The sequence below is a fragment of the Stylophora pistillata genome, chromosome 1, assembly GCF_964205215.1.
Source record: "Stylophora pistillata chromosome 1, jaStyPist1.2, whole genome shotgun sequence".
NCBI classification, from domain to species: domain Eukaryota; kingdom Metazoa; phylum Cnidaria; class Anthozoa; order Scleractinia; family Pocilloporidae; genus Stylophora; species Stylophora pistillata.
This window is the reverse complement of record NC_142519.1, coordinates 7530446-7662500: the sequence shown is the minus strand read 5'-3', so window position 1 is coordinate 7662500 and position 132055 is coordinate 7530446. Positions and strand designations below refer to the sequence as shown.

The window sequence follows — 132055 nt, the reverse complement described above, 5'->3', positions numbered from 1 at the left end:
AAGTAAATGGGTATCTTCCAAATGATGTACCCCAAATTCTTTATGACGATGCTAGTGATCCAAGGAGCAGCATTTACTCTGAAGTCCACGAGGAAGGTGACATCGTTCCTGCTATTGTTAGGAGGCAGATAATTGACCTTTTCTGCATACACAACAGGTGTCAGGAAGAGCTTGAACTATTGAAAGAGGAAATGAATCGCCTTGTCTCTTTTTTCCCAAACGAAATCAGGCTTCTGGAGGAATCAGTGGGAGCGCTTCTGGTATTTGACCATACAGATGAGCAATAAAGCATCTTACTAAAAACTAGTGACGTTATTAACAACTCCAGTGTTAATACAATGTCCTAACGTGTTAGCATTAAACTGATGTAGAACTGCCTTAGAGTTGATTTTACTGTTGCCTGAATTCTAAGCATTTTGCCAAACAAATATTGAATTTTTTTTAAATTAGGGGGGAAGGGGATTTTCAAACCCATCCCTCAGGATTGTAATGCCTTTAATGTTACCCTTTATTTTAGCAATGGTCTATAATAGTTACAAGGGATGTAAATAATTTGTTCTTAGTGTTTGAACTAGCCCCTGAACTAGCCCCTGTCATTCGAAACATCTATAACCAGTCTCTTAAGGAGGGATACATCCCATCACTTCTAAAATCTTCCATCGTCACCCCAATCCCAAAGGTAAACCCACCAAGAGAAATAAAGAGCGATCTCCGCCCGATATTGCTCACGCATACTCTGGCAAAAGTCATGGAGGGATTCACATGCAATAAACTACTGCCACAGTTACATGAAAAAATCGACCCGCGACAGTTTGCGCGTAGAGACCACTCGACAACAGATGCTCTTCTATTCATGTTACAAGCCATTTACGAGGCAGTAGATTGTACTGATCTAGGAGCTCGGGTCTTCTTCGCTGACTTCTCGAAAGGCTTTGATCTAATTGACCACAACATCTTAATGACTGAGTTGCGAAAACTATAGGTTGATCCAGCGCTCATCAGTTGGATCGCGGCGTTCCTAACCGACAGACAGCAAGCTGTAAGAATAGGTACAACACTATCAGATTGGAAATTCCTGAAGGGAGATGTGCCGCAGGGAACTACATTAGGAGTAATACTTTTCACAATAATGACAAACAATCTTTTAGTTGATTGGCACCTGAGAGTCAAGTTTGTGGATGACACGTCTGCCATAGAAATACTAACCAGGAACTCTATCAGTCTGCTCAATACGATCGTTTCTAACATTCACGAACTCTCCATGGACCATAACATGAGACTTAACCCTACTAAATGTAAAGAGATGTTAATTAACTTTATGTCGTATCCTAATTTTACTCTCAGACCATTAGTTATTGGTAATAACACTATAGAACGCGTATCGACTTACAAGATTCTAGGAGTATTCATCGATAGCGACCTTAGGTGGAATAGTCATGTTAACTACATATATAAAAAAGCTTGCAAGAACCTCTACTCTCTACGTATTCTACGTCGAGCCGGCGTTGACCAAGGTAGCATGTTAAAGGTCTATACAAGCGCTGTTAGATCTGTTATAGAGTACGCCGTACCAGTATGGCAATCCATTCCAGGTTATCTGTCTGACAAAATTGAATCTATACAGAAAAGGGCGCTTAAAGGCCCATTTCCATCCGAGATCCTTTGAAGTCGTTTGTTTTTGTTTTGGAATCGCGCTATTGTTAAATGGCGAACTCTGATAGTCATTCACAAACACTATTAAAAAGAAAAAAAAAGATTTGGTGAAGAACACAGTAAACAAATTTGCAGCTAAATATTTGAGACTGAGAAATCATAAATCGAGTCTGTGTATAAAACTTGTACAAAGCTTGCTTGATGTTGAAGGAAATTGTTCGGCTTCAACACTAAATAGAATATAAAAAAAAAATAACCAATATTGGCCAAAACTGATTTACTTTACGCATTTCAATTATAGAATAATCACTTCTCCAAATGAGATCGCTTACATACATATCTCAGGATCTCAAGTAAAAATCAGTCAAATAATTATTCTCACCTCGAAAAAATCTCCCCGGAGTCTCTAGTTCCATCGTAGGAACAATGCAATAAAATTTCTGCAAAAGCAGTGTCTGTAATGTTACCGAAACCCGTGGTTGTTTTCCTTGCCCTCCATAAATCATACACAGACTCTCGAAGTCGAATAACCTTTGCCGAGCCGGGCAGACTCTGCCTTCCTCTAGACCGCCTCTTCGGTGGCATCAACTTTTCAAATGACGTTTTTCACCGTCATACATGTAAGAATTAAACACTATTTACCGATATGGATACTACGATAGTTTGTTGTTCGCACATGATTCAAGATGGAACTTTGAAAGCCCTAATAAGTAAGATGGAAGAAGATATCAAAGCGATTCCGCAACTACGAGGAAAATAGCATATTTTTCATATATGAAAAATTATCCGGGCGCGCAAGGCATCTCGGTTGGAAATGGGCCTTTAAGATAATTTTCCCATGTGCCGATAGTTACTCAAAAGCCCTCGAGTTAGCACGGGTGGAGACCCTTGCGTATAGAAGAGGTAAGATATGTAAAGAGTATAGGTGCAAAATGAAGGACTTAAACCACCCTCTACATCCTCCTCTACCAACACGCTTAGACGATACCTGTCCCTATAACCTCAGGCACAAATCAGACCAGTTGTATCTTTACAGAAACGTTACTACCTGTAGAACGAAGTGCACCGAAGACTTTTTTAACTTTTAAGTATTTTTAACAAATGTGATGTATGTTCCGTGTGGTGTTTATAACTTGTACTTAATTTATACAGAAATGTACATAGTCGTTCCTATTAAGTTTTCATTGTATCATAACTCGTTTATTCAGTAAGTTACTGCAAGAGAGTTTAATAAACTATTATTATTATGCAGTATACACGTTTGGATGCTAGTGAGCTAAGCAAGATAGGGCGAAAATTCGTAACCTATCTGCATGACAGGACTGTTAACTATAATAATATCTAATACTACTTAAATATTAATGATCAATATAAAACGATAAAAGTGTCAATTGGCCCAATACTAAGATTTTTTTTTTTTTTTTTTTTTTTAATGTTCATGATTTACTGTTCGGTTCTTAAAATATCCTTAACTTAAAATGTCCATAAAATCCTATGCATAAACACCAAATCATAATGTCATTAAAATTCTTACGCTGTAACCAGTTTAAATGTTCTTGCAATGTTCAGAGTGCTACTTAATACAGCTTTCTGCATTCTCAGCAATATTTCTTTGTATCTTGTACCAAAGAAGCCCTTCATTTTAGTTTCCATGGCTGTAGACCATCCTCCAAGTACATCTATAATGACGTTTACTTGTGAGATCTTGTATCCTGGGTGTTGTTTTGTCAGCTCAAGTCTTATTATTATTATTATTATTATTATTATTATTATTATTATTGAAAACATTATCAGGGTTCTCAACTGACTTGAAATACTCTGAACAGAACATGTTGTAGGAGTGTGGGCCACGTGAACCCGTTGGGATCTTAATTGGCTTTGGAGCTGATTCTACTCCAGAACTTATCTTTTCCTTTTGTCTAGCATTTCCAATCCATTTCTATATAAATATATCAAATTAAAATAAAGTATTTCAAAATGCCCTAAGCTACAATAGCAACCTTTCCTTTTTTGCTCTATTTTCCTTGCTGGCCCTATAGAGGCCCTGAGCCAGATAAATTCCTAGCTAGATAGATAGATAGATAGATAGATAGATAGATAGATAGCTTTATTAGGAAGTAAAATCATTGCAGCCCCCGGGCCGGCTGAAATACGACTTACTTTACAATGCGAATAAATTATCTGTTACTCTAAGATAACTACAATTCACTTTACAAAAAACCTTTAAAAAAATTTTTTTTCACTGTTTTTTTCTGTCGATTTCTTTCTTTCTCACTTTCAAGGAAACGCCGGTGATTCTTTTGATCACAATAACAAGGCTCGATTTTTAACAAGGGACAAAGACGAGCACGAGGACCAGTGCGCTAAGAAATTCGGAGCTTGGTGGTATCCCATAGTTCACTGCGGTAATTCCAACCTTAACGGCGATTTCCAACTTAAGGATGGTTTAAGATGGTCACAGTGGAGTCACCATACGCCTGAAATGGAATATTCAGTCACCAAAGCTGACATGAAGATCAAGCCGGATTGTACAGAATAATTTTTTTTGTTGAAGGTGTCATGTGTATTTAAATATGTCCGTAAATAAAATTTGACAATTAAAGTTATCTGCAATATGCAAGCTCTTTTGAAGAGTATAGTTTATTAATTGGGTTAGTATATACTAAAACAGTGGATACCATTGAGAACGCACTCTCATAGGCTATTGAAACTCTGAATAGGTGGTTTGCACGTTACGTCATTCCCGCCATGTTGGTGGACGTAAATAATAGATATCTCGTTAGCTTCTTTTGTTCGTCCACCAGTATTTGTTCCTTTTGCCATTGTTACCTGTGTCTCTAGAGACCGGTTGCAAACCACCTAGTAGTAATAGTAGAATCTTTATTTATACGCGATAAGAATGAAAGCTAAAAAGCTTGTGGAGTCGTGTACTTAACAAAATAGTAGCTAGCCAACTTATGATTAAGTTACATTTCAAACTTAATAAGAAACTATAATACAATAAAACATTCAATTTCCTCTCAACTTCAAAATATTTGTAATCAGTTAATCTATTTCTGGCCGTCGAACCTGATAAACTAGTAAAAGTAAAGCTTGTGAAGTGATTGTTTCGCCTGAGTAGCCTCCTGAGATTCTTAAGGGCGAAACTACCTACATTTTTGACATGATGGTTAACATAGTTCCATAGCACCGAGCCTCTGTGTGCTAAAGAGTCCTTTAACAATCTAGTGTTCAATGTAAGTGTGATTACTGCTTCTTGGTCTCTTAGTGAATAGCTACATTCCCGCCTTATTAATATGCTATTAATTAGAGACTGAGGCAGTGAGACTTTACTTGCTCTATAAAAAAGGTTAACTATTTGAGATTTGTATTCTAAATTGATCGTATCCCATCCTGAAACGTCGAGAGCTACATTAGATTCCGTATCTTTGGATAAGTTGTAGACAAAGATACGGAATCTATATCTCAAAGTTTGGATAAGTTGTAGACAACTTATCTCAAAGTTTGGATAAGTTGTAGACAACTTATCTCAAAGTTTGGATAAGTTGTAGACAACTTATCTCAAAGTTTGGATAAGTTGTAGTCAAAGATACGGAATCTGTATCTCAGTTTTGCTATTCATCTCTGATAAACTCGCCCGGGCTTTGAGGCTCAATAAATATCCACCTCTGCCACCGAGACTGAGGTGAATAGCTGTAAAGTAGGAAAATATTTGGACCAACGGACGCAGCAAGAACCGTGGGTAATGACCGTCCGTGATGACCGTGATGACCGTAAATCCGAAGACAAGAGAGAATTGAATATTCTGCAAGTGAAAATACTAATCTGCAGGTTGATAAACATTGATGGACGCAAAATGAGTGGTCACTTCTACTTTCTTTCTCTCACTGTAAGTTAGGAATAAACAGATGTTAAATCAGTGCCTTTGAGATAGTGTTGTTACTTATCTTCAATTACCCTTTATAATTACCATAGTAGATCAGGATGGTACTTCAAGTGTCTAAGAAAAACCCTTCAGAATTAATAATTAAGGTATTTTTTATTCCATTTTTTACACCTGTTTTCCTGATGTTGTTATATGGAGGCGTCAGTGGCGTTTAATAACAAAAAAATTCGTGCGTCCTGTCTCTTACAACATCCGCGTGGTTGACCTCACACAACGCCTTCTGAACGCCCATACGTTTCTTATCTTGAGTTCCCAATAAGGTCAAAACTAACCAAAACTAACCGAAAAGTAACTAACTCTAAAATTCTGTCATTTGTTCCCTACCATTATTGTCGTCTTTTCAAAAGGAAACCAAATAAATATTAATTTTTATTCGATATTCCAGTCGTAAGGACGGTGCCTGGTGATAGGGATATATTTTTCCCGGTCATTGATTGTGCATAATTAATTAGGACCGAGTGGAATCCAATTGAATCTGTGATCATACAAATGATTAATTTAAAAAAAATCGGACGACAACGAAGTGGAAGTCCGATTGTCAATCGCGAGTGTGGTTACAGACCGAAATGGACGACTCGAAGTTCTGTTACCAATTAATCATAATCATTACTATTTCCCAGAAAACCAACTGATGACGTTAAATTTTTGAAAAAAGGTGAGGACAATAAAATTTCCCCATCAGTCCCATTTGAATTTGCTTTGATATAAAAGAACTTAAAAGTACATTTCAAAATATTTCAACTAACTAGGAAATAAGATCCTCATCAAAGATGGTCTCAATGGGGTAGCAACCTTTTTTAAGATTAACAGTAAAAATTTTGGCCAATGTATGGCTAACAGCTAAGACGCAATCTCTCTGAAAGAGCTCCTGTGAATTTTGGTTAAAAAAATAGATTTGTTTCACACTTTGCCCATGAATCTGTCTGAGTGTAAACTGGAGTAATCGGAACCACCTGTTTTTTTCGAAATATTGCAAAACACTTTCTTTCGAGCCAAAATCCCTTCAGTCGCTCAAAGGCCCATTTGTAACAGCGCCGATCGTCAAAAATCGCACAAGTTCTTCTTTTGCAACAGTTTTTTTTCATACCGTAAGTTATTTTTTCATTTTGACACCTACCTTACCATTCGCGGCATTACCGTAAATATGAAACTTTCAATTCTAATCTCGGCTCAAAAGTCCACCTTCTTCCTCGCGAAATTTTTACACAGACTAACTAATTAAATGAGTTAGATGACTATGGATATGTAGAAATTTGTTGTAATTTCGGCAAACTTCTAGCATAGCCGGTAGACCTATCTCATTGCTGAAAATGATGTGTAGCAAATGAATACAGGGAGTCCGCTGGAAAACTAAAGATTTTTTAATGTAAATAGAAAGGTCATCTCTTTATTGCTTTTTACTTATTCAGTTCATTGAAGAAGACGTGAAAATGAAATTTCAAACGGAGGGTTGTGTCAAAGGCAGAGACAATGGAAATTGAAAATTACTTTACGATCAAAGGTGAGGGAACTAGAAAGCCTCACGAGTAAGCTAAGGCCTCTTAAAGACAGACCACCATTACATATAGTTGAATGTGATCGCCTTGGGGTATATCGTATTGACCCTAATACATAGGATAATACATACGTAGGTTAATACATAGGTTAATTGACCACTCCTCATAGGGGTTTTTCAGGGCCAACACCCACCCATCCCACCCTAGGGGAGGACAGCCACCACACAGTAGTCTCGTGCAGGGGAATTTAACGTCTCCTATCTCCAACCCTGCAGGTGACGGGGGCCTACGGTTTATTCGTCCTTATCCGAGAAGACTAGAATATCTGTCCATTTCTTGTTATAGAAAGGTAGCAAATTCTCCTCGGTTATTTTAAGACCATGAGTATTGGTCCGGCCTGGGCTCGAACCCTCGACCTCCCGCACAACACAATCCGGCGCACTAACCAATTGAACTGTATTCTGCGGTGTCAATGCTGTTTACAATTGTGACCCTCAGGCATGGGAAATCGTGCATTACAGTGAAAGCACGGGCTCGATAAAATGGCACGTTAAACAACGTAACGGGCACTGAGCTTCAGAGCAGCGCGCCAAATGGCATGACTAATTAAATTCTTTATTTCTCTACTTGGCACGATAAAAACAAAGGCGCGTCTCATGCCACGTTTTTCGAGTGAAATGGCGCACAGTTTAAGTGAGCACAGAGGCACGCCAGCGATTGAAATAGTACACAGTTTAAGCGAGCAACATAACGCTGAACTGTTTCAAAGAGCACACTCACTGTGTGCGCATATATATGAAACATTTTGCTAAAATATTGTCGCCATGTTGATACACGTTTATATGGACGAGGACGAAAAAAAATTAAAATTGACAATCGAAAATCAAACTCAGTTACAAGTCAGCGCAGTCTTGCATATCATCTCAAGAAGAATAGGCGTTTAACTTCGAATACGTTGTTCTCTTCATTCACATTTTCATCGCTGCAGAAGTCAAGAGGCCATCATCTTCTTCATCATCCTACGCCAAGCCCAGATTTAAAAGTCTCTTTAGCCGATTCCAAATATTGTCCTTTGAAGATAATGTCAAGATATTCCCGACTTTGAAAGTCCTCGTTTATGGTTAAATATAGATAGAACCTTTAGAGCCCTGTTGGTCATGACATTGACTTTATTATGGAGAGCGCCGATATTTTTCTAGAGAGCGTGGCGTTACGTAGTTACTAAAAATAGAGTGAAGAAGTTTCTAGAACGCTGAGTCATGCTGACTAAGCGAGAACTTTTAATAGACCTTTCTAGAACTGTTAGTCAGCGTATTTTAGTTATCACGTAATAGAGTGTAATGTTACTAAAAATAGCAGTAATACACATCTCTAGAACATTCTAGAACTTTTGTGAAAGGTATATAAAGAGTCGCGATCAGTGAAAAGTTAGGCATTTTTAGTGAGTTAGAGTTCCTGTTGTGAAGAGCCCAGAAGAGCGAGAGCCGGATAGAGTTGTTGGAATTATTTACTGGAATTGTAAGTCGTGTGGAAGGCTACATTTGAGAAAGTATTGTGGATGTCGACAAGTTTTAAGAGTTTTTCAAGAGAACTGTGAGTTGTGCGGTAGTACACTGAGATTGAAGTTGTGATATTTATAGAGGGCTCTAAGTTACAATGATAGTTATTCTATTGGTATGAATATCGCTCCGCAGCTAAGTGGAGAGGATATTTATTGTACTAGTTCTTGATATTGCTCCGTAGTTATTACGCAGTCAATAAAGTAGTTGAGATAGTACGAGTGTATCTTTCTGGCGGTTTGGAAAATACCGTAACAACTCCTTCACATAATGACCAGAATCAAGCGAGGTGTAAAATTGATGGCAGATTATTTCGTAAAAGCTCAGTGAGAGCCAAATTAATGTGCCATACTTTAATAACTTATAGCTTAGCATGAAAGGTTAACAAGTATTTGATTCAAACTTGAATTATCATGAGCATAAAATGTTCGGCCAGCTCTAAATTCTAAATATTCAAGTCCTACGGACACGTTTTTAATCGAACTACCAACACAGCTTATTCTCCTATTTTAGAGTGAAACAGGGTGAACTCGCAAAAATGACTGGTGGTGAACTGGCAATGGGGCGAATTCACTTATTACCCCGTGAAGCACCCCGCTTCTCAGTACCAATCGTGTGATCATTGCGGAAGACGAGTTTTTCCACCCACGCACGAGCACATATGATCATGGCGTGTGTAGCCCTTGTGCGCTGTGGCAATAGCAGGCACCGCATCCTTAATCAAGAGAATATTATGTTACTCAATAAAACAAAATAATTTGGATATATCAACAAAGTTGAAATAGTAAATTTATCATCCACGGGTTTATATCGAATTAATTTGATGGCCTGCTCCCAGTTGGCTTGTTAGCTCAATTTTCACTATTGCTCAAATAGTGCTTTACTGCGAAGGATCGTTCTCATATACATTTCAACTTGGTTGATATATCCAAATTATTTCGTTACTCCCACCGACGCAGCCCCAAACAGTTTCTTTCGAAACTATCAGCCTTTATTCAATAAAACAAAGACAAAACCATTCGATAAACGGCCTGATTTCTTGGAATTCAAAGACTATCAAGGCAGAAATCAAATCCCGTACGAAACCCTATTCTCAAAAACCATTAAACGTAATTATAACCATACCTTACCCAATGTATAAAAGGTAATCTATAATGGTAAATGTAGTTGAGTAAAATTTTGAAATCACGTGCATGATTTCACACTAAGAGTGCGCAACACAAAGTTAAATTACCGCATTTTGAAACCGCTAAATTTAATCGCTCAAATACAGGATTTTTTCAATAAATAGTATCATATTTATTCAGTACTGAGCTGGTTTTTAAAAAGTAGTAGCCTGCGAGCAAACACTTATTATTAGTGCTACCATCGACATGACCGTTTCTACTCCCGCGAGAGGAATTGTGGACTTAAGCAACATGAGCCCGCGATAGGGCTGTAAGGAATCTAGCAAAGAGGGCCTGCGAGGAGGGCCTGTTATTGCTTTTCGATTTGAGTCCATAAAAAGGTATCGGTATGTTGGCGACTTGATCGTTACTCGTTCAAGGTCACAAGCTCATACCTAAATTGAGATTAGTGCTTGCACATAATTATTTTGAAGCAAAACCATTAGTGTTGTCTCTGTTATCGTTGTTCTTATTATATTTGTTTGTGAACACTTCAGTTTAGGTCAAAGACAATAATAAGTAGTTCTACTGTTCCTTTGACCTACAGCTAATATGAAGGGTAAAGAAGTGATCTCTGTCCACTGAGGAAGCGATCATACCCGTCTACCCTTACTGCATGTCGCCGGAGAACTTTGTAGTGAAGGGAAACCACAGGTGATTTTGCGTTAGTATGTTAATGACTTGTCAAACAAATGTCGATGCTTTATGAAGGTACTAAAATATGTAGACTATTACCGAAAGGCATACTGTATTTCGTGTGGATGATATTTATACATTGGATATATTTTCTCTTCTTTTTTTTTTCATTATTTGTAGAGCACGGGGCTCGTAACGCGAGCAACGCCGAAAGAAATAACCGTGGTAATTAGGGAAATGTTCACAGGTGGACGGACGGACTACATTGTGGGCACCAAAATAAAACAAGACTGAAATTGTAAACTGGTACTTTTATACGTCCGATCTTCATAGAGATTAACATTTTAGAGGTCAATTGAAATGCAAATGATCCAAAGAACACTTCAGTCCCCGAAAATTACTTTACGATCTCGATATGCAGACGGCCTGGTAAGATTACAAAAACCTTGAGTTCACTGCACATGGATTCCCAAAGTGATGCGACTTACGGCTTAAAAATGTAAGTAGGTCTTTCGCTTTTAGCTGACAGTAGATTTACCCCACCGTTAAATAGAGCCTTTCAGTCTTTTGTCGAAAAATTTTCCTTGCCTTTTTCGTTTCTTGTTTTTTAACGATAGTTTCCGGGTTGCTAACGATTTTTTAGTAAATTTGAATATTGACTTTGCAATTCGATCCGCAAGCGTTTTTGCCACGTGCAAAAATTATGTATTTCTTTGTATTCTTTTAATTTCAATTTTGTATTCTAACAAACCTGCTTCGATACACATCGTTCAATTCAGTCATATATATTTTTTCTGATGAAATTAATTATTTACTTTTCCCTAGTGAAAAAAAAGCGATCCCCCGCTTTGCTAAACCCACATAAATACAAAATTTTGCAGAATTATCAGTTCTTGATGAAACTTTAAAGTTGTTCCTTTTAAGTTTGCCGTAAAACTGACAAATCAAACAGGAAAGGGGTACGTTTTACTTCCTTGAATCGAGGGTTCTTTCTTTCAAGCATGAATTTCTTGCCTGCTCAACCTTAGGAGCAGCTGGCGTTCTTTAGTCAGTTTCAATTTTGGCCCCGACATGTTCCACTTCCTTTCTTCTGATCAATAGTCCTTTTCACAGTTGTGGGCTTGGTGGCCAAGCCTTTAAACAGGAGTGAGGCTTAGGGTGACCTTGTTATGATAGAGATGTTGCTGCTTTTCAAATACAAATTACTCATGCTAACTAGATACAGGTCTCTATCACAACAGGGTCACCCTTAGCCTCACTCCTGTTTAAAGGCTTGGCCACCAAGCCCATAACTGTAAAAAGGACTATTTTGAGGTTCTCGCCCCTCTTTTTTTTTAACTAAGCTGGTGTTTTTTCCTTTCGATAATCTTTCTTTTCAATTGAAAGTTGGATTAAGAGTTGCCTTAAACTTTCTTTAGATTCCATCAACACTTTGTCGATGACAGCGATTATCCAAAGTCCTAACCAATTAACTAAACCCTTGGAAAAAAAAGAAACATTTGAAATCAATCAGTCTGTTTATTTGGACAAGATGAGTTTTAAGTTCAAATCAGAGTATCATTATCATCATCATCACAACGGTAAGGATGACTAAAAGAGTTTGGTTAAATCTATGAAGAAGATGAACTCATATACATCGTAGCATTGTAAATCCTTTAAAGACTTCTGCTAACTATAGCGGATGAACTTACCTTCTTGTTTTCCTCTATATTTAACCTATGAAGAGGCAAAGATAAAAGAAAATTCGCTTTAGATTAAAGAGCGGTGGGAAAAACTGACTTACCAGGCTACGTAAAACTCGCCTTTCAAAACTGCTAAATTCAAGTTTTGGATGTTTTATGAAAATGTGCAAAACTTCGGTCATTTCTTTTCATTTTAGTGATGAAAAATTGTATTCATTTCTTATGTTTGCATTCCTGATTAAAAACAAAACAGTTAGGTATCTTAGAAGAAAAGGGTTTATTTCTTACAATAGTTGCAGTAAAGGGGAACGTGAAAGGCGTGGGCTGTTTTCATTCCTTCCTTTAGGCCTTCCGCAGGACGTTTCTGAGAAAAAGATCCTTGAACTCCTAAGTTAGAAGCTATTTGAAATTTAAAACTTGAGCTCGCCTTACGAAACTAGGTGCTTAACTATGAACTAAAAAATGTTCTTCCATAATCGGAGTGTATAAATTCAGTTGGCTGCAACAGTTCTGACATCATAACTCAGCAGGCTCACTTTTTATAGAAGTTAAAGTTTAAGGGGAATTCAACATTCGCACAATGTCTCGTATTCTCCCTTGTTCTCTCCGAATCTTTTTGGTCATCGCGTGTGTATCCAGGAGTCAGACTTTGGCTCGTCCCGTCCCATCGTTTAATTCTTAGTGCCAGGTTATTCCTTTTCCATGCTCAGAATTTCTTTTTTTCTTCGAACTCCAATAACTGAAGGTTAATGGGTACGGAGTAAATTTTCGTCTTGTAATCAGCTGACTAGATTTTTGTGCAACCATAGTAATAAGGATTTTATTGAGTATGAACTTCGCTTGTCTTTTTTTGTTGTTGCTGTTGTTTTTTTTTTTTTCCTTCTTTTGTATTTCGTCTTCTGTTAACTATTGTCATCATTATTTTTCGAATTATTGCGTTTTTGTTTCTTTAAGTCTTACTTCTGGTCTTTTCTCACACTTGACTTTGACTTGGTCTTTGTTTTGCTTTTTTTCTTTTAACTTATCACATACTTCTTCTATTCAACAGCTAATTGTGCTGAGTTGTACAAGGCTGGCAATACATTCAGCGGTGTCTATTCGATTGATCCTGATGGTTTAGGTGCCTTTGATGTGTACTGTAATCAGAGCACAGCTGGAGGAGGATGGACGGTAATCCAGAGGAGACTGGACGGCTCTGTTGATTCTAATCGTAGCTGGTGCGACTACAAGCATGGCTTTGGTAACATGACTGGTGAGTATTGGTTGGGAGTGGACAAGATAAACCACCTCACTTGGAGAACAAAGAACAAAGTCCGAGTAGATCTGGAAATTGGATTCAAGCAGAAAGTTCATCATCCCTACGCTGAGTACGACTTGTTCGTAGTTGACTCGGAATTGAAAAGTTACTCCTTGACTATTGGAGAAATGTCAACAGGCAAGTTATATGTTGCGTCATAATCCCTATGATTAATATAAATGAAGTAACGAACCAATTCATCGGCTTGATGTTTTACATCGAAAGTTACCCTTACAAAAGTTTTATCCGTTGTGCAAACGCCATAAAAGTAAGGCAATATTTTAAGTATATTTGTTAGGGCATAATTATTATGATTTATGGAATCAATGTCTATAGCAACAAATTAACGAATTAGATAGACTTCTAGGGGGGGGGGGGGGAGATCAATTGGTTGCAAGCGATGTGACAGTCGAATTGATGATTTAGATGAAGCTGATGCGATGTAGTTAAGTTCTATTTAGTAGAAGCAGGCACTAGATAAGGTACATTTGTGAGCCAAAGCTTTAACTGCTCATACGTAGCGGACTGGAAAGTAAAGCCTTTAATCAATGCGCAATTCGCAACCTGCCTTTAGATGAACAACCAATATCTTGATTGGATGTCCACTTACCAGAGGTCTTCCTTAAGCGCTTCTATGCCTTATTAAGAATTTTTTTTTTATGGAAAAGGCGCCATTAAATTATTATTATCATATTATCATGAAACAATTACCTTGATCATATTAGTTTTTCTTTCTCTCTCTCAAAAGGAGATACCAAAAACTCTTTTGATAGCAATCGTCACGCTGAATGTTCAACAATAGATAAAGACGACACAAATTGTACTAAAACATTTTGAGCTTGGTGGTTTCCTGAAAATTCAAGTACCTGTGGTAACTCAAACCTCAACGGTAATTACCACGATGACCAAATGAATGGTATAAGATGGGATAGATGGGGTGAAGTCCCTAAAGCATCCATCCCTAAAACTGTCCAGGAAAATGATTGATTTAAAATGAATGGGATCGTATTGAAAAGTTTACAATAAAATATACTTGCAATGTACTAGTTGATTCTTGTGTAACTCGTTGGGTGCGCGAAGATTGTCGAATAAAAGTGTGCAATGTATGAAAGTTTTGAAAAGGAAATTCTCCTTCGATATAACTTGGTAGTTCGTTCCACTTACAGGGTTTACAAACGCAATATCCTATAAAGCTCAAGATAGAAAAATAAAATTAAAGAAAATAAACACATATGGAATGCAGGGACAGGCGGTAGATAGTGGAGCTGTTACTCACACAAACAAACATGTTTTCCTCGCACCAGAGTGACACGATATATATGTTAGTCAATTTCAAGAGGTCAGTGAAATAGTCTAGTCATCCCATTTTTGCATCGATTAACTGGGTGAGGACTAACCTGCATAATAGAGAAGCAGCTTACATCTAACAACGCTATGCTTTGCAAAAAAGCAGAATCACGGAACTTGCGCGGGACCAAAACTTCGTATTAACCGAGCGCAAGGGCCGCACTGGGGATTATTGGCCCAAGGTGGAGGCAGTACTGACCAAGCGCAGCGAGTTCCCTTCAGGAACAACCGACGAAAGCATATGGCAGTTAAAACTCTCATCAGTTAAAGGCCCATTTCCATCCGAGGTGCCTTGCGCGCCCGAATCATTTTTCATATATGAAAAATACGTTATTTCCTCGTAGTTGCGGAATCGCATTGATATCTTCTTCCATCTTACTGATTAGGGCTTTCAAAGTTCCATCTTGAATCATGTGCGAACAACAAACTATCGTAGTATCCATATTAGTAAATAGTTTTTAATTCTTACATGTATGATGGTGAAAAACGTCATTTGAAAAGTTGATGCCACCGAAGAAGCAGTCTAGAGGAAGGCCGAGTCTGCCCGGCTCGGCAAAGGTTATTCGACTTCGAGAGTCTGTGTATGATTTATGGAGGGCAAGGAAAACAACCATGGGTTTCGGTAACACTATTGACAGTGCTTTTGCAGAAATTTTATTGCATTGTTCCTACGATGGAACTAGAGACTTCGGGGAGATTTTTTTTTGAGGTGAGAATAATTACTTGACTGATTTTTATTTGAGATCCTGAGATATGTATGTAAGCGACCTCATTTGTAGAAGTGATTATTCTATAATTGAAATGCGTAAAGTAAATCATGTTTGGCCAATATTGGTTATTTGTTTATATTTTATTTAGTGTTGAAGCCGAACAATTTCCTTCAACATCAAGTAAGCTTTGTACAAGTTTTATACAGACTCGATTTATGATTTTTCGGTCTGAAATATTTAGCTGCAAATTTGTTTACTGTGTTCTTCACCAAATCTTTGTTTTTCTTTTTAATAGTGTTTGCGAATGACTATCAGAGATCGCCATTTAACAATAGCGCGATTCCAAAACAAAAACAAACGACTGCAAAGGATCTCTAATGAAAGTGGGCCTTTAAGTGTAATTAAACATTTTATTAACTTTAAAAGGATTTTCAAATCATAAAAAAAGAAAACAAGATCGAGTTTCTTTAGCTAACAAACATAGCAACATCTTTTAATATAAATCTGTCAGAGCAAGTTTCCCAGGCATTGAAACATATACTAAAATAGTTTTCAGCAAAGAGTTTTTTATCCAGTTTGACCTTTCATAAGTTTCCCTTATGCGCAAAGTCAGAACATTTGGATCTCGATTCATTTTTGGGGAAATCAGTTAGTATTCTATATGCACCTTTGTTTCACGTAACAAGACGAACAAGAACTCTCCTAACTAATATGGTTCGTACATTCTACAAAACCAAATATTCTACGATTATACGATTGTGTGTAAGATTCTACTGACTCTAAGTGTTGTCGCCTGATGATTTTAACAACTGTTATAGTATAGCAAGCTGAATGCGACAAGTTAAAGTTAGTTTCAGTTAGAAGGACACATTTTCCAACGTTGTGAACTAAAATAGTGCTCGAGCTCTGAACACACTCTCAAGCACTCTTTGGCTCTACTTCACTTCAAATCTGCCACTGATTTCATCTTCTGTCATGTTAATATATGTCCTCTGAAATTGATGGATCAAAGAGAAGAAGAAGAAATGTCAACTTAGATGTGCATAAGGAAAAAATATACGATAATGGTAATGACAGCAGATATTAAAGACCTAAGTAACAAGGCAGCTGAAGAAGACGAGAAGGTATCAAAAATCATGAGGGTCAGCTAACTAAGCAGGAAGTGAAACACCATTTGAACCATAATAATCTCACCAACATTTTATTTCGGTCCACCTTCTATCGTCTGGGTTTTTTAATAGAAAAGTATTACCTCTTCATTTCTTCTTGCGCGACGATACGAAAATTTCATAGTGCATCCGCACATGAATGTGATTAAGGTACCACCAAACACACTAAGCACGATAATCTGGAGGACTGAATGTTGTCGTTCCTTTCTTGGCGAGACTGTAGTTGGATACGCTTGTTGAAATAAAAAGAACCATTAAAAACAGTAAGATTAGACAACCGCATGGCCCTGTCGAATGCATCACTTTTTTAGTGGAGCTGGTCGTTTTATCTTGTTTCGCGAGAAACTACAACCTGATCATCTCTTTGTAAAACATGAGAGCATATTTGATTGCAACCTTCATTTACTGGTTTAGTTGGCAAGAATGGGGAATTTCTTCAAATTATTATCGTGTAAGTTTTTATCCTGAGTTCTGCTACATGATTGCCCATCGAGGAAATGAATATCAAGTTACAACATAACATCAATGTGCAACCTCACCTAAATGTTTAATGAACAGGAAAGCAGATTTGGACGTTATTTCCCCAGCGCTGCTCTTCGCAACACAAATATATTTGCCTTTATCTTCTTCCTTCACTTCTTTTATTGACAGCTGGCTCTGCTGGACGCCTTCGCCATCTAGTGGAATGCGAATTACTTTTACTCTTGGGTTTGAGTTAACAGCGTGCGAATTATTGTTCTTGACCCATGTGATGGTTTGCTCGAGAAGACCAGCGGCAGAACAGTTAAAGGTTACATTGAAACCGACAAAAGCAGTTTGGTTCACTGGATCTTCAACAATCCTCGCCTTGTCATCTGAAAGCGAAAGTGAGCAAAATCTAATATTGTGGACGAGGAAAAAAGGATGCGAAAGAAGTACATGAAAGGAACGAAAATGCGAAGAGATGGTGAGTATTGATAAGATAATACTTTCCATGATTCGAGGAATTTTGAGAATTCGCACAAGTAAGCTATTCTAAAACACTTTCTACAATTGCTTTTTGAAAGCATTCTTTCACTCGCTTTAACGAAGGGATGACGCTCGAAATGTCAGATTTTTAACTCTTTACGGTAAATTACAATTACAATGATAATAAAGTATTATCATTGGTGGTCACTTGTGATATGAATCGCGACGTTTCGACTGCATACTGCTAGCCTTCAGCAGGCGAGAAGGTCGACTGGCTTCGAGTCTTCTTGTAAAGCAGGATGCTCCGCTGTAATCGGTCAGTACTCCACAGAATCAAAGAGGCTTCTAAAAACATCAACGGGGACAATGCAATAAAAATTCTCGAAGCGTGGATGCCCACAATCAAGAAACATAACAACAGGAGAGCCGTACGACAGAGAACTGCCGAGAGAACAACTCAATAACATCGAGGATCAAAACGCGTCAATCACATCTACGGAATACCAACCAATCACAGCTGAGCATCCTGCATTATAAGAAGACCCGAATCCAGTTGACCTTATCACCGGATGAAGACTAGCAGTATGCATGTCGAAACGTCGCGACTCACATTACAAGTGACCACATCGTGAGATGAATGATAATACTTTATTATTATAGCATTCTTTCAACTAGTTCAACTTCATCGCCTTGCCATAAGAAATAGTCGTTCCATAATAAAACTTCATGTCTAGAGAAGAAGAAATATATAGCAGATGTCTCACCTAAACCTTTTGTGGACAAGAATGCCGGGTTTGATGCCTTTTCTCCTTCACTGTTATTTGCTAAGCAGTGATATTTTCCATTATCTTCCCTCTTTAGATCCTCTATAATCAGCTGGCTATGAATTTGCACGTTGTCAAGGAAAGTTTGACTGACATTAATCCGTGGGTTGGAACGAACAGCAAGTGAGTTATCGTTCTTTATCCATTTGAGAGATGGCATGGGATGACCTTTGGCAGTGCAGTTAAAGGTTATGTTGAAACCGGCATCAACAGTTTGGTTCTTAGGATCCTCGACAATCTGTGGTGCAAGGAAAGCTGACACCGGCAATATCAGATAATAGTGAATGTTTTTTTGGAAGAAATAAGGCAAAATTTTAAAACCCATCAGACAATTTTGAAAAAGAAGGAAACAAATAAATAGGGAAGGTAGGCAAGTAAGGTAAACACATCTTGAATAGTAAGCCCCACGTTTTTGCCATGTCCAATACATTTTGCTCATGCCTCTATAATCTTTCTATCTATGTTACCTCTACACTAGAAATTGCATACTTTTACTGTTTTCCATGTACATTTTATAAATATTAACCAACAAAGAGCATGTTGACTCCTCCTGGATGGCAGCTGGACCATCAAAGGTAAATATCAATACGCAACAATTTTCAAGCGCAGTTTAGTGCGAAAACCACTCGTTGCCACGTTCTCCACTTAGGTATTACATTCAGGAAGAAATACCATTAAAAAGCTCAATTAGATGGCGTGAGGAGGGGGGGGGGGGGCAATGAACTGAAAACGTCTGATAGGATGGTAGAAATCACCGAGGAAACTGCTGTTAACCTTTTACTGTTATAAATTACTGTTATAAATACGATCTGCAAATCTTTCCTCAATGTGAAGATTGAATCAGAGTACAAATAGATGAGGCCTTTACGACAGGCAGTGAGATAACCCACAGGTTTTGTGCGGATTTAACTATTCATTTTTACTCTTCAGGCCTAATTCTATTTCGAAACTAGTATTTCTTTCTCCTCTCGTTATCACCGACTGGCCAAACTTTTCTTGTGGCCAGGTATTATGATGAACTACCAGAGCTTCATGCTGGCACTGTGTATGCTAGTTTACTTTGCAATTCGCGAGTGTGTGCTCACCGAAAATAGCAACTTTCCTTGCCAAGAACTTGCTTCTCGAAGATATTACTTTAGATGTGTTACATACCTTGCAGTTTTATTTCGACAGTACTTTGCCTACAATATCCGACATAATCATTCTCCGCCTCACAAGTGTAGTTGCCGAACTGTTCCAAAGTCAGCCTCTGCAGCATTAATCTGCAGCTTAGTTTTAGCACTCTTGGTGTGCCCTGCAGGCATCTGGCTCCAACTGGTTTACCCTGAGGATCATACCACTGAATATACTTGGTCCATCTCCTGGGAAATGGTTGATCGCCATTCCTTGGCCACGCTATGCAAGTCAAGCTAATAGCTGCACCTATTGTTAAAGTGCGGTTTGGCGGACTTGTGGAGATATCTATTTCAGGTATCACTGGACGGAAAAGATAAAAAAAATTAACTGCGTTGTCCTCGAAGTAACTTAAAACAGTTATGACGATGATTCAATCGGTAACTTCATAACAGATACTTGATTCATGGGGTAAGGATGTAACTATAAATTTGCAAAAAAAAATAAATAAAAGATACAGTTGCTACTAACCTGTCTTACTATTACATCCCTTGCTCATTTTCGCGGATGAAAGGTCGCTTGGAGCACTGGTAACAAGTAATAGCATGATAAAGTTGCTAATGTCACGACAAAGCCAATGTGTGCTACACATTCTTGTCGTTGGATGTACTTTGAGTTCCTCACCAAAAAGGTACCTAAATGTAAAATCTTTTATGTAAAAAGGGTCGAATAAGAATGATGTGAAGGGAAAGATAAGATGAGATGAGGCTGGAATTGATGGCAATCTAAGATACTAAGCCTATTAAGGTATAGACGTTTGAAATAATTCTACGAATTTTTGACTCATTTTGACGCATTTTCTGACTCACAGAGCAACAAAGGGAATTTCTGCAATTTCTGAAAAGTAAAATATCTTTAATGTTACCTCGATGGTGTTAGTTTTCCTATGTCTGCCGTGGCATAAGTCAAAGTGTCTTTTTGAAACAAAAGTGGGGCAGAAATGTCTTGTTTTGAAATAAAATGGGCTCACCTTATTGCCTTGTTGTTTTCTCTGTTGATTCCGAGCGTCTCAGGCCATTTTGAAGCGTTTTCGGCGAGTTAGCGCTATGTTGGTGTTCAACTGCTAAAAGAAAGACAAGGCCGGAAACCTATTTTAGAAGCGTCCGTCGCCCGAAGCGAATAATTCCGCCAAAAAATTACCACCATTCTCGATTCCTCCAGAAAATCAAAGCAGAGATGTTGCAGTTCCATTTTCCATTCACTCGATTCACAATTCCTCCCACAGATCTTTCACTAGCGATACTTTTATCTCCAGGCCCCGGTTGTTCAAAGCATGGATAACTTCTTATCCGCTGGATAAATCGCTATCCAGTGGATAAATTTTATCCATGGCGTCATATTATGGCGCGTTTATACTGTCAAAATTCAACATGTCAAATCGAGAATCAACATTCCAAAATGAGCTCCATAGCGCCAAATCAATCAACAAACCTTTTCTAAATCGAGTGCCATCTTCTCGTAGCGGACGGGTTAATTTGATCAGATACTTTTTAAATTGATTAGGTACCTTTCAAATCGATCAGTTCCCTTCTATATCGAACAAATTAAATCGTTTACATTAACTCAAATCGATCAGTTCTCTTCTAAATCGTTTATATTAAATCAAATCGATCATTATACCCAAGATGCTTTGCTGGTATACTATATCCGCTGACAGAACACAGCCGCAGGCTCTTCCGTTTCCTCGTGGAGCCCGTCGAAAGATGACAGAGGTAAGTGTAATTATACTTTAATATATGTCCCTGGAATATGATTTATTCATGAAAGTAACGCATGGTTCTTTAGACTTTGTACTCAGTAATATCTCCAACCCATCGAATTTTCCCAAACTCAGATAAAACGGACACCAGATACATTCGCAAATCACTCATGAACTTCTCGTGTACTCCTTTAGCACAGTCATATTAAATCAGGCTGACAAACCCTAGCCTCTAAAAACACTCCAAGGGAAAGAAAAAAATAGTTTTAGATAGGAAAGGGAAGGGTTAATGGTTTTTATTTGGAGCAGGGGAGGAAAATACCTTCCATATGGGAGGGATTTGTCCAATTCAAAACTGTGGTCTTATTAGTGATGGAGGTGGTAAACAGGTCCCAAATTTAACATTAATAGCTGATGTAGCTCTTATTTAAACAAGAAACAAAAGTATAAGTGCCTGTATTCTTATGAATCAGTTTACTACCTGTACCCATCCTCCCACACCCCTCCCCCCAGGCTAACCCCTGGCATTTGTATTTTACCTTTTGAATAATTTAGAAAATTCTCTCAGGGGATACATAAGCCATCCAAATGCCCTGAGGTGGGATTGTTGTTTACATGATAGTTCATAGGTGGAATTGACAAGTGCAATATCATAAAATTAAAATAAAGAGAGAAAAGATCACCTGTTCTTGGTGTTTTACCCTGGATTTCTTTCGCATCACATAGAAAATGGGTGATGAAGAAACCAAAAACTTGCTTAAGTCATGTGCTGAAAATCTACTTAATGCTGTCAGCCAAATTGAAAATCGGCCACAAGTTTCCGAACCTACAGCACCTGTACTTCCAGTAGTTGAAGAACAAAGAAGACTTTTTGGTTACAGACCACCCAAAAACAGCCGTGCGAGTAGCAGCACCAGCTTTAGGAATGGAAAACAGCCTGCACCTAAGCATCGTGTAGTGGCAACATCGACAGGGGATCGCGTAAGCATACCTGTTCGGAATACATGGACTAGAACATTTATTTGTCTTGAAAAAAGAAATGCAACCACTGCCCCTTCAACTTTTGAGAAGGTATCGATGGCTATGGCTGGGCTTGAAGAGAAAAGCATATGCTTTTCCAAAGGAGGTAACAGCCAGCATGTGCACGGGAAAATTTTAGAGGCTTTTCCAATTCTGGAGACTGCAGGAGGGTACGAAATTCTGAGAACAGGTGAAAGGGGAAATCGTCAGCTTATGGTGTTATCCATACCACCTGGTCGTTATACTGTAACGTACCTCAAAGCAACCATTGGCTCTGCTAAGGGATATATACGGCCCCTTCAGAAGGACCTAGTGTTTACACCAGCACCAGAGCAGGAGCAAATGCAGGTGGGTGTGTTTCTTTCTCGTGCCAAATCATGCAATGATAATTTTAATTATACCATTATTCTCTTTCACTTATATAAGTAACTGTTTGTAGTTTTGAATAAACTTTCGTAATTAAGCACCCTGGGTCCCACAAAGTATTCCAGGGTGCTTAATTACGAAAGTTTATTCAAAACTACAAACAGTTACTTATATAAGTGAAAGAGAATAATGGTATAATTAAAATGACTGAGGGGATAAATAAATGTAATAACCCAATGAACGAATGAACAAATGATGGAATTAACAGCACCAAAATGATGCCCATTAGTGATCTTTTCTGTTTCAGGTACAGTAGGTCAATAAATGATACCATCGTGTTTCATTATTTGATGTCCAAAAATTTCAAAAATAATTTCTTAAGCCTTTTTTTACAGATTTCCACCAGCCCAAAAGTGTCATGTGTAAACTGCAAATCCCAAGTGCCAATGGATTTGTTGCGAAAACATGAGGAGGCATGCCCTGGAGGAAACATTGGAGCTACTATCATCTCCAGGTAATTAAGTTTCAAGGACCTAATTATCCTCTCCTCAAGGTTTCTATGAGGTCTGTTATTAATGAATATCTAATGATGCATTGAAGCACCCACCTCATTTAAATGCATAGTGTAGTAATGTATCTGGCTTGACTAGAAAGTGATATCATGACATATTCAACTTTGCAGTATGGCAGGACTCATTTTAACCACAAACCATTCTAAACACAATAGACTGTGTTCTTGTTATAATTATCACTGTGAACCTAGTATGTGACCCCATATATCCTCTTTGGGTTAACATCCAACTAGTATATAGAAGTTTATCATTGCTTTCAACTCCCACTTGGACTCTGAGAAAAAAACCCTTCTATCTTATAACTGAATAATACATCTGCCTAAAATGTTACACTATACACTTCCCCTCTTTGGCTTACTTTGGCCAAATGTTGGTGGTTATATGTATCACTGGCATTTCATAAGCTAACACCATTATAGTCTAATCATCATTTATTCTTAAATAGACCCCATCTTTATCACTTTCGGGCAAATAATTTTCATACTTAGGTCACAAAAACTTTTGTAATCCTAAACAAAAGCGTTGATTTTGGCAAAAAAATGGATATTGTCTCAACCTCCCCCTCACCATCCCCAATACAAGGTCAACTTTTTATTCATGCAACAATTCCTAAATATTCCAACATTGATTTTGGGCTAAGAGGGTTTGGAGAATTGAATATTCGACATGACTTACAAATCAAAAAATTTGTAGCTGATGCCAAGGATTTTTTTATTTTTCATTTCAAAATTCCCGAAAGACGATTCCATTATAGTTCTTGTGGTTTTGTGTTATTTTTAGTTTCAAATTTTTAAACCAGTTTGATTTCAATTTTTCATTGTCTCTAACTCCTTATCATGGTGTGAAACAAGCAGGATCGCTCCACACGCCCTCCTTCCTTGAGTCACTTTAAATTTTATTCAAACTGCCGTTTCTGACGCCGTCTGATAACCGCTTCATGTGTGGAACTCAAGCAATTGTCAACTTACAGTTTCTATTTTGAATTCATATTCCTAATTAAAAAGGAAAATTTAAACCACAACATAGTCATTGCAGTAGTGAAAATGTGATGCCATCCACTGGCACATCCCCAGTAGCCCATTACCATCATAGGAAGTGCTTCCCATACCTCAAAGAACTCCCCCTCCATTAAAATATCCTTCCTTGCCAATGCTAGCATGCAGTGTGAAGCTGATCAAAGTGTTTTGATTTTTGGCAGTGGTGATGATAGCGAGGAGTCCTCAGCAATTTCCTCAACACTGGGTGGGGGTAACTTTTGGGGTGTTAAAAAGGAGATTTCATGTGCTGCACTCCGAAGTAAGGATGGCTCCTCACAGGGTGTGCTCAATAATTGTAGCTTGTTGTATTTTACATAACCTTGCTATAAGTTTAAGGGAGCCAGATCCAGAGGACTGTGAAATGGATGATGAAGGGTGTGCTCCTGACCTTCACAGTCAGTATCATGGCCGTGAAACTGGTAATGCTGTCAGGGAGCACATTGCTAACACTTTTTTTTAAGTTCTACACAGGGGGCTCAAGCTCAAACATATATTTCATTGCAAAAATGTTGATATGTACTGTAAATGGTATGGTCCATCAACAATGAGACCCAATGGCTTTATGGGAAATATTTGCATGGTTACAAGATTAATGCATTATTTATTTCATTGTTCATGGAAATCTTTGATGACCACAATATGTTCCTTTCAGGAAAGTGTGGATGGCTGCTGTATACCATGTACAACTAATTGTGGTTATTGTTTTCATGTGTAACAATAAAGCCTTGGGTGTCATTGTTCTCTGCTTACGCTTCTTAGAAGTCAGTGTTTTTGGAATCAATTGTATACTCTTGTGAGAAATAGTTAAACTCTCATTACTCTTTTTATGATAGTCCAATGTGTATCTTTTGCAAAGTCTCTAATTTCATGATCAGCAACACCTTCTGGTCATTCTTGCTGGCGGCGTTCAAAGATAAATGTTTTTCATGGATTGGACATTCCTTTAAAATGGAAAGGCATGCTTTAAACATTTTTCCTTATCTACCCCCATGTTCCAAGAGATGTTGGAGGAAAAGGAAATATTAATATTTTTTCTTATTCAACGGTTTTCATAGTTTGTTTTCCTTTTTCCTGGAAAAAGTCTTAACCAGTGAAGAATTTATGTTTTGACGATCTTTATGTTCAACATTGGGATAAAGTGAAGTTTGGCTTTCTTCTAGAAACACCTAATACAGTCTGTACATTCTACTTTCAAATTAGATCATTCACCTTTTTTATGCTCATCACACCCAGTTCTGGCTTAAATGTTTGCATGAAAATTTGTATTGTGATCTCTGATTATCTATTTCTCACAAGTTCCTTAATTAAAACTTAGCAAAATTCTTGAATGTGATTGTTTATCATGAGTCTTGTATGACCACTTATAGTGCAGTGTATGCATCATGGTTGTTATAGGACAGTTTAAGGGACACTTAACATGTCATGCCTGTGTAAATGGGCAAATTGCATTAAGGGCATTTACTGCTGTTGGGCCTTTCGCCAAGTGTACTGTTGTTTTTATAATGAAAACATACAACCAATGTCCAGTTTCTTTCTCAAATTTTGTCATAGTTTTGATTAATTGGTAACAGGACTTTGTGTCGATATCCAATTCAGTCTGTAATCAAACTCATGATTTAAAAATGGGACTCGACTGCATTGGACTCTCTTGGTCATATTACCACTTCTAATTGTCGTCATTTTGATCTTGTAAATGGCATCTTAAGGTAATAAAAGGTCAATCGTCCAGCTTAAACTGAATGGAATCATGTTACCATATTAAGAACAAGTCTTTTTAGCGAATAGATAGGGGCTTCTCTACTTTTTCAACATTACTTTGACAAAATGAATAAGCCCACAAATTTTTATTTGCAAGCAGCCTTTTATTGTCTTTTATTCATTGCCTCTTTATTCACTCTGTAATTTATTGAATTTAAAGTGAGGAAGTGATTTTCAAGTCATTGGTTGGTTTCAACTGCAATTCTCAATATATTAATGAAGATTTTGTTATTTGTATGACTACAGAAAAAGTGCAATGGAAAATTAAAATTGCTGCTTCAAGCATTGTTTAATCACATGAAATGATCAATGAACTTTGAACTTCATAGTGTAAATTAATTGTATAAATATTTCTTAAAATGCCCTCTGTTTTCTAAATTAAATGATGGGTCTGTAAAATTAAATTTTCTTTTGATATGAAAAAATATAAATTGTGGTTAAATCCAAGGAATGCTCAAAATTGCTTCGGTGTAACTAATTCTTGAAAAGATATATTTACATGTAATTAATAAACTCCATTGAATAATTAGTTTTACATTATAGAGATGTAAATATTAGTTACATGATGCATTTGTCTTTGCTTTATATCTGCACTTTCTATTTTACCAATAAACACATGCATGTACAGTTAGTTTATTTTTTTTGGTTTTAAATTGGTAGAACTGTTTTTTTTTTCCTTCATTTCCCTTCATTTGAGAGCATTATAACAGGAAACAAATTCAAACTCATTTGAGAATTGAAAATTGAGAAGAAAAAAATTTGAATCACAAAATTATGGGCCAATTAATTTGAAGTATTGGATTCCACCCTACCACCCCTTCCCCCAGGCTGGGCAACCATGGGCATTCAACCATCATCTGTGCCTGGCTGGGGTTGGTAATTTGAACTAGAATTGTTAAGTTTTTTTCAGTGAAATACAAGTGATATATCTTTAACTAAAGCGGAGATTATGGCAAAAAAAAAATTCACTTCTGTAACCGAAAATGGCTCAAGAAGAAATGGTATAGGTCTAGATTTAAAAAATTTGGTCGAGGTGCACAAAGTCATGTTGGCTGATTTTGGCTTTTACAAACGGTTGGGGAATTTGAACAAATTTTTTTGCCCAAGGAGGGGGAGGGAGGAGGGGCTGGGGCAGAATTTGAACAAACCAATCTCAAATTTTTAAAGGGAGGGATTTTGAAACTTCCAACAGATTGATGCATTGGTACTAAAAGGAAACCAAATTAAAACCATTGTGATTAAAGCCTGTGTACATTTCTGGGGAAATGGTTTATCAGTGGATTGAAAATATAGGGAGCTGACAGTAACAATCCATAAATAACCAGTTACATGAGTCACAATCAAAGCCATTTCAGTTCGATTGTATAAAGATTGATTCATAAATTATTTTCGGACCTACTTCGAGACTCAAGCTCTAGAATCCTTAACATTATTTCTTTTTTCTTTAGTTTTAGATTTTCAATTTCTAGGTCAAGTTTTACATTTTCCTTTTTAAGGACTTCAAGGTGCATTTCATTGATGTCATCAATGGTGACCTTTTTTCTTGAGTGTGGCTTGGCAAGTATTGCTGGCTCCTCCAATGGTACTGATGGAACTGTATCAGAATTCATACTGGGGCAATCTAGCTGTGACAGTTCACTGGGGTCTGCGGATTCACAGGTGTCTGGAAGTACGCAGTGTGAAGCAACAGGGTGAAGTTCACTTTCTATTCCAAGAACCCCTGTATCCACTGTTCATAAGTCTGAAACTTGTGCTGTGTAGAATTTGTACAAAATGTATTAAACCTTTGATTCCTATATGGTGTAAGTTCTGACCATAAATTGGTACGCATTCCTTGAAAATTACTCTAGAAAATTTGAGTTAACACTCCTATTAATTAAACAATATATTTATTATAATAAAAGGAATTAATTTCAATGACAACAATTATCAGCTGTCAAGAACCTTTAAAAAGGAGAATTTCAGACAAGTAAGTCATCTCTAAATACATTGCGGACTGCCAAGGAAACCGTTCTGAAAAAAAAAACGCTCTGTAATATCGATGATTAAGGTAGCGTTTGTTCACTTCACAATCAAAATGGAAAAAAAAATTACGAAAAATGGGTCCGAATGTGTGAAACGTTTAAGTCTAGAAGTACTTTTCGGCCACGATACAAGAGCAGCTTAGCTTTTCTCGATCGATTCAATTCAACAAGGGTCCGCTGAATTTTAGAAACGTAGACGAATTACAGGGATTGTGAACTTTCCAAAAGAAGAAAAATCACCTGCTACCCTGCGTCATGTTTAAACAAAGAACGGCAGAAACAATCAGCACACTGTGGTGAGTATCATCGTAAGTCAACAAACTTGTAAACATTAGTGGCTTACCTGAGTCGATACCGCCCAAAATGCCGCTGAAAGACGAATCCGTTTCGAAGAGCTCGATAATTTTGGCTGTGGTAGCCTTTGGAGAAGCCGGTTTCTTTCCACCCCCGGTCTTCTTTACTGCCGTGGTACATTTGTTGTGCTCTCTTTTTGCTCCACTCACCATTCCTCTCCACTTTTCTTTTACCTCCACAACAGTTCTTTTGGAAACTCCAAGGGCATTGACTTTCTCGGTTATTTCCTCCCATATTCGCGTTTTGTTTTTATTACAAAGTGTCGAGGAAAATTTACTTTTGATAATGTTTATATTTTCTTCCGCCTCTTCCAAAATAACTGCGCATTCGGCGGGTGTAAAATTGGGTTTTCTAGCGCGCTTTGCCGGAGAAGGAGCAACATTTTCTGCCATGTTGTCTCGCCACTAGCACGCGCGAGCGAACAGATCACGCAACGCCTGGGCTGTAACCATAGCAACTGCTTGGATACCGAATTATCCATCGGATAGTTATACGTCTCGCTATCCGTGCTTTCTGCAACAACTTTTTATCCGCCGGATAACTATCCAGTGGATATCCTTTTTATCCACCGGGTAAGCTTATCCGGTGGATAAATTTATCCATCCTTTGAACAACCGGGGCCAGATCGATAGGCTTTCCAATTTCGAATTTGGCTGCTTGAAACGATCGCTGCCCGTTCGCCGATCGCACAGTATGTTGGGTAACAAAAATAAGCCCGGCGAGGGTAGCCAGCGGCCTGCAGTCCAAAAACAAACCCGTTAGCTCCCCTGGTCCCCTCGAGAGGTTTTCTCAAGACCGCATTGTTTTGATCGACCAACCAACATCGAATGCAAATGTGTTTACTAACTTAAATTTTACTTTGCTTTGATGACATTGCTGTTTTGATCGTTGCTTTGATCTCGAATACAGACTCGTGAATACAGGATGGATCGTCATTGTTGATCTCATCCTCGAATTCGAATTCGCCGAAGTCATTATTTTTTTTGTTCCTGTTCTTTTTATCGCTGGCATGGAAGGCATGGTAAGCTTTTAAAAATATAACTAACGAGGAAGACTAAGGGGACCAGGGGAGCTAACGGGTTTGTTTTTGGACTGCAGGCCGCTGGCTACCCTCGCCGGGCTATTTTTGTTACCCAACATACTGTGCGATCGGCGAACGGGCAGCGATCGTTTCAAGCAGCCAAATTCGAAATTGGAAAGCCTATCGATCTGGAGATAAAAGTATCGCTAGTGAAAGATCTGTGGGAGGAATTGTGAATCGAGTGAATGGAAAATGGAACTGCAACATCTCTGCTTTGATTTTCTGGAGGAATCGAGACTGGTGGAAATTTTTTGGCGGAATTATTCGCTTCGGGCGACGGACGCTTCTAAAATAGGTTTCCGGCCTTGTCTTTCTTTTAGCAGTTGAACACCAACATAGCGCTAACTCGCCGAAAACGCTTCAAAATGGCCTGAGACGCTCGGAATCAACAAAGAAAACAACAAGGCAATAAGGTGAGCCCATTTTATTTCAAAACAAGACATTTTTTTCTCTCTTTTAAGGCGAACCGATAACATCCCATACAGACATCCCATACATAACCGATAACATCCCATACAAAGATTAGTTTACCGAGATGATAAAGCTGACATTGATGGTCTAAGAAAAACATTCTCTCACATTTTATGGGATTCCTACATATCCTGTGAGGATATTGACTCAGGTACGGCGAATTTCCAAGATCTTGTTCTCGCGGCAGTCAATCAACATGTACCAAAGATGAAGCTTAGACGCAAGCCAAGACCTCCATGGATAGATAAAGAGGTCTTAAAGTTAGTGAGGAAAAAGAAAGTCTTGTGGAAGCGTTTAAGGGCCAATGCTTCTCTTGAGGTGACAACAAAGTTTAAACTTCTTAGGAAACAGACCAAACGTCTTATCTCCTTTAAGTATTTCCAGTACTTAAAGTCTCTATCGGATAAGCTGAAGACTAATCCAAGAAAGTTTTGGTCTTTTCATTCTCTTAAGTCCAAGAGCAAGAGACTGCCAGAAGTAATAACTTACTCTGGCAAAGCCAGGTCTGCAAAAGATCCTGTGGAAAAAGCTTCCCTGTTCAATGAATTCTTCAGCTCCGTTTTCTCTACAAAAACATCAAACTCTGGCAGCTCTCATGTTGATGTGATTAATCCTAACTTATTGATGGATGTATTCACTTCGTACAGTGAAGTTAAGAATATCCTCTGCAACTTGGACATTAATAAAGCAACTGGAGTAGACGGCATTCCTGCGAGGATATTGAGGGAATGTGCAGAGGAGCTATCTTACCCATTGGTTCTACTGTTTAACTTGTCGTTCAGGTGTGGGAGAGTTCCTTCTTCATGGAAAAGAGCTAATGTCACTCCTGTGTTTAAATCAGATGCTAAAGATGTGGTAGAGAATTATCGATCTATATCCCTGTTATCGATTCCAAGTAAATGCCAAGAGAAGATTGTATATAATGCCATATATTCTCATGTGGCCCCTTACCTGACTGATTGGCAACATGGTTTCATAAGGGGTCGCTCGTGTGCTACCCAGTTGGTATTAACACACCATCAGTGGACAAAGGCCTTGGATGATGGACTACAGGTGGATGTCGTGTTCTTAGATTTTTCTAAGGCATTTGACAGAGTATCACATGATATACTTCTTCTGAAGTTGTGTAATTTCGGCATCTCTGGTAGCCTACTAAGATGGTGCGAGGATTACTTGACCCACAGAGAGCAAAGGGTTGTTATTGAAGGACAGAGTTCTACCTAATCTGTTATCCCATCTGGTGTACCACAGGGCTCCCTACTAGGGCCATTATTTTTTGTAATTTTCATTAGTGATTTGCCGGATGTGGTTATGCCTGGAAACACAATCGCACTGTACGCAGATGATTGTAAAACATCAAGACTGATAAACTGTACATCAGACCAACATGATTTTCAATCTGACCTGAATAATCTACACATCTGGAGTCAGCGAAATCTAATGGATTTTAATGTAAAGAAATGCAAATTGATGCGTATCACGAAAAAAAGTATGCCTTTTCGCTCTGACCTTAAGCTGAATGAGAGCTCTCTGGAAGAAACATCTGAATTCTGTGATCTCGGATTAGTTACTAGTAACAAGTTGTCCTGGAATGCTCATGTTGATAAGATATCAAGCAAGGCTAACAAGATTCTTGGCCTTATTAAAAGGACATGCAAGGGTCTGAAAGATGTTAACATGTTAAGAAGGTTGTACTGTGCTTTGGTAAGGTCCCAATTGGAATACTGTACTATTGTCTGGTCACCCTTCACGGCTAGAAACATTAATAAATTGGAAAGGATTCAGCGAAGAGCCACCAAGTTTATTCTAAAAACTGATGATGATTACAACACTCGTAAAGAAAAACTGAACCTGTTATCTCTAGAGGATAGACGCTTCTTTTTTGACGTACTATTTTTTTATAGAGTTCTTAATGGGTATATTAATATAGATATATCCTCTTATATCCAATTTTATTCACATTCGGAAAGATACTCGTTGAGGGGTAAGGACGATCTTAAATTAAAAAAGAACTACGCGAGGACTGATACTTTTAGGTTTTGCTATTTTAATAGGATTGTCCACATGTGGAATGGGCTGCCACTATCGGTCCGTCAGGCTCCAAGTGTTTCTTGTTTTAAAAGGGGTGTAAGGGATTATTTGACTGCAAGATTTGATTGATTTTAGTTTGGATTTGTTTTTTTGTTAAAGGTGGTCTGCCGTGCATGGGGATTTATCTCTTTTGCGGACCATCCTTATGGCACCTTTCTTTTTACTCTTTTGTATTATTATCTATTAATGTAAGTAAGTAAGTAAGTAAGTAAGTTATATGTGTCATTAAATTGTAATAAATAACAAAAAAAAAATAAAAAAAACCTTTATAAATATAAAACGTTACGCATCACGGTAAGAGTCACGTCCGCTTTTCTAGTAGTGAGCTTGGGCTGCCTGTGATTCAACAAGTCATTATGATCTACCCTCACCTGATAAAACTGAAAGTATGCTTTTCAGTACGAGGTGCTGAGGACATAATATATCGTATGGATTGGTTATCAATAACAATGTTTCACCCTTGTCTTTCAAATTTCGGACAAAAGTCAGTATCACATACAAGGGACGCGTAACATAGTAAGAATCTATTTAAAAGTGCGAGACAGAATCATCAATAGATGGATAAAAGTAAGCGATATGGGTCAGATATTAACCTTTACCCTCTTTTACCCTCTGGGTTGGATTAAACTCGTTGATTGAAGAATAATCCTGACCAATATTTGTTAACGAGGCAGCGCAAATTGGCAAATAGGGAAAAACAATTAACTTAATGACAGCATATTGTTCAATAAGACGTGCTTATGGCGCGCCTTTCCAGTCAATATTCAAACAACCTTAATATACAATACATCCATTACATTTCTTTGTCATATTTTTAATTTCCTTTCAATATATATTTTTTTTGCTTCTTTATTTTCCATTTTCCTTCTATATACTTGAAAATCTCTTCGTATTAATTCACATATACGTGTTTAGCTCATCTATTTTCTATTTTTTCTCTTCATTTTATATGCGTTCTATATTTTTTATATTTATTCCATATGTTTTTTTTCGTTCCGAGTGGGATTTTTTATTTTCTTTCTAATTAGTATGCAAACGTCATCACATGACCGCTAGCACTATGTTTTTTCCATTCCGCCATTTTGGCTTTCGGCTACATGGAGGAAGAGCTATCGACTGCTTGTCGTGCGGCCGCGGATGCTTTAGAGATTTTAAGTAATTTGAGACCTGGTTTTACGAGAAATGTAATACCTCGGATGAATTCAACGGCAGTCTCTGTGAGTCAGCCGAACAACGGAGATCGTAAGGTAAACAACGAGGAACTTCAGTCGAACGAACGTGCTATTCAGTCCTCGACGTCGCCAGACTCTAACAGTTCTATCCAAGCTCGGCTTGCTACTCTCTTTCCGACAATTGGTTCGAACCGAGCTAGTGGGAAAAGCACTAGTAGAAGGCCAGCAAGGTCAAAGCAGACCATTAAGGCGACCAAAGGCCGCCCATCCAAGACACTTGTTTACAAGGATCTAGTCCTTATTCCCAGTCCCAAGATCAACAAAGTACCTACACACACAACCCGACTTCAGTTAGAAGAGAGAGAACTTGTCTGCCACGAGTTTCCCTTTGACAAGAGCTGGGACGCACATTCCCTCAAAGCTGCTATATTGAATCGATTTCCAAAGCTTTTGCTATTTGAGTATGTCAAGGTGGGTAACTTTTTGTAGTGGTATAAGTAAGCTTAAGCATTGTTCTACGTTTAATGCATTAATGATAATATCATTGCTGTTCCGTTTATACATTTGGTGTGGCTGCACTATTTTTAAATACGCATCTATACTATTTTGCCAAAATTTTAACCACATAAGAGGATACCTGCAGTGACGCGAGTAATGGACTTCGAATTTTTTGCAGAATTTGTTGGGTTATTTTGGACTTGCTCTGGTACTGCCCCGCTCCCACTCCTTACTTGTGACATAAGCTTAACTACTCTTTCATTGAATTTGCCCTTGACTTTTGCAAGAAGCGTGCAAGTAATGTGTGTTTTTCTTAACCTAGCCATGCTATGGAAAGCTAATAACACCTAAGCTGGCTGAAGGCATAACTCTGGATGCAGAAAGAGTGACCAGGATGGCTGGTCAAGGAGCTGTTTATGTTAGATCACTGGTCCCTTTGGAATCTGAAGACGAGGGTGAAACCGAAGAGGAGCTAGAGAATTCAGTATTAGATGACAGTCCAAGGTGAATTTTTTCTTCTGAATTTTTGCATTGAACAAAATAAAAGCTGTATAGATTTCTTCTAGCTTTTTTGCCTCACTGCAAAGGTAGCTTCCCAATGCAGACGGATAACCTTATATATGATAGACTGGGTTCCCAGCTCATACTAGTGGGCATGAAAATGGCTTTTGTTCGAAATATTATCCAGTTTGTATAGGTAATCACATGATTTCAAGTGCAATTTGGAATAAATACACACAAGTAAATTTTTTCAAAGAGTAACAAAATTGCATGAGCCCATAGGGTGAGTGCAATTTGTGGTCTTTGAAAAAATTTGCAAGTGCCTAATTATTCCAAATTGCACGAGAAAATCATGTGATTATCTAGTAATAATATACATGAAAAAATACGAGCTAGTTTCTCATAACTACGAAGAAGAGAAGCACGCGCAACACGTGCAAAAATAATTTATTCAAACCTTGCAAGTGACATTGACCTTGACATTGACCAGTCATTCTGAACAATCAGAATGTCTGGTTTGTTTCTTTCTTTGCACTGAATTAACCCTCTTCTGCACTGAATTAACTCTCTTCTGCACTGAATTAACTGAAAACTGCATTCATCTTAACCAATCAGAAATGAGAAATGTTTTCATGTATATCATTAGTCTCCAAATAGATTTTTGTATTTTTTTTATTTTAATGTTTGTTTATTTATTTGTTGGCTCAGATCTTTATTCAATCGTTTAGCAGGACAGGACATGAATTGATGTGGTATTTTGCAACTCCATGTGATTTTGGATATTTGTACAAAGATGAACCCTTCATAGTCTGTCACATCATCGCCACTTAGTTCACTTTGTTTTTTATGGTTTGTGACAAGTTATTATTTCCTTTTAGTGTTAGTGGACCACAAAGAAGCTCTGTGTTGCTTTCATTTGGGGAAAGTGATGGGAGGCCAGATGCAGCTGTGGTGCCCCACCCCTGCCAGGATGTTGCACAACCTTATTGTGTACCATTTCCAACTGAAGCAGAAACATCACATCAAAATACAGAGTTAAATGATATAGAGACAGCCAGCGACTCTGATATTGTTTATGTATCTGAACATGCACCTGTGTCTGTATCAGTACCTGTATCTCAGCTGCCACCAAAACGTATCATCCAAGTGCACAGGCTAAATATTAAGAAGGATTTGATTGACTTATTCCGAGATCCATTAATTATGAGTCAGGACATAGAGATAATTGTTATTGATGCTAGGGGAGTTGAAGAAGTGGGCAGAGGTGTTGGGTTGCTTAGAGATGTTTTCTCTCTTTTTTGGAAAGAAACATACGATTCCCTTTTTGTTGGAGAAAATGAGCGCGTACCATTTGTAAGACATGACTATCAAAGGGATGAATGGGTTGCTGTTGGCAGAATTTTGGTGAAAGGATATTTAACCTGTCAATACCTACCAGTCCTTCTGTCTCAAACGTTCCTTGCTTGTCTCTTTTGGGGGGAATCTGCAGTAACTAGTGTTATGCTGACTCAATCCTTTAGAAATTACATTTCAGTAGATGAAAAATGTTTGATTGACAAGTGCCTCGCTGGTGACATGAAGTGGGATGATGAAGATGAAATGTCCCAGCTTTTAGAAGTTTTTAGTAACTATGACTGTCGAATTATGGTAAATTCCGAGAATGTTAGTCAAGTTATTGAAGAAATAGCCCATAAGGAGCTGCTGCAGAAGCCACAGTATATTACAGACTGCTGGAAGGATATAGTTTCTACACTTCTTCCTAGTTTTCCTGATTTTGCAGCAATTTCCAAAAGGTATGAATTGTTAATACCATCCACAAGCAAAATCCTTAGTTGCCTAGAGGCAAACCCTGAGAGTGATGGGGAAAGGGATAGCCTTAAGTTTCTCAAACGGTATATTAAGGGCCTTGACACGCCTCAGAAATTATCAAAGTTTGTAAGGTTCATCAGTGGGTCTGAGTTAATGCTTTTTGATACAATCCAAGTAAATTTTACCAACTTATCTGGTTTGGGTCGCCGATCAATTGCCCACACTTGTAATACTGTATTGGAGCTATCCTCGACTTATCAGTCATTTCCTGAACTTAGAGAGGAGTTCAGTGCAATACTTGCATCAGATTATTGGGAAATGGATATTGTGTAATATGCCTTGTGACTTAAAGAAGACCATTGTGATGGTAAATGCAAGCTGATTTTAAATAGACTGATAATATCATTTTTGTAGTGAAATTGTGTTTTCTGCCTTGGATAGGTATTTACGTTTTTAAAACATTTAACAACTGTGCACAAATTATTTTCTGGTAAATCATACTGGGAAATCATTAGCTAATGGCTGATTTTAGTATCAAGCTTGCTATCTGTTCAAGTTGACATTTTCAAGTGAGCGCAGCTGTTTAGAACTATTTTGTTGAGATTCTTATGTATTTTTTTCCTTACTGTTGTAAAGGTTAAGTTGCATTAATTTTGTTGTACTATTCTGATCGATACAATTTAAAGGCAAATAATAAACTTTACACTGTTTGCGTTTTCAATCTGTCACAGTGGTACCTGTTTGATAGATGTTAATTGATCTTAATTCTAGGCCCTATTTTCACTCTCTAACGACGGATTTTAGGTTAGTTGAATGCTGGGAACACCTGTTTTAAAGATTGTTACCACTAAAACGGCCTTATCTCAGCAAAGTTTCTTATATGTTGAACTGATTCCTAAGGATGTCCATGCATCTCAAATATTGAGTTCTACCATGTTCACCATCGTCATTCAAAGGGTGACAGGAGACTTCCAAGATATGCAGTTGTTGTGGTGTCAGCCGAACATCAACAGCTGGTATTGAGACCTGGTAATCGTCGTCGTCTAACGGGATAGGTCCATCTGGATCAAACCCATACAATGGAATTTCATTTGGATGTAGAATACTCTCAACTCCAGAGTATCCAGAGTACATGTTTTCCAAAATCCCAGAGGCAAAAATTTGTAGGGGAGATAATTGATGTTCACTAGAGATAGGGTGATTGTTCCATTGACTAATGAAGTGTTGCAATGCCCTATTTATCCTTGGTATGTAGACAAAGTGCAATGAAAATAAATGTACTTCATTTAACGGGTCAAGAAGACCCATGTCTTCCATTCCACTAAAGATATTGGCAAAGTGACAAAGGACACCAGTGTAAACATCCTTGTGAGCGCGCTCAACACGGCAGTTGTGGACAGAGCTTCCCGTTATGATACTTCCTCTGTTTAGTCCTCTATTTTCCAACATGTACTTTGCCACTCCAACATTTTCCAGTCCATGATCGCTTCTTACTCTTGAAGGTAAGCCAAACTCTTGTACTCCCTTGATGAAGAGCTCCAACACTGTATCTGCTCGGTTGTTATCAGTTAGGGTGGCATATACAATAACCCTTGAATACCCATCAACACAGCAGTGCACAACAAACCTGTACCTGGTGAGCTTGTGGTTTCCGTCTATGTGCCACAAAGCGTTTGGCGTTGGTACAGAGTACTTCCGACGGTAAACTGGAGTACTCCAGCGAAGTGCTGTCCCAAGCGGGTCTTGTCTACGAAGACAGTAACGAACCCTCCATCGCTGGATTCGAAATCCCCTGGCTCGGAGAGCTCCAAGCAATCTTCGTTGTCCAATGTTTGGAGTAATGCTTCTAATTTCTTTGACAGCGTCTTCAAGCTGAGAATCTGAAAAGAAGTTCTAGTTAACGTTTAATTACAAAGTTTGAAGTATCGTACATCATTGTGCGAGATGGGACTTAGGGGAACCTAAAATATTTTGACCAAGGGTATGGCTTCTAAGATTTATTTTATCCGAGATTATATCATCTTTATCCAAACACATTGATAATAAGCTTAAACCAAATAAGCTACTAGCATAGATAACCTCAGTCTGTAAATTACTGCGTACCTGACAGTGCAGTCCAGTTTCCGCTGTCATCATCCAAATTTAATTCCCGTCTTCTTCGACGTAAAGTACTCTCACTGATACCTAACAAACTAGCGATTTTTACCCAGGAGAAATGCAGTTCACGTAAGAATTCGATCTGTTCTCTTTCGATGACGATTACTGGTCTTCCTGCACTTATTTGTTTAGTGGTAGGACAAGCGAATGAATTTGATATCTTTGCTTCAACGGAATTTCTTTCCTCGTACTTTGTCATTGCACGAAAAACAAAGCGTACTTTTGTCAAAACAGCTTCCATTATTGTCTTGAAATCTTGAAGGACAGAGTCCTCACTTTGCCATACACTATGCAACAGCAACTGTAAAGTTAAAATTGCATCTTCCAGACGCACGTTAGCTTGTTCAAAGTAATCAACGGAGACATCTTGTGTGTTCAAATTCTTAATGCCAATCAACAGGGTACGAAGAGACTCTACGAAGTTGTAAAGGCCTCTCTCGTTGCCATCTCTTAAAGTTTCATCCGCCATTTTGCTTTTGAAATTACCGGAAAAGTGCTAGCGGTCATGTGATGACGTTTGCATACTAATTAGAAAGAAAATAAAAAATCCCACTCGGAACGAAAAAAAACATATGGAATAAATATAAAAAATATAGAACGCATATAAAATGAAGAGAAAAATAGAAAATAGATGAGCTAAACACGTATATGTGAATTGATGCGAAGAGATTTTCAAGTATATAGAAGGAAAATGGAAAATAAAGAAGCGAAATAAAAAATATACAGAAAGGAAATAAAAAATATGACAAAGAAATGTAATGGATGTATTGTATACTAAGGTTGTTTGAATATTGACTGGAAAGGCGCGCCATACGTGCTGGCAGTTCAAACGTCGGATCTCACATGTGCCAAACTTAACTCCTAATTTAGTCGACTGAAATAGTTAAATACGGCATTTGATTTAAACGTCGAACTTAACTCTGTTCGCTGTCAACATTCCCAGGCGCACTACTTATTTGCTAGAGGAAGATGTTTATTGAGCGTTTTCTTAATTGCTTTACTGATGCTTTTGTTTTGCTGTTTCTTTTTGCTTTATTCACGTTCCATCATTTCAGTGAAACACCATCCACAATATGCCACAGATTTTCCTACTTTCCACCCAGGAGTGCCCTCTTCGTTTTCAATAACCGAACATCTCATACAAAAGTAATTACAGCACGTCAAACAACTGTATTTTGTCTTTGCAAAGCAACAACTACAAATTCCTTCGTCTTCCACCATTTTTTTGTGCTGTTTTGGCTTTTTGGCGCATGGCATTCACAGAATTCCTGGCGAGTTGTGGGCGATAAAGGAATCATGATAATTTCCTATTAGATTCATGCATTAAGTTAGGCACCTGTGAGATGCGAAGTTTGAATCAAAAGTCGCACCTAAGTCGAACCTTCGATTGTTTTAGTCGCAGATACGGCAAAAGTAGCACTTAATTTAAAACAGTCGAATTTTATTGACTCAAATGCCGCACTTCACACGCATTTAACTCTCGCATAAAGTTCGGCATGTGTGAAATTCGACGTTTGACCCGGGCCTAAAATTCCGGCGATAAAATTCTATCTCTTGCAAATTACGATGATCAGAATCATTACCAACAGATCGATAGATTTCTAGCAATGATTGATGTGGGCTAGAAACAAATCTTCAACCTCGTTGTCCTCCGAGAGGGACTAAACTCGTTTCCGAAGAAACAATTCAATAACATTTGTTTTAAGAGACAGTGCAAAGTGGCAACGAGAAGAACAACTCAACGAGTGTCAACAAATTCTTATTTTGAGACGTGTTATTTTAGAACTTCTTATAGGGAAGAATGTGGGATCGATATTTAACGAACGTGACTTTTATTGTAAAGTCGACTAGACTGGCTTTTTAATCGCAAGGTAAAAAATGCTCTAAAATTAATCTAATTACAAATGTATACAACTTCAAGTACCTGAACACATTTTTGGGTGACGTTTAAAGCTTTTTTTTTTTTTTTTTTTTCGTAAAAGCGCTGTAATTGAAATATGTTATGGAATGAAAGGCTTGCAATTAGCCGTGTTACAGTACCGATCATTGATAGACGCGTTTGTTTATCTTAAACAAAGCTGAGGTAAAAAAAAAAAAAAAAAACTTCCTTCGACTATGTCACGTCTAGCGGCTATAGGTATTTTTTTCCACTAAGGTCTTCACCGTTTACCCAGAGAACTCTCTGCTATGTCATAACTCACCAATTAGTCTGGCGATGAATTGCTCAATCTTTTGGATTGGATCCTCTCTTACTTTTATCCTTCAGGAGTGCCGGTTTTTCCACTCTACTCGACTTACAATCATAGTTCATGCATATAGGTAATGTATTAACAGTTAAACCGCACGCATAGATAGGAGCGATAGAAATAAGTACTTGAAAGGAAATAAATTCTCTCTGCCGTTTGACCATCTCTGGCTAAATTAAAAATTTGTTCTTCGATGAGGTCATCGAAGAACAAATGGATACATGCAACAACATAAACCCATATAAACTAATACCTGGGAATTAGATTTGAATCCTCGACATGAAACAAGAATAACGGGGAAGGGGCCTTAAATCACCATGAACGAGGTAATGAAAGTGAAATGAAATGAAAAATGAGATAGTGGTTTTATAACACAGCTTGTGGATCATTGGGGAAACCTGTGAAATAAGTCTAAGAAACTTACCCCGTGGATGAGTCACTCGCTGATCATGGAAGGTCGAGTAGGCTCTTTTAAGAGTGACAACGCGACTAAAAAATGACTGACATCTGTCATGCAATCAAATTTTCTTTATTTGTTAGGGTCAGCTGATAACCAATGAAAAATCAAAGTGCTCTGTGAGCAAACTCGTAAATTGACAGATGACTTAGATTGTTTTTTTGGATTATGTTTAACGTTATCAGCATGGTTGGGAATTTTGTGGTTGATTATCATATTTAGACTACGAGCAGTAGTTTAGCTTTCGTTGTAACTCTGTTGGCTGAAGATATATGATAAATTGTTTCTCTAGTCATTAAAGACCCATTTCCATCCGAAATCCTTTGCAGTCGTTTGTTTTTGTTTTGGAATCGTGCTATTGCTAAATGGCGAACCGTGGTAGTCATTCACAAACACTATTAAAAACAAAAACAAAGATTTGGTGAAGAACACAGTAAACAAATTTGCAGCTAAATATTTGAGACTGAAAAATCATAAATCGTTTCCGTGTATAAAACTTGTACAAAGCTTACCTGATGTTGAAGGCAATTGTTCGACTTCAACACTAAATAAAATATAAACAAATAACCAATAATGGCCAAAACGGATTTACTTTACGCATTTCAATTACACAATAATGACTTGTACAAATGATATCCTTTATATACATATCTCAGGATCTCAAGTAAAAAATCAGTCAAATAATTATCTCACCTCTCAAAAATCTCCCCGGAGTCTCAAGTTCCATCGTAGGAACAATGCAATAACATTTCTGCAAAAGCACTGTCTGTAGTGTTACCGAAACCCAAGGCTGTTTTCCTTGCCCTCCATAAATCATACACAGACTCTCGAAGTCGAATAACCTTTGCCGAGCCGGGCAGACTCGGCCTTCCTCTAGACCGCTTCTTCGGCAGCATGAACTTTTCAAATGACGTTTTTCACCGTCATACATGTAAGAATTAAAAACTTTTTACTGATATGGATACTACGATAGTTTGTTGTTCGCTCATGATTCAAGATAGAACTTTGAAAGCCCTAATTAGTAAGAGGGAAGAAGGAACTTTTCTGATTTAATAGAGGAAATGCATAGTATTCTCACATGTTGGCCATGTTTTCTAAATATTTGCTACAAAATAGGTTTAAATGTTCTTAAAGTATTAAGATTGAAGTATCGTTCGCTTTGTCAACATTAACTCTGTTAGGCATGAGATATTGCAATATGCCGAAGTTAAATGTAAAGCATTAAAAGATATAGATTTGTAATAGTTTAAAGATAGTGTTTCAGAGGAAAACTATATTCCATTCTAATGACGAACACAAGTTGAAAAAAAAAAAAAAAAAAAAAGACAAACTCCGTAATTTATTCCTTGTTGTCGACGCTAGCAAACATATGATTTATCCGGGTCTAAAGTTTATGAGTGGGAGGCTTAAAAACAAATGGCAATGTCGAACCGACATATAATGTAATGGAATTTTATGGCTTATTAGAACATAGCTAGCAGAGTCGCGCAATCAAATTCATTATACGAAGCGTGCTCAAAATCACGATAGTGCACGCTGATAGCGTCAGCAAATCCGACTTCACCAGAATTTTTTTTTTTTTTTTCGCGCGAGCGGCCATTGTTAGCGCGGGGAAAAATAATACATTTTGCGATAATAATGGATACAAACAGAAACTCGGCCTACTAGACCGAAAACGAAGACAATGTTTCGACCCTTTCCCTTAGGCTAGAGTTCTTAAATGAGGCAAAAAAAGAGAAAAACAAAGGAAAAGGAGACTCGGCATCAGCGCCGTCATGATTCGCTTCAACTGATATTGTTGTCCGGCTATGTTCTAAAACAATTGGTTCATGCTTTAGCTGTGCACTATCGAGTTATGGAGCACGTGGGAAGTTTGGAGAGCACTCAAGAAGCTAAAGTTGCCCTCGGCTATTGCCTCGGGCAACTGTTACGCTTCTTTCGTGCTCTCCAAACTTCCCGCGTGCTCCATAACTCGATAGTGCACGCTAAAGCATGAACCAGTTGTTAATTATAGTTGAGGCTTTCTCAGTGTTTCTCTCTCAGAATAAATTTACTGTGTTTGATCGTCACATCGTGATGTCCATTCCTTAAACTATTTTCCTTAAATAAATCTCGTTGTTAAATTTTAAGATGAGGTTTTCGAACTCTTTAGATATGTATCTATATCCGATTGTCTCTTTTAATCCTCACGCGAGTGATAAGATTGAAGAACCCTCTGAGCCGCATGACAAGGTTTTACCTCGAAATTTCTGTCTTTGAACAACATCAGAGCTTGATTCCCCAAAAATAACTCCTGTCGGTCAACGCCGACTTTGATATGGCTTCTACTAAGGCCTTTCTTTAAACTTTTACTAAAGTGTTAGAGTGGGTGTGGGTAAGGTTTAGTAACAACCATCCCCCCTACCTAACTGTAAAAGTTATTGGTGCCAAAAGCCCATGGAAAATTATCCAATTTGGTTGAAATTACATTATCTCGTATTACCTGTGTTAAGAAGACTCGCGTGTGCGCGTTATAGGATTACGTAGGTTGAAATAACGTAAGCAAATAACGCGGACCTTTTTATTTTTGGCGTGCATGTTTCTTGGAGAGGAGTTGAAAATTTTTTGAGTTTATCGAGTGGAAATTTGTTTGGTGGTCGTTGTTGTTTACCGTGAGTTCACTGTTTACCGTGCTGGATTAAACGTGTTTGTTTTATTTCCGTTTCGCTTTTGAACAACTTGGTTGGTTTTCCATAGTGATATTAAGAACGATTAATTTATTCTGAGGAACCTGGACGAGCGCCCAAATGATTATTGATGGTTAGGAGCTTAAGTCACAAAAGCGTTAGAGTCAAGGCGAGGTCACTCTCCCATGTTCACAATAGAGTACCAGTTTGCGAGACGGTCATTTGGTCTTGAGAAATGCTTTGACCGTCCTCTACATAGAAACTTCCTGTGGCTATTTTAGGGTTTATGAGGTTCGATTTCGGTGTGCACCCCATGTTGCCTTGTGTAAGCTAATGACGCGACGTAAAGTTTTATGTAAGTTGTTATTGCAGTAAATGGTTTGAACCCGGGGGTAACATGTGAAGGTGTAGTCTGATCGTCCGGGCGAGTGTAGTCCTGAGAAGGACTGTTGTCGGTGGCAGTGACTGACGTTTCGACAACCTGTGCGGAAGTCATCATCAGAGTCAAGTGAATGATTGTTGTCAGTAGTTCTACTGACAACAATCATTCACTTTTTACTGACAACAATCATTCACTTGACTCTGATGATGACTTCCGCACAGGTTGTCGAAACGTCAGTCACTGCCTCCGACAACAGTCCTTCTCAGGACTACACTCACCCGGACGATCAGACTACACCTTCATAAGTTGTTATTAGTATCATCATATTCCTGATAAAGAAAGCAGCATTACGAACACCAGTATTCTTAATTTGTTTGTTTGTTTGTTTTAATTTTAAGTAAATAGCAATTTTGAAATGTGTTCAGGTTAATTTAGTTCAAGCCAAAATCATCTAGCCTCTTTCTGATTTCGACTCTCTTGTCTAGCTGTCAGATTCTTAAAATCAAATATAGTTTTATAAAGGAGCTGTGTTGTGAATTTTGTTCTGGATGGTTTATGTTAATCGGATTATTTTGAAGTCCTTCTGCGAGTCATGTGATTCAAGAGCCTACAAGGCCGCACTCAGAGCCTTTGTTTCTGGTGGTTATTTGAAGTAAAGACTACCAAAGTTGTTTCCTGCATCTATTTCAAACATCACGTTCAGTTACGTATACCATATTTTCTCAGTTTCATCTTCATCTTCATTTAATTCATTATTACATATTATGGAAATATTTGATGTTCACGAAATCCCAAGGAGGCTTTCTCACGAGTCTCAGGATGTCAACAAGAAATGATACGACCACAAATATGAAATGTCAACCACTTTCTTCAATCCAAATCTTAAGACCATCTCTACAAATGCAAGGAAAAATGACGATAAAAACTAATGATGATTTTTTTTCCTCGGGAAATGCCAAAAATTCTGTTGGTCATAATCGCGCAAGGCTCATTGTTCAAACGAGATAAGGAGGACCTCAACGCAGTTTTTATTTCTGGCAAGATTTTCACTCTTTTTGTTCTCTTCCGAGAATAAATCTCCTGCATCATTGTATGGCAGTCCATTTTATCGTTCATATAATTATTTTCTATTTTCCCTTCCTCTTTCCGCCCCAAAGTCATTTTTTCTAAAGAATCTCATTACCCTTTGCTAGGCTGTAAATATAAATAAACAATTATTTCATGGCTAAACGGCAGAATGGTTTTGAATCTGCTCTCGAAAACGCTCTCATCAATGGTTGGACTGATAATCTAGATGAAATCTAAATGAAAGAAAGCTTGTTGTTGTTGTTGTTGTTTTTTTTTTTATTATTATCCTCATACCATATTAGATTAATCTTGAGCCAAAGCAGTAAGAAGTGAGCTGTGCTAAGTCGATGAGTTGGTTTTATTAATGGAGTTCAGAGTGAAAATTTGCCATTCTGAAGAGATTCTAAAGGTGACCTTTCAAGGGTTATAATTTGTTTTTCATTGGTGGAGTGGATCTCCCCTCTATAGGAAAGAAAGATTTCAGTCTAGATATCTTTTATGGGCGCCAATTTACATCATCAACTCATTAGACATTGATCAATAACACTCAAAAACCTTGTTTCCATAAAATGTAAATGATTTCACTTCATCCAAGTGGCTAAACGTAAACAAGAAGAAGTTGAAATTTGCCAAATTTTAGTTTTTGCCGTCTATTCGTCATTTAATCACACTAAACTACTGAAAAAAAAAAATTATATCATTATATTATGGCCAACCTTGACCAATCAATACCCAAGGAAGGCAACAGGCATCGAGAATATTAGATCTGGACAGGAAACCAGTAGCTATATTTTGACATCATTTCCAAATTCCAAATGCAATTTATCGCACTCAGAAAGTAGCACTCAAAATTATATGAGGTAATTTCTTTTCAGGATCGATTTCGGTGAAGAATTAATCGTAGAATAATAGAAGAGTTCATCATAGAATAATAATAGAGATTGATTTGTGTCTACTTCTGACCTCGACCCCCTTTTTCCTCCATGCAGCGTGAAAATCGTCGTCTGAAGAACCAAACCAATTATATATCTCTATCCTTGGGTTTCACCCACGTGACCAATACCTTAGCAACGGTTACTATCCGCCATCTTGGTGTCCCTCGAGCGTAAACAAACCGTATCTAACGAAGCGTTCATGTGAGAAAGAAGGGATGGTTTTATGCATTATTGTTGGCTGTTCGAGCAAAAGTGGAAGGCATAAAGACTAAGGATTTTTTCGTATAATAATTTAATAATTTTATTATTTCTATAGCGCAAAATTCATTATATATATGATCTAATGCGCTATACCTAAGATCATCACAAATCAAGGGGAAGAACAGGAGGAACTAGAAGTTGTTGTATTGTTCGAAGCTTGCGGCTGTTGTAGATCCTCGATTTTTTGGTCGAGCTTTTCTTTGAGCTTCTTAGCCGATGAGAAATCGATGTCTTTAGCCCTCGCATACGGCACTTCATTGACCTATGTCGGCAAAATCCATGAGCATTTTACCTGAGTGCAAGTAAGCTTGGGGTGTCACGAAAACTCACACCCCGAAAACTCAGACTCCTCGAAAATTCAAGAGATAAACTCGACTCATGATCACTCCTGGTAATCCCTCGTGTATTTTGACCTTTTGGGTCTTCATCCAACTGAAGCAGCAAAAGCAAGGCCGCAAGTTGCACGTTTCGCAAAATCGTCCGATGGTTGAGTATTAAAACATTTTAGAGTGACACAAGACTTCATTTAGCTTAGATTTCCTCCATTTTTCTCGTTAATTTTGAACTTTTCATTCACAGTTAACGGGATCAAATGCGCTTACTCCAACACCAAAGTATTAAAATGTGGCGTGATTTTGACGAGCCGAAAGGGACGTTTGTTTACCTTTTTGTACTTCGTCGCACAGATCCTTGTTGTCGCTCTGTTAAAATTCTTAAATATTTCACGATAATAATGGATACAAACAGAGACTCGGCCTACCAGTCCCAAAACGAAGACAATTTTGCGACCCTTGGGCAAGAGTTCTTAAATGAGGCAGAAAGAGAAAAACAACGCGAAAGAAGACTCGGCATCAGCGCCGTGACGATTCGCCTCACTGAAGAATCACTCTTGATATTGTTGTTCGTCTTTCGCGTCGGATTTGTTGCATTATTCCACCGGTTATATTATAAAAAAATTGGTTCATGCTTTATGCTATGCACTATCGAATTATGGAGCACTTCGGAAGCTTGGAGAACACTTCGCGGGACCTGAGTTTTCGGTGTCTGAGTTTTCGTGACATCCAGCGACCTTGCCATGAATTCTAGTAGTTGCCTCTAACATAAATAAAACACTCGCGATATGTGAGCATGACTCAGCCAGTCCAGCTTTGCATCCCAAGCAATGGGCTGACAAAATAGTCCCATCGTTTTCGGAAATGACCCAAATGTTCACTAAAGGATCATTCATATGCTGTCAATGCCAAACTCGTGCTCTCACGGCATACTTGCCGGCGATTACTTTGCCTACAACTGAGGTTACAAATCCCGACACCATTTGATTAAACGCCTCTAGACTCTTGAACGCCTTGAACTGCTTCTTGGTGTAGAAGCTGGTCTCAAGAACGAGGTAACTCAGCAAGTCCGACACTTCCACAGGAGGCAAGCATTTTGGACTGAACTTCTCGGCTGGTATGCTTGCAGGGTCAACCCCAATGACCGAGATCTTTTGCAAACATCTTTCCTTCTAACTCTCCAAGCTTTCGGCATACTCAGAGAGCACTGGGATACCTTAAGATGAATGCCAGATACTTTTATCGCTTTTTTCTTCCTGGATATTCATGTAGTTGGCGAAATAATACGGCGATAAGAGAGAGGGCTTCACTATAGAAATCGACTAATTATTCATATATTTGACACCCGAGGGACACCAACATGGCGGACACTAACTTCAGCAAAGCTTGTGACGTCACCTGAAACCCAACCATAAAGCCAATCCAAACAATCACATGTAAAACCACCATCAGTGCGACTTGCGGCCTAGATCTTTCATAGCTAGCCATAGTAGCTTACAGTAATAGGATCGCGGGACTTGACTGGCCAAGTGTGGCGTCGTTGTTTTCGCGAGGCCGGGATTGAAGTATTACTGGTAGACAAACAGCGAATTGTCGGCACATTCATAAATACCAACATTTATAGAGTACTTACGTGATTCGTGCTTTCGCTTCGGATAAGAAGAAAAAGACCTTATTCCCTTTTCGGTTTCCTCCATTGTTTTGAACGCTTCCACCTCAACTGAGTTCAAACATGGGCGCGCGTTCTTTTTAACGACTTCCTGACAGCTGGAATTGTAAGTGACAGCGCGTCAGTCAAAAAATCTCAAAGGGAAACCACCAGGCGCAACCTCATGACCGGAAATTAGGTCATAGCCAGGAAAAAAAATAGAATTTATTGACTGTTGACAGATTTTCAGATCTGATGTTTCGTACAAGGGTTTACAACAAAATGATCCATTGTGAGACTTTTGTACAAGCTCATTTTAGCTCATTCTCATAGCTCTCAACCAAATCTGGGGCTCGCAATTTAAGAGTCCGAACGTCTCGCGCTCGCACTCAAAACACTTTGAAGTCTCGGTCTCGCATTCTAAAAAGTAAAACTGTCTCGGGCTCGCAACGAAAAACGCTAGTCTCGCCATCTCGCAAAGTCTCGCATTTACCATTTGCCACCCCTATTGCTCTGTCCCCGTTGATGTCGTTAGGATTAAGTCTTATGTGAATAGCCTCTTTGATTCTGCGGAATACCATAGTTAGTAGAGGGAGCAAAGGCAAATATTATTGTGTTACAAAGAGCAGCGCTGGGTAAATAGCTTCAAAATCTGCTTTCTTGTTCATTAAACATCTAGGTGAGGTTGCATAGTGATACTATGTTGTAACTTGGCATTCATTTTCCTGGAGGGGAAGTTATGTAGCAGAACTGAGTATTTAACAATTATTCCACTCGCGCTTGTTGGATATGAGATGATAGATAGCCAACGAGGAACGTAGCGTCGGGTTGGCTATAATCATCTCATATCCAACAAGCGCGAGTGGAATAACTGTTTTATTAAAAAAAAAGAAAAGAACGCTCCCTAGATATTGGACAAGTCTTCTCGACTTTATTTTGTAAGAAGAAACCGCATTTTACAATGTACAGATATTAGATTATGGTATATTGGCTCATATACCATAATGGCTAAGCCAATAAATAGTCTTGAATTCATGTGCGGATGCACTATGGCATTTTTTATCGACGTGGAAGAAGAAATGAAGAGGTAATACTTTCAGGACATGAAATACAAAAACCGAGACGATAGACGGCAGACGGCAGATAGCAGACGATAGACGATAAACGATAAACGGTACACGGTAGACGTTACGCGGTAGACGATGGATTTTATGACAAAAATTGTTCACGAAATTTAAAATGGTCACGCATGTACGCAGCCGCGTGGATATCTACGGTGGCCCATAGGGGACATGACACATTTTTTTATATCGCACGATAAATGATAGATTGTCGCGCGATAAATGGAAATTATCGCGCTATAAATGGAAATTATCGCGCGATAAATGGAAATTATCGCCCGATAAATGAAAAATTATCGCGCGATAAATGAAGATTATCGCGCGATAAATGGACATTATCGCGCGATAAATGGAAACTATCGCGCGATAAATGGAAACTATCGCGCGATAAATGGCAATTATCGCGCGATAAATGGCAATTATCGCGCGATAAATGGAAATTATCGCGCGATAATTTTCATTAGTATCACGCGATAATATTTATTATTATCGCGCGATAATATTTATTATCGCGCGATAATTTATCATTTATCACGTGATAAATGGAAACTTGTCAGGTCACGTAATCGGCTTTCATGCATGTTGTTTCCGTGGACGACAATGACTGCCACAGTTGAGGAGCTATGTTTTGAGGTCAATAGTTCGTTTTATTCATGTAAAAAGATCATTTAGCAGTACGTGGCAATACTACGACACATAGCTCTTTGAATCAGTATAGCAAACCTTGATTTTGCAAAATCCGAGCCCGTGGAAATTTTGTATTATTTATTTATATTTTGTGATAACTTTTTGATGATTGCATGACTTACACTGTCACGGTTGTGTTACCCTAAAACCTTGAAATAAACTTTCATCAGTTTTCTCATCTTTCAGTCTATACTATATGCCCTCTAAATTTCATTGCCATTGCTCAAATATCCTATCAAATATTAAATCAATCAATTCTCTGCATTCCTCCAAACAAAAAACACATTATGATCGTGACTGTACGCCAGCAGGATCCAATTCTTTAATTATGACTCGTACCGTCTCCTTCTGGACAACAAGACTGTAGTCAATTCTTAATCGCTGGTACATTTGGCGATAACCAATACTGTTCCTGCATGGACAAATGCAACGGATTACCGGACAGAAGTTGACCTAGATGACACTGATGTGATTGATGGTGAATGCTGCGACTGAACAAGCCCCACAAATTGTTTGGAGGAATGTAGAGAACTGATTGATATAATTATGTAAGAGCAACAGTTGCAAGTGCCTTCAACTGCTCTAGAAGCCCGTAACCTTTTCGTGGATCTCGTTTATCTCATCGACAACAGTTGGTTCAGTTCTTGTATGATGTTTTTTTGAAGGGGAATGAATTACACCCGAAAAGCTAGCCTCATGTGTCCCTAATACCACCCTCTCTTTGTGTGCGAGGCCTTTCTGGCAAAAGAGGACCGACAGTTCTGGTGACATATGTGTCAAAGTTACTGTGTTTACATTTCTGTGCGAAATAGAGGATACTTTAAAAGCCTATGAGCATTGTGTAACTACTCGTGTGCACGAAGTAATTTGACCTTATTCGGCCCGAGCTTTTTTTTAATATTTTCAGACCGCGGAGTAAAGCGAATTCCGCCCCTTTCACCTCCGTAACTTCCAGAATATTTGAGCAATGACAATGAAATTTAGAGGGCATATAGTATAGACTGGAAGATGAGCAAACTGATGAAAGTTTATTTCAAGGTTTTAGTGTAACAACCGTGACTGTGTAAGTCATGCAATTATCAAAAAGTCATCACAAAATATAAATAAATAATAAAAAATTTCCACGCGCTCGGACTTCGCAAAATCAAGGTTTACTATACTGATTCAAAGAGCTATGTGTCGTAGTATTGCAACGTACTGCTAAATGATCTTTTTACATGAATAAAACGAACTATCGACCTCAAAACACAGCTCCTCAACTGTGGCAGTCATTGTCGTCCACGGAAACAACATGCATGACAGCCGATTACGTGACCTGACAAGTTTCCATTTATCACGTGATAAATGATAAATTATCGCGCGATAATAAATATTATCGCGCGATAATGATAAATATTATCGCGCGATAATAATAAATATTATCGTGCGATAATGAAATTATCGCGCGATAATAATAAAAATTATCGCGCGATAATTTTTCATTTATCGCGCGATAATTTCCATTTATCGCGCGATAATCTATCATTTATCGCGCGATAAAAAAAATGTGTCATGTCCCCTATGGGCCACCGTAGATATCACATAAATATTACTCTCTTAGAAGCTTTAAATGTCGTCTAATAATGCTCGGAAGAAATTTACATTTAAGCATCTCGATTAGGAGTGTTTGTTGATATGTTTACATTTATTCATTCTATCAGTTTTTTTTTTGTTTTTTTTTTTTGTTCTATCAGATAACAATTTCCAAATCATTTAAATCAGTAATTTGAAGCATTCGTCCCGGGAGTGGAATAACAGAAGGGTTTGTCCCCCTTCAGATTTGAAACTCTACCTAGTTGACATGTCGCTGTTCGAAGCTCTGCAATTTCGCTGTGTTAAGATTGAATAAGTTAAATGAATAAGTAGGTCCAAGAAATAAAGAATACCGCAATGCATTTGCAGGTATACACTGATGAGATACTGTTTACAAGAAATAAGGCGAGTGCAATTGAATTTAGGCAATTCCTTAGCTCTTTCTTCCATTCTTTCCAGGTTTTATCTGTTAAACAGTAAAATAATCAGACTCGAAAAGGTTATAAAATTATATCTCTGAGTGTTGAGAAAAGGGACTTTCAATGAGTTGAGAAGAGTCATGTGAGGTTAACCTTGCGGCGACAAAAATTGAAACACTCTCATTGTTCGAATGACGAAGCAAATTACATTTACATCAAAATTGCTTTCGAAAGGAAGATGAAACAAAATATAAGTAGTACTGAAATAAAATATTGATGAGATTATTTTGGTTCAAACGGTGTTCACTTCTTGCTTGGTTAGCTGTCCCTCATTTTTTGACACCTTCTTACCTTCTTCTGTCGCCTTGTTACTTAGATCTTTAATATCTGCTGTCATTACCATTATCGTATATTGTGTTCATCTAACCTGACATTTCTTCTTCTCTTTGATTCATCAATTTCAGAGGACATTTATCAACATCACAGACGATGAAATGAGTGGCAGATTTGAAGTGAGCGGGTAGAGCCAAAGAGTACTTGAGAATGTGTTCAGAGCTCAGGTAATCATTTAGTTCACAACATAGCAAAATTCGTTCTAGTATCTGAAACTAACTTCAATGTGTTGCATTCAGCTTGCTACACTATAATAGTTCTTAAAATTATCAAGCGACAGCACTTAGGGTCAGTAGAATCTTACACACAGTCGTATAATGATATAATATTTCGTTTTGTGGAATGTACGAGCCATATTATCAAGGAGAGTTCTTCGTTTTGTTATGTGATTCAAAGGTGCATATAGAATACTGATTTCCCAAACCTTCTGATTCTGCGTATAAGGAAACTTATGACAGTTCAATCTAGACAAAAAACCCTTAGCTGTTTTACAGACTCAAAAGTTTTGTCGCTTTCCTTAAAATCTAAATATATGCCTCAATGCCTGTAAAATTTGCTCTGATGGGTGTTGCTATGCTTGTTAGCTAAAGAAACTCGGTCAAGTTTTCCTTTTTTTATGATTTGTAAATCCTTTTAAGTTAATAAAATTTTCAACTCAACTTAACTGATGAAAGTTTTAACTGCCATACGATTTCGGTTGTTGTTTTTGTACGGAACTCGCTGCGCTTGGTCAGTCAGTACTGCTTCGACCTCAAGTCAATAATCCCCATTATTACACGACTCAGGCAGTCAGAGGGCCAATAACTAAATCAAAATACTCTATTGCCGGTCAATATTCTCTCAGTATTGGACGGGGCACTGTCCCGAATGGTCTCTAATGATACTGCACTTGTGTCCCTTTGAACTCAGTCGTATAATAAATCTCTTATTAACCAAGCTTGCTCGGGACCGTACTGGAAGAATATCGGCCCTCGGTCTTTTTTGTACGGACCTCGTTGCGCTCGGTCCGTACTGTCAAGACCTCGGGCCGATATTATCCCAGTACGCTCCTCGCGCTTGGTTAATAAGATATATGTACGGCCCTCATGACTAACCGATCGTGTTACTCTGGTGCGAGGAAAACATTTTTGGCGGGTTTTTGCGAGTAACAGCTCCACTATCTACCGCATGTCCCTGCATAAATGTTTATTTTCTTTAACTTTGTATTTATTTCATGAGCTTTATTGCTATTGCTTTGTAAACCCCGTCAATGGCACGAACTACTAGTTTCTATTGAAGGAAAATTTCTTCTTCAAAACTTTTATACATTGCCACTTTTATTCGACAACCTTCCCACACTCAACTAGTTACACAAGAATCAACAAGTACACTGCAAATTTATTTTGTTGTAGACTTTTCAACACGATCCCATACATTTTACATCAATCATTTTCCGGGACATTCCGGCTTGATCTTCATTTCAGCTTTGGTGGTGAGTATATTAGGTTCGTTAGCCCATAGATCCCATCTTATACCATTCTCTTGGTGATAATTACCGTTGAGGTTTGAGTTACCACAGAGAGTTGAATTTTTAGGATACCACCAAGCACCAAATCTATTAGTGCATTTTGTGTCGCCTTTATCTATGGTTGAAAATTCAGCGTGGCGATTGGTATCTAAAGAATTTTTGGCATCTCCTTTTGAGAAAAAGAAAGAAAAATATATGATTAAGGTAATTTTTTATGATAATATGATAATGGTAATTCATATAGCGCTTTTCCTATAGGAAAAAAAATTCTTAACACGGCACACCAGCGCTTCAGGAAGACCTCTGATCAAGGGACATCCAATCAATGTATTGGTTGTCCATTTAAAGACAACTGTGGTGCTGCGTCGGCGGGGATAACAAGGTAATTTCAGAACGAAGGGCTGACGCTCGAAATGTCAGCTTTTTAACTCGTTACGGTGCCAATTTACAATTCAACTTAGTTGATATAACCAAATCATCTAGAGGCAAGTTGCGAATTGCGCATCGATTAAGGGCTTTACTTTCCAATATACTACGTATGAGCAATTAAAGCTTTGGATCACAAAACTGCCTTATTCTAGTGCCTGCTTCTGTTGAATAGAACTTACCAACACCTTATCGACTTCACCTAAATCATCAATTTGACTGTCACATCGCTTACAACCAATTGATCTTTCCCCGCCTAAAAGTTTATCTGAATCGTCGATTTGATGCTTTAGACATTAATCCATAAATCGTAATAATCATGTCTTACCAAATTAACTGAAAATATTGCCTTACTTTTACGGCGTTTGCACAACGGATAAAAATTCGGTAAGGGTAACTTTCGATGTAAAACATCTAGCCGATGAATCGATTTGTCATTTCAATTTATGTTAATCATAATAATTATGACGTAACATATAACTAACCTGACATTTCTCCGATAGTCAAGGAATAATTTTTCAATTCCGATTCAACTACGAACAAGTCGTACTCAGCGTAGGGATGATGAACTTCCTGCTTGACTCTAAATTCCAGATCTACTCGGAGCTTGTTCTTTGTTCGCCAAGTGAGGCGATTTATCTTGTCCAGTCCCAACCAATATTCACCACTCACGTTGCCGAAGCCATGCTTGTAGTCGCACCAGCTACGATTAAAATCAACAGAGCCGTCCAGTCTCCTCTGGATCACCGTCCATCCTCCTCCAGTAGTGCTCTGATTACAGTACACATCAAAGTCACCTAAACCATCAGGATCAATCGTATAGACACCGCTGGAGGTTTTGCCAGCCTTGTACAGCTCAGCACAATTAGCTGTTGAAAGAAAAAGATGTGATTGGTTAAAAAAAAAAAAAGAAATCGACTTAGTCAAAGGCAAGTATGAGTAGAACGAAGACCAGATCTAAATTTTTACAAACAAAGTACATTTCACGTTCGTACTGGCAAAAGAGAAATATAACTTTTATACAAGGAAAAAGAAATAGCAACGTATTTACCTGCAAACGATCTGATTGGGCCGCCCAAGGTTTGACTCCTAGTAACCAACACCACCAGCAGAAAAACCCTGAGAGAGCTCGGTATTACACTGGGCATTGTTCGAGTGTTGAAACTACCTTAAATTGAACTTCTGAAAGTAGTGAGAAAGTTATGATGGAAGAACTGCTGCAGCCAACTGAATTTATACTCCCCGATGTTAACCATTTCTAAGGAAGAGAATATTTATCTGTCAGTGCTAAGCAGCTATTTTCGTATTACGTCCTGGACAATTTTATTCAAATAATCAGAACTTCAAGTATCTCTTTCTATTGCCATGCGGAAGGTTAGTGCACGTGGAAGGGAAGAAAAACATCCCACGCCTTAAATTTCCTTTTTCACAGAGAAAAAAGGAAGACTTCCAGCGTTCGTTACGGTTGGTTATTTTCAACTTTAAGAAAATATGAACACGAATTTTTTATGCTTCTTGTTACTGAACAAATTTTATGAACACAAAAATTTGATGTTTCTTGTTACTGAACAAACTTTATGAACACAAAAATGTGATGCTTCATTACTTTTTAACAATTGTTTAGTTTCATATAATCTTTAGAGGCACCGCATGGAAAATGCGACCAACTCTATTTTTCCTTTTATTTTATTAAAAAAATTTCCCTGGACCAAGGCAAAAAAAAAGAAAAAAAAAAAAAGTTCTGTTAAGTTTTGGCGTGAACGCATGATGATATGAGAAGTTCTCAGTGTAAGGCTACCGGAATCTTACATGAAATTATCTTGTGTTAGTCAGCGGACGACTTATGGCGCTTTCCCACATAACTTCCACAGTGTACCCTTAGTGAAGTTCAATTAAAAAATGCAAGCTGTTTTCAAAATAGGGAGGTGTGAACTTCCAACTCAGAAAAAATCAACATGCGATTCAAGAAAGGAAAACACGTCAGGGCCCGAATTGAGGATGAGTCAAGAACACCAGCTGTTTCCGAGCCTGAACCTGAGTCGGAAGCCGACAATTTCAAAGTTGACGGAAGCAAGCAAAATGTCCGTGGATGTGAAATAGATGAGGATGTTGGTCCACGTATTTAATTTGTCGTAATCACTGAGATCCTGCCGGAGAATCGATATTTTCGTTTATGATAATGAGCAGGATTAGCCAGACTTCAAAAGGGAGGATCGTGATGTTTTCCTCATTTGCCTTAATGTGCGGGGCCCGAATTCGAATGACATATTTAGTATTCGTTGACGAACCTTTAAATACATCTGAGTTTTTTGGAAAGGAGAAAAACAAACGCAATGCTTAATAACTATTTTTTGATGCTGTGTTTTCGGAAAAAAAAAAATTAAAGAAAGCTAAAGATCATTTCCACAAAGAAGGAAAGGAAAGACGCGAATCAAATTTAGAAGTCACAAGAAAAATTGTCGAATTTTTTTTGTGGCTCAACTCTAACACGGTTGTCGATCGAAATCCGAAGTTAATATGTAAATTTTTTTCTGGGTAACCCAAAGTTTGCCAGCTGCTCCAAACTATCGGTGAAAAAGCGAGGAAAAAATAACGAAAGGATAATTCGATACTAAGGTTTCATTCAAAGAAGGGCTAAATCTTCTGTTTCGAAGCGAATTCAAATATTTTCCAACTTTTGGCAATCCAAAAATTTGTAAAAAAATTTCACACTTTCTAAATTTTGACAGCGGTCGCATTAAACTAAAATCCTTAGTCCAAAACTTCACTGATTGATTAGTATGTCAATCACAAACCATTCTCACTCTAAAAAGTAATAAAATAACTATTGCGCAAGTTGCTACGGAGAAACGGATCCTTGTTTTCCAGCTGATCTTTCGCGCTTTAGTTGACGCTTGCGCTGCTTGTCCTGGCTACAATACTTGCAACGGAAGGGGAATTTCTCGTAGAAGCCATACGTTCTCTAAGTTGCTGCCAGTATAGGCGGACCCTGGAAGAGTCACAGAGACCGACTCTCGAATTATTTTCCCTCAAAAGAAAAATGGGTGAGATGGATGACGAGTGGACTAAAATTTTATTCCCAACGAAATGACATATCTTGCATATTATGACAGCAAAATGGTCGATAAACAATGTCAATCGGAAAAAGGAAGATAGTTCCGAAATAAAACGTAGAGAGGAAACTTTTAATATATAACGATAAAACGCATGGGCGTTGTTAACGTGTGAAGTGAGCTTAACTTCGCGGATGTCGCATGAAACAGGACGAGCGAGTTTTTTTAAGCGGTTATACACTACACACTACATTACTGACGCCCCTCACTTTGGAAACGAAAGGAAAACAGGTGCAAAAGGTGGGAGTCGAGGATTTCCTCCGTTAACATGACATTCAGAATGTTTTATTCTTTGACACAAAATATATTATTACACAATAAGTGATAAATGAATATCTATTCCTTTCTGGACTAATATTTGAAGAAGCGAAAATTAAAGGTAACTTCTCAATTTATTTGGATCTCCGTCTACATTGAAGTAAAATAATAATAATAATAATAATAATAATAATAATAATAATAATAATAATAAGAAGGTCTTATTTACTATCATGCCGACTTTTGAGCCTTTATATTGATGAAGAGAATTATTCATTTTGGCATTCCCGTCGGAGAAAAGAGTATGCTTTGTTATCCAGCTATTTGTAGGCTAATCATAATTTTCAACGGCTTTTATGATACAATGCACAGGAACATTGGTTAAAATTTATCAAATAATTAACAGTTAATTACTAGAAACTGCTGAAAATTAGGAGGGGGTATTTGACTTTAATTTTAATCTTCTCCAACTTGCTTCAGTGACATCTTCCACAGTTTTCACAATTTGTGAAACTTGTCCTGCCGATATTTTTAAAAGTTAGTTTCTTCGCTTTTTGAATTTTTTTTCTACCTCCAACCAATTGGTCTAGTGGATTCCATTAAGGGGCAACAGGAAGGAGACAAATATGCTCCACCAAATCTTTCAAGGATCAGTAGACCTCAGAGATTATAAATATTTGATTGATCTAGCTCATTACGTTTTTACAATGGCCGGGAATGTTTCTGGGAATAGCTGCGTACGACCTTATTCTGTAGCACTTTGCAATTGCAGGTAATACAACGAATGCAAATATGGCGTCCAATTTGAATTGCCATTGTTCTGGACTGACTAGCCTCGTCTTCACGTGAAAATACAAAAGGATTATTACATGTGTGAGAGGCCAGTCAGTCCAGAACAATGGCAACTCAAATTGGACGCCATATTTGCATTCGGTGTATTCATAAGAGAATTGGAGGGGTTAAAAGTTTTTTTATGTCATCTAATCTAACCGAATCCTATTAGATGACGCCATGAGAAAACAGGAAGAATGGAAAAAGTGCGTGGGAATTTAATACCTTGTGTCGATTTCACCCATTCTTTACTTTTGTTAAGAAGTATTCCAACTGTTCTAGATGTCAGCAAACAAATATCTCATTAAAATATTTTCATTCCAGCAGAAGAAAAGAGTAAAAAAACATATTTTAACCAGGCAAAAATTAATATTTATAAAACGCGGAGACCAAGGGGGAATTTTTTTATTTGTTTGTAAGCTTTACTTTACCAAGTGTTTCAATCTCATTGTTTCCTATAGTCCCCATAGCAAAGTCGAAGTACGATAAATCTGACATCAGAAGAAAGTTCGTATGCTTTTTGTTTTTTTCTTTGTTTGTTTGTTCTGTTTTTTTTGTTTTTTGTTTTTTTGTTTTTTTTTTTCTCCGAGACTTGACACGTTAGTCTTTGAAAACGTTTTCTGGTTCAGCGTTTCATTTCTCGTGCTAGTGAAGGAATTCCGATCATAATGTAAAAAGGTCTTCCAGGAGAAACAAGCAATGGTTGTTAATGTTCATGGTACATGGACACCGCGGAAATACGTTTTTTAAGGCACGATACAGTATTTTATTGGTCAGCGGACACCTCGACGAAACCATAAAATGCCGTTAACTTTTACAATGTTTTCGCCGTGAGTCAAATCGACAGCGTAAAAAGGCAAAACTTAGAAAGAATACTGTAAACTTAGCTTTGAATCTCCGTTCACCTTTTGGATAGTTCTCAAGTTCAATTATATAATTTGCCAAAGCCGAACTGAAGTTGCACACGATATGAAATTGTTGTTTTTCGCTGGCGGCTCCGTGGCACGTAAGTTTTGTTTATAGAAGAGCGTAAGCACTAAGGCTAAAAAAGAGACGGTTTTTGAATGGCTGAAGCGGTGATCCGAGGACGCTGCACCATCAGGTTTATAAAGCAGTGGCTTGAACCGTATAAATCGGTAAGTCAACGGCATTCCGGTCAGATTCGCCGAGAAGACAAAACATGCCCGTGTTGCACGGACACCCTATCCCCACTCGTTATTGTACGTATCATACTAGGCCAAAAACCTATGACTGTAACATGTTTAGGACTGAAGCCCCCCAAAATACAAAAATTGGCTCAACCAGAGGAAGAATAAACCGAGGTATGTTTGAGTACAAAATTTCCATTGTAATGGTAGTAAATTAAGTTTTCACTTTCCTCCTTAGTTTGTAATTTTTTTTTTTCTAAGCTGTAATTTTTTTTCTGAGCAATAATTTTACTTTCCCAACAAGTATTTTTTCTCCATCACAATTATGAACAATTTGTAGTATGTCTTTTTTTATGCTGCTCTTCCCTCACTAATCATTTTGTTTTATTTATTTTTGCTTTTTCTATTCTTTCTTTACTAACTTACTGCCATCTGCAACATAAAATGTAGTAAGCTAATAGAATACTTCTGGTTTATATAGCTCCCTGATTCACAAAGTAACATTACCATCTTGGTACTACTAGAAAACAAATTTAAAAAAAATGTTTAAAAAACAAAAGTACTGTAAGGTAAAATAATTATAATAATATAATTTAATCAATTTATGTGAATAAAGCACTGTATTGTCTTTTCTCTTATTGCAACAGCCTTGAATGAATCAACTACCTTCTAAACTTGATTTCTTATATTCAGAAGCTGCCTGAATTATAAACAAAGAACTTATGTTGGGTGTTTATGGAGGTGGAAAGAACATAAAGATTATGATGATTAATCTTCCAAATTAGAAATGTCAGAGGGAAATTATCAGAAGTATTCCTGAAGTCAAAGTTGTTTATTAAAAATGTTCAGGAGAAAATTGATTAGATTAAGCCAGCTGTCAATTCCCAGTTAACACTAAGTCATGAGGAGTAACCAAAAGCTTGTAATTAGCCTGTGTACTGCTGTGCCCATCCAGTCAAATAAACATCAGGGATGGGATATTCCCAAACGTAAACAAGCACCATACAAATGTCCTTTTCCCAACTTATTACTGGGGAGGGGAGCACTGGTATGACTACACTAGTTTTAGTCAATAAGAAATTCTTACTAATTTCAGCAATATACATATATTTTGCCACCTTGAAAGAAAATGCCTACAAGTCAAATGGGAATGTTTCATAATAATGTTCTGTAGGGATATGATGTAATATTACTGATGGGGATCATAATTATCCTTACAGCGGCAGCGCATGTGATGTGTATGTAAAGCAAAGCTAAGCTAATCTTAAAAAAATGAATGGAAGAAGAGTGGTTGATTGTTTGCATAACTTTAATGCAATGCACATGCAAGATAGTGGAATATACTTCAGGTAAACATACATGTGCCTGTAAAAGTTTCAAATGACTGAGTTATAAAAATATAACAATAATAATAATAAAGTGGGTTTCATTGAAAATGCTTTCGTGTAAACAATTAGAGCTGTTTGGGAAATTGAAGTAGCTTTTGTTGCAACAGAATAACGCTTGTTTAGTGATGTTTACAAAGGAAGTGGAAATCGAAGAAATTGTGAATTGTTTGCTGCGCAAAGGCTCGACAAAGATTATTATATAAGCGATTGATTGAGGGCGCGGAGAATATGCAATATTTGAGACCGTCCAACATGATCGGTTCATTTATAATTTATCTTGAATTAAGCCTTTATTGATAGCAGTTGATAGTAGATCTCTATTACACGTCTTTAGTACGTTTGGTTGTGCCTGTTCACGAGATAACTTGATGATAAAACTGCAAGTATATGAAATGAACAAATGTTTTCATATTTTGATTACGGACACCCGTTCTTAAAGGCACAGAAAATCAGAAGGGTGGAATGGCGAAAAAATCAGTCTATAAAGGTAAAATTCTCATCAGAGCGAATAATTACCAAAATGAGAAGGCACCGCACGTCGGCGGTGAGTGTATGAATATTTTCAAAACACAATAATTATCTGTATCGCTTCATACTAATAACACTTAAAAATCCAACCAGTCTTCAGACTCGCTGGTAAAGTATCTTATAGAACTAATCTCCTGCTTTGTCTGGATAACTATCGCTGTTATTGGCATTGCTTTCCGGTGAAAGGTAATTTGAAGTTTCTTATTCCTTTTTGCTAGTAAGTTATCTGTTTTAACCTTGAATTTTGCTTCGCTTTATTCTTTTTAAATTTCCTCATGTTACTTCGCTACAGGCCACGACAGTGAGCTGTTAAAGGCGGCTGAGTTGCAGGAACGAACGCAGACGAACATAAGTAAACTACATAAACAGGGACGACATTTCTCCTTCTTAAAAGAGCTAAAGCCCAAACTCACCAGCAGCCTCTGTGAAGATTCAGAACAATGGCAAAGTAGTTATTTCTGGTGGCAATGGACAGCCATTCACTACTGAAGTCAACTAACTAAGATAAGTCAATCATTGGTTTCTAAGCCTAACTCCAACATCTTTTAAATTTTGCTGAAGTAAGTTAATTCTAGGAAATGTTTGCTCGCTAAGTTTCGTAATTTACGTTACTCATACAACTGGACAGAACGAGTGTAAATGTTCCCTTTCAAGTTAGAATTTGCACTCGATTCTCGGGTTGATACACACGCATGCGATAAACACCAAACCAATATAGGATCTTTTCTTTCTTTATTCCTTTCCTATTCTTTGAGGCGTTCTTATATCGATTCTTATGTATATATTTCGCTCCGACGAAGGGCTAACGCTCGAAACGTCAGCTTTTGTAATCATTACGGTGGCCAATTTATCATTTGAACTTTGTTGATATATCCAAATTATTTCGTTACTCCCGCCGACGCAGCCCCAAACAGTTTCTTTCGAAACTAGCAGCCTTTGTTCTTATATCGAAGCGGTTAACTGAAATCGCTACGTGAAAAAATGACCTCTTCACGGTTAATATCGATTTGGGCAACGAGCAAGTGGCAGTTAAAAGAACCAAGAATAGTAAAAAACCAGCGATAGGTTTTGCTTTGAATCACAACTACGAGTTAAAATAATCACAAATTAAATTCTTGCTTACCAACGCTCGCGGGTCTTGACTACTTTATCGAGGATTACGGTCTAACTTGTCTTCTAGCTTAGAAACGATCTTGATTACATGGGGTCTTATCCTGAACTGAAACGCTGACTAATTTTATTTTTAATTTAAAGGAACTAATCACGGAGACGTTAATCAAACCCTAAAATATTTCGCAGCTACTTTCGGAAGTTGTAACATTTAGCAGTCTAGACCTCCTGGCTTTTATATAGCCATGTTCACGGTTACAGTCTTATTTGACACTTACTTTCGCACTTACTTTTACATGGGGTTAAACTGTTAGCCGTAAAACGGCAAAAAGATTTAATTGTTAAGCATAAAAACTCATAAATTTAACCTTTGCATTGGTCTTAGAATAGTTAGCCTTCATTTTGAAAGCGTCAAAATCTTAGAATGTTTCGTGTCTTGTGTCGTGGCCAATGCGTAAAAAAAAAAAAAAGAAAGAAATTCCTCTTTATCAACTCAACAGCTGCCTGATCTGGAATATATTACGCTTGTTCCTAGCTCTAATTTGTTTAAGAACAATTGGGGACTTTGTCCCAGGCTCGTGACAAGACGAAAGACATCTTCCTCCATTTCTTTGATTTAGGGAACTCAAAATCTACCATCTTTCCTATTCTAGTAATTTTATTGTTTTCATCCCACGGTTTTATTCGTGACTGTCAGGAATTACTAAAGAAAAATATTGAAAATCAACAAAAACAGTATCCCTACCACTTTTAAAGCTATTTTATGGAACAGGCACACAGAGTAAGTTTAAAAGTAAGTTATTTTTTCTCTTGCACATTTTTTTTGCAATTGAAAGTAAAAATAAGCTCCCCTCTCGAGCTTATCTACGCTAAGTATGCACGGGGGACAAGAATATCACGTGCCAACTGAGCCTCAGAAACATTTCGAGTAAGTCAATCTGGTTTTTTAGCCTATTATAATATTTCACATGGTTCCTGGTATCGCAAAATTTTTAAAGCATTGAAAGGAGCTAGAGGTAGTTTTGGAGAAGATTTGTCTCACAATATTTGTGTCACATGACACTCTAGAGTAATAATAGTAATTGGAGCGGTCTTGTGTTATAATCTGCTAGGAAAGCGCAAAGCAGCCAAATTTGCCTTTAACTTGTAGCACTCCAAAACCTTACATTGTTTGTTTTTGTTTGTTTTGTCTTTTTTGTTTGTTTTGTTTGTTTTTTTGGTTTTTTTTTTGTAGGGCCGCAGAGACAGGGAAGAAATCCGTCCCTAAATATTGTGTTACAAACATGAGTTGTTAATTTTTTTCGCAATAAAATTATCCTAATTGTTCTTTTATGGTCCTCATTTGTTTTGTTTTGGTTTTCGAAATAAAATCATAAAGACGGTTAACTTTACTTAACAAGAGTGAAGTTGGCCACGGGCTTTTATCATGATTGATGGCTTATAAAAAAGCCGTTGTATAACACAGCTTTCTGCTCACTGCAAATTCCGGCGAAATAACTCTTCGCGAACTTTACTTGAACTCTTTCCACTTGACGGGAAGCCGTTTTGTGGCTGTGCTCGTCAAGGAAGGCAGGCGACTTTCGAAGAAACAGCTTCTGGCGGACAGGAGCGTCGACCTGACAGACACCCCCTGTTATAGTCAGACCCTTTTTTTCAAAGAAGAACCAAGGCCTCCTGCTATCAGCTCGTCTCCACTAGCGAGGTATAGACTCCCCCGGAGATCTGACAGCAACTCAGGAAAGATCGCTCGCAGTACATCGAGCCGCACGGTGACAGTTTCATTGGAAGCCGGGGACAGTTTTAAACCCTTCTTGAATAGTAAAGACAATCTCTCTCTCTCTCTACATTCATCGACAGGGCTGTTCACTAAGGTGGTGATGACAGATCTTCCGGCAAGTGTTCCGCTGGTTCCCACGTATTTTCACAAGGGGGGTAATTCTGCCAGTAGATGAAGTATTCTGTTTTTCTTCCTTTAACTCATTTTGCAACAATTCGCTGTACTTCGTAAACCCCCATTGCAGTTGGCTTTACCTCCGGACGGTATTTTGAATTACAGGCGCGATCGCAAATATTATTCAGCAACGTTCTGTAAAAGCCTGGCTGATGTCTCGCGTGCTTCAACATGTTAATTCGAAGGAATCAATTATCAACGGTCCTTTTCATATGTTTTGATTTATCAAAACGGATCCAAATGTGAATAATTATCTAATTGTTCCCTCAGGCGCGAAGCTGTTTTAGGTGGTCGCTAATTTGTTTGTTTTTCTCTTGATGTTTTTGTAGCCCTTAATTCTTCTTTTCTTTTCGGAACAAGAAAGACTTATTAAGCAATAGAGTGTATCTGTCGAGAAACTATCAGACCGATAGTTCCGAGACAGAAACACTCTATTGTCTTTATTGTTCACCGCTACATTTTCTTCCGCGCGCCAGTTGAAAAACAGTCAAAACCCTCTAAATGCAGATCAATCAAATATTTATTCATGCGTACAGCCTGTCACAAATGTCAATAATTCGCAGCCGTACATTGGAATCGAGTAGCCATACTTTGGGAAGGTACGTGTTTTATTGGAGGGGGGGGGGGGTAGGCCGGGGCTTCGGAGGGGAGGGTCATTAGTAAATATTTTACAAATTGGGGACGGTCAAACCTGTTTGATACGCAGCCGGGGGAGGCTCATAGTGTTTTTTTTTTTTTTTGGCTTGGAGAAAACTACTCCATGTCGGTTAGTTGACTTTTAATTATTTGTTACCAAACACGCGAAGTGTACAGAAACCTAAAACTTATATATACAAGCAAAGCTACCAGTCTAAATTTTAAAAAGATGTCGAAATATTATGTCAAAAAACTAAGAATCGGAGAATATTTAGGGCTGAACTATATCTTCTAATAGCTATTAGGTCATCAAAAAAAAAGAAAAAAAAGAAAAAAAGAAAAGAAATCAGCGGTTTCAAGTAAATTCAGTGCGCGTTTCAAGTAAATACAAGTGACATATGCACCGTACTGCTCAGAATGACCTTGAATGATTAAGCGATTTTTTCGCGCTTTCAAATCTCTTATATCTCTTATGAACAAGTAAGTTAACGTAAAACAATTCACTTAGTCTCGGGTAAATCGCTGACTGAGCACCGCTATTTCAAGTCCGCTGCCGCCGCATTTCAAACTCGAAAAGGGGGCCGCCAGATGACAGGTTCCAAACCGTCTGGTCGACATGAAATTATTTCAACAATTCCGATGAAGTTTTGACCAACAGGAGTTTGGTTAGTCATCTCTTGGGTAAAAAAAAAAAAAAAATTCGTTGCACACGAATTTGCAAGCGCTTTGTGAACAGTGCGGCCGGCCTTTAATAGAGTCCTAAAGTGTGACGTCACGTTGCCATGACAGCATTTTTTTCTGGTCTAAACAGTTTAAACTCATACTTCAAACATGGCGTCTTTATCGATATGCTCACTCGTTTCTTTCTTTTCTGGAGAGCGGAAATCGCTTGATCGCGGAGAAAACCACTTCAAATCCGACCATGTCCAAAGCTTTATTTATTCCAGGGGAGTCATCAAAGGTGAAGTCCAAGCAAGCATGAAAAATAAGGACTACAAAGTCACAGTAAGTTGCCAATTTGGGATCACAACACGTATGTTCAATTCGAAGAACTCCCAACCCCGATTTCACCTCCAATTTAATGTTTATATTGCGGAATATATATTGCAACTTACGTGTCTGTTTCGAATTATCTTTTTATCAGATTTATCTCGATGAAAACCTTGAAATAAAAAACACAGAATGCGAGTGTCCTCGCGGCGAGTTCAAGTGCAGTCACGCGGCAGCCATATTTATTTATGGCATCCATAACCTTAGCAGGACGGACCTGGAATGCCAATGGAAACGAAAGCGAAAGGCAGAAAGCGTACAGTCTGCAAGCCAGATGTTTCCAGCGCCACCGAAGAAGAAGGATTACAGCCCTTTGGCGCGCGATCCTAGCCGAGAAGATCGGATGTGGCTGTACAGCGAACTAAAGCGCTATGGCAAATTTACAGGGACCTGCTGGATCTTGAGTCCCGAACCACAACCTGCTACCCCTCTCCCGATCAAGACGATTGAGGATATCATTTACTCAGAAGGTTTCCTTATGGCATCTACGAAGGAAAAACAATTTGAGTACTTGATTGAGAATGCCAAAGTAGAGGAGAGAACCATAAATGTTGTGAGCACCCTCACGGCTGGCCAGCGAAACAGCCCTGCATGGCACCAAGCTCGTAGAGGCCGCCCGACTGTCAGTAATTTTGGCTCCGTCCTCCAGGCAAAAAGAGTTACGCCGTCTCTTATCAAGCGACTACTTGGGGAATACAACTTGAGTGGAGTTAAAGCAATTGCATGGGGACAGGACAATGAGACTGAGGCCCTGAAATCCTTCACCAACATCACAAACTTTACACCTGTACAGACCGGCCTTTGGCTACACGAGTCGGGAGTTCTGGGTGCTTCCCCTGATGGACTTGTGGGAGACGACTCGGTGATTGAGTGTAAGTGCCCCTACACACATCGAAATGCGACAATCAAGGAAGCTTGTGGGCACAAAGACTTTTACTTGGAGGAGAAGGAAGGGAATTATACGCTGTCTACCACACGTTTACTGGCATCAGTGTCAAGGCCAGATGTTCCTGACAAAGCGCAAATTCTGCTACTTTGTTGTATGGACCACAAAGGATAGTGTAGTTATCAAGATTGAACGAGATGAATCTTGGGAGCACAATATTACTATCTTGAGTGATTTTTACTTTCATCAACTATTTCCAAAGATTACCGAGGGAGAACTTTGAAAAGTGGTGCACAGATGCTGGACATAATCAGAGTGGGGGGGGGGGGGGGGGGAGTGGGAGCTAATGTAAATAGGCAGTAGCTAATGTTAAAAGGTATTTTTTTAAATTTCATACATTAATTTCTTAATATAACATTACATATTCTACACTCAGATAGAGACACAAGATAAAGAACCCACATTTTTCCATTTAGCATAGTAACTTAATAATAAATTACATTCTTCCTGAAAGCAAGCTTAAACAATTTTTTTTTTGCAACCAATGGCTACTGGTAGCTGGTAACACTTATCCTGGTTACTCAACAGGGCCCAGGTACATAAAACTTATGCCACACTTAAGTAGGCTTGCATAGCAATGCAAAGGGAAGGGGAGAGAGCCAAAACAAAATCCATGCAGCACAGGTTATTTTTTCTGACTACCTCTCACCATCCCTTAAGCTAATTGAAGTGTGGCTTTAGTTTTATACACCTGGACTCAGGCTCCCAGCTTCACAGACACAAAAGTAAAACCTTTAAGCCAGCACGACTTTCACACTTGGAACTACTGGACGAAAGAATTCCATACTGGTCACATGCCCCTGACCTGGATTTAGTTGAAATGACAATTTAAGAATGTCACTGGTTTTCATTATAATCTATTTTCACAGAACACATAGTAGTTTGTATTAATGAACATAAAGGAGATGAATATCAGAAAAATGTAAAACTGACCACATCATATTTTTGACCAAAGCTATGTCAATACCATTTGATCTGTTACAGTAGGGCTTCTAGTAATACAAAAATAATATTAAAAACTCATTGTACTATAATTTAGTTGAAAAAAAGTTCTATTCAGTCAAATTCAAAGTCTTCGCAGCCATCCTTGATCAATGGATACTGCAAATTAACAAGAGCTGAGCACAGTTGGCATAGCTTGTCAGCATGGCACCTCAAAAATGCTGGGATGAAGCCCAGGATGCGAAAACTCTTAAGTCTTGCATTTGCACGCTCTACGTGGATGCGACATCGAGCTATTGATTTTGTCGCCCTTGCCTCACTCTCTGTAAACTTTCCATTGTTGAGAAATGGTGGTATGTTCACTGAAACACCTCTTGGAACTACATCGCTGATGAGAAAACCTTTGTCTGCCAGAACAAGATCACCAGCACTCAAATGTTTACAAAACCCAGACTCTTTAACCATGACCTTGTCACTGACTGAGCCAGGAAAAAGATCACTAACAGGTTATAACTCCATTTGGGGCAACCCCTATAATGACTTTGAAAGAGTTCATTCCCCTGTAGCTGGAATATGTAGCATTCTGCTGGGACATGAGCTTAGGTGCAGCAATTTCAATGTCTGTACAATCAATCACAATGCGGCAACTGCTGTACTCAGTGAAAGAAGATGGCAAACACATCTTGTTCTTTTCTCTAGATGGCACAGTTGTCATGATGTCTTTGAACAGGAGAGAATGCAGAACATGGACAAAAGTAAGTACTATGTTAGCAACAGTTGCAACACTGCATGAAAACAACTGGGCTAAATGTAGATTGGTATAATTTTGTTTCAGTTTCATCAGAGTGATAAATATCTGGTCCTCAAGTGTGATCGCCTCAACCTTCCATCCAGCATAATAGTTTATTTCACCCTTGAATCTTGAAACATATCCCACAACAATATCAAAAACATCCTTAGTGGGTAGACCTGTCTCCATCCGTATCACCTCAGGGCTCAAGCTCTTAGCAGAGTAGTGTGCACTATAGTAACTTGACACTTCCTTGTGTTTAGCAAGTTCTGTTGAAGTCATATCAAGCTCTATTGACAGCAGAGCTTCTTTGGAACTTGTCTTTTCCTCTTGTGAGCATTCAGTGGAACATGGTTCAGAGTTCTCTTTAATCTCTTCAAGCACAGATGCTACAGTTGGTAATTTCGTGGGCTCGGCAGACACTTTCCGTTTTTTCTTGGGGGTAGGTGTACTGGGAGGTGTTGGTCCTGTACCTGGCAGCAAGTCCAAACTATCAAACAGCTTGAGCCTGTTTCTGTCACTGATGGTTGGCATATTTTCTTTTCGCCCATCTTTAAAGTGACAACTGCAAAGTCGCGAATGTTTGCTGGGCTTTCTATCTCCTCTCCTATAACAGAAAAAGACAGAAGCAGTTACTATACTTGCGCTTAAAAAACCCGAAGTTTACTTGGTCACATGCTTAACCTTGTAGTCTAAGACGTGAATGCGAAGCGAGTATTTCTCTGAGCTTGTTACTTAATACTAGTTAGTGTAAAAGCTTTGATACTCACAACTATCATATAGTTTTTTAGTAACTAAATAATCTTAGATCAAGACTGAAGACAAGGAAAGGCAAAGCCGCGAGAAAAGAAATAAGACAAGAAAGAGAAACAGCTAATCGTGAATCAGTTTGAGATAAAAAAAAAACAGCTATTTCTAATCGATGGTACAGCATCGAAATATATATTTTTCGAAAAATACTCACCTTACAAATGATATCCACTTATCATAGAGTGTTTTATGTTTTTTCTGGTCTGGAAACGAAAAGAATCGGCAGCAGTGGCTTTCAGATGTGTGATTGCCATCTCGATGAAAACACTGGCCCATCGCAAACTTCGTCTCCGTGGCGTTTTGACTCGAATTATTGCTCACCAGGTGCTTTTGTCCGCTTATTATACTCTTCAATAGTAAGGCCAAAGGTTATCTTGATTCTCTTTATCTTATTTCTATTATTGGAGGATAAAATGCGCTATTATAGCTCTTGAAGTGTTCGAGGTCAACGACAATGTGTCACGCTAGGGACGCCATATTGGTTTGTTTAGACCACAGAATTCCGGTGCTATGGAAACGTGACGTAAGCACTTTAGGACTCTATTAGTGCGCTATCGTTAACTCTATCGCACATTGGGACTGACATCACGCAACAAACCGTTTGATTGACAGCAGCTGAAATCTGCTTATGCGACTCAAAGCTAAATTTACTTACCAATCACAGCTGATAAGTTCTAGACATGTGAATTGATATTACGCTCATTGAAAATAGTATTCTGCGCGATGAATATGAGGTGATGATGATATGAAAGCTTAGAAATGGTTTTGTCAAACGTTTTATCTCACGTTTGTAGAAATGTGTAAAACATATCGTAGCACTTAGTTTTTCAATTTGTTAGATGAAACGAACACGCACCATCGCTATTAGCGTTCGAAAATAAACAAGTCATCCTTGAAATATTCTCCTGAAATTCATCCTTTATTAACTAAACTTGTTCGGCATGATAGCTGGAAATTAGCTTTGATCTTTAAAAGCACTCAGTCAATATCCAGTCCTTGACCTTACACTTAGTTAATGACCGCATACGTACGTATCATAGCTGATTTTATCACCGTACACGGAGTCTATCATGTGGGTCTGTGTGGTTTTAATCGACTAACGACAAAGGGCGATAACTATAACTGGCAACCGACAAAAGGAAAAAAAAGATTACCAATTAGCGACAATGAAATACTAACGTAAGATGGAGATGGTCCGACATTATTGATATTTGGGTACAATGAATATATGAAGTTCATATATTTTGAACTGCGGTATTAAATACGTATGATGCACGATCCTTCGCAGTAGATAGCGCTATTTATGCAATAGCGAAAATCAGACCTGAAAAAAATCAGGCCTGTGCGGGATAATACCGCAGGCCTGTAATACCGCAGTTCAAAATATATGAACTTCATATATTCAGTTGTATCTGATTTATGACTTTCACGGGTTTATTTCGTATCAACTTAACGGCCTGCTCCCAGTTGGTTTGTTAGCTCAATTGGTAGAGCGCTGCACTAGTATCGCAGAGGTCAGTGGTTCGAATCCCGTACAGGCCTGATTTTTTTCAGGTCTAATTTTCGCTATTGCATGAATAGCGCTATCTACCGCGAAGGATCGTGCATCATACGTATTATTGATATTTGTAGTTAGATAAAAGAGCACTCTAGCGTAGGAGGTAACTGCTTTAAATTTCAGGCTTAGTTAACTAGAGGACTCATGTCATCGAACTTAATGAACTTGCGTTTTTAGTCGTGAATTAAGATTTACCAACAACCGACAAACTGATCGAAAACTTTTGTCAGCTACGGACAAAGTAATAAAACTCTAACCGATATTTCGACCCTCCAATTCAGACCATCCATCATTTTCTTATATTGCATAAGAAATTTCTGTCAAGCGAATAAAATCGATATTAGTCCTCTCTTTGTCCTTCAGTTTTCTTGAGAAGGAAATTTTCTTTTCAGTGTCTCATATGCAGAATATCTCATACTTGATTTATTTTTCATATATATATATATATATATATATATTTTCTTTTTTTTTTTTTCTTTTTTTAATTGAAATACATTGGTTTGATCAAAGGCGGCTCAAGCGTGTTGTGTGTGATTTTGGGGTCTTCCGGTCATAACGGCAATCATTAGCGTAATCTGTTTGCCTTTACTGAGGGGGGCATTAGGGCCTCTGGGAAACCGCAAAACTGGAGAAAAAAACCTCCAAAACCGAAAAACCGACGAAAAAAGGCAGCAAAACCGAAAACCGCATGCAAATCTGACAAAACTGCGACATTTTCACCTTTAAATGGGGTTAAAAAGGAAAAACTGAAAACCGCATCAGAGTTTTCGTGTAAACCGAAAATCGAATGCAAAAACACGTAAAATCCGCAAACCGCTCTGAACACCAAAACCAAAAAAATCCGAACCTTTTGGGCACAAAAAACCGAAAAACCGATCCGAAAACCAGTCAAAACCGCAAAACCGAAAGTTCCAAAGCCCCCCCCCCCCCCCCCCCCCTCTTATTACGGGTTTCAAATATCGAAGAGCGTCCGGTCCAATTACACGCCCGACTGCCCGGAAGGTGTTGTTTGGCAGTAGGGCAAACGTAACAACCTTCCTATCGATCCCCTGGAGAGTTCTTTATTTGGCCAGAGGCGCTTCGATATTACTATGATTCGAGGCGATTGCCTATGTTGTATCAAGGCCGATTCATTTTTAACCTTATGTACGACAAATGTAGATTTGATGACGACTTCTCTGTTCGCGGTTTGGATGCCAGAGTGGAGAGGAGTGCCAGGACTGTTTTTCTTTTCTTTTCTTCCTGACAAAATAATGCCATTTCCCTCTACTTTGGGCTTGTTTTTTCCTTTGCCCAAAGATTCCTCTCTAGTTTTTATTTTTTTTGTTATCCGTGAGAAAAGACGTTCCACTAGCAGAGACCTTCTAGGTGTGAGTTTTGTCAAGTGCGCGATGAAAACATAATATGCAGATAACATGAAAATGCCGCAATTATTCTCCCAGGGGGTTCGTCCATTTACGAGATTATGACGCCTTCCTGGTCTATTAACTTTTATTTAAAAATACGTTTTCCCATTTAAGTCGGACGCTTTTTGAGATTTTTTTTTCCCCTATGAACGTGAGGTAAAATTTTTAACTTCAGTCTAGTCCAATTAAAGAGAAAACGATTTTTTCGGCCTGTGAAGGTGGGAAGTAACCTTAAAAAATCGCTAGAGATGATTCTGTGCTAGAACGATAAAAAATAGAATAGCGTAGACATTGATTTATTGACTGAGCGAAGGAAAGGATGAATTAAAAGATTATAAAACAAGTTCGTAGAACGGATGCTCTCCTAGAAGGATAATTTTTTAAAACCCGACGAATATGAAACAAGGCGTAATTTAGTAAATTACAGCAATGCAATACATCGAAGAAAAATAGCCTTCATTACTTGAATACGAGCACCTATTTATTTCATATTTCAAATGGTTTTAGTTGTCACACCTCTCTAAGATAGGCATAATAATGGTTTCATCCATTATTTCCATTAAATATAAACAAATCCAGTGATAAAAAAAAAATGCTCAAGAGTTTCACTTTTGCATCGTCATACTATAAACGGAAAAAAAACGAACTCGTTTTGTCCAAGTGCACTTCTGAAGTATTTAGACAAAAGATTGATAGCGCTATTAGTTCAAATAATTCTCTTATCACAATGTACAAAACATCCCTACTATTTCTCTTCTATAAGCATTGCTCCTTTCCAAATTTTATTCAAGTATATATAGTTTGCTGAATTTTTGCAGAATGTTTTTGTGCCTTCCTGCCTCTCTTTTTATGCTTTTTTTTTTTTTTTTTTTTTTTTTTTTTTTATTGTAATCTTAACTACGAAACGTAACAGTTCACGCATGAGAACTGTATTTCTAGTCTTAGTTGTGGGGGAGCTTATAATCATTAGCCCCTTGGTTTCCAAATGAGGTTCCCTGCCAGGAAAATAATACATGTACATTTAAATACTGCTAATATTTTAACTCTTCCGGCAAATAAATCAATCAACAGGAAAAGTGTCCATTAAAGTGTCAATGCAGATATCTGCAAGCGGCCTGCAATTACCAAATATCACATCGCTCAAGTTCCACTTAAACCACATCTTGACTCTGATGATGACTTAAATCAGCCGTTACGGTGCCAATTCAAATTACCTTGTTACCCCCACCGACGCAGCACCACAGTTTCGTTAGAAACTGTCAGTCTTCACAGGACTATATACGCACTCACCCGGACGATCTTACTACACTTTCATCAACCACATCTTTATAGCCTTTGTGTAGACTTGCTTTAGCAGAGGATTCTTCTTTTGATCATCATAGCAGTTAAGCTTACCTTTTTAAATCGTTTGGTTGAGTTGTCAAAAGCAGTCGCTGGGTAAGTATACCAGTCTTTTTCCATTAGTACTTTAGTAGCTTTTAACCAGACTATTTTTTGCGTTGCGTTCCACTTCGGCTTCAGACTTGTGGCCAAATGTTTCAATTTTTTTACTCAGTGAGTTGTGTTAAAGCATAATTCTATTCGGCCTCTGGGATTTTTTGTTTCTTCTGAATATTTGGAACCCTCACGGTAAAACTTGTACTACTGAAGACACGGCACTGCACATGACGCGTTAATAACCAATGGATAAAATGACAAGGAGGCTTCTTAGCGTCATGACCGATGGTACGAATGACAAAAATATTTCCTTTGTTTATACAGCACCATGAAAAAAAATAACAAAGGTGCGTGCTAACATGAACAATCCTGATTTTATCGTGTAAAATGACAGCTTTTCAATTCGAAATTTTTACGGTTTTTCATCTGAGATGTGAGCTTAAATTGTCCATCTTTCACATAATTTGTCATGGCCTATTCACTGCGACTATATTGTGAAGAAAGCACGCAAGCAACTCCATGCGTTACGAGTCTTAAGGAAATCAGGCCTCCCACCAGCAGATCTTATTCAGGTTTATTGTAGCCTGGTACAGCCCATTTTAGAATTTGCATCTCCGGTGGGGGCCTCGTTACCCGCCGGTCTGGTTCACTTGGTGTAAAGCGTTCAGATGTTTGCACTGAGAATCATATTTCCAGATTGCTCTTATGAGTCTGCACTCGTGAGCTGCGGCTTGCCTACTCTGTTGGCGCGCCGTGATGAGGCTTGCAGGCGTTTTATATCTAATATCAAAGAGTTTGGCTTCCTTGCACACCTGCTGCCAGAGCCTACGAATGTCGCTCATGGGTACGGGTTGAAATCCGGTTTTTCCTGTTCTCAATTCCGCTTCGTCAGAACAGACCGCCTTAGTAAGTTCGTTACTCACAGTTATAATAGGGCTTGATTGTTTTTGCTTGTTATGCCAAGTGTATTGTGTTCTGTGTAGAATTGAATGAATTTTATTGTCTCCCTTCTAATTTAGTGTTTAAAACTACCTAAAGGTTAAATAAACTGATTACTTATTTATTTTAATTCATTCTTGTTTGTTTACCTCGTTCCTTCCAGCACAATCTCATAGACAGTTTAAGTCTGTACCTTTACTAATCTCCTAAACAAATTTTAGTTGCATGTATTGAATTGATTCTACTCTCTCTGACTGTTAATCAGCCCTCGTCGTTTTTATACGCTCGAATTTTCAAAATCCGAAAAGAATCGCAACGGCACTTGTCTGTGTACTCTCACTTGCATAATTCGTCAGAATCGGCCCGTGGGCATTACCATTGTATAATGCCCTGCTCTGATCTCGCTCTTAGCCAATCAGAAAGCGCGTTATCGGCCACAAGGCTGAGCTCTGTAATAAAATAAAGTGAGAGGTATTCTTACCTCTTTGATTCTGCGTACGCGAAAAACACCATTTTCATATCAAACTGTTTCCCCACTGCGATGGACATTTGTTTTTGTCGGTTCCAGCTTGGCGCGGCCGCTAACCCAGATGCCCTCCTGAGCAAATTTTCAAAATGGCGGACAAGCTAAAGAGAGAGATAAGAGAACCAAAGCGATTCCGCAACGAATACTCAGCATACACCCCTGTTAAAAAGGTCATTTCACAGAGAAAAGATACAAAATTGTATGATGTTGAAGTCACGGAGGTTGACAAACACAACAAGAGACTGAAAATTCACTACGTTGGCTACAGTACACGCTTCGATGAGTGGAGACCCTTCGGGGTTCTGTCCTCGTGTACCGGTTCACAAGAGCCAATACAAAAGACCAAACAATACACAATAGCTAACCGATAACTCCTAAATAAAGAAAGAACAATGGTAATGCCCTTGTGAACCGGTACACCAGGACAGAACCCCCTTCGGGGACGGTGAAGCATCTGAATATTTTCCTTCGAAATTGTATAGATTAGTAGGCTGCAACAAACATTTATTGGACGACGTTTAGGGTAAAAGCAGAAATGTAACCTGAAAAAAATGTATTTATTCCGACTCTTTCGGAAAATAACTTTACAAATCTTACTTGATTATCTCGTAAGTAAACGATGGTGAAGCGCTTTCCGAGCTACCCGATTCTTATCCCACTGCTTTCACGCTTATAAAACAGGAAACGAGCAAAAGGAGGAAGGTGTGGCTGTTTTGACTAGCCATTTGACGAGGTTCAATCTGCTCCTTGTTCGACAATTTACATATCAAAACAAGGACATTTGTTCCTCTCTTTGATTTTGGCGGTACATTTTCAATTTGCGCTTGCGTAAGAGAGAAATCGCCCAAGACTCCTTGCTCGGTCTTTTTTTTTTTTTTTTTTTTATTTTTTTATTGTTTATTACACTTACACATGTACTTACACTATAATTACTTTTTACACCATGTTTAAACTACATTAACTTACACTACTTACAATACATATATAACAATACAGTTACACTAGTCAAATTTAATTACAGTTGATCTATTTACCACATTATTGTTTGCATGTTAATTGTCGAGTAACTACTGAGAATTGTGTTTGCTATTTAAACTACAAGGGAATTGATTTTCCAGAAATTAATAAACTGTTAAATGAAAAAGATAGCGAAGAGGTCAAAATACAAAGTTGAAAAAAAAAAAAAAAAAAAAGAAAAGACAATACAATTTTATAACGACAGAAAAAATTTCCATTTGTTCCTGAACTCCTTCTCGTTATTACAAGTGACAGCAATATATTTTTCTAGATAAATTTTGTCGCGCACAAGTGAGACGAAATCATCGAAACGGCAATTTATGGTATTTAAAGCGTTAACATATAAAAAATATTTGCCTAGAATAATGAGATGGTTGAGGGCTAAACAGTAGGTGTGACAGCGAATAATTCCGAACTTAATCTCCAGTTCTGACAGTGACAGTTTCATATTACTAGAGGTTGAGTACCACTCCTGGAATCTATTCCAAAAAGAACTTGCTTGCTTACAGTTTATAAACAAATGCCAGACTGTCTGGTGCTCAGATGGACAAAAGGGACAGGAGGGCGATGCAACTTTTTTCATTTTATGTAACAAGCTATTCGTTGGTAAAATTCGGTGAATAATTTTGTATTGAAACATTGTCAATTTAATTTCTCTCGTGGCTTTGAATGGTAGGAGGTAGATTTTGTTCAAGTCACTTTTCTCGATGCCAGACATTAAAAGTTTTTTCTCAGAAGTTGGTGGCGGTAGATCTTCGAGGTTAAGCAGGATACTGTATATTGCTTTACATGAGAGTGAACAGGTTGAGGTAGGAGGCGTAACTAGGTCTTGGGAATTTTCTTGCAATAGTTTTTTCCAATTTTGTGGAATAGAAGAAAGGATGCTATAATATTGCAAAAAGTTACATTTTACATTGAATTTATTGCGAAAAGAATTAAATGAAAGGAATTGACCCTCACAGGAGTCAAAAAGGTCCGAGATTTGTTTTATTCCAGCTTGATGCCAATGAGGAAAGAATGCCGTTTTCTTATTCACAGTTAAAAATCGATTATTCCAGATTGGCTGTGAGAGAACCTCAGTTTTATTTTTAGGTGTGGTCGTTGCAATGTCCTGCCAGTAAAAAATGATTTCTCTGTAGAAAGGAGGAAGATGATTGTCTAGGTCAAGGATATTATAATCATAGTTGCATTTAAACAGTTCTGTACCGCCAACATCGGCTAGGAGGGATTTTGGTATGTACTGCCATGGAGCATCCGAGTTAGAGCATAACCGTTTTACCCAGTTTAACTTTAGTGCTTTATCAAAGAGAGAAAAATCCCTCATGTCCAAGCCACCAGCTGTTTTTTGCTTGAAAAGGGTAGTCTTTTTTATTTTGGCGGGTTTGTGATTCCAAATAAAGTCGAACACGATCCTGTTTACTTCTTTACTGAAGTCTTTAGGGGTGCTCATGACGCTGCAGATAAAGACAAGTTTTGAAAGTGCCAATGTTTTAATTATATTTATCCTACCAACGATGGAGAGGTCTCTTTGGGACCACATGTTCAATGTTTTCTTTAAAGAATCTAATTTGTCCAAAAAATTTTTCTTTTCAGACACTTCTAGGTCATATGTAAAATGCACTCCAAGCGCGTAAACTGGCTCACCGCTCATTGGAAGATCAAGTATAGAATCTTTTCTGTGGCTTACAGAGCCAAGCCATAGCATTTCAGATTTTGTTTGATTTAGTTTTAGACCAGAGCACCTTTCGAAAAGTGATAATAAATCAAATAACTTTGACACTGATTGAACATCAGACAGAAGTACAGTTGTGTCGTCTGCATATTGCGAAAGTTTGACCTCTTTATGTTCATCTATTGTGATACCTTTTATTTCTTTTGAGCATCTAATACTTTGCGCGAGTAGCTCAATAGCAATAATGAATAATGTGCCGGAAAGTGGGCAACCTTGACGCACTCCGCGATCTAGATGAAAATGTTTTGAAGCGTACCCGTTATTCAAGACACAACTAGAGATATCTGTATAGAACACTTTTATCCACTGTCGGAGATCAAGACCGAAATTAAACGTTTCGAGGCATTTATGAATAAAATTCCACTCAATCGAATCAAACGCTTTCTCGAGATCTAAAAATACGGCTACCCCTGGAATATTCTTCTCTTTTGTGAAATGCATTGTATCTGCTATTAACCTGATACTTTCCCCAATGAACCTTCCTTTAACGTACCCAGATTGGCAAGGATGAATTAAATTCGGCAAGATCTTCTCCAAACGCAGAGCGATGGTCTTCGTTGCGATTTTATAGTCTACATTCAATAAAGATACAGGTCGCCAATTTTTTAAATATTCGGTATTCTTTTTCTTCTTCGGAATTAAGGAAATAATTCCTTGGCGCTGAGAGATGGAGAGAGTACCGTTTCGAAAAGCGTAATTAAAGCTATTTACCATAAATAAACCGAGCAAGTTCCAAAAGTAGCGGTAGAATTCAGGCGTTAGCCCATCCGTGCCGGGAGTTTTGTTGTTTTCCATAGTTTTTAACGCAATTTCACACTCCTTGATAGACATGACACCTTCGCACGTTTTCGCGATTTCTTCTGATAATGCATTTTCTGTTTCAAAGAACTCATTGAAAGTTGGACAGTTGGGGTCCATATTTCTTGATGAATAAACCTCCTTAAAGAAACGTTCTTCTTCCTCCAGGATGTCCTTCGGGTTTGTGATTTTGTCAGCAACGTTGTTAACTAAGGACGTTATATGCTTCTTTTTTTGGTTCCTTTTAACTAAGTTATAGAAATATTTACTATTTCTCTCACCATGCTCATACCAACGCGCTCTACTGCGCACGATTGTTCCTCGTGTCTTGATACCCGCAATTTTAGAAACCTTGAATTTTATTCTCTCCAGCTCGGCCTTAAGGGAATCACTGTATGACGTCCGGAGTTTGGTCTGCAATTTTATCATTTCCGACAAAAGAATTGATTCTTCGTCACGTTTTCGTTTAGCTTTCTTCTTTGAAAAAGCTATTGTAAAGGCACGAATTTCCATTTTAATCATTTCCCAATACAACCCTTTGTCGTTGACTTGTTCATGCTTTTTTGCAAACATGGGAATTTTAAATGTCAACAGTTCCACGTAATTAGTATCTGACAGCAAAGAGTTGTTAAACTTCCAGAACCCTGGTCCTCGAGGGAGCTCACTTTCACTAAAAGACACGGAAAGATCGACGGCGGAGTGATCTGAATAAATGTTTGGAACTATTTTGCACTCTTTTACGCGATCTTTTAACTGTTTTGAAATAAAGAAGTAGTCAAGTCTACACTGTATTGCTCGGTCTTGTTTTGACCACGAACGCCTTCTTAATTTTGACAGACCCGCTCGGGAAAAGGTGAAAATGACGAAGGAAAAACTTTACTTTGTAGTGCGAAAATACACAAAATGGAAAGCCATGATATTATAGTACAATATTTCGGTGGTACATTGTTCACTTTTTATACAGAGAGTCGGCAAAATGATGTAACATCCAAAAATCGCACTCGATTTGAGTGGGCCGATGAAGTGGGCGTGGTCACGAAATTCAGTAAGAGACTATTTGTACCCCGTGAGTTTGATATGATATGTAAATGCTTTCTTGGGTGATATTTGGAAGGTTGCTCAATAGAATTGCATGCTTCAACAAAAGTATCCTACTGACATGTCCATTTCCAAAATCAATCATGTTTGTAGACATCTTTCCTAGCGCTTTTCATCTCACAAGTAAAGGAAGAGGATTTCTTTTTACCCTAACAGAAACCAGACAACCAATAGTACAATAGCAAAAATGTTGAGACACCTTGAGAAAAAAAAAATAGCATTTCCCTACTTCATCAGATGGTCAAGAAGTGGTTTTGAGCAAAAAACCCGAATACTACCCCCCTCCCCGATTCAGTATTGTTCATCGAAGTTTTTTTACATGATACTCCTTAGCTACCAGCATTACAAAGGGGGGAATGGGGGGATACATTATGTTGGATCATATGGTGAACAATTATCTCTGGTGATAGTAACATTTCTCAACTCATTTTGCAGCTGCTTGTAGCTTCCATGGCAACGCGGTCAATGGTCTTGATATCGTATGTCGCAGCGGTTTCGGCTGTTCAAGTTTAAAATTAGTTTCTAAAAACTGTAACCTCTCATTCTCGAAACAAATTTATACATGTTACAGGCACACAGATCTATGAATCAACGAAAAACCTTGCCTAACTGTAGGTTTGGCTAACTTAACGTCTGCCACATTGTGCTGATATTTTTAATTTCTCGCAAATGGCATGTCAACAAATTCATCCACCAAACTCGTTCGCCACCAATTCATAAAAGTAATGAGCCATAAAGCTAATCAATTTAGAGGCTAGTCAATGTCAAAAATTCAAAGATAGAAATCAGCGGTTTCAGAAGCGAAATCGAACCAGTCGTATTTTTTGTATTTTTCCTTTTGAATACGATGCGCCGGAAGTCGCTATTGCTACATAAATCGGGATGTTTTAGATTGGTTTAAATTGATTCGTTAAATTCTCAAAAGATTTCTATATCTTCACATAGCTGCTCTAATTCACTGTACTCTTCCTCGCTGCCTGACCTGCTAATGACAAGCGACAGGGTATTCTAGTTGTTCTAATAAATCAACGGTTGCAACTTTGCATTTCACAAGCCACGGCATAAATCCCACTCACCACAGGCATCAGATTTTAACAGTGTTTTCAATGACTAATTTGAATTAAAAATAGTTCCTAGTTCCTACCTCTTTAGAGATTTGGCATCTTCTTCCTTGTACTTTGCGTTAGTATCCTCTCCATCCTTTCGCGGCACCCTCTTTCCTTTAGGAACACCTTTTTTTCTCATCATCTGAGAACAGTTTACTTAACGACTCTGCAATCTTGTCCCACTCGCTGGGCTTTGCAGGCCTTTCTCTGGTAACCTCAGTTGCGAGGGCGATATGATCCTTCACGCTGGGCCACATAAAAGCCATGATACTGCTGGGGTCTAAACGGAAGAGAGAAAAATATCTAAACACTTAATGCCCATCAAAGGGTTAAAACGCATGTACAGTATTTATCACCGCCATATTGGATTTGCTGCCTCTGAAAACGATTGTTTTCAGAGAGAGGACAAAACGCTCAACATGCACTCTTTCGACTTAATTTCTTCTCTGTATCCTGACAAAATAACTACTTCACATATTTATAGCATCACTACGGGAGATGATTAACGATAAAAAGCAAAGAATCCACGAGGAAAATCCCAAACGTGAAAGCCTACCTGTTGCCGTCGAAAACGTGCGTTGAAAACGTCAAACCTAGACTTTTGTGGTTTGACGTTCTTAGTCGAAAACCTCAATCTTAAAGTCTCTACTAATTGATTTTTGACGGTTTTCATGAGAATCATTGACTTTATCACAAAACAAGATTGGATTTATCATTCTCTTTGCGCCTCGGGGTTTACAAATTTTTCTCGTATTCCTCTAACATCCCGCGGGGTTCATCAGCCGGTAAACCGATAGCAAGAGTGGTTTATTTCTTAATGGTACAGTCTCAGCCAAAATGACTCTCGAACGTGCAGCTTTTGAACTTGCGATTTACTCTAATGGAATTAAGTATCTAGTTAATTCGATTATCCAAATCTTCCCCGCTATTACTAAACAATGATAAGTTTCCTTAATTAAGATGGGAAAGATGATTAATGAACTTTATGAAGATTAACAGTATAGTATATCAGTCGAAATGTGGTGACTCCAGAACCGTTATACAAACGTTAAAACATTTACTGAATTATTTTCAGCTGTCGCGGCTTAGTTGGAGACAGTTTTAAAAATGCGAGTAGGGATAAACATTTTCGACATTTTGTTTATTCCTCTAGCAGATGCCGTGGGAAACCTTTCCAAACCTTTCCAAAGCTAAGGAAATGTCCAATGTGCCTAACGGCTCGGCCCCAAGTTGTCTCGCTGACCTATTCATAAAAAAGCGACACCCTTCTATGCAATCTCAAGGGCTCCCCTACCTCACTGAGGTTTCCCTTACCTAAGTTCTAACACGTAAAAAACAGATTTTATTATAGTGGTGGTAACATATACTCCCACCATGGAACTCACTTCCTGAAGACATTCGATTCTGCGGCGAAGAGTTATCATTACATATTCAAATCTGAAAATTAAAGGTCACGCCTTATTTTCTTAGATTCTCGGTATCATTTATCTTAATATTTTCTTCTACTTTTTAAAACATACTTATCTAGATTTTAAATTTAGTTTCTGTGGAAATCAGTTCTGTTGCTGGGACAAGCGTGTTTTAAATAAAGTCTTCTTAACACTTCCGAATTCTTTAAGGTATAAAGATTGGCACATTCTAACGTTACAATTATAATCTGATTAAAGCTCTAATCCGATTTAGTCTCGAACGAATAAAAATAGCAGTATCTGGTTCATATCATTATCAACACTAAAACCGATTTTAAAACGAATTCGTTTACAATTGCAGAAAGCGATTGCAAGCAAACCCTTGAAATCACAATTAATCGATCCTTTTTTTTGAGAATCTTCCAAATTTCTTTTCTTCGGGCAAGCTCGGTTAAAACCATGCAAAGCTGATAAAGTAGAGGCTAATGAAGTGGTTTAAACTTCATACTTTATTAAGTGTTTATTCATTTACTTTTCAACAGGCAAGAGGATATTAAGGAAGTTTTTGCGAAAAGCTGAACAGCGAATTGTATGGAATCCTTTCATATGTTCTACTTCTAGAAACATGGAGAAAACGTTCCTTTCCTTTTAACGCGACAACAGCAGAGGTGTGTTCATATCTCAGTACTGCAAATTTTTAACTGGAAACTTTACCGATTGATGATTTGTAATAACAATTAAAGTGAACTGTAAACGCACTTGGCTATGAACTAGTTGAAATAGACGAATAAAGTTTAAAGATGGAGAGTGGAAAATCAGATTAAGAGCAAATCTCCGGATTTCGGCAAAAATTGGATATACTTGAGACGGATGAAATTAGGCTGACCTTTTTTCAACGTCTGAGACGAAATAATCCAAACTAAATCAATTCTGTCTCCCTCTCAAATCCAATCTTCGATCCCTTTCAAGAACAGAAATAAAACTCGGCCTCATTTCTAGAAAGCGCTTTGTCAGGAATTTTACTTGAACCGTTGTTTTCAAGTTTGCGAAACCGTCTTTCATCGTCCTCGTATACTCAAAGCCGTCTTAGTCGTTAAGAGGGGTTGACGAATATCCTTTTCTTGGATAAGTGCGCTCATATCTCTACTTGCAAAAACATTCCTAAAGCCGCTCGGGCCAAAATGACAATGGCAATAAGCTTTATTTTCTGTATTTTCGTAATAACAAATAATCTGAAGGACCGAGCCTATTTGTACATATGTAGACGTGTAGATTTTAAAGACAGGATAATTGTAGACAGGTAGAGGTGTTCGTGCATAAGTTTCCGCTAACCTGAAAACTCGACATTGCGGCAACAATTGGATATCCTTGTCTGAGGACGGATAGACTTGATAAGACTGATAATTTTTTTTTTTTTTTTTTTTTGAACGAGGACTTTTGGGACCTGATATAAAAGGAGTAATGTTGTAATCAAAAGCGTCTCCCTCACCATCAGCGCGATCAAAGTGGCTTCAACTACAGGCTTCCCTCTGGCAATCTGTCCTTTTGCCGTCATTGCTGCAGGTCGTCTTCAAAGAAGGTTTTAACATTTTCATTTCTCTTCTCGAGTAACTACAATCATCAAGTCAGCACGAATTTATTTTCATTATTATTTAGGAGTACTGCTTCAGCGCTTCTACACCATATTTCCATACTAACCGTCTGATTCAGTAACACCAAACGTCAAATCACGCTAAACTGCTCTTGTTTTTAATACAAACATTTTTTCTCACTACTTCGAACATTAATGAAAATTCCTTTGCCCACTGTTACATTCCAAACAAGGCAGCTAAATGTTTCATATCGCTGCTGCTGCATTCCATATCCTTACCCCCAGTCTCTGTCGCCTTATCGACTCTGGTATTTACCACAACCTCCTCCTGGTTCGTTATATATGGAGATTATTTTTCTTCACTATTGCAACAGTTCTGCTTTAACCACTATTTCTGGATTTGTCTTTCGTCGTACCTCAGCTGTCTATTTACGCCATGGCTTGTTTCACCCTTAAACCCAGGTTGAATATGTCTTGTATCATATCCTTTTCTTTACTACTGCTTAACATATGCCTCAGATGGCAAAAATGAAATGGCGAGAACAAAAGAACGGCGAAAATGCATCGTTATCAACATCGCTTCACATCAGGTGCGTCCTCAATCGATAAAATTCAGGTCGATAAGATAGCACTTTTAATCGAACAGTTCCGCGACATGCAGGCATTCATCTTTTTTGTAAATATCGAGCCAGATACTAAATATGTGGTGTTTTTGTTTTCTCCTGGACGTTAAAAAAAAGAAAGAAAAAGAGGTCTTTGAATATGAAATCTGAGAGCCCAAAAACTGTCTAAATGGTAAGTTGCTCCACCAAACAAACACACACGACTGTAATGATCAAAATGTACTCTTTCTTTCCCCCTCCCCTCAAATCACTTAAGTTTTCCGAACAAAATGATTTCGAAATGATTTTTCTGGTACTAAATATGTTTTTTTTTTGGTGATGGATTGTCACGCAGCCTAAAAACCGCTTGCAAATTGTGAATTTTTCACAAAAAGTAACTCTACAAATCAAAACGAGAGGTTTATGCAATAAAAATTTACAACAATCGATGTAACATTCGTTCATTCATTTCATATCTGAATTCTCTAAAGCAATTTGTTCGTTGTAAAACCGTGAAGTTCGGCGTTTTGAGTTGAACTTTACGAATTCTACCAAAAATACACTTTCGCAAGTCCCTTGAATTTGAACATTTCCACCGTTAAGTTCAAAACGGAAAAACTCATTACATCTCTTGGTTTCGAGCAAGAAAAAGTGTCTCATTTAACTACAGTTAACATTTTTCTGTGAAAGAACGACAAGATTCACACACGTCATTGCAGCAAATAAACAAAGAGACACAACTTCAAAACATACATTTGAATTTAATTAAAGTTTTCCAGATACTATTGCGCCCACTAAAAGTGCGAGAGCGACTGGAGCAAGACAAGAACATCATCAGTGTCATTAAATGTCAAGTTTTCTTCAAATCTATCCAGTTTGAAAGCGTATGCAAAATTGCGCCTTTGATGGACATTAATGAGGGTTTGGGCAGATCGTTGACATGACCGTGAGAATAACATTTGTATTCAAATTTAGTCTTCAGCTATCCCGGCGTAGATCAGCTAGATAACGCCCTAAGCTTGACTGCTTAGAATATTAAGACGACATAATATGGGAGTTTTGCCATCAAGATGTAGATGCCAGAGTTGAATATCATAATGGATGACCATTGTACAACTTGCACTTATTGCAAAAAGCTATTCCTTGGCGAAACAGGAAGACCAGTACGTGACCGATTCCAAGAACACCTTGGCGACGTAGAAAGATATGACAAGGACGCTTCAAAACCAGTCGCTACACACTTTAATCTACCTTATCATTTTAAGCAGCATATGGCAATCTGCGGTCTTTCCTTACATTTAGGTAGCTCGGAAAGCCGCAAAACTCTCGAACAAAAGTCCATCTTCCAAATCGGCGCTCTTAATCCCACAGCTATCAACGAACGCTTTTCATTCCAATAATTTATTCGTGTTTTTCTCGTCCGGCCATGCCGCAAGCAATAGCGTAGATTCACTTTCTGCATATAAACCCACACACAACCCACAATTCGTCCATTTGCTCTGACGAAAGGCTAACGCTCGAAACGCAAGCTTTTTAACTCTTCACGGTGGCCAATTTACAATTTCAACTTAGTTGATATTACCAAATTACATTTAACAATATACTTGTTTACCATAATGCATCTGGTTAAACCAAGGGAAGTTTAGATTTTATTGGTATCTGGTGCAGTTAAATAACAAATAAATACAAAGGGGTCCCAGAGGATATTATAGAAAAAAAAAAAAAAAAAAAAAAAAAAAGAAAAACTAATACATGTCTGAATAGATCATCAACTCATCGCTGTCAATAGCAACCGCACAATGATGAGTTTCGTCATATTTTTAATGTAGCTCGTAGTTTCAGGTTCTTCCCCTACTGATTCGCCCCCATCTCAACGAGCGAAAAATCTAAAGAGGTTATTCTCTTTATTTCTATGTAAGGTCTCGTCTAAAAAAGATATTTGAAATGTATTCAGAAAAGCATTTTCTTAAGATGACTTTTCCTTCCCTTTTAAAAGTAATCCTGCTCCTTGTCGATTTCCGTCAATACCTTTTATCCAATGGACGGTTTCATTTGCAGGCTCCCGGATACACCATAGCACACATTTCTTGACATTTCATGATGGTGGGTGATTCTTGGTTAGGAAAAGCAACAAAGTGGGTATTACTATTAACTATTGCCGGGAATTTGTGGAATCTTCCTTTTGTCAGAAGCGAAGCTTGCAATTCCAACTTAAAAAGTAAGTAGTGAAACTTTCTGGCACGAAGAGTGTGGCCTATTCTTTTGAACTTTATTTTTGGCTTAAATTTTGACCTCCTCAGTTGGGGTAGATATCTATTAAATTTGTTTTACCCACTAATTTTATATCTTGCACAGCAAGACCCGTTGTCGACATCACTTCAAATTCGGAAAATTACAGTTTAGCCGTTGGTGCCTCCGTAACCCTGACATGTACAGCGGAACCGAGAACAATAGATGCAGGATATCTGGATAGATGGGTGAAGTATATTCAGTGGTACGACCCACAGGATAGAGAAGTCGGAGCAAAGTGTCAGCAGCCTTCAAGTATACATCAATATAAACGTAGACTAAGCTGCCCATTGGTACTTAGAAATCTGACAGTTGACGAATTTGGCATCTACACTTGCCAAGCGGGCAATCCTTATAAGAATCACTGTACAAGGCAATTATTTGCGATAGGTAAGTATTTTCATCATTCCTACGCGTACACATTACGGTAAACATGCTACGTTTCTTGTTTGGGAAAGGTGGGTATTTCTTTCTTTTTTTTAACTAAGTAATGAACAGATAAAGCGCTTTGTTGATGAAATACTTATATACATAAACAAATTACCTACGTGTGACTGGATGAAAATTAGTGCATTTTTCATGTAACAAGAGTACAAAGTTAAAGCACGAGTGCAAATTACATGTAAAGCAATGCTCGGAAATCCTTACCAGTCGGAGAAAAAATTGTTTTAAAACAGTTACAAATTTCTGAGATATGAACGCTAACAAGCTGCCAAATTTTAAGAAAAATTGTGCATGGGAAATTTTTGGAGAAGAACTTGTCGAGATGGATGAAAAACCAGGGGAAACATCTTCAGAAATAGAAATCCGGTTTTGAAAGACGGATAAGCCCATACTTATCGGCGCCGAAGCAAGGGCACAAAAATTTCAATGTGGTTGTAAAAAACAAATTGACCACTGATTTTTCCATTTTTATAACCGTATTGACCAAAGAAACGACGCCGGAAATGTTGAAAACTTTGCAGTGAACTACTCGGTTAACGTTGTACCAAGTGGTTTCACTTTAGTTTTGAACATTGTTGACCTCCAGTCATACTCTGTATTTAAACATCCATGTGAGCGAACACTTTCTCGCAGACAGACACGGACGCTTGAAATTGAAAATTTTATTTTTCTTTGTTTACACTCTCTAGTAAGCCGACACCCCATGGATAAAAGTTGACCAGAGGCGATAAAATTTATCTTGACTTTGCAAATCAAGAAAAATATACCTTTTGACATAGAAACAGAAGAGTGGGGATCGGTTTTGTCAATTCTTTATTTGTCCGCGGGAAAGCAGGCTGTCGGAGGCGGACAGTTCTAAGAATGGAAACTCATATCCATTTCCCGAGGGCGTCTGCTTACGAGAGAGTTGACTGTGTTTATATCAGTTCCCACTTTCCTTTCAGGCTCTGCACCAGAATTCGTGGAGGCTCCAATGAACCAAAGTGTCACGATCAATTCCACTGCAACTTTTCACTGCGCTGCTAAGGGTCTCCCACTGCCAACAATCCACTGGATAAAGGACAATAAGTCGCATCACATACAATCCAACCATACACATGTAGCACGTGCTGTTCAAGACGACATAAACAATAGCAGCCTTGAAATAACAAAAGCACAGAAGAATGGAAGATATCAGTGCATTGCAGAGAACGTCGTTGGTGTAAAAGAATCAGGAGTTGCCTTCCTAATTCCAAAGAATTTAGGTCAGATTTACATGATAAGCTAATATGACGACTCGGTTTAGGTTATGCTTAGGACCTAACTTCATTCATTTGGATGATCCACAAAAAATTGTTTTAAAGGTCAAGGGCATGCTTTGTCAAATAGGGCGAATTAGTTTGGCTCATTCTTTGCGCTAATCGCTAAAGTAGTCCCTTGGAAACAAGAACTATGATTACTAGTTAGGTTGTGCCCCTAAGTCTTCGCGAGTAGAGAGTTTTACATTTGCTTCGCTTGCCTTGCTTTTACAAATCCCATCTTAACATAATATCAATTTCCTCCAACCCTTGAAATTACTATTGTACTTTTTAATAAAAATTACAGAAAAGCTGGAAGACCCAAAAAACAAAAGCCATTCAGCTGGTGCCACTGCAATTTTTAGCTGCAATGCCACTGCTCATTCAAAGCCAAATATGACATGGATCAAGAATAATCCAAGGTTAAAGGCCATCGTAACTTCAGATGCTACAGAATGCAATAGCATACAAAGCATAAAGTTTATAAACGAGAAGATGGAAGTTGAAGGCACATATCAATGCCACACAAAATACCCTTTGAAAACTGGAAAGAGGAAGCCAAAATTGGCTCCCTTACACACAGAGGAAGGCAAGTTCTTGAAATCAAAGAAACAGTTCATACTTTCTTTTCGAAAATATTTATCGACCTCACAAAATTTAAATGCAGGCCGTATGGTAATAAAACGTATAATAAATTCCCATTCAAAGCACTGTCAGTTAATATTTTCAAACTTCTTCCGCCACAAGTCATGCAGTAGGATTGAGTCACCTGTAAAACTACCGATCCAAGACTTAATTATATTTTTGTGATCGCCTTCTCTTTATACTCTTCATGCATGTACGACGTAATTGACGATCATAATAATCAGCCATCCTAAACTCTCCCAATGAGTAATAATTAATGTAACCATATTCGAATGTGATTTATTGATAATCTGCCCCCCCTCCCCCCCACCGTTTTCTTTTTCTTTTTTTTTAATTCTACAGTGTTGTAAGCGGAAAGTTGGTCGTAATCGGGCACTTGTAATCGAACGGTTATATCAGCCAATCACATTAGCATATTCAAATAGATCCACCAATTACAGAATTGATTACAGTGTCGTTAACAATGGCAAACTTCCCAGAGTTGAGGATTTCAAAAAAATTATAGAAGCTGTCTCAAGTGTGCATTTGTCAAATATTGTAATGGTTAGGTGTTTAACAGTTGGAATCAGAAACGCTTTTTAAGAATACTTTTTGCTTTTCTCGGAAACTGTATTGATTGTAATTAATTGGTAACAGGAATTCATGTCATCCAATGCTATAAATAATCATGATCGTGATTGACAAATCGGACTCGCACAACGCGGTCGTCCAATTTGGCCTTCAAAGGTCTTAAGTTGTAGTTTGATTTTCGTCTCATCTCACAGAAATTACAGAAACAAGATTGCAAGAAAGCCCAACTACTCAGATTGCAATAGTAATCGCTGCAGCTTGTGTGATGGCAACCTTGCTTGTCAATGGTGTTTTGGGGCTTTTGTGGTACAGGCGATATAAAGTTGGCAAAAAGGTAATGTTTGTTTGTCCGCTTCTCCGTTCACTTTTGCCGTAATTTTTCTTCTTCATTTAAGAAACAAAAATAAAACAAAAATAACATCCAAACATCTAGATGAGAAACTTCGCGTCGAGGCTCTCACTGCATTTTCTTCACTTTGATTCTCTAAGGTGCATCCACACTACTGTAATGCGTTTTCGTATCATAAGGCATTCTTTTTTATTCAGTTTTCCGTGTCTTCCACTCCAAAAAAAAATTGTCAACGCGAATGAAAACAGGTTTTAATAGTGGCATTGATAAACGCATCGTTTTTAAAACGCTTCAATGTTTGTGTGGACACATGGAAACGAAGGCTTTTGGAATCAAATTGTATGGATTTCCAAATAAGAATACAATGGCACGGACAATTGAAATAAAAAAAAGAAAATGCAAATATAAGCTTCGTTCAGTTTGCAACGAAACTGACACGTTTGAATATGCTTAGGTGTGCGGGGCTGGAGCTCAAATATCTCAAGTTTGTTTAAGGTACCTCTGATGACTATGCAGTTCTTTGACTGGAGTTGGAAACACTACTTTTACTGGATATATTTCCTTTTCATAAGTATATGTATAAAATCTCAGAAAATCATTTTTGTCACCTACTTGTTCGTCTGACGGTCACTTTAAAAACTACGTAATGGAATGCGCTTAGCCGTGTGTTCATTCGTTAACAGGGACTGCACTGTTAAAGTACAATTACTAATCTATCTGTTAACTTAGACCGGAAAAAGGATTTGAAAAAGATACAAAACAAGGTAATAAAGAAACAGCACATCAACACGCCTCTAAAGTTCCTCATTGGTAATTCTTCTTTCTCATTTAATAAACATCAGCAGGAGGGACAGCAAAACATCGTGAGTGTTCATATGCGCAATGGCAAATACCCAACAGTCTTAATTGCGCAGGATGCTGAAAAGAACCCATCGCTCGAAGCCAATAACATGGAAAGGGTTGAAGAAAAGCTCCTGCTGTGCACAATGGAGAAAAATACGTCTGAAATGGAACCTTGATGGAACGAGCTATACACAATGCATTATGACCACAGCTAATTAGGGACTTGTTGTCCCTAAGCTCTCTAGATTTTAAATGATTATTCATTGAAGTAGAGGTGAAAAGTGATGGATATTTACTGAGCTTAGAGGCAAAGGCGCGGTAAGTGTCCAACACAGTTCGCCCACACTATGGTAAATAAATGTTTTAGAATATACCATGAAAGCCAAACACTAGTTTATTTCTATCCATATACCGAAAAATGGCTTGCTAATCACTGCTGTAATGAAGCGGACGCTGATACAAATCGATTCAACAGCGCCGCGTCGGGGAAAAGTCTCATTTAGCGGAGCTTCCAAGCATCTATCATTCTCATGGTATTCAACGTCACGTAATCAAAACTAAAAATAGCCTTCGTTACAAGTGCCGAACCAACCAATCAGCTATCGCACGAAATTCTAAATTTTTGCCAAAGACTATTGACCACTTTCGTAAATGCCTGCTGGATTGATATTCTTTTGTTTAAATTTGAAATAGCCTTTCTGGCCTCGCTTGAGATAATGTATTCATTTGAATTTTGTACTGGAGAACGAGGCCAGAAAGGCTAATTTAAATTTAAACAAAAGAATATTAATCCAGCAGCTATTTATGAAAGTGGTCTATAATAATAATAATAATAATAATAATAATAATAATAAAAGTAATAATAATAATAATAATGATAATAATAATAGCACACAAGCTTGAAGTTTGATATGAGAAGAGGCGTGCCAGATAAAGTGGGTAGGATTGATGATGTCAAAGATTGCAGGAATATTTCACGGAAATGTGATCTGAAACAGCAGACATCCACGTCTGTTCAAACGTAGAGGATCGGGATAAATATGATACACCACCCCAAACAAGTGAAACCCTTTGAAAACTCTGTCAAGATTTTCTTGTTCAACAAATGAAGGAAGCCTCTACTTCATGTGCTCGACTCAACTCCTTGGTTCATCTCTCGAAAGGTCGAACATATGTTTTATTAGGAAATGAAGTAAAATTAGATATAATAAAATCATCCTAAAACAGTTTCTTAAATGAATTCAACAAAAACTGACTCGTTTAAGCCGGAATCAGCTTTAGCTAATAACCGAGTTGGCTATTCCTCATCCTACATAATTTTGTCTGGTTTCTAACAATTATTTATGTAGCAAGCTGCCAGATTCTTCACCTTCGTCAATTTTTGAAATAAAGTGCTCGTGCCGATTTAAATGTGAAAGTATGTAAGCCCCAAGAAGAGTCTTATCACTTCTTATCGTTTGTCCAACTTAAGAAAATGATTCCCTTGAATTTACAGTCTCGATCTATTATTGCCATAAGTTGTCGACCATTTTTCCTTTGGTTAGAAGGATATGACGACCAGTCTAAAAATTTTAAGACCTTTTAAAGAAGCTGTGGTGCTGCGTCGGTGGATGATTCTAAAGCTGACACCTCAAACGTTTTCCCTTCGTCAAAGGCTTAGATTGTCGTGCGATTGTCTTTATTTTCTCATTTTATACCGTTTTTGCCAGTAAAAGGTAAAATAAAAGTTTAGAAAGTGGGGTCATGGTAAAGAAATTGGAGTAGATAAAGTTTGCCTCGTTTTACAAAAAACCTTCATTACCAGAAATCGTGGACATTTCGAGCCCGTTAACAATTGTCAGCGGTATATCATGTTACACTCCAGAAAAATAAAATTCTGATATGGCGGCACTTATCGCTCGTTCGAAAAGGAAACGTGTTTCTTACGCTGTGCTTCACAGGTTGAGCACTGTTGATTTATTGTATGCAGAAAATAGTAAAAAGAGAAGGTCGAAAGTTAACTGTATGGGATTTTATGAGGCAGAGCGTGTCGTTGCAAGCCGAGATGATGTAGAGGTAAGAAGAACAGACCTTAAAGTAAAATTGTTGTTAATTTAATATCAGCAATTTATGAAGTTTTACTACGTTTAAGGGAGCCAAATATCTTGTCAAGTAGAAGGGCTATAGCTCTTTTGAGAGTACATGGGAGCCCGAAGAGCACCTTTCACCCACTTCGTTGAGGTAAATTGTAGTCACTTAATCATGGTTTAAGCATCAAGATTATATGCATGACACTTTCAGTTTTGCAGTTTCAGTGTTTACAAGCTTACTAAAACGAAGATTATCTTATCAAAATTAGATAGGACAAAAAGAAGTTTCCCTGAAGGAAAAAAAAAACTATGTACTTCTATTCTACAGAAATAAACAATGATATTTAAAACCTACATATAAAATTTCTTGAGCCCTTAATTATTATCTGTTTGCAGTTACTTTGAATCTCCAAAGCCTGGGAAGGAGATAATTGAGCAATGTGTCGACAAGATGCGTGTGTCATTGTTAGATGCCCTAAGACACAAAGGACCAGAGCAGAGACTGACTTTAGAATTCCGTCATGATGTATATAAATATTTGTTTTATGGGAAAGGGAGGGATGCTAAAGAAAAGAAATGGCGTTTGTTTGATGAAAATGATTTTAGTAAATGTAAGCTACCACCTAGTTGGAACTGTATATATGACAAACATGGGGATGGTGTCAAACTTAGATTTCCTCTTAAAATGAGAAAATTCCTACAGTTATCTCCAGTGACATATCAGAGGGTAGCTGAGAATATTGTAGAGGCCCCAAGGGCTTATATTGAGAAGATCACTATCAAGTTTATAAAAGTCCCTTCATCATTTAATTAGTGTAATCGAGTGGACTACAATTGAATTAACATAGCATTCTTTGTAAATTAATTTTTTTCACACACCTTTACTTCTCAGCTTTAGGCATTACTGATTTTCGACATTTTTAATTTCACATGATGCAAGGAATTATAAGAAACTTATTCATTATTATTCCTGGAGCTGACCACTGGGCTGGAATCCTGTTTCAATATGTTTTACCAGTGTTACTGAGATCAGTATTTAAGGCTTAATTTTATTTAGCTGGAACCTCAAAATAAAGCTAATGAGTTCCTGTTTTTTTAAGTTTAGAGAGGCCCTTTGTACTAAGACCCCTCCCTTTCACAATTTCTTTGAGCCGCTTGATAGTGAGTTTGCTGTAATCGTCCCTGGGAGTGAGGTCCTGCATGTCTTCATCTTTGGAAAGTTAAGCTTTTTCAATGAGTCCAGTAAGTTCCATTTTTTTAAGTTTCGACAGGCCTTTTGGTCGAAGACCTTTTTCTTTGATGAGTTCCCTTAACTGCTTGACTGAGAGGTTTGTTAAATTCACTTCAGGAGTGGGAATGTCATCATCCTCAATTGTATCAGGGGAATCCACACAGCATGCCCTTTTCTGTTTCCTAATTTCACTGATTTCAGTATTCCAGTACTCCACCTTTCTTTTTGTATACTGACCTTTCATTCGCTCGTGATGTTTCAAATCCCATTGTCTACTCTCTGTATAGAGTGTGTCCTTTGCTGCATCCCATTTGTTTGACTTGTTGAAAAGTACCCTTTTTGCTTCATCATTGTTTTTTTCCACACCTTGCCCGGTGAAGTTTTTGAAGCACCCATGCATTTTCACAAAGAAGGGGATGTGGTACACCAGAGTGTGCATGTAAGGGGTTACCCTGGGTCTGGTATACCCAGGCCTTATCCCCTTTAGTGAGAAAAATAGCTCAACCCATGATTTGGCCTGTACAAAAATGGCATTTGCAGCAGTTTTGCAAAAACTAAAATCAGAAATCTGATTATACAAAGTACCAAAATCAGTCCAGATTTGCTGCACTGTTTCACAGGTATCAGGATAGAGAACTTCACTTAATTTAGAGGGAAGTCCATTCAGTAGTTTCTTCTTTTGAGAACCAAGAAGACTCGTAAATTCTTTGACTTGGCTTTCTGACCCATCCACATTTTTTTTGTTCCATATCGAAAATGAAATGCCCAAATAATTAATCACTTTAACAAGTTTTGAAAGATGGATTCCTTTTGTTTGCCCCATGGTTTTTGAAAAATATTCCTCTGCATCCCTCTCCAACACTTCGTCAATAACATTTTGTAGCAATTTGTCTGTAATGCGTAAAAGTAAATGTAGTTCATCTGGGATAACATTGGTGAGTGGCATGTTAATTAGGGGTTCGTTTATACATCCAAAGTTGTCTTTAGAGCGACACATTTTCTTGATCTCCTCCAGGTTCCTCCATTGGGGAACTTCATTGTAGTGGCTGAATGGCCTGCTTGTATCCCAACGATCATCTTTGTGAATTTTACACCATAAGCATGCATTATCAGCAGTGGCAGAGTTTATACCCATAATCATTAGAAGAAACTTCATGTCACCCCCTAAAAAAAATTGTAGCTGCACATCACGCCCATCAACAGTTATTGTGCCTTTGCTTATGAGTTCATTCACCTCACGAAAAAAATGGGAGAGTGACGCTTTTAGTGTTGCATACTTTTCAGGCCCATTTATGATTGCAACTGTTCTGTTGTGTTTGGGGGACATAACACTTTCATTGAGCTGTAGCAATGAAAAGGACATGATCATGAAGTTTGTAGTTCTTGACATGCGGGCCCCATCTCCACTCAGTTTTACTTGAATTGTGCTATCTTTAAGTTCTGGTGAATTCTCAAGGAGCTCCTTTATATGCTCTCTGAGGGTAGAGGTGAAGCTGATGCTTGCACCAGGATACTCTCCAGCTGTTTTCTCAATATGATATGTTTTATTTAGATTAGTTCTTGACTGTTTGACAAGATAGGATTTTGGTAATCCCTCTGTGATCATTGAGAGTTCATGGTAGACTTCATCCCCCACACAAAATTTATCCATTAAAAATAAAACTTGTTCAATTTATTTGTTTCTTCTTGAGAAAATTTGTCATATAATCCAGGCTAGTCAATAGTGTGGCTGCCCCCAGTCTTGATCCTGAAATTCAATGCTTTTTAGTTCCAGACCATAGCTTTTACAAAACCATAAAGCACACTGGGCCTTGTTTTGTAGGTGAAGCAGTTTCCTTCCCACTTGTTTTCCACCAACCTGGTTCAATGTTTTTCCTTTGCACTTCAGTGTCTCCTTCTGCTCAAGGGCTTCAACATATGCATCCAAATCTTTATTTACATGTTTCAAGTCTGTAATTTCTTCTCCCAGCTTATTTATTTCATTTTTCATCTCATCATAAAACTTTTCTTTCTCAATTTCCAAATCAGCATACTTTCTTTTCCATTCTTGAACCTCATTTTGACATCTCTCGACTTCTGCCATAAGTGCATCCACTGATTCTGTCTCCATTCTTCTAACAGTCAGCTTGTACACTTTGTTGTCAAGTTGCTGGCGCTTTCTACCGGTGGTTTGCTTGAAGGCCTGCTTTGCCATGCTTGCTTTTTTGCGTAGAAGCTCATCATTACGTAAGCACCCTTTCCTTACAGTGAACCAACCATCCACAACAGTAGCGTTAAGAAGATCTATGTAGCTTGTTGTGACAGAGGTACCCTCTAAGAGTTCACTCCACAAGCGTAGTAGTGGCCAAGGGATCTCCACACAAAATAGGAATTCATACAGCTGAGAAGCTTGCTGCTTGACATAATGAAGAGGAAATTCTGTTCCTGTCTTTAGCGCCCATTCTATCTTCATTTTTTTGTAACTCTCAAGAATCTCGGACATTTTTTTTTTTATATGCTGTAAGCTAAGCTATACTAGGTGGGTTTGTTTTTAATTTTTCCCGCGTATTTACTCTCATTAAAACCAAGCCTGGTACTGCTAATAGAGGATTTTTGAAAGCCTGGAACCGAAATTATATCCCGTGAAACATCTGTAGACTTAACAACAAAAAAAATGGCGACTGGGTGAAGTTTGGAGTTGTGAAGCTTTTCCTTTTCCGTGTCCGACCGAAATGGGTCTTCGCAAATATGGCGTCCATTACTAGACTACAGATGGAAAAATGAGGGAAATAATGCGCCTTTGGAAGTATTTTGAAGTGTAGAAATCGTCCTTTTTACGAATGTTTAAGAAAGATCTTACATCGTAGAGGTAATATCGAGTCGGGCAAATTTACTTCATTGAAGGGTTGATAGTCTAATCGACGAGTATTCCGCATGACTTCGGCAGGATTTTAAGACAATGTATGGAGAAATGGAACGTACAACGAGAGATGAAAGTGGCCACTTCGGGAAGTAAGTAAACTTGGTTCTAATAAGCCATTTTTAACCCAGATGCGAAGGTTAGGCAGCACTTAACATTATTCGAGTCGGGCAACGAAGACCCGTAAGCTCATAATTGATATATTTTAACAAGTTTCCTTATCTCCATACATTTCCTTGTGCGAATTCGCAGCCATTATGGCCTTAGTGCGCATGCACAACCGCCATCTTGTCCCTAATTTCTGGCAATGCGCACTCTTTCTTTTAACAGGGATAATTCTCTTCGGTTTTCTACGCAAAAGCGTCCCGATTCCGTATACTTGCACTTCTCTTTCGCTATAGTCACCACTAAAGTAGTGTTCTATACAGGTACCTTTTGCCGGTTTCTTCAAGCATTTTGGCGGAAGGGGGAAGATAAATGAAGATAAGAGAAAATGATTAAAAAAGGGGCGGAGCGTGCAAAGACTTTTGCCGCTAATTTGTTTCCGGCATGACCTAATACGTAGTTTTTGCCAAAAAAAGCTCTTAAGCCCCTTTCAAACGGTATTTGACCCTATTCCAACACCGCTTTAAAAACATACCGTAGTAAATATAGAACCAGCTTTACCAAAAGAAATGCTTATAACATACGTAAAAAGGTATAAATGACCTGAAAAGGAAAAATAAAATCACTTGTAAGACTTGTAAAGCTTTCTCTTCAGTTTTGTGATTTGAATTTCAACTTATTAAACTGATAACAGGCAATATATGAATTAGTTAGTTCTAATTTATTGATAGATATTATTTATCTCTCTATGAAATCAATGAAATGCCTTATACTTGTTTCATTTAGATACTCCGTAAAAATCGTCAAGTAAACTTTTAAACTGTGGCAGAGCTTTCCTCTTAGAAATTCCAACTGACCACGGTTATCAAAAGGTAAAAATGGACCTTCATGATAATCAACTGGCAATGCAAATTATGCGGCTGCAAACGGATTAGTTAGTGTACTACAGATAGTATACTAACTAATCCGTACAGGCCTGATTTTTTTCAGGTCTGATTTTCGCTATTGCCTAAATAGGGCTATCTACTGCGAGGATCGTCCATCATACGTATCTAATACCGCAGTTCAAAAATATATATGAACTTCAGATATTCATTGTATCTCATTTATTACTTTCACGGGCTTATTACGAATCAACTTAACGGCCTGCTCTCAGTTGGCTTGTTAGCTCAATTGGTAGAGCGCTGCACTAGTATCGCAGAGGTCAGTGGTTCGAATCCCGTACAGGCCTGATTTATTTTTCAGGTCTGATTTTCGCTATTGCCTAAATAGCGCTATCTACTGCGAGGATCGTCCATCATGCGTAGATAGTATACTGTAGGCATGCTCTTACTGATAAACAGCTCTGCGGCACGGGCATTCCCTTGCTCGCAGGAAATTTTTTAAAAATACATTGTGAACCGGTATGGAGTCTCCGAATTATATTGCGCATACGCATATAATGAGTGCCAGATCGCTCGCCAAAATCTGGCAGGCTTATCGTGGAGGCCTGAGACATCTGCTTGCACGGAGAGATGCTCGTCTTGCAGCGCTTATAAGGGGGGGGGGGGGGGGGGTGGGGGGTCAGGTCCCAAGTTAACACAGATAACTGTTTAGATTTCTATAAGCAAATCCAATCAGGGCTGAGCTAGTTTACTTACTCGACGGTATTTTTCTTTCTCAATTCAGATCTGAAATTAATGCTGGATGTGCGATTTATCACTTTCTGTGATCCGCATTGGCTACGGTGAAGACAATACTCGGAACTATTTCGACAAAAGAAACAACTAAATCTAAATTTTGGGGCTTAGTAAGCACCTAGGTAACAAACAATTTCTCAAGCGTGATGATGAAGCCTTCTACACCGACCCATTTGAGATCTCGCTGTTTTCTTTCTTTTACACATACTAATCAAATAAAATGAGGAGCACGTGTTTGCTTCAACGTCATCAAACGTCTCGGTCGCTGTCTTCATTGATTTGAATGCATGTCCTCTAAGATAAATAAGTGGAAGGACTAGTGGATTCAGATGAATTGAATCAAAGTAAACAACGATATGGGGCCGAGCAAGGGAAGGAACGAAAGGACGAGTAGATGGATGGACGGATGAATGAATGGATAGATGGCTGCATTTGGATGGCTACATTTGAAGATAAGGTCGAGCAGATGGACTAACTAGCTGACAGAGGGACGGATTTGCAATAGATATAATCACAGATGAAAGGCTGCTGGAAGGTCTAGGATAAGCATCAAGAGAGGTGAAACGAAGGGAAGATGTGGATACCTTGTAAATACAACTATTAATTACCTAGTCTCCCTCGCAGCCGTTTCTTTTGGATGTCACGCAACGCTCCCCCAAAAGAACGGCTGCTGCCAACCGAACTACATTCCTTTCTAATTGTCCTTGCGGTTTGGTCACGGTCTATTGAACAGACCAATCACATACCAGAAAATCTGAATGATGTAAGGTTTCACGCGAAAGTGTGGATGTTAGGAGAAACACTAAAGAAATTTGTCGATGAGAGCTCGAAATGTTTCACATGTTCGTCGTTGTGCCCTGGTAATGATAGAGTATATATTTTTGGGAAAACTTCTCACAATTTCGTTGAAATTATAGAATCTACGCTTAACATAGACGTCAACTGCTACGCCAGCGACACGAACGCTAGATTGTTTGAGCGGTTGTTAAAGTTTCAGCGAGCAACTGAGAAATTAGAAGAAGCTAAAAAACTGAACTGAAACTCTTTATTCGCACTATTTCAAGAGGTTACTACAGATTATAAAAGTCAGAATATATAAGAAACAGTAAATTACATCAATATTCAAAAGAAATACGAGACGCCTTTCAATCTAGGCCAAGGTCTAAACGCTTGCTTCGACCTACAGATGGAGATCAGGAGGAAAAAAGCGCGTGCTTGCCGTCAACAAACCGGGCGAAGCTTCGAGAACACTGCAATTTAGGTCGGCAAACGTCTCCTACACTACTTGTACTTCTTCATTTGCCAGCCCGCTGCTAGCTGGAGCGAACCCGATTAGTTATGTTCGTGGCTTCTTATCACCGCCAGAATTATCGTGTGTTTCCGCACGTTGGCACAACGCAACAACAATAACAATAAGAGGACCACTTTCATCGGTAACATGGTCAAACACGAGCGGGAGTGCCTGATATATTAACGATTTCCCGGATCCTGTAGGCAACTTAACAAAAAGATCTTCTTTCTCGACCAAAACGTTTTTAATTGCAAGCTTCTGGTGAGCTTTAAGTTCGAAAATTTTGAACTTTGACGACGCTTTGCGAAAAGCTCCTTCAAGCACCGCCATTTTTCTTGTGTTTTCCACACGAGGATCGCGGTAGAAAACGATATCTGATTGAACGAGTCTCAAAAGGTGAGTCTGGCGCGAAAAGGTTCCTGAAAGTGGAACCCGAGCTATGATTGGCCAATTCGGAGAAAGGAATGTAGTTCGGTTGTCAGCAGCCGTTCTTTTGGGGGTGCGTTGCTTGTCATCCAAAAAAAACGGCTGCGTGGGAGACTATTAATTACCTTGACTTCTCGCAGAAAATTATTCAGCTGCTGTGCTATCAGAAAGGGTTGGTCTCATCATCCAGTTTTCTTTCTAACAAGAGCTCATGAGCTCATATCTGAACTCCAAAAGAGCACTGGTAAAAATATTTGCAACGGATATTTTCAACATCTTAACTGGCTGTATTAGCATGGAAAATGGGTACAAAGGAATGAAGTTGAGACGCTTGTAAAAAGATAACAAAAAATAAAATTGATTTGTTAAATATAGCATCGACCTTGACATGCCACAAATTTTCAAATCACTACGATTGACTTAATGCATATCGTTGATTTCAGTGTCGGTCGTTTCCTCGATGTTCCCTTTAAAAAAAGAAAGGGGGTACAAGATATTGCAAGACTTGTTTCAAACGTTGAAAAATACGTTGTTGTTTGTTAATCGCGGAATAGGAATATTTTTAAACCTTCTACATATCAATAATCAGTGCAGGCACTTTTCAATTCTTTTGAAGCTTACAGTTCTTCCGAACATTCGTCCGGGCAAGGCATCTGGTATTCCCTGGTAAGTCGATTTAATCGAACAAATTGTGATGTCATGTTGAGGTATGGTAACTCACCTGTTTGGCAGAAAAAGGATATGACAGATAAAATTAGTCTTGAACAAGTATTATTTGAGTAGCTTTATAAGCAAATTGAGATCCGGCTAAGTCAACAAGTAAAATTATGAACACTGTGACACATACTATTTGGCAAAGAAAGAGGAGATTTGGCATGAACATATATATTGTACATATATATGTACAACTGGACATCGTCAAGTGGCCCTTAATCTTGTCCAGTTTTGTCTTACTAACAGTTCCTTTGCCTTCCTTCGCTTTACCTTGCTTTGCCTTGCCTTGCCTTGCCTTGCTATGCTTTATTTTGCTTTGCTTTGATTTGACTTGCGTTATATGTTACGTGATTTAGTATTATCTTCGGTAACCGTATTGACCTTAGTTCTCGACTAATGAGGGCACGCGAATTTCTAAATTTTATTGTTTTTAAAAAAATAATCATCATAATAAAAATTCAAGGCCATGAGAATGAAGGAAACGATCGCTCTCAAGAGAAACCCTCCATAGGCAAACAAAAGTCCCCAATGTTAACACTATAGAAATTCTAGAGAGAATAGCATGGGGAATATGGATAAACATATTGCAAAGGGCTAAATGACGAATAGATTTCCATCTTCATTAAGAGAACATAAAACGAACAGACTAAATAATTACTAGCCTATAGCATGAAGAGACGCGATTAGTCTCAAATCACTTGAAATTCTAACGCGGAAATAAAGTTTACTAAGGTTAGCCGTATAGAAGAGCGGAGATAAAAAAGTGTCATTGCTGAAACTTCAGCAAATGAGATTACTTTTTCAGAGATAAAATATCTCTTCAATTTCTTTGTTCCCTGCCCCTAAGGCTTTTCCTCAATCCTTCAAAGGACACTCGTAACCGCCAGCAACTGAGAGACTTGGAACTAATACAAAATTTTCTGACCATCCGTGTATTCGGAGGTTGGTGTCCACTAGACGGAAACAGATGTCAGCGATCAAATCATCATCGCTAAAACTAGCGCAATGATTTAACTACTTATTTCGAAAACATCGCAGTTATCATTATTGCCTGATGTTAGGAATTAGGACTTAATACCAGGGAAACAGCACTGGGTTGGCGAAAACATAGATTAGAGACAGGGCTTGGGCAAAGACCGTTGACCTTACGGCAAAATTTTCTTTGTACCGCTATCCTCCTGCAAGGAATCTTAAAAAACTAATCCCGGAGATGTCTTTAACGGGAATTATAAGTCGCGAATGAAAGCTCTAAGCTAAAGGAAATAGATTCTCGTCGATGCTATCAGCAGCGCTCTAGCCCACCCCCCTCCCCCGCCAAGAGTGACATCCCCTCGACCTTTAATTCCCCCGTAGACGCTACTGATTAGACGTTATGCGTTCCCACTCAGTTGTTTATAGCACCTGTATCACCACTTACACTCTAAAGTGCATGCAAGTGTTCGATCTGTTACTCCAGTTACGATATACTTGTTCTCTCCAGGGATAAGAACACCTTAATTATACCGGAATATTAATGTAGAGAACGATTCGATTAGCATTTGAAAAATTTTAGCGTAACTTACGTGCTGAAAATTACGGGACAGTCAAACTTGAAGGCAAAATGGGATATAATGTCATGGTTAACGTTCATAAGAAAGTTACATCTCTCTCGGATATCTGGTGATGAAAAATCACATTATTGAAGGGATATTGAGTGCACAGATATGGGTGACCTTCCAACTGCAAAGAAACGTAGAAGTAAAGTGGAAGTGGATACTGAAAGAAAAGGACAAATTAAACTTTCGCTAACTTCTTTCATTCGATATGTGTTTTTTTACATCCTTCACAGATGTCTGTTGATCGGAAATGAGTAAAAAGATGAAATCAATAACAAAAAGAACCATGACGAAACAAAACAAACAAGCAAATACATATTACAGGATGTTTGCATGCGAAGGAAACCAACCGGCCGATATTTAGGGGGAGGAAAAGAGAGAAAACATTTTAAACCTTCACATAACCTTTACGTTCGAAAGAGATATAACCTTATTACATCCTTCAGATATCTCCCACGAAAGGAAATGAAAACCAAAGAAAACGAACCAAGACATGACAAGTGAACATAAATTAAAGGAACTTTGCGTGCGAAGGAAAGTGACCTTCCGACTTTTTAGGGAAAAGAAACGTGACGGAATTTTTTTTTTTTTAATCGGAATAATACAGCAGGCGATGAAATCCTCACTTAAGGGTATGCACGACAAAATGAATCACAAATTTCGTGATATTTTCATATTTGACTCATTATGGACTGAATTTGATACAAGCACTTAAAGTGTCCTTAAACTCGGCTTTGGTTCTTACTTTAGTCTCGTTTTTGTCTTTCCGTGGTTTTAGTAAACGTAAACATACTAGGTTGCAGGGGAAACGACACTTTCACCGCTTGGCTCAGCGTAGAACAGACCTCACTTAAAAAGAGTCTCTTTTTTTTGTTTTTTTTGTTTTGTTTTTCTGTTTTGTTGTTGTTGTTGTTGTTGTTTTTTTTTTTGCTTTTTTGTTGTTTTTTTTTTTTTTTTTCTTTTCACACTAGAGACTCAAGAATTTGGTATGCGAAATGAAAATTATGAGTTTAGGAGTTCAATATCGATATTTTCGAGGGAAAAATTTTAAATTTACCCGAATTACTTATATGCAAAAAATTGGACATTTGGCAAATTAGTAATTGCAAATGTGAGGTGCTCTGCGTGCTGAGAGATTTGACAACACTAAACTTCAAAGGGAAACACAGAAGGGGATGAGCGGAGGAAACCGTTCCACTTTACGTGGAGGTTTATTTTTTTCTCTTTTTAATTTCTTAAGAACTTTGACTTCCAATGGAAGCTGTCCAAGATGATTCTATATTTCTTTCAGGGGGCCTATACGTTGTTTTAACGGTATTATTCGTAAAGCTGATAGAACCAACAAAGTTGATGGTAGGGGTCGGAAGATGCCTCTTTAATAATTTCCATTAAATCAAGTCACGAACCACGCAAGCTGTCAAGAAGAACAACAAGATGGATTCTGTTTATTTTATCATGTGCAATTTGAGAGGACACACAGACTTATGGTATATGTAAATGATAAGTAATAAATATTATTAGACTCTATTACCCAAATTCTGATCTACTCAATTTCTGTCACACTCGCATTGTATTCGCGGACCCCATGTGAAAGGACTTGGACAACAACACTGTTAAGACTCAGTTAAATAAAAGTCAAGCAGGATATTAGAGATGTCGATGTATTCATGTAATGCGAACTCGGTAACTGAGGCAATTCTCCGTGTTTCGCAATTAGTTTCCCATCTTCTATTTTATAAAGTTGCATTTATCATCCTGTCTATATTTGTGATTGCAAATGAACAGGTCTAATGCATGATTTTCGAATATTTACTTATTTAATCATTTCCACCATAAAGGTGCGAGACACACAACAGGGCGAGGCTCCAAATTAAGTGTTCCCTTAGAGGCACTGTGAGAGTAAAGTGTCTTGCACAGGAACACAGCGCATTGTCTCGTCGCAAAGTCCAGCGCAATGACCATTGGGCCACTAAACCTCCAACGAATAGCTCGTTACTACCTTTTTTAATTAATTCTTACTTTGTATCAAGTAATCCGGAGAAATTAATGAAAGAAACCACTAAGAATCCATGAGTATCAATGCTCAGATTTGTGAACTTGAACATCAGTCAAAACAAACTGCGTACACCGTCCTAGACCGACCTCCGAACTCAAGAATTCTTTTGGCATCTTTCCCAATTTAACACAGGAATCAAGATAAACTAACCCTATCCATGAATTACTATTCATCTATCTATCTATTAGTGCCCTCGAATCGTTGTGGGACGAGAGCAAGCCCTGATTCCCGCACGGAATTAAGCAATTGGGTGCGGGTTTCCTTAGGTAACAAATGTAGCGATTTTGTGACCTTAAGTCAGAATGGAATAGAGGAAATATATTGTAGAATTATTATTGAATTACTTTTCATCCTTAATGGTTTTTATTAATGCTGGTAAGGTCTATAACGTTGACGTTCCTGAAAGACAAACTCAAACTTAAAGAAAAGTTACTCGGTTTAATGCATCGAGTAATTAAAACACAAAAAGATATTTTTTCAAACTTGTACAAAACCTTGGTTCGTCTAATCTTGGAATACGCCTGTCCGGTGTGGTCACCACACCTCATCAAAGACATCGATGAAATTGAGAAGATACAAAGAAGAGCCTCGCGAATTGCTTTAGGCCAAAGAAGACAAGAGATGGCGTATACGGAGAGGTGTAAAATTCTTAAATGGAACTCTTTAGTGCAAAGCAGAGATTACCTTTCCTTAGTGGAATGTAATAAAACTGTATTCAATCTAAATGGATTGAATTTCAGCGACTATTTTGAATTTTGTAAAAATACTAAGTCGAGATCTAACCACCCATATAAACTACAACTCAAACTTGCAAAACTGAACAGCTACAAAAATTCTTTCTTTGTCAGAATTATCAAACCCTGGAATAATCTTCCTATGAACGTATTTAATTTTTGTGACAGCCCCAACGTTTGTGAGTTTAAATCAAAATTGAAGAAACATATGAATATTTAATGAATCGCCATTTAATAATTGATATTTAGCTGTTTCTTATTTGACTTTTTTACATTTTTATTAACTAGTTCTGTAAGATTTTTTTACATAAATAGGAGACCCTTGATATAGGGCCAACCTCTGGGTTTCCTTTTTCTTAATAACTATGTATTTGCATGTTGTTCTGAAATAAAGTATTGTATGTAAAACAGGTTTTCGATTATCAACGGCAACGGCAACGTCAGCGGCAGAGACAGCGACCGCCACAGCGACAGCACTAAAATAAACTAACTGAGCTTTTTCTAGTATTTGTTACCCAACTGTGCTTTGTAGTGTACAAAATAACGCCCAAAACGAGTACAAATATCTGGCATTATTTGTACTCCAGATCTCGCATCGCGGAAGCGACGAATTGAATTGAAGTTATGAAAAAAAGTGGCAAAATTTTAATTTATTTTTCTGACGACGAAGAGTCGGAATGGCCGGCGAATATTTATCTCAGTTTATTAGATAGATTGAACGAATAAAAGCAGTTAGACAAGAATGAAATTTCATCATCTATTGTAGAAAATAGAAGCAGCGCTTAATCCGTTCCGCTCTGCAATGTATATATTGGATAATTAATACCTTATTAACAAAACGTTTAATGAGATATATGTATTCGAACTTTATTTATTTATATGAATAATATTCAGTGATGTGCGTCGTGAAGTGTTGACAAGCTCAAAATTGAGTTCCTTATTTATCATATTTTCAATTATTTAACAAGTAAATTGTTATAATTATTTCGTGACCGTTAAAATAGAATGTAACAGAAAGTGTTGTGGCGTAGGATGATCAGAACAGCCGCGGCGATGCATCTTATCTTTTGTTTTTAAGGTAGAATGCTCAGTTAAGAAAAAAAAAATTGCAAAATACTATACAACGCAAATGATCCCCTCCCCCCTCCCTGATACACACATACACACGCTTCCTACGCCCTTTACCATCCTTGTATTTTTTTAGCCCATGTCCAGTATATTCTAGTATCGGTTTAGTGAGATAAAACGTTCCCTTCAGTGAATGTGAATGAATGCTCCAAAAACGTTCTTTGATATTTAGAAATATATACATCCTAGGAGAACAAAGATTGACATATTCACTTCCACATTCATATATGTGGTTTATCACGTACAAAGTTTCCTGGGAGCAGGGGAGCGAAAGTACAGCCAGGCCCACCCAATTCCCAGGATACTGGTACTAAAATACAATATGCTATAAAGAATGTCTGAATGGGGTTTACTGTTGGTGTTATTTGCCATAATATATTGTGGTTGTTGTTAAATTGGCCAATTTTTTTAATGCTTACTGTTGCCGAAGAAAATACTGTCAAGTTTTTGGAGCTTTAGAACTTCGAACATCTTCGGCAATGGTCGGACCTCTTTGTTTTAATCATCGGAAATCTTTTAGGGTCGTCGTGAATCGTCGGTAGCCTTCGAAAATGTAACTGTTACATGTTACAAAACTACACATGAAGTCTTTAGTGTTATCGAGGTACTCCCATTCAAACCCTCTTAAAGAGAATAAATGCATCAGCTGCACATGGATTTTCAAAATAGATCATACCCACGGACACAGGACAACCGGGGCCACAGCCTAGTTTAAAAAAGAAAAAGAAAAAACTAGCTTTTCACAATCCTTTGCACCAGATTTTGGTATGGCAGGTCGTACAAATGAAAATATGACAATATTTTGAAAAAGTAAGATTTATAATTCTTGCACTATGATTACGACAACGGAAACTGGTTCAGAGAAGACTCCACGAAGGAAACCGATAAATCTGGGTATGGGTCTGATTCGTCCTGCATCTCTATAACTAGAACAGTATGACTGTTTAAGGAAATTTCGGACAAAGAGGAACCGTCGTTATGTATGGATTGCCCTTGGTGTCTATGAAGCACAAAGCCTAGTCTTGGTAGAGACAGCAATGCAAACGCCGTCCTGAAAAGCACCTAAGTCAAGATTAAAAAAAAAAAAAAAGATGGCGTCAGTGAAGCACTTGCCAGGCTGCTAAGTACTATTTCATTCCCTTTTCAAGCTTTAGGACATTATTCATACTCAAGGTAAGTAATACACGTTGGTTTGGATTAGTTTTGAGAGGCCGGTTGCATTGCATTGAAAAGTTGGAGAGATGCCTTTGCAATCGGCCATGCTAACATTAAATATTTTTCAGACTTACATGGAAAGCTTCACTCTTGTTAACTTCCAAGACACGTTTCTATCAAATGGAAGCTCGTGTATTCAATAATTTCTTTTTGAGATGAGATTTAAATTTTCCCGTAAAAGGGGGCATTAAAGTACCAACCAGTGTGAGAAACTAACATTTTTCAGTAGCCCGGTCTGATAAACAACAGGTATATATAGTAGACTAGCTTGAAAAAAACATTTAGTTCTGTGCCGGTAGTATAAGAGATTCTTTCACGGGAGTAAAACCTATTCAAATGCATTCTTTTTTGTCCCAAAAAATAGGCTTAGGTTTTGCGGACTCATTCCTCTTTAGGGACTAATAAAATGCAGCCAACGTTATTTAATTAGTTCTTCTTTATTAGTTATTTCCCATGTTAAAACTCGAAAGTTTCGATTCCCATTTCTTGTCCGTGAATGTGTACGCGGCCCCCTACACCTCCATCACCAAAACATATGCGGCTTATAACAGGGGTTCGTACAGTACCCTGCCCATGATACATATAAGGACTTTTTGGCTTGTTCCCTTACTTTCACTGCTGGCACTTTACTAAGAAAGGCTTTGAGAAGAGTTTTCGATAACGTTTCTCTAAAGATAGTGTTAATAAAGATTAATTTTCTGTTGCTTTGTTGCCATAAAACAAATTAAGGGCGTAGCCAGGATTGTTTTATCGGCTCCCACCACAAGAAAAAAATGCCTTCCTTAAACGGCCTTTTTCGCACCACACCCCTGCTCATAGTTAAGTCTTTTCTGTAACGTTTTAGGTAACATAGAAAGTTATCGCACCTACATCCCCCTCTTATCTTCGCCTTTCCTCTTCTTTCAAACAGGTTAAATTAACTACAAAAACCGTGGAAGAAGTTTAAAGGATAAAGTGCAACACTGAAAATGATTTATTTCACCCAACACCGTTAGCTTGAAATTGTAAACATCGTACTCAGTAAGGTTTTAGAACACCGCAACATCGCAATGCGAGTTGTCACCGCAAATTGCATTTAAAAAAAGGGAGTTAAACACCGCAACACCGTAACACCGCAAAACGCTATGTCCCCCTCCTAAATTGGAAATAAAATAAATTAATTTAATGAAAGAAAATGCTATTCCCAGGAATACCAAAGACGCCACAAAGTTTGGAATGACACTCTTCAAAGGTAAGGTGTGAAAATTGTGCTAAACGTTAAAAAAACCATTTAAATTACCGTGAAAATTTTGATTATGTCGACATGCAGGAATAAATCAAAACAACTACATTAAATTTTCGCAAAACTTTATTTACTTAACAGAGTGGTTTCAACAACAAACCGAATTTAGGTTCTGTCCTGGTGTACCGGCTCACAAGGGAATTACCATTGTTCTTTCTTTGTTTAGGAGTCATCGGTTAGCTATTGTGTATTGTTTGGTCTTTTGTATTGACTCTTGTGAACCGGTACACGAGGACAGAACCCGAATTTACCACTGACTTTGAGGCAATGGAGGTCAACGAGATGAATAAATGTTTGTCAAAATTTTACGTCTCAGTCGGGAGGAAAGACAGGACTTTTTACAAGAGAAATAGTCTGTTTTCCGGGCTCATCCTCGGTATTAAAACCCGTGAAGCTCACAAGTGACGTAAAACAAAGACAACAAAACAATATCTCATGAAAGAAAGAAAACCTCGTCAGTTTTTACACCGAGGATGACCCGTTGTCCGTGCGAGCGGCTCTCACTGAGGCCCTGTTTACAAGCAGGTAAGGCAACTCTAGTGCTAGGGTTACCCTGGCAGGAGGATTACCCTAACGCTCCCACATTTCTTCTTTTTTTCATCGACGTGTTTACAAGGCAGCTAGGGTTACCCTAGCACCAGGGTAACCCTAGCTGAGCGCTAGGGTAACCCTAGCTGCCTTGTAAACGCTCTGGTAGGGATAACTCGCCTACCCGGGACAACTTTTTACTTGTTTCCAGACCCTTTGAACATTGATAACAATGCGTGCGGTTACCAAGCATAGGTAAGTTGTCCCGGGTGGTAGGGTAATCCAACTTGTGAAATTTTGCCTGTAAACCCGGGCTATCTTTGACCCGCCTGCTAGGATAACCCTACCTGTGAAATTTTGCCTGTAAACCCGGGCTATCTTTGACCCGCCTGCTAGGGTAACCCTAGCACAAGGGTTACCCTCCTTGCTTGTAAACAGGGCCTATAAGTTGTTCACTGACGCGTGACAATGACAAATAAAATTTATTATACCTTTGCTCATTTCGATAATCACCTGAGTAATTATACTAAAACAATTAATCGCCTCAGGCTCAAAAACTATTTGAAAAAATACAAGCAAAACTCCGTATTTTATCCTTTGATGTCGACGCTAGTAGTCATGTGATTTATCCGGTTCCATAGTTTTCAAGTCCGATGCATATCAAACTCACGGGGTACAAATAGTCTCTTACTGAATTTCGTGACCACGCCCACTTCATCGGCCCACTCAAATCGAGTGCGATTTTTGGATGTTATATCATCTTGCCGACTCTCTGTATAAAAAAGTTAACAATGTACCACCGAAATATTGAACTATAATATCATGGCTTTCCATTTTGTGTATTTTCGTACAGCAAAGTAAAGTTTTTCCCTCGTCATTTTCACCTTTTCCCGAGCGGGTCCGTCAAAATGAAGAGGGCGTTCGTGGTCAAAACAAGACCGAGCAAGGGGTCTTAGGCGATTTCTCTCTTACGCAAGCGCAAATTGAAAATGTACCGCCAAAATCAAAGAGAAGAACAAATTTCCTTTGTTTTGATATGTAAATTGTCGAACAAGGAGCAGATTAAACCTCGTCAAATGGCTAGTCAAAACAGCCACACCTTCCTCCTCTTGCTCGTTTCCTGTTTTATAAGTGCGAAAGCAGTAGGAGAAGAATCGGGTAGCTCGGAAAGCGCTTCACCATCGTTTACTTACGAGATAAACAAGTAAGATTTGTAAAGTTATTTTCCGAAAGAGTCGGAATAAATACATTTTCTTCAGGTTAGATTGCTGTTTTTACCCTAAACGTCGTCCAATAAATTTTTGTTGCAGCCTACTAATCTATACAGTTTCGAAGGAAAATATTCAGATGCTTCACCGTCCCCGAAGGGGGTTCTGTCCTGGTGTACCGGTTCACAAGGGAATTACCATTGTTCTTTCTTTGTTTAGGAGTTATCGGTTAGCTATTGTGTATTGTTTGGTCTTTTGTATTGGCTCTTGTGAACCGGTACACGAGGACAGAACCCCGAAGGGTCTCCACTCATCGAAGCGTGTACTGTAGCCAACGTAGTGAATTTTCAGTCTCTTGTTGTGTTTGTCAACCTCCGTGACTTCAACATCATACAATTTTGTATCTTTTCTCTGTGAAATGACCTTTTTAACAGGGGTGTATGCTGAGTATTCGTTGCAGAATCGCTTTGGTTCTCTTATCTCTCTCTTTGGCTTTTCCGCCATTTTGAAAATTTGCTCAGGAGGGCATCTGGGTTAGCGGTCGCGCTAGGCTGGAATCGACAAAAACAAATGTTCATCGCAGTGAGGAAACAGTTTGATATGTTAAAAACGAAAGGGCATTGACCGAAATTTAATGTAATGGCATCGTATGTCCATTCCTCAAACTGTTTTCCTTAACGTTTTTTTTTTTTTCTTTGAGATATGTTTTCGAAATTCTTTAGTTATTTATATATATCCGATTGTCTCTTTTAATCCGCACACGAGTGATAAGATTGAAGAACCCTCTGGGCCGCATGTCAAGCTTTCACCTTAAAGTTTCTGTCTTCGAACGGCATCAGGGCTTGATTCTCCAAAAATAACTTCTGTCGGTCATCGTTGACTTTCTTATGGTTTCCTCTACCGCCCTTTCTTTAAGCCTTCACCAAAGTGCTTTTTAAGAGAAAAACATGAACCAAAATGATATTCACGTGCACGAGAAAGTTTTTGGGGTTTAAACGAAGAATTTTGATCCTTCGAGGTCAGTTGGCTCTTCCGCTCACATATGCTTATAATTCAAACTTTTGCCGTTTATTTGTCAGTTAATTACCTAACGCTATTACAAAAAAAAAAAAACAACAACAACAACAACAAAAACAACAACTTTTAAAATCATTATGGCTAACTATAGGAAACCAGTAGCTATAGTTTAACTCAATTTCCACATTCCAAGCGCAATTTATGGTACACAGAAAGTAGCACTCGAAATGATACGGAGCAAAGTCTCTTTAGGAATAATTTCGTGGAAAAATCGTCGTCGGTTAAAACCGATAAAATAATAATAGAGATTGATGTGTGTCTGCTTCTGACCTGGACCCTCCCTTCCCTCCTTGCAGCATTTAAATCGTCGTCTGAAGAACCAAACCAATGATATTTTTGAAGAATCTCAATTTCTATAAAGCCAATACAAATAATATTATATGAAGCTTCAGGACCCATGCTCCCTCCTAAGGACGAGGGATCTAGAAGCTAGTCGGGCAAAAAGAGGCGAAAATGATAAACAACGACTTCAGCCATAGATGACAACTAAGCTATTTTAGTCGCAGGAAATACTTTATTTGGAAATAATTCATTTCCCCTGTCCCTTTTTAAGCAAGAACGTTCATTCAGTTTTGGGCAGAAGGCAGAATTGTTAAATGAAATCTGTCAAGAACTTTCTAGTGCAAGTAAATCATGCATACGAAATCTTCTCGAACATGAAGCTTTGAAATCAAATATCACTGAAAACTGATATTTGCTTTACGTCTCCTTGAAAAGGGCATTTGTTAAGGGTGTCTGGAATGCTCATGATACTCAAGCCATTTTCTTTTTCCGGTGCTCTTCGAAGTCAGGTTTTTGCAAACGTGCGATTACAAAGAATCTATGCAGGATAAAGCTATTAATTTTTTTTTTTTTTTTTTTTTTTTTTTTTATGAGTAGCTACATTGTGTGCGAACCCGTGTACGTGAGCCGTCTGCATGCGACCCTCCCCCCCTCCATTGCAGATGGAAGAACACTGGTAGACTGCACGTAAGTTGTCACTACAATCTTTTCTCATTGACAGCCACCCCTCTCCCCTTTGAGAAATCTTGAGGGAACGATTCCTGATGAAAATCTCTTTTTATTTATTTATTTTTTTGTGGCAATTATATAGTTAGATATTCAGTGCGACTGATGTAGAAAGCAAATCATAGCTCAGCCGATTCTAATGCAATCCTCTTCCCGATGCAACGTATCAGTATATTAGGACTTGTTTTTTTGTAAATGGGGGTTCACATCAGGTAATATTTTACTGAATTATTGGTAAGAGAACACCTATTTAAAGTCCACTGGTCTGATTTTCATTTCAGTGTTTTCAGGAGCACTTGTCTCAGGAGTACTTCCTAAATGATCCCAGTGGATGTTGCCGAGAGGAGTTCCACTGCTTGGGTAAAGACCGTTGAGGTTTGACGAGACCACACAATTTTTACTGTACCACCATCCTCCTCCACGTTCCTTGTTGCACTCGCCGTAAGCAGGGTCTCTATCCCAAGTGGCAAAAGAGAAGTTGTTATGGAAACCAAACGAATCATTCTTGACAGTCCCATCTGTCGAAAAATCGAAAAAAAAATAAACAAATAAATAAAAGAATCAACTTTATAAACTGGACACATTTAATGAAGCTTTAAGTTCTATGTTTGTGGTTAGTAAGTATGATGACAATACTGGGAGATATTTTGCATGTTAAAGAAAAGGAAGTTTTCTGAAGAAAACTAAAGGCATGAAGAGAAATACGAGTTCCACTTACTCTTTTAACTTCACTATTCAAATTGTAGATCATATGCTTCGGCATCGAGTAGTAAATGGATTACAATGAGACTAATAATTTGTTTAATTCATCAGTTCGACAAAAGCATGTACATACTTGCCACTAAACTGTTATTTAGTGACGTTGATTGGGATATATTAATTTAGCTACATGGGAACGAAGCGTTTGAAATGCCATGATAAATGTGGACGATGATCAAATAATAACCATAATTGATGAGGAAGTGGAGGAGGATAGGCTAAACGAAGCAAATTGACTTACCCCAACGATTGCTGAGTTTCAGCCGGTAGGTAGTGCTCTCGTTTCCAATTCCAAACCAACCATACTCAGCGTAAAGTGGCTCTTCATTAGTTACTCCCAGTTCTATGCGAAGTCTATTTGCCGTTTCATTTCCTGTCAAGCGGTGGATCTTTTCCAGTCCGAGCCAAAATTCCTGAGTGAAGAAATTTCCGAAGCCATGTTTGTACTCTTCCCAGGTACGATTGAAGTTCATGGATCCTTTAAGTCTCTTCTGAAACACTATCCATCCTCCACCAGCAGTGGTCTGGTCGCAAAATACGTCAAAGGCGCCTAAACCATCACGAGGCTCGATTGTATAGACATTGCTGATTCGTCCACCCGACTTGTACACGTCAGCACAGTCCTTAGCTAACGAAAGAGAAATATCTAAATTCTGTCAACGGAGTTGTACAAACGGAAAAATTTTACACACTTTTATACCCTATCTTGGATAGATAACAACATTTCAAATTTCTCTTCGGTCGCCGTTGAAATCTGGGCATTCCAATGAACCAGCACCTCAATCAACAAACCTCACAATGGGTATCGAAAGATACCAACTATTGGGATAATCTATTAGGCGTAAGCAATTGATATTGAACTCAACAGCTCAGGTTTGTTTTCTCGTTTACACATGTCTTTGGTATGATTAGTGTAAAAAAAATGAGTGGATTGATTAAAAGAGGCGATTCCTGTTTAGCGTTGTGTCGTACGATTACTACAAGGGTTCCTAGGAGAAAACGCGGTGACCTGTTAAAAGTGGTGATGTAACAAATATAATAAACACCCCCTCAGCAAGCTTGTGCATTTATGCTTACCGAAACCACGTAAAGCCAAAAAAAAAAATATAATAATTTGTAGGATTGCTTAAGTTTTTGTATATATTAGTTCAATCCATTCCATAACGTCTCAGATCCAAAAAATACGACATTCTGAGTTAATTATGTCGTGTATATCCCAAGGTGTGGATTTCATCGCCTGCTTGATTTTTCCGAAAAAAACATGAGCGTCACGTTTCTGCTCCCTTTAAAGTTGACGGATCAGTTTCCTTTGCACGCGAAGCTTCTTTATTTTCTGGTTTTTTGCTTTGTTTTTCGCCGTTTTTTTATATCTTATCAACAAACATTTGCGAGTGATGAATGATTCCTATCGAACATAGAGGTTAAATGAAAGGGCATTTTCTTTTATCTTCCCACAAAAAGCTGGAAACTCAATTTCTTTCGCACGCAAAGCTTCTTTACTATTTTTTTTCTTGTTTTTCTTTTGTTTTGTTTTTTGTTGTCTTTTTTTGTTTTGTTTAGTTTTTTAATTTCTTATCAATCGATATCTGTCATGAAATCTATCTTAGGAAAATAGCGATTATGTGAACGTTTAGTCGTCTCTTTTCTTTCAGTATCCATTTCCACTTTACTTTTATATATTTTTGAAGTTGTAAGGTCACCTATATTTCTGCACGCAAGGCTCCCTCAATAATATGATTCTTCATTGTCGCATATCCGCAAGGGATGAGATATTCCTATAAAGCCACGATACTCTACCTCCATTTCGCTTTCTAGTTTGAAGTTCACACAATTTTCTTCACGCCAGCCTAAGTAACCTTATTTTTCTTTTCAAATACTGATTGAATCATTGTTAAGTTAATAGGTTGGTACGAGAAAATATGACATTATCACCAAAGAGAACTAGCATATGGTAATTGTGGTATCAAGACAGCTGCATCTTTGGAGTGTATGAGGTGACACAGGTCCGCAGATGCATTACTATCAAAGGCTGGCAACGCATTAAATCTAGTCAGTAGCTTAGACAGGTGAATTTTGTTTTTTGTGTGTGGGCAAGTCAAAGTCAGGAGTAATTCTATCTTGGTGGGGGATACAGTGCTGCTAATACAATTTCTGAAATCTGTCTAATAGGACATCCTAACTTCATTCCGAAAAAGTGTATTAAAAGTAATACTCAAATTTTTTTATAACATCTTACACAAAACTGCGAAAAAACGTGTAAAACTTGAATCACCCGACTACACACGAGAGAAATAATCTTACTTACATATTCCTACGCTCTTGTTTTGCTTTGAAATTTTGATTTCCAATTGAAGCTGTTCAAGTTGTTCTTGCGTCTCTTTCAGGGAGCCTCCTGTGTCGTTATGGCGAGGTATCAGGGCTGCATGCTTCGAAGCAAAACGGTTCGTCATAACAAAAAGCGCCACTAGCAGCAAAGCGGAAATTAGGGAAACAGAAGACATTCTGATATGTGAAGTTTGATCCAACTCAGTAAAAGCTGCAATGATCGGTTGCAATATAGTTTCAGACTGGAAAAATTTAAAAAATTAACGGATGAAAAAATCAGACAGTAATAAAAATTAAATATTTCAGCGAGGAATGGGGTTCTTACTTGCAAGGGAAGCAGCCCTCCAAATGCGTTATTGAAATTGTCTGAAAGATCAGCGAGTTCACAAGCACGCCTTCAGTTAGATCGAAGGAACTCAAACTCTATACGAGCAGAGCGCATTCCAGCCTATAAGCACACCCCGTACCAGGTACCTAGGAAACAGACACGTAATCAGGAAATGGCCTGTTGCCAGCAGTTGTATCAAATGTATTACATTTCCTCCCTCCCCTCTTTGTTTGATGTACATCGTATTCCTCACATAATTTTTTTTATTGCTTCATCTCTCTCATCACTGACGTTTTATTTGGGTATTTATGATTATTAGGAATAAAGCTGTCATATTGGTGCCAGCTTTCATGTTTGTTATCAGATCGTGTTTGAGAAGCTCTCAGGAAACGATCGGAGCAAGAATTATCCGCACAGTGAATCGCTATTAACTGGACCGGCAACAGTAGATTGCTTCGGAGATCAACAGTGATTTGACAAATATCAGTGTCAAACTGGACGAAATCAGTGCGCAAACTCATAGCGTGACATAGCTCCCTTAAAATCATCGAAAATCTATGCCTTTACTCAATCACCGCCCGTGTCAAATCTCGTTTGCATTTAATTCTATCTTCTTTAACTGATGGGGTCAAAATGGAATATAGGCTTTGAGTAGGCTTAAGGAGGAAGTCGTATAAAAGTTATCATCCAAAAGCTGGTTGAGGCAACGAAAGAAGCAGTATTGGTCGGAATGAGCGTCTTCAATAACATTCGTCTAAGGTCATGAACCACGCAAGGAGAAAAAATATTATTGAGCTCTGAAAAGAGTCAAGGGGAGATAAAAGGTATAGATTTTCGGTAACAAGCCCACTTATAAAATTTGGTCACGGTCGTCGTCTTACCTTAGAAAAGGCACTTCCAGCGTTTCTGCGCAGGAACTGGTTATCAGACAATCAAAACAGAAGTTATAATGTTAGATATTTGTTCGTTCTGTTTGTTTGTTTGTTTATTTTTCATTTTCAACAGGTAAAACCCAAATTCGAGGTGGCATGTCCCTCAAAGACTCAACTCCATTTCACCTATTTAGTTTTTCTTTCAACAACGCTTGACATAAACTCTAAAAAGAAGTTCTAAGATAAAAATTGGCGTATAAAAAGTGAAACTCAATTCAAACAACTTAAGTGAATCTCGAAGTATTTGCGACAAAAGGGGGAGAAGCGACCGGGGCCGCTAAGTCCTCACGTGCGAAATTGACCTTGAAAATAATGTTTTCTACAACGGTTTGAACATTTTATTGTAGTTAAACTGCATGTTATAGATACGCTTTTTTTTTTTTGCCTGATTTTGCTTCAGCGAAGCCCGTTTAAGGATGCGAGGAATGTTAAAAAGCTAATCCGGGAAATGTCTTCGCCGGGAATTGTAAGTTGCGGCTAAAAGTTCTAAGCTGAAGTAGACAGATTTTCATCGATGTAATCAGCAGCGCTCTATCCCCCACCACTCCTCCCCCGCCAAGAGTGACCTCAACCCTTAATTCACTCGTTAACACTACTGACTAGACTTAATGCGTTACCTGTATCACCACATACACTCTGAAGTGTATGCAAGTGTTCGATCTGCTAATCTAATTACGATATACTAGTTCTCTCCAATGATAATGCCACCATAATTATACCGGAATATTAATGTAGCAAACGATTAAATATTAGCATTTGAAAACTTTTAAGGTTCCTTACGAGCGGAAAGTTACTTGACAATCTGACTTAGAGGCAAAATAGGGATACAACTTCATGTCTCATAAGAAAGCTACATCCCTCTCGGATATCCGGTTATGAGAAATCACATTATTAAAGGAGCATTGCGTGCACAGATACGGGTGACCTTCCAACTTCAAAGAGACGTAGGAGTAAAGGGGGAGTGGATATGCTGAAAAGAAAAGAGACGAATTACACTTTCGCTCACCTTTTTGTTCGATAGGTATTTTATATCCCTCACAGATGTCTGTTGATAGGAAATAAGTAAAAATAGAACCAAAAAAATCCGTAACGAAACAAAACAAACGAGAAAATAAACATTAAAGGAGGTTTGCATGGCAAGGAAACCAATCGCAGATTTTTAGAGGGAGAAAAAGAGAGAAAACTCGTTTTAAACCTGCAAATAACCTCTCCGTTCGAAGGGGATTTCACTTTGTCACATCCCTTGCAGATTTCCTTCGATAGGAAATAAAAACAAAAAACAAAAAAAAAAAAACCAAAAAAAACAAAACAAAACAAAACAAAATGAATCAAGAAATGACAAGTGAACATGAATAAAAGGAACTGCGTGCGAAGGAAAGTGACCTTTCGACTTTTTAGGGAGAAGAAACGTGACGCAATTTTTCTTATCGGGATAACATAGTAGGCGATGAAATCCCCACTTCAGCGTATGCACGACAAAATCTATTAGAATTTTCGTGATAATTTCATATTTAACTCATTTATGATGGATGGGTTTGAATTTACCTATAAAAGAGCTGAAACTGAAACTTTGGTTCTTTATGTAGTCTTGTTTTTGTCTTTACATGGTTTTAGTAAGCGTAAACACACAAGCTAGCTGAGGAAGCGTAACTTACCGTTGGTAAGCACATACTATACATACAAGACAACATCTATTTGATCCTTTTTTACTCTAAAAACACTACCACTTTCATCGCGTGGCTTAATGCAGAACAGATCTCCTTTAAAAAGAGTTGAAGGTTTTCCTTTTTTTTCCACTTAGCAAACTTAAGACTTTTGTAATCGAGATAAAAATATGAACTTATGAGTTAAACATCAATATTTTGGAGGGGGAATTTAAAATTAACTCAAATTACCTAAATACGAAAAATTGGACATTTGGTAAATTAGTAATTGCAAATGTAAGGTGCGTGCGGAGAGATGTGCCAACACCAAACTTCAAAGGGAAATACAAAAGGGGATGATTAGCGGAAACTGTTCCATTTTACATCGAGGTTTGATTAAATGTCAAATATTTTCGTAAGCCCCCGGCAAGAAACAAAATGATAGAAGAGTCCTTGCGTGAGGAGGAATCATGACCTTCCAACTTTTAAATAAAGGAAAAAACAAAATTACATTTAAAAAATGTCATCACTCTTTCAGGGGTATTTGCACTTAGACACATGGACTCCCTTGACTAATTAAAAAGCATAATTCGCATCATTAGACTTTTTTATCAAAAAAATGCCGCCACGATATCAACAAACTCAATTTCAAACGTATTACCAAATTTTCTAATCTCTCTTCTGAAGAGTGGTCGGCTCTAAAAAGTCTTAGAAAACGCAAAGACATAGTTATCAAAGCGGCCGATAAGGGCGCCTCAATCGTTGTTTGGCACACCGACCTCTACCAAAAAGAAGCTTTGCGGCAACTTTCTGACACCTCTTTTTATCAAAAGATCGACAAAGACCTCACTGCCAGCAATCAAAACTCCGTCAAGAATACGATCAACCAACTCATAACTAAACAAGAATTTCCGGCCACAGCAAAAAATCTCATCATAACCACTCCTAGAACTTCTCGTATTTACTTTTTACCTAAAATTCACAAACCTAACAACCCGGGTCGGCCCATTGTCTCGGCTTGCAGTTGCCCTACCGAACTTATCTCCAGCTATCTAGACAAAATTATGGCTCCCATCGTCAAAACTTTGCCATCATATATTTAAGACAGCCAACACGCTCTTCAAATTTTTCGAGACTTTAATTTCCTTGGCCAAAACAAACTTCTTTTCACCATGGATATTACGTCTCTTTACACTGTAATTCCTACTGGCGAAGGCCTTCTGGTCCTTAAACATTTTTTTGATCAACGTACTGTTAAGGAACCTAAATTTGAAACACTACCACGCTTAGCCGAACTAGTGCTCACACTCAATTGTTTTTCATTCGGAAACACCTTCTTCAAGCAAACCAATAGTGTAGCCATGGGCACTAAAATGGGACCTAGCTATGCCAATCTTTTTGTAGGTTTTGTCGAACATCAATTTTTCAGCCAATACAACGGGTCCAAACCTGAACTCTATGGTCGCTACATCGACGATTGTATCGGCGCTACCTCCTCTACCAGAGAGGAGCTCACTCAAGTCATAACCGCAGTCAATTCTTTTCACCCGGCTCTGAAATATACTTGGGAAATTTCTGACAATTCTTTATACTTTTTAGACGTCAAAGTTTCAATTGAAGGTAACGGTTTATGCACTAGTGTGTATTACAAACCTACAGACTCGCATAATTACTTGTTATATTCGATTTCGCATCCATCTCACGTTAAGAATTCCATTCCTTTTTCTCAGTTTCTAAGACTTCCTCGTTTATGTAGTGATGACTCTGATTTCCACCATAAATCAGAGTCAATGTGCCAGTTCTTCGATAAACGTGGTTACCCTGTTTCCGTCGTTCAAGCGGGTTACCACCGCGCTCAACTTATTGATCGACATTCAGCACTTCAAACGTCGCATAAGGAAGATTCCGACCGCATTCCATTCACTCTCACGTTTCACCCTCACAACCACTCAGTTAAATCCATCATTCTTAAAAACTTTAAATTACTTCAAAACGATCCAGAGACAAGCACTATATTTTCGCAGCCTCCGCTCATTTCATTCAAACGCGACAAAAACATAGGAAATTTTTTGGTCAGAAGTTCTTTTCAGACTAATGAGCAACCAGGCACTTTTAAATGCGCTCGTGCACGATGCAAAACTTGTCCTTTCATTCACAACACTGATAAAATATCGGGACCTAAACGATCCATTAAGATCACCGATCACTTCACGTGCACCTCCGCTAATGTAATCTATTGCATAACTTGCACTTATTGCAAAAAGATATACATCGGCGAAACAGGCAGAAGACTAGGTGACCGATTCCTAGAACACCTTCGAGACGTGGAAAGGAATGACAAGGACACATCGAAACCAGTCGCTAGACATTTTAATTTACCTAACCATTCTAAGCAACATATGGCAATCTGCGGTCTTTCCTTGCACTTAGGTGGCACGCAAAGCCGTAAAAATCTTGAACAAAAGCTCATCTTTCAAACCGGCAGTCTAAATCCCACAGGGATCAACGAACGCTTTTCATTCCACTAATTTATTCATGTTTTTCTCGTTGCCATGCTCCCACCAATAACGTAGCTCCATTTTCTGCCTTTAAAAGCACACACAACCCACAATTCCTCTATTCGCTCCGACGAAGGACTAACGCTCGAAATGTCAGCTTTTGTAATCATTACGGTGGCCAATTTACCATTTCAACTTTGTTGACAGAGCGAACTATACTTCAATCTTATTACTTTAAGAACATTTAAACCAATTCCAGCAAATATTTTGGAAACATGACCAACTTGCGAGTAAACTATGAATTTCCGGTGTTAAAAATCAGCAAAGTTCCTTAGCGCAAAAACAACGATAAAAAAAAAAAAAAAGAAGATAAAATGTGGGAATACTGCTTTGCGTCACTTTTTACAATACTGCCTTACATTTTCAATACGCTCGTAAACGCATTAAACGATGTCATACATCGAACGCGCATCTTTGGTTCAGCGCCTTGTTATCAAGTGTTAGCGCCCGTGTTGTAAAGTCACCACATGCGTATGTTGTGATCGAGAGAGAAGAAAAATGTCGACCTGGTCTGGTCCAGAATCTTCTCTCTTTGCTCTTACGTCTGCATCTAAGTCGTTTTACTCGAGTAAAACTGCTTGTAGTTGTGGATAACAATCTTGAGAGGTTTAGTCTTCTTCTTTTGTAGTTTTCCTGTATATCGATTATTGCATGATTTAATATTGAATGCTCGCAATTATGCTTGAAATAAGCGCATGCACGACACAGCTCAACACTCGTGTGTACGCCATGTTGAAAACGCACTCGATAAAAGAGACTGGCGCTGACATCTGACGTCAGCGTTTTCACAGCGTTTTCGAAAATATACGTTTACGACCGTCCACACGAAGACGCATAAACGGCGTTTTCAAATTTATCCACTTTGGAGAGTGTTTTCGAATTTATGCGTTTACGGTGAGCGTTTTCATCGTCTTCGTGTGGACGGAAGGCCTAAACGCATAAAAAAGTTTGCGTTTACTAGGGTTTGCGTTTACAATCGTCTTTGTGTGGACGGGGCCTCAGGTGCACCAGCACATAAGTTGAGATGGACTCTGCTCCTAGACTAGGAGTCACCGGCTTACCTGCCAGCAACGCTGATGTTTCATTACTACTTGTACCAGTGTAATCAAAGTTTCTTCTGTATATCTGAGATAATGCTCTATCATCTGTAAGAATTATTTACCTTTCTAGATTAAATTATTTGATAACTACCCGGTTTCCATGCGTGTTCTATATTATATATAACGACAAACATAGAACTTGAATTTTTCGTGATTATAAAGTTCACTGTTAATTTACTTTTATTCCCTTTATTCTGTTGGTTTCCATAAGAACATTCCTTTTGGCACTTGATGACACTTCGTCAAACGTAAATTAAAAACCTGAAAAAAAAGGTATAAAAAAGATCAGTTCTTCCTGCACGGGCGTGCATCAAGGCTTGAGCATCAGTAATCGCGATTTTTGTATATCAGAGACGTAAGTGAAAAAATGCGAAGAATTGTGTCAAATACATCTAAATTTAGATTATGTTCCACTTCTTGTTAAAACATATAGTATGAAACTTACGCTCAGAGTCAGATTTAGTGAGTTCGGACATCACACACAGACTTACTTCATGTAATTTTTTTTAAAGAATTTTCTCGATATCGTTGGTGGTGAAGCAAAACGAGGAGTTTCCTCCTTATCAACTAAACGTGTTGCTGAGATAATCAGTTGGTGGAGAGGAAATGTACCCATATGAGGGTCGTACATAATTGCATGAGCAGGGCAGGAAAAAGCACTACCACCCTGTGGGATGGGAGCTAAAATAACCAAAAAAGAGAAGGAAAGAGTGAGTCAAAATACAAATAACGAGTAAAAATACTCAGCGATGCCACACAACAAAACGTCTAATAAGTTATTTATTATCCAACATGCCAAATTGTTATTTCAGTCCGATCGAATTTCGCGGATGTTTGTTTAAAAGGAGTGCCTGACGGAATTGGCGCGTTATCGTGTTGCTGTTTCTATTTTCTTCAATAAATGAAGAAATTTCCTGGTCGTCTAATGAAGAAACTTCCTGGTCGTTTAGCTGTTTTTCTTCGTTCGACTAATGTAATAAACTTGGATCTATATTTTCCAACCATTCCGACTCTTCGTCGCCAGAAATATGATTCAAATTGTCCGCCATTTTTTTTTTTGTAACTTCAATTCGATTATTCGCTTGCTCGATGCGAGAAAACCTCTCTAACCGGTTCTTTGGAGTACAAATACCGCGTGATGTTTGTACTCGTCTATGGCGTTATTCGTACTCTACGGAGTGTAGTTTGATAATAAGATTAAATACTTCTAACCAAGTTAGTTTAGGCCGGACGGTAAATTTCGAATATTTTTCCCTCCCTCTCAGTCAATAAGTAGAGACGAAAATTTAAGACAATGATAAGTTCTAGAAATAAGTGTAGGACAGCACTTTTGCGTTCTTTTCCATATATAACTAAATGGGATTCGTGCATGTGAATTAAGAATCAGGATACTGGTGAAAACGAAGTGCCGCTGTTCTTCGATTAATCGTCTCAAGATGGCGAGCTTCATACAATCCGTTCAATTTTGTGTCATTGCGGACACCTAAAGGTCTTCTATGATTTAAGTCACATACAGGACATCTAATGGGTGTTTTTTTGTGACAATCTTATCAAAACGTCAAGTCTGCGATTTTATTTGTCCAAGTTTTCAGAAAATATTTTAAAAACTAAGTTCTAGAAGGAAGCCGTTTCCCATTACAAAATTATTACTAATTTAAGCATGAGTTGGTAAGTCGTAGAAATCTTAAATTTCATTGGCAGGATTGTTTACGAGGCATCAAAATCGCTCGTCTTTGAAACCTCAACAGCGATGTCTTTGACTTATTCACTTTAGCCATTCAACAAGTCATTACGATCTGCCCTCACCTGATAAAACTGCAAGTATGCTTTTCAGTACGAGGCGATGAGGACATAATATATCGTATGGATTGGTAATCAATAACAATGTCTCACCCTTGTCTTTCAAATTTCAGAAGTAAGTCAGTATCACATGCAAGGGACGTGGGATATGGTAAGAATCTATTTGAAACTGCGAGACAGAATCCTCAATAGATGGATAAAACTAAACGATATGCGTCAGAAACTAACCTTTACCCTCTTTTGCCCTCTGGGTTGGATTAAACTCGATCATTGAAGAATAATCCTGATCAACATTTGTTAGCGAGGCAGCGAAGATTGGCAAATACAGAAAAAAGCAATTAACTTAATGACAGCATATTGTTCAATTAGACGTGCTAGCTTAGGACTTTCTATGAGGCAGAATGCGGGGCCCGTAAGGGCCAGTTCAAACGTCGAATTTCACATGTGCCGAACTTAACTCCTAATTTAGTCGACTTAAATAGTTAAATACGGCATTTGATTTAAACGTCGAATTTAACTCTGTCGAATTTAACTCTGTCGAAATTAACTCTGTCGAATTTAACTCTGTTCACTACTTATTTGCTAGAGGAAGATGTCTATTGAGCGTTTGTTTAATTGATTTACTGATGCTTTTGTTTTGCTGTTTGTTTTTGCTTCGTCATCTTGGCTTTTCGTCATGATACTTTGACTTGATTCACGTTCCATCGTTTCAGTAAAACACGACCCACAATATGCCACATATTTTCCTATTTTCCACTCAGGAGTGCCCTCTTCGTTTTCAATAACCGAACACCTCATACAAAAGTATTACAGTACGTCAAAGATTTCTATTTTGTCTTTGCAATGCAAGAATCAAACTACGAATTCCTTCGTCTCCCACCATATTTTTGTGCTGTTTTGGCTTTTTCGCGCATGGCATTTACAGAATTCCTGGCGAGTTGTGGGTAATAAATGAATCATAATAATTTCCTATAATTCATGCATTAAGTTCGGTACATGTAAAATGCGACGTTTGAATCAAAAGTCGCACCTAAGTCGAACCTTCGACTAGTCGCAGATACGCCAAAAGTCGCATTTAATTTAAAACAGTCGAATTTTATTGATTCAAACGCCGCACTTCACATGCATTTAACTCTCGCATTAAGTTCGGCACATGTGAAATTCAGCGTTTGACCCGGGCCTAAAATTCGATAAAATTCTATCTTTTGTAAATTGCGATGATCAGAATCATTACCAACAGACCCACAGATTTCTAGCAATGATTGATGAGAACTAGAAACAAATCTTCAACCTCTTTGTCCTCGAGAGGGACTAAACTCCTTTTCGAAGAAACAATCCAATAACCTTTGTTTTAAGAGACAGAGCAAAGTGATAAACGAGAAGAACAACTCAACGAGTGTCAACAGGTTCTTATTTTGAGACGTGTTATTTTAGAACTTCTTATAGGGAAGAATTTAGGATATTTTAACGAGCGTGACTTTCATTGTAAAGTCGACAAGAGTGGCTTTTTAATCACAAGATATAAAATTAATCCAATTACACATGTATACAACTTCACGTACCATGAACACATTTTTAGGTAACGTTTAAAGCCTTTTTTTTTTTTTTTTCGTAAAGCGCTGTAATTGAAATCTGTTATGGAATGAAAGGCTTGCAATTAGCCGTGTTACAGGACCGATCATTAATAGACGCGTTTTTTTATCTTCAACAAAGCTAAGGTAAAAAAAAAAAACTTCCTTCGACTATGTCACGTCTAGCGGCTATAGGTATTTTTTCCACTAAGGTCTTCACTGTTTACCCAGAGAACTCTCTTATCTCATAACTCACCAATTAGTCTGGTGATGAATTGCTCAATCTTTTGGATTGGATCTCTCTTGCTTTGATTCTTCAGGAGTGCTGGTTTTTCCACTCTACCAAACTTACAATCCTAGTTCATGCATACAGGTAATGTATTAACAGTTAAGCTGCACGCATAGATAGGAGCGAGAGAAATAAGTACTTCAAAGGAAATAAATTATCTCTGCCGTTTGACCAACTCTGGCTATTTTAACCAATTTTATTTTTCGACGAGGTCATCGAAGAACAAATGGATACATGCAACAACATAAACCCATATAAACTAATACCTGGGAATTAATTTTAAATCCTCGACATGAAACAAGAATAACGGAAAAAAGGCCTTAAATCACCGTGAATGAGGTAATGAAAGTGAAATAAAATGAAAAATGAGATTGTGGTTTTATAACACAGCTTGTGGATCATTGGGGAAACCTGTGAGATAGGTCTAAGAAACTTACCTCGTGGATGAGTTACTCGGTGATCATGGAAGGGCTAGTCAGCTCTTACAAGAGCGACAACATGACTCAGAAATGACTGACATCTGTCAAGGCATCAATTGTTCTTTATTTGTTAGGGTCAGCTGATCACCAATGAAAAATCAAAGTGTTCTGTGAGGAAACTCGTAAATTGACAGATGACTTAGAGTACGAGCAGTAGTTTAGCTTTCGTTGTGACTCTGTTGGCTGAAGATATATGATAAATTAAATTGTTTCTTTAATCATCAACTATTCAATGTAATTCTAATTCAATGCCAGTCCACACGAGGAGGGTATTCTGTTGGTACCTACTCAAATCTTGAATCAACCAATACTGAGGTATAATGATTTACAGTAAGTCAATGGATCAGCTATTTTAAACTCAACAATATTTATTTCGCACTAAGAGCTTGTTTTACATGAATTTGTTATTTGAACACCGACGAAAGGGACAGAAAAACGGTAAGCGAGCTGAAACAATGCAAGAATAAACTACAACAGAAGTAGAAAAAGCGATAAACACGCATAAGTTTATAATTGTCGTGAGTAATTGATTACTACACAAATATTTCCCACTGAGAACGTGTTTTACAGGATTTATGTAAGCAACGCAAAACTAGCCTTAATTAAAACGTGGTGAAAACAATGCAAGAAAAAACTGTAACAAAAATAACAAGAAACTTAGTTGTCGCGAGTAGTTCTCTACTACACTGCGACACGTTTAACACTGTTTTGGCTGTTGTAATAAAAGGTGAAATTATGCAAGAACAGCGACTTCAGTTTAAGATCATGTCATTTGTCATGGTTTGGAGAATGATGCCAATCCAAGTTGTTGAATGGCCGAGTTTTCTTCAAGCTTATATCCTCTTATGTAGACCTTTTTACGTTGTTTTAAAAAACATTAACAACACATTTTAGTTATATTAAGAATGGTTAGCAATTTAAAAGTAAGTAGCGAGCTTACCTCATTTGCAAAATGTTTTCAGCCCAAAGAGCTAACAAGTGACAGCATTTTCCCATTGAGCAACAACTTTTCAAAGATCGTGTCAACTGTCATGATTTGAAGAGTGTTGCCGATCATTAGTTGGATGGCTGAGTCTTCTCAATTTATATCTTTTAATTTAGCCCTTTAAGTCAACTTATCCTAGTTAAGGATGGACAGCAATTTAAAAATAAGGAGCGAGCATACCTCATTTTCATAATGTTTACAGCCCAACGAGCGATCGAGCGACCGCATTTTCCCACTATCCAAGAGAGCTAGTGTTGCGCACGCACAATTCGCGAATTAATAATGGAACAGAGGTGGAGAGGTCGACTACACTAGCGTTGTTTTCAGCTTGAGGTGGAAGGCGTTGTGGTTTCAAAACTCCAATCAAAAGCATAAAAACTATATTTACCCGTGTTCTTGAAAACCAGCGTCTAAAGTGGCCAGAGCTCTCCCAGGTAAAAGAGCGCTTGTAATTCATAAACAAGTGGTTTCGTATGAAATGGATGTGTCAGAAATGTCTAACTAAAGGAAATACCTCCCGACCAGAAACGCTCCGAGACCATGATCGTATCACTATTTTGCCGCGAAATTCGTCCATAGCAACACAACTTCTATCGCGTGTATTTCGGAAACGGGACGTTCTCCAATCTTCAAATTTAGCAGATAAGCTAATATTACTATAAACTCAATATGCAAAAGCGAAAAAGCATTCTTAATTAAGACGTCGAGTTGATAGCCTCCTTTACCACCTTCAGGTAGTTCATCATTACCGAAATGATACCGCCGCCCAGTTAGCCCAATGGATATTGCACTGGACTGTTATGCGGGAGGTCGAGGGTTCGAGCCCCGACCGGACCAACACTCAAGGTCTTAAAATAATTGAGAAGAATTTGCTACCTTTCTATAACATCATGAAATGGTTAGATATTCTAGTCTTCTCGGATAGGGACGAATAAATGAAGGTCCCGTCTCCTGCAGGGTTGGGGGTCGGAGACGTTAATTTCCTACGCACGAGATTATTGTGTGATGGATGTCCTCCCCTGGGGTGGGATGGGTGAGATTACTGGGCCCGCAGTAATTGGTGCAAGCTGTTGCGGTGTCCCTGCCGGTTGGCGAAGCTAAATAAACAAAATAAACCAAATCAGTTTGATATTAAAAGAACCGATCTCATCACTGTTCGCCAATCTTCCTTAAAGAAAACCTAGGCACACGAAAAGAGGACGGATGTTTTTCATTATCAGTGAGCAAAAAGTGATATGCGGAAAGAAAAAGTGCCGTTTGGAAGTAAATTAGCTCGCCTCGCAGCAGATGGCTGATTTTTGTTAGAAAGGTTGTATCTCGTGAAGGTCTTGCAAAGAAAAAACAGATTAGTCTGAAAATTGTATTTTCAGGGTATACTAATTGACAAGAACTTAACCTGGAGGCATCATATTGATTATATTGCTTCGAAGATTAGCAAAATAGTCGGTATAATCGTTAGGCTTAGACATCATGTACCTTTAAATACCCTTCTTCAAATTTACCGTTCGCTGACTTTTCCCTACACGCTCTACGGTATAGCTGCTTGGAGCCAGGCAGCTCAGAGTGATTAAAAAAAGATTCTCACCTTACAAAAGCGTGCACTCCGATTGATTTTCTTCTCAAGCAAAATATCTCATGCTATCCCTCTTTTTATAGCTTCGAATATCCTACCCATTAATATGCTCTATTTTGAAACCATTTCTGCCATAATGCATGTCGTTTCTACTAGCTCTACACCTAGGATTATTCGCGAGCTTTTTATTAATTCATATGACGTCCATACATATACCACGCGTTTTTCTTCCAAAGAGAATTTTTTATGTACAGAAATCTAGATTGCATGTGAAATTGAAGTCTTTCTCTGCGTTTGGTGCGAGGTTATGGAACTGTCTAAACCCTGACTTGCGTAAGCTCACGAAAAGAGCATTTGAAAGGAAAATTCATAAGTTGCTTTTGACTGTACTTGGGATTGAGGACTATTATGTTGACGCCCATTCACTAATATTGAAATTCAATACCAATGATTATGGAAAATTATAACTGTAGTAGTTCGCTCACATCCGTATATCACAATTCTCTCCTCTCTACTTTCCAGTCTGTTCTGCCTGTATTTGATTATTATGTCTTGTTTTAACTCACCAGTAATTTTATTGTATTTAATTTGTATGACAACTGTAAGTATTTTTTAACTTGTAATCATGTAGTAAACTAATGCATGGCTGTGTAAATTTGCTTTGCTTGCTTGTAATTGTAATATCCTGTGCTTTATCTACGCACTTTTCATAGGTTTTTCTTACGTGTTGACACGTGTGGAGTGGTCTGGCTACGTCTGTCGATAAATAACTTATTTATAAGCAAAATCGACACGTCCCAAGGCCTGGCCCAGAACCTATTATTTTTCGTTCCTTTCCTGACAACAAACTGCGAGACGATATTACTTTTCCAACGATAGCCACTGTCTTGTTCCCTAAGGAAACTCATCACCCCGCTTGGAAGCACTTACACTATACACCGTGGAGAACAAACTTCCTTGGCTAAGGAAAAGGATCCAAGGATTTATTAACTTCGATTGGTCATTAGTAATAATGAAGACATCACAAAGATCTGCAATAAAACATAGTTAGTAGCTCCCTCTACTAATTATGAACAAAATCAGCAAACAACAAAGCTTTACCACTCGAATTTCTGAAACAACAATGAACTCTACGTGAAGCAGATACAAAATACGAAAGAAAAAGACAGCAACATATCGACAACTTCCTGCTCACGGTAAAACATCCTTCCTGGAAGTCTAAAAGTTCCCTAGAGACACTAAAAAATTAATTGGGACATTTTTGTGGTAAAACGTAATATTTTCGAATCTGATGTCGGTACCGCTTAATTATGCGACCTCTGAAGAAGTTTTGATTCCATAATTACTCTGATAACAATTTGGTAAACATGATGTCGGTATGAGTAGACTCTATTACTCACCGTCTGTGCTTGTCTCTTGTTTCGCTGGGTAAACATAAAGATAGTTCTTAGAGCAGAATTACTCTTTAAATCAGTCAGTGAAATCCTTTCAAGTAATTACCGCACTAATCTGTCCTTTCAGAGGGAATAAGCACGCCTCCCACGATTAAAGATAAGGAAACCTTTTACGTTCTTTTAGTACAGGATTTACAGCTTATCGCCTCCCACGCAGACAGACAAGAAAAGGTCTGTAGTTTTTTGCTTTGTTTTCTTTTTTCGTGGAGAAAATTTATTTTTGCTGCTTCATTTCCTACCCGTTTCGAAATGAGACATCTCTTACTTCTCAGCTGAGATGATGAAAACTTTCTTTCATTATTCTTTTTAATCAGTGATGGTTTTTACACATTCGACTCAATGCTTAATCCATTCGTGCTTCCTCGATACAAAAAAAATGATGATAAATTTTTGAATAGACAAAAAAGTCAATGATTTGATAAATGAGAAAAAAAAAAGAGAAATTTCTTAAAAGAGAAAATAAATCAAAGCATATCAAATAAGAAATTGCCGAAAAACGTGTCTGTACTTTAAATTTGACTGGTACTAAACCGTTAAGACG

The 132055-nt window shown here is 38.1% G+C and overlaps 12 protein-coding genes and 3 long non-coding RNA genes across 22 annotated transcripts in view; 7 read left to right on the top strand and 8 right to left on the bottom strand.

The window, feature by feature from the left end:
* LOC148741085 (uncharacterized) overlaps positions 1–287 on the top strand; it is a 1079-nt gene extending 792 nt beyond the window's left edge. The window contains exon 3 of the mRNA XM_088763020.1: positions 1–287. This exon is cut by the window's left edge and continues 75 nt beyond it. Within this exon, the coding sequence (XP_088619146.1) occupies positions 1–287 (287 nt within the window).
* Positions 288–10646: 10359 nt separating this feature from the next.
* On the top strand, positions 10647–13998 carry LOC111320137 (fibrinogen-like protein 1). The gene is made up of 3 exons (XM_088733599.1): positions 10647–10955; positions 11875–12036; positions 13187–13998. Exons 2-3 carry the CDS (start codon positions 11895–11897, stop codon positions 13594–13596), a joined length of 552 nt encoding a protein of 183 aa, XP_088589725.1. The 5' UTR covers positions 10647–10955; positions 11875–11894; the 3' UTR covers positions 13597–13998.
* A 1890-nt stretch (positions 13999–15888) lies between these two features.
* LOC111318993 (peroxidasin) lies at positions 15889–21221 on the bottom strand. Of its 3 annotated transcripts, none has more exons than XM_088733553.1 (8): positions 21038–21221; positions 20577–20669; positions 20078–20241; positions 19586–19909; positions 18374–18688; positions 17201–17515; positions 16687–16893; positions 15889–16484 (listed from the first exon to the last, which is right to left on the bottom strand). In XM_088733553.1, the coding sequence occupies exons 3-7, from the start codon at positions 20196–20198 to the stop codon at positions 16727–16729; spliced, it is 1242 nt and encodes a 413-aa protein (XP_088589679.1). In that variant the 5' UTR covers positions 20199–20241; positions 20577–20669; positions 21038–21221; the 3' UTR covers positions 15889–16484; positions 16687–16726. The 3 variants fall into 3 exon arrangements, with proteins under 3 accessions (XP_088589679.1, XP_088589668.1, XP_088589673.1); XM_088733542.1 differs by having other exon boundaries at positions 16745–16893; positions 21038–21218; XM_088733547.1 differs by having other exon boundaries at positions 16745–16893; positions 20577–20666; positions 21038–21218.
* LOC148741084 (uncharacterized) lies at positions 21179–28098 on the top strand. 5 transcript variants are annotated; one of them, XM_088733576.1, is made up of 5 exons: positions 21179–21318; positions 22032–22673; positions 23087–23205; positions 24462–24559; positions 27555–27722. In XM_088733576.1, the coding sequence occupies exons 1-5, from the start codon at positions 21232–21234 to the stop codon at positions 27575–27577; spliced, it is 969 nt and encodes a 322-aa protein (XP_088589702.1). In that variant the 5' UTR covers positions 21179–21231; the 3' UTR covers positions 27578–27722. The 5 variants fall into 5 exon arrangements, with proteins under 5 accessions (XP_088589702.1, XP_088589696.1, XP_088589688.1 ...); XM_088733570.1 differs by lacking the exon at positions 27555–27722 and adding an exon at positions 24953–26685; XM_088733562.1 differs by lacking the exon at positions 24462–24559 and having other exon boundaries at positions 27555–28098.
* On the bottom strand, positions 26116–29038 carry LOC148741083 (nuclear apoptosis-inducing factor 1-like). Its single transcript, XM_088733611.1, has 2 exons — positions 28426–29038; positions 26116–27811 (listed from the first exon to the last, which is right to left on the bottom strand). The coding sequence occupies exons 1-2, from the start codon at positions 28826–28828 to the stop codon at positions 27792–27794; spliced, it is 423 nt and encodes a 140-aa protein (XP_088589737.1). The 5' UTR covers positions 28829–29038; the 3' UTR covers positions 26116–27791.
* A 3780-nt stretch (positions 29039–32818) lies between these two features.
* Positions 32819–36780, top strand: LOC148741082 (uncharacterized). Its single transcript, XM_088733530.1, has 3 exons — positions 32819–33722; positions 34072–34253; positions 35129–36780. The coding sequence occupies exons 1-3, from the start codon at positions 33177–33179 to the stop codon at positions 36390–36392; spliced, it is 1992 nt and encodes a 663-aa protein (XP_088589656.1). The 5' UTR covers positions 32819–33176; the 3' UTR covers positions 36393–36780.
* LOC148741081 (uncharacterized) lies at positions 36462–39027 on the bottom strand. Its single transcript, XM_088733535.1, has 2 exons — positions 38163–39027; positions 36462–37939 (listed from the first exon to the last, which is right to left on the bottom strand). Exons 1-2 carry the CDS (start codon positions 38683–38685, stop codon positions 36936–36938), a joined length of 1527 nt encoding a protein of 508 aa, XP_088589661.1. The 5' UTR covers positions 38686–39027; the 3' UTR covers positions 36462–36935.
* A 1019-nt stretch (positions 39028–40046) lies between these two features.
* On the bottom strand, positions 40047–42769 carry LOC148741080 (uncharacterized). Its single transcript, XR_015991826.1, has 2 exons — positions 41613–42769; positions 40047–41463 (listed from the first exon to the last, which is right to left on the bottom strand). It is a non-coding gene; the product is annotated as an uncharacterized LOC148741080 (long non-coding RNA).
* A 10993-nt stretch (positions 42770–53762) lies between these two features.
* On the bottom strand, positions 53763–66020 carry LOC148741079 (angiopoietin-related protein 7-like). Of its 2 annotated transcripts, XM_088733593.1 has the most exons (4): positions 62726–66020; positions 55388–55594; positions 54822–55205; positions 53763–54079 (listed from the first exon to the last, which is right to left on the bottom strand). In XM_088733593.1, exons 2-4 carry the CDS (start codon positions 55482–55484, stop codon positions 53829–53831), a joined length of 732 nt encoding a protein of 243 aa, XP_088589719.1. In that variant the 5' UTR covers positions 55485–55594; positions 62726–66020; the 3' UTR covers positions 53763–53828. The 2 variants fall into 2 exon arrangements, with proteins under 2 accessions (XP_088589719.1, XP_088589714.1); XM_088733588.1 differs by lacking the exon at positions 62726–66020 and having other exon boundaries at positions 55388–60811.
* Positions 66021–66051: 31 nt separating this feature from the next.
* Positions 66052–68329, top strand: LOC148741078 (uncharacterized). The gene is made up of 2 exons (XM_088733557.1): positions 66052–66304; positions 66444–68329. Exons 1-2 carry the CDS (start codon positions 66131–66133, stop codon positions 67407–67409), a joined length of 1140 nt encoding a protein of 379 aa, XP_088589683.1. The 5' UTR covers positions 66052–66130; the 3' UTR covers positions 67410–68329.
* LOC148741077 (uncharacterized) lies at positions 67600–70386 on the bottom strand. The gene is made up of 2 exons (XM_088733583.1): positions 69992–70386; positions 67600–69634 (listed from the first exon to the last, which is right to left on the bottom strand). The coding sequence occupies exons 1-2, from the start codon at positions 70111–70113 to the stop codon at positions 68737–68739; spliced, it is 1020 nt and encodes a 339-aa protein (XP_088589709.1). The 5' UTR covers positions 70114–70386; the 3' UTR covers positions 67600–68736.
* Positions 70387–71852: 1466 nt separating this feature from the next.
* LOC148741076 (uncharacterized) lies at positions 71853–81714 on the bottom strand. Its single transcript, XR_015991824.1, has 2 exons — positions 81493–81714; positions 71853–75804 (listed from the first exon to the last, which is right to left on the bottom strand). It is a non-coding gene; the product is annotated as an uncharacterized LOC148741076 (long non-coding RNA).
* A 2502-nt stretch (positions 81715–84216) lies between these two features.
* On the top strand, positions 84217–93015 carry LOC111332194 (leucine-rich repeats and immunoglobulin-like domains protein 3). The gene is made up of 7 exons (XM_088733620.1): positions 84217–84442; positions 87115–87274; positions 87412–87735; positions 88734–89033; positions 89374–89655; positions 90476–90615; positions 91473–93015. The coding sequence occupies exons 2-7, from the start codon at positions 87154–87156 to the stop codon at positions 91647–91649; spliced, it is 1344 nt and encodes a 447-aa protein (XP_088589746.1). The 5' UTR covers positions 84217–84442; positions 87115–87153; the 3' UTR covers positions 91650–93015.
* A 335-nt stretch (positions 93016–93350) lies between these two features.
* On the top strand, positions 93351–94646 carry LOC148741075 (uncharacterized). The gene is made up of 2 exons (XR_015991819.1): positions 93351–93528; positions 93939–94646. It is a non-coding gene; the product is annotated as an uncharacterized LOC148741075 (long non-coding RNA).
* Positions 94647–113548: 18902 nt separating this feature from the next.
* Positions 113549–115155, bottom strand: LOC148741074 (angiopoietin-related protein 7-like). Its single transcript, XM_088733605.1, has 2 exons — positions 114719–115155; positions 113549–114236 (listed from the first exon to the last, which is right to left on the bottom strand). Exons 1-2 carry the CDS (start codon positions 114948–114950, stop codon positions 113965–113967), a joined length of 504 nt encoding a protein of 167 aa, XP_088589731.1. The 5' UTR covers positions 114951–115155; the 3' UTR covers positions 113549–113964.
* Between the last annotated feature and the right edge of the window lie 16900 nt (positions 115156–132055).

Excerpts from the sequence above, each read along its gene's own strand:
- LOC111320137 (XM_088733599.1), top strand. The coding sequence starts at position 11,895 with ATGACAGCGATTATCCAAAGTCCTAACCAATTAACTAAACCCTTGGAA. Across the intron at positions 12,037-13,186 it reads TTATCATCATCATCACAACG|CTAATTGTGCTGAGTTGTAC; the intron begins GTAAGGATGACT and ends TCTATTCAACAG.
- LOC148741079 (XM_088733593.1), bottom strand. The coding sequence starts at position 55,484 with ATGCCCAGTGTAATACCGAGCTCTCTCAGGGTTTTTCTGCTGGTGGTG. Across the intron at positions 55,206-55,387 it reads CCCAATCAGATCGTTTGCAG|CTAATTGTGCTGAGCTGTAC; the intron begins GTAAATACGTTG and ends TTCTTTCAACAG. Across the intron at positions 54,080-54,821 it reads GACTATCGGAGAAATGTCAG|GAGATGCCAAAAATTCTTTA; the intron begins GTTAGTTATATG and ends TTTTCTCAAAAG.
- LOC148741081 (XM_088733535.1), bottom strand. The coding sequence starts at position 38,685 with ATGGCGGATGAAACTTTAAGAGATGGCAACGAGAGAGGCCTTTACAAC. Across the intron at positions 37,940-38,162 it reads AAACTGGACTGCACTGTCAG|ATTCTCAGCTTGAAGACGCT; the intron begins GTACGCAGTAAT and ends ACTTCTTTTCAG.
- LOC148741082 (XM_088733530.1), top strand. The coding sequence starts at position 33,177 with ATGGAGGAAGAGCTATCGACTGCTTGTCGTGCGGCCGCGGATGCTTTA. Across the intron at positions 33,723-34,071 it reads TGCTATTTGAGTATGTCAAG|CCATGCTATGGAAAGCTAAT; the intron begins GTGGGTAACTTT and ends TTCTTAACCTAG. Across the intron at positions 34,254-35,128 it reads GTATTAGATGACAGTCCAAG|TGTTAGTGGACCACAAAGAA; the intron begins GTGAATTTTTTC and ends ATTTCCTTTTAG.
- LOC111318993 (XM_088733542.1), bottom strand. The coding sequence starts at position 20,198 with ATGTGTAGCACACATTGGCTTTGTCGTGACATTAGCAACTTTATCATG. Across the intron at positions 18,689-19,585 it reads TGTCGAAATAAAACTGCAAG|CTTTCCTTGCACCACAGATT; the intron begins GTATGTAACACA and ends TGCCGGTGTCAG. Across the intron at positions 16,894-17,200 it reads CCTGTTCATTAAACATTTAG|CGTATCCAACTACAGTCTCG; the intron begins GTGAGGTTGCAC and ends TATTTCAACAAG.
- LOC148741078 (XM_088733557.1), top strand. The coding sequence starts at position 66,131 with ATGGCGTCTTTATCGATATGCTCACTCGTTTCTTTCTTTTCTGGAGAG. Across the intron at positions 66,305-66,443 it reads ATAAGGACTACAAAGTCACA|ATTTATCTCGATGAAAACCT; the intron begins GTAAGTTGCCAA and ends TCTTTTTATCAG.
- LOC148741084 (XM_088733562.1), top strand. The coding sequence starts at position 21,232 with ATGCTTTGCTGGTATACTATATCCGCTGACAGAACACAGCCGCAGGCT. Across the intron at positions 21,319-22,031 it reads CCCGTCGAAAGATGACAGAG|AAAATGGGTGATGAAGAAAC; the intron begins GTAAGTGTAATT and ends CGCATCACATAG. Across the intron at positions 23,206-27,554 it reads GGAGCTACTATCATCTCCAG|GACTTCAAGGTGCATTTCAT; the intron begins GTAATTAAGTTT and ends TTCCTTTTTAAG.
- LOC148741074 (XM_088733605.1), bottom strand. The coding sequence starts at position 114,950 with ATGAACTTCAATCGTACCTGGGAAGAGTACAAACATGGCTTCGGAAAT. Across the intron at positions 114,237-114,718 it reads GAAACTCAGCAATCGTTGGG|ATGGGACTGTCAAGAATGAT; the intron begins GTAAGTCAATTT and ends ATTTTTCGACAG.
- LOC148741077 (XM_088733583.1), bottom strand. The coding sequence starts at position 70,113 with ATGGGCCAGTGTTTTCATCGAGATGGCAATCACACATCTGAAAGCCAC. Across the intron at positions 69,635-69,991 it reads AAGTGGATATCATTTGTAAG|GAGAGGAGATAGAAAGCCCA; the intron begins GTGAGTATTTTT and ends TTTCTGTTATAG.
- LOC111332194 (XM_088733620.1), top strand. The coding sequence starts at position 87,154 with ATGATGGTGGGTGATTCTTGGTTAGGAAAAGCAACAAAGTGGGTATTA. Across the intron at positions 87,736-88,733 it reads AAGGCAATTATTTGCGATAG|GCTCTGCACCAGAATTCGTG; the intron begins GTAAGTATTTTC and ends CTTTCCTTTCAG. Across the intron at positions 90,616-91,472 it reads GATATAAAGTTGGCAAAAAG|CAGGAGGGACAGCAAAACAT; the intron begins GTAATGTTTGTT and ends AATAAACATCAG.
- LOC148741083 (XM_088733611.1), bottom strand. The coding sequence starts at position 28,828 with ATGGCAGAAAATGTTGCTCCTTCTCCGGCAAAGCGCGCTAGAAAACCC. Across the intron at positions 27,812-28,425 it reads TTTGGGCGGTATCGACTCAG|CACAAGTTTCAGACTTATGA; the intron begins GTAAGCCACTAA and ends AATTCTACACAG.